Source organism: Vicugna pacos, chromosome 1 (genome assembly GCF_048564905.1).
Source record: "Vicugna pacos chromosome 1, VicPac4, whole genome shotgun sequence".
Classification (NCBI taxonomy): Eukaryota; Metazoa; Chordata; class Mammalia; order Artiodactyla; family Camelidae; genus Vicugna; species Vicugna pacos.
Genome location: NC_132987.1, coordinates 4,431,304 through 4,553,199, shown reverse-complemented (window position 1 = coordinate 4,553,199; position 121,896 = coordinate 4,431,304). Strand labels below are relative to the sequence as shown.

Here is a 121,896-nt window from a genome sequence, read left to right as displayed (position 1 = left end):
GGCCCTTCAGCAGTTCAGAGGGCTGCACGGTGGTGGGCAGAGCTGGGCTCTTGCTCTGTGACCACAGCAGGAAGACAAGCCATGGGGTGGGACGGATGGAGCCATAGGTGGTACCTCCCTGAGCTCCCGTCTGTGATGCCCGGAAGACCTCCCCTGCACTTCCGCTCCCGGCACGGAAACCCCTGGGGTGGCCATTCTCTCTGCTCCTTTGTGAATCCTCCCTGCAGCTGCCTCGGCCAGTTGGCAGAAGAGCCCTTTACAGTCCCCACAGCCCTGAATCTCGTCACACTGTGGCCCTCGCCTCAGAAGTGCTCAGCCCTCGGCCTGGACGCTTTGGGGCCAACAGGTGACTGAGGGCTCCTTATGGAGGCCAGAGCCTCCCACACGCCCCTCACCCCTGAAATGCTGACGATCACTGCCCTGAATGGACTCTCTTGCCCCCATCAGCCCAACGCCCCTCTTCCCGCCTACTGAACTCACATCTGGGATTGAAACAGTTCAAAGTTCAAAACAGGGCAGAGGCTAGAACAGGGAGGCCAGCCATCACCAGGCCCCATGAATCACTGATGTCTTTAAGCCCGAAGTCCCTATAAGACCTGCAGTCCCAGAGATGAGAAAGGGCTGCCTGACCTCGCTCATCAGGTAGAGAACAGAATCCAAACAGTGGGTGCCTGCATCTGCAGCTGGTCTGCCCTTCTTCCTGGACCTGTTCCCCAGGAAGGCGCCATGGCCCGGACTGCTGGTCCCAGAAAGGATTTCTTTTGTTCTGAATATCTCCATGGAGAGAGGAAGTACAGTCTACTTTCGAGCAGTTTCACTGGAGCGGCTCTGGGATGATGCCCCATCACTCTCTCTGCCCACCCCAGGGGCTGCCTCCCCACCCCAGCCAGGCAGGGGTTGAACACTGGTTGCTTTCTCTCAGTCACTCAACAGGGGATGGGGGTGCAGCACTGTGCCAGGCACAATGCTGGCAAGAGAACGAAATGAAAGGCAGAGAAGCAGGATTGGGAACGGGCTCTGTACCCCCTCACCCACCCTCAGCACGTTTCTACAGACAGCCTAGCCACTGAAAACAGACTCAAGGGGGAACTCTGCAGCCATCAGCACCTTTGTCCTCAACGAGAAGCTGCCTCCTGGGTGGAGTGAGGAGGCAGGCAGCCGAGACACCGACCCCAGAAAAGGCTGCATTTGAGGAGAAACTGAAAGGATACATACTGAGGATATTCATTTACATGAAGCAAATATGCTGGATGTTTGATTCCCTAAAGCTGCTCTCCTAACTGTTCTATTTCCAAACCCAACTCTGCTGGTTAGAAGAAGCAAGCCTGCTGGCCACACTAAGGTAAACAGAGACATTACAGAGAAAGAATTTCAAAGCAAAATTATTAAGAATAGGTTTAAGTTTATTCAACATAAGATACACAGATTGCTGTCAAATAATTTAAAGATAGCCAACATGTCACCCACAAAACCGTATCTTCATAGGATGAAATATAAGGATATGTCTTTCTTTTCCTTAAGGGGAAAGAAAATCTGTATTGACCAATTTGAGGTACGGCCTGAGATAATCAGTGACTCATAAAAGCAAGTCAACATGGTAAGAAAGAGTTCAAACAATGAGGCTTTTGCAAAAAGTTTATCACTTAAGACTGTCAGCTGGTTTTCCTTTTATTCACCAACTGGTCACTTAGTTCACAGCCTTAAAAACCTGAGACTGGGGAGAGGTCAGCTCATCCTGCCAGGAATCACAGAACGTACTGTCTGTCACTGTCCTGAGTGGCCCTGACGCTCCCTTTCCCGCCTCGCCAGCTCCTACCACCACTTCTCAAAGCAAATGTGCTCCGGGGGCACGTGGCGGTCCTCCAGCTCCTTGGAGAAGAAGTCTGTCATCGGAGGTGGGCCGCAAATGTAGAACAAAGTCTCCTTCGAAATATGATCACTTAACTCCTTCTCCGTGATTCTTCCTTCTACCAAAAAATAAACAAAACAAAACAGGAAAAACACCAAGTGAAGCCAGACACGTTTGTACTGAAATGAGGAAGGACAAACCACAACTCAGCAACAGTGTTTGCTTTCAGCCACGCGAGCTCAGTGGGTTGCATTCTGAGTCAGCGTCCGGGCCAGACCCCAGCAGAGAGCGCGCCTCCAGGTTCCAGAATTCACGGCAAACAACGTGCGCAGCTCACGGTAATGCTCTCTCCACACAGGGCCCGGGAGTGCACTGATCTCCGGGACAGATTCAAAACTGCCTTCAGCAAAGTAAATACACTGTTTTGTGAGAAATCCTTCCAAGAAGGGAAACCTCTCTTAATGGCAAATGGAACTGATTCCATTCATAGCTGGAGTAAAAGTCTTTGTATGCATACATACACTGATGATGCAAAGGTCCCCTAAAAAAATGCAGAAAATACATTTTTCATACGGGCAGGAGGAAATCTGTATGTAATAAGTCAATCCAACTAATCTCTCCTTATTCTTTCCAGGATGAATCATCTCTCAATTCCCCAGGTAGTGACATTCCCAGCCAGCAACTCCCAGCCATAAGGCAGCTACGCTCCACCAACCGGCCGATCCACAAAATCATGGTGTGGAGATGGTCAAAATCTCTGTGGGGGACTCACCCGTGATGTACGGCTTGAGTTCTGCACTGATTTGTGCAGTCTGTTTCGTGACATGCAAACTGCAGGCCATCTTCTCGGGAAATTCATTGACTAAATCGAGGATATTTTTCTGGAATGGCAAACATATTTGGTCACACTACAATTTCAAAAAATCAAAACAGATGTGCAGCCCCCATCTCCCCCACCACCGGCCGCCGAACCTCCACTCCCATTCTGCGCACGTCTGCCACTGGGCTCTCTACTTAGAGAGATATTGTTTGCGGCGAGCAGGCCGGAGCATTCAGAGGAGAGGGCTATTTGGCTTTAATTGAAATCTGAATATGCTAACAAGCATATTACTGACTCTCCGGGAGTTTTTTTCTTTTTTCTTTCTCTCAAGCGGGGGGCAATTAAGCAGCAGTTTCACTGACCACAGTTGTGTCTTTAAACTGTTTCTACTCTTTTGTTCATCTTTGCAGCTGCAAAGCAACCCCGAGTGAAAGCCTTCTCTGTCAAATGTGCTTAGTTTCCACAGATGCCACTGATGGGGGTTTCCTGGACCCAGCTGGGTCCAAACTCCGTCCATCTCCCCGATTTCTCTGCATCCGAGCCCACTTGCAGGCCTTGTGACTCTTGGAGGGGACCCCAGGGCCACGCTGACTTTTCTGCTCATCCACTGCCAGGTTCAAGCCCACCAGATCTGTCCTCTCCTGTCACTTCCCTGGGAGTCTCCTCTACACGAGCTTTTTCCGTTGTCCTGGGTAAGATGGGTTGGTTCACTCTCATTTGAACATGATTAAGCCTTTTCAAGCCTGCTGCAGAGAAATCGGAATGGAGAGAAGAAAGTTCCGCGGACCCTAAGACCAGAACCTAGGCTGGCTCAGAGCAAGGTATGAAGCACACGCTTCTCCTTTACCTTAAACAGGAGCTCGCTGGTGTTCTTCGCGCTGTAGAAGAGTGTGACCGTCCCCATCTCATACCCGCTTCCTTTGTCGGCCCGTTCTCTGTGCAGGTCGGCTGAGTGCCGCAGGATGGAAAGCAGAGGGTTGATTCCGACTCCCCCTGCGATCAACACCAGGTTCCTAGAGGCGTCCGCAGGCTGAGGGTCAAAGAAGAACTCTCCACCCACTCTCACGGCCACTTCAGAGCCAAGTGCACACTGAGGCAGGAGAGAAAAGCACCTTTAATCCTTGGCGGCAAAGGTCTTTAACCAAATGTTCTTCCTTAGTAAAACCGAGTGCGTCTGCCCCCTACATTTTCATCAGTTTTAGGACCATCTTCACAGCTTGCTCTCAATCTCCCGAGGGCACTGAGGGTTGATTCCAGCTGTCCATTACACAGGGCCAATTCCCCTCCGACCCCCGCCTTTGGGATGCCAACTGCACAGCCAACTCTGTATCGAGAAAAGGAGACTCACTTCTGTAACTCTGCCATTTGTTAACTTCAGGTGATGGACTGGGCTGTGGACAGAGGCACTGGACTCAGAGGACAGCCTGAGAGTCTGAGTTTCCTTGGGTGAGCAGCTGGTGCTCCTGTGCTCTGAGGAAAGCCTGAGAGCTGAGAGTCAGGATGGGGTGGGTGACACCACACTGTGGCTGCCCCGGGCTCATCAGGGCGGTGGGGTGTGGGGACCAGGGGCTTCCTCCTGGCCATCAGCAGGCAGAGCCCAGCCTGCCCCACAGGCTGTGGCCGGCACTGTGGCACTGCTCAGTACTGTCGGCTTCTCCCTGGAGCAGAAGAGGCAGCCAGAGGTTTCACACTAGGGAGTGAGGACCAGACACCCATCCAGAAAAAGCAGCTCTTACTGGTGAGGTCACTTACACCAGAAATACCACCAGTATGGAAAGCACTGGTTCTCCATGGGCGGGACACTGCCTGTGAGGGGGTGCTTCGGAAATTCATGGTGACACTTCTCTAATGTCACAATGATTTGGGGAGCCCAGCTGGCACGAGAGGGCAGGTCCAGAGACACCAGATGTCCTGTGAAGTCAGTGATGTCCTGAAGCTGGCTCCTACTCAGAGGATGGTTAAAATACACAGGAATTTTGTGAGCCAGTTTCTACTGGGAGTTTGGTGCCAGCCATTGTGGGAGCAAATGGGGGCTTTTTTTTTGACTTGGAGAGCTCGTCTGGCGGTGCACCATTACCTTCGGAACAACCCATGGGACATAAACGGAACTGAAAGCTGGTTTGCGAAGATCTGAGGCTAGACCCTAACTCACTTAACGAAAAAAACTGGAAGTACTATTGGCGTGAAGCTAACATAGCCTGAATTTTCCAGAAGGTCACCACTACATAGACAGTACTTGGTTGTGTCCAGAATTTTACCCCCACGCATGCGCTGTTCCAGAAACCACGTCCAGTATGCAGCACACATGCGTGGTCCTGCTGCCTCCACACACCTGCGCTGTCTGCATCCCTAGACCGTGTATTCAGTGACCCTGAGCAGAGGAACAGCCACCTGACTACCTCACTCTGTCTTCTGGTTTATATACACCCCACCATCTACACACTGAAGTACAGCCTTTGATTATGGGGCACTGTCTTTTATTTTTCCTTTGTATTATACTTATAGAATTATGTTTTTTTAAAAACTGTGTCAATTACATTAACTTTGAGTTTCATTTCAGAAATGAAAGGGGGCAGTGGATCTGGCAGCATTGAGACCCCTTAGTTTGGAGAAAAGCACACTGATCTAGAAGCCAGAAGACATTTTCATCCCAGCCCCTAAGAAATCAGTAAGTCCCTTCATTCCTCTGAGCCTCTGCTGCCACATCTGGAAAATGGGCTGCAGTCCATGTCCTATTTACCCCCAGGGCTGGGGTGGGCCCACGTGACACCCTGTTGGGGAAGCACCTGCTGGCATCAAGGTCTACCTGAAGGGTATTTAAGTCATCACCAAAAAACAAACTCGAGGAATGAAGAAATTTCTACAAAAAGGGTAAGTTTGTTCCATTATGCATTCCTGGCATAAATTAACAGAAGGAACTCCGTCCTGAGGGGTAATAACACATGTGCTTTCTGAAGACCAATCCTGAGCACTCAGGCCTGGTGCCTCGCACGACAGGTGAGCAGTAAGTACTTTTTGACATGAATTTAATTTGAGGGCTCTACAAACTTAGAGTTAATTTCAGAGAAAATCTAAGAAAAAAGGGAAATTATTTGAATTCACGGAACAGGTCCTTTTGGGTAAAGAACTGTTAAATGAATGAAACACCTTCCTCTGAGGGGAAAAAAAACCCATCTGAACTCAACTGTTTTAAATACGTAGGAGAGTTTCACACGAAGGATGGTTAAGTGGGTTTTCATTTCTGACAAAATACATTAGCACCAAGGGAGCCTTCTGTTAGGAATAACTAAAAACTAGACTCACCACAAGGGCTATACCAGAGTGGTTTAATACACTCCTCCCTTTCAAGTCTGGAAAACAGAAATCTGTGGTTCGGGCAGCTCTGCCGAATGATGAGATGGGATTTAATCTCTCTACCCCTGTCCTCTTCTTCTTTGCCTGTATATTTCTCTCTATCTCTAAGAATCTCAGCGTGAGAGATGCTAAGAAAGGAGAGAGACAATAATTCTCTCCAGTGGTTGTGTTAGCACGCTTAGTAATGACAACAAACACTAAACTAGGTTATTGTTTTTAGAAACCAGAGTATTTTCGACCCTAAAGTTTGGCAAGAAAATGGGCCCCCGGGGAAAGATAACACTCAAGAAGCCTGTTGTCTCCTTAGTGACAAAATAATCTTCCATAGATCTCTCTCCTAATTTGCTATCATCTGGTAAGAATCAAAAGCCATCTTTGTCTTTTGTTGATCAATAAAAACTGCCAGGGTAGCGTGAACACAAGACTCAGAGTACCAGACAGTATAAAATGGAAGTGAGGAAAGGGACATGACCGTCAATTACACAGCGATGTATCTGATTTGAGTATAGATTTTCCCTGGGAAGTCAGCAGCTTTTCCAAAGCCACTGGAGCCCGGCACACAATAGCTGCCTAGAACCCTTTACCCTGCCAGGAGCTTGAGCCAAGGCAGATAAAAGGAAGGAAGACATTTAAGGCACTTTATTCTCCATCCCAACAGAGTGGCCTGCTGCCACACAGACACTCACATGCCTTTATTGTCCACTCTAATAGCTTAATAAGGCAAATCCCCAGAAGGAAAACAGCCAAGTAAGAATGGTTCGAAGAAAAATTTGACTCCATAAGGCTGCATGCAACTCCCCCTGAGCAGAGTGGAGCAGGCACTACAATTAGGATGTGCATTCAAGCAATGCCACTTGCAGATTTCCTACAGCCTCTCAGAGTAAGTTCTGCAACCCAGCAGGAACCTGGGGGCCCTTCCTGGGACAGACCCCTCCCCCATGTCCTCTGCTGCAGCTCCTCTCTGAAGGACCCAGGTAATAGTATCTCATGCCTATTTCCTGCATTTTTCAGATGCTGAAAACCACCACCAGGTGGGGGAAATTAACATGATGATCAAGAGCACATGACCCCAGACCTGGCACCCAAGGACTGACCATTATCGACCAATCAGAACTGTCCATAGCTGGTCACAGACCCTGGGACGCCCTTCCTCAACAGAGCCTTTAAAAAGTCTCAGCTGAAACTGTTGGTGGGGGCGGTTAGGGTTTTGGGCACAAGCCACCCATTCTCCTTGCTCGGCTCAGCAATGAATGTTTCTCTGCTGCAAACTCCAGTATTTCGGCTTGTTTGGCCTCACCATGCATGGGGCACATGGACTCATGTTCAGGCAGTTTCGGGGAAGCCAGCGGGGAGCCTGAGCCTGGGGAGGGTCGGCCCCGGCCGAGGGCAGCTCCTTCCCTGGGTCACAGCAGAGGCAGGAGCTCCCTTTGCTCCGGGACCCAGGAGGGACTCTCCCTGAGTTCAAGTCTGCCTTGGGACGAGGCTGTTTGGAGCCAAGAACCGTCTGGAACTGCATCCACACTCAGTGTCTCCGGGGGTGAGCGTCTCCAGCTCGCACGGGCCGGGAACCTTCCCCACTCTGTCTGGGCTCGGTCCCTCCGGGAAGGGAGCCGCCCCGGGCTCATCGTGAGCCCCTCCGGGTCCCTGCCCCTCCGACAGCTGGGCCTACCTGTCTGGAGGCCTCGTCTGGGGGTGGAAGTGGACTTTTTAGGCGACACCTCCTCTCTGGCCTGTGTGACCAAACCTTACCTGCCGTTTGTGTGTGTGTGTCTGGTTTTGGGGTGAGCCACTCCGGCTGTGTAGGATGGAAGATTGTCCCCGCTCCACCCGGGCTCCTTCCCTCCCAGAAAGTGGGCATTCTGGGCTCACTGGGAGCCACGCTGGGTCGGTTCTCTTTTGGGAACCGGGCCACTGGGGAGCCTCTGTCTGGGAGAGGAAGTGGAATTGGGGGGCTACATCTCATCTGAGCTTCTGTTTATGGGAACATGTTTAGGGTGTGTGTGTCAGCACTTGCACTGGCCAGTTGAGACGTCTTTAAGCATCTGGCTCTTGTGTGTCCTCCCTCTTGCGTTGGCCTTGCCTGGGGCAGAGCATCCATCGGGATGTTCCCTTTTTAGCCTTGGTCTTTCATTCAGCTTTGTCTCTGATGGGGCACTGGTCAGGAGTTTCCCTTTTTGGGTCTAAGGAACTGTGACCCTGAGAGACCGTTTTGAACTATTGTTTGCTTGAGGTCTGATAACATCAGTGAATAATGAGGATGAATGATCAGAGCTCTGTTCCACCTTATATTCCCTAAGGCTGTTATTTTACAAAACCGGGAGATCTTCAGTTATGCTCTCATAAATGAAAGAAAAAAAATTTTTTAATTTAACTGTGTGGGCTCAGGACTCCCTGAGATCTGGAGAACAGTGGCCCGAGTGGCTCCACTGTTACAGCAAAGTGGGCGGCTTGCAGTTTGGCTTTTATCTTGAGTGTGAGTGTATGTACGTGAGAGAGAGGGTGTGTGAGCGAGTGAGGAGGTTTCGGTACCTGAGTTCAAATCCTGTTCTCTCCCTGGTTTTGCATGTGAGTGTGAGAGTGTGGTTTTATCTATGTAACTATATAACTATATCTACACAGATGTATATATAGATATAGTCTACTACTGTTATTTCTTTAAACTGAAATGGGTATTTGGGAACTGGAAAAAAAAATCCCCAAAGATAGCCAAGGTGGTGGGGTTTTGTAAAAGGGTTTTGCATTTCTCTTCCTATGCCTTTGAGATGTAATGATTTATCTGGGCTCTCAAGGAAGGAGGGTTTTTTGAACTCAGGTGGAAAAACTATGAGATCTCTGGCTCTGTCTTCACTTAAAAATAACTTGTGAATGAGCTCTATTTAATTGACTTAAGAGTATTTAATTAGTAAGCACTTTCAAGTACAGAAGCAGCTAGACAGAACAAATTAAAGGCTCATGTGACCTAGGGAATATTTAATATTGCACTGGTACCTGACATTAAAGCTAGTTTAGTTAGGCTTGTTGATATGATCAGTACAGACATGTCTCTTGCGGTACCTAGGTTTACTGAAGGTCAGTAAGTTCATGTTTCTGTTGCAGAGTTCGTCAGCAGAAAGAAATGATTAACTTGGTATGATGAAATTATTACAGGTGAATTAAATGCAAAAGATTTAAGAGCTTTGGGTGAACTCCTTAGAAATGGTTATGTTTTAGACATGTCTACTTAAAAATGATCTCTCCAAGACATCTGGTAATTTGAAATTTTAGAGTTGTGCTAAATTAAGTTAAATGATGGAAGTTTATCAAATAGTTGAATAGGTCATTCCCGAACAAAGCAAGACGCTGAGACATTCACTAGAAATTAAGATTTTTAAGAGTTGAGGATTCGAATTTAAATATGTAATGAAAGCTACTGAAAATAATGGAGAAAACATTTCAGTATACAGTAGGAAAGTAGGATATATATTTTGACTAAGAAACTGAGGAATGGCGTTGCATTTTGTTGAGGGAAAAGAAAGTGATGTGGTTGTTTCTAGATGGGGGGAAAAAAACAAGGGACAAACTAATATGGATACAGAAAGTTGCGGAAAGGGGGCCCTAAAAAAGCAGTTCTGTGCATGGTCAGGCTGAGACTGGATTAAACTTAATTAGATAAACGGATTTTATTAAAAGTAGGCTGGTGCAGGACTAGATCTGGTTCCTCTGTAAGAGAACAAGTTTACTTAGAATGCCTCTGATAACAAATGTGTGTAACTTTTTGATTATTTTGACAAACTTCCTATCAAATTCTAATTAACGTTCTTTTGACTTCAGCTAACTTTGGGATGCTTCAAAGAGCCCCTGAGGCATCTCAGAGAAAAATTAACTAGGATTGACTGGTATGTTAAATTACATGGGAAGCGTTATCAAATGAGTGATAAGCCTCCTCAGATTATACGGTATGGATAAATGCTATTAATATAGATATGTGAGAAATTACAGAGTTTCTGAAGTTTGGATGTGTCCTGGCATAATGCTATAAGTCATAATTCTGGCTGTTAACTTAGAATGTTGTATGCCACGGCAACTTGATTAAGTTCTTTGTCAAAAATACTGTAATCAGATCTTTCACCTTGCCTTTTTCAGTCTTTCATCACTCACAGTTAAGCAGATGCTTTGCAACACTGCTTCATCTTCAAGAAGATTCATAAAAGGGACTCTGACAAGTACAGGTCTCTCTTCAATCATATTGCTGAGCTCGGTAAGAAACTTTCAAAGTCTAAGGAAAACTCTGATTTCATAAAACTTAGTAAACGGATTAATTACGTAAGACTGAGTGAACTGATGAATACGGTTATAATTATCCGGTTGTCTGAAATACTACTGGCTTTTGATCTTTTTTGTTTTAATTAAACTGTTCACCAGATGTTTGTCTCCCTATCAATATTGCCCCCAATGTTTAGGACAGAAAGAGAACTGTCTACTGGAGCTGTCACAGACGGTAACTACTCATGATGTGTACCACTGCGTGTTTTAAGTCTACTGCTAAAAGCACATGTACGATGCTTGTGTGACAACTGGGTGTAAGTGATAAAATGTATGGACTGTAAAGGGTTTGCCTGTTAACATACCTCTGAGCCTGTTCACCTTATCTGGTTTGTTTTCCCCCAACATGGATAACCAGGCAAATGTAACGGAGGCCTGGCACCGAGGGACATTATCTGGACCTGGGACAGGAGCCATTACTTCAGCTTCAAGGGACAGATATTTTGATCATCAGTGCTTTCTACTGAAAGATTAGTAATCGAAAGAGGAAACAAAAGGGAAAGTCTGCACATACAGAGGTATGAGGAAGTCATTCTGGCTTATGCACGGTTTGACTTAGACTTCACTGACCAAAGTGGCCTGTTTTTACGGCCTTTTGGACAGGCATTGTACACCTGCTTTGGCCTTGAGGAGGGGCCTGCACTTGAAAGTCAGAAATGGAGTAGCTGTGGTTCAGACCTCTGAGGTAAACCCAGGTGGCCACTGTGGGTGATTTCAGACACGTTCCTGTGTTGTTGAGAACTTGAAATCTCTGAGCTGTGTCAGACTCGGGACGCCACCAGCCATTCTCAAAGCAGTGTCAGTGTCTGCTGGCAGGTGGCAGCTGCAACCTTACGACCTCAAGGTCTCCTCTTATAACTACTAAATTTTTAGACAATAAAATTGCTTTAGATCAGATGTTAGCAGAAAAAAAGGAGACATGCACAATGGCCAATAGCTCTTGTTATGCCTATGTCAGTACAACATCAAAAGTTAAAAGCTACTCACATAAAAGTAGACAACTGGTTACCTGGCTTCCAAGTGCCAGGTCCAGACTGGTCTTCAGGCTTATTCTCCTGAATTCCTCAGGGAATGAGCTTAATCATACAAGGCTCGGATCCTGGACTTGAAACTTGGGGATATTTCCAATTTGGTATCTACTCCCCAATCAAGGTAGGCCTGCACCCCGTTTCAGCAGGAAGTAGCCAGAGCAATGGTTACCCGGTCCCCTGACAGATCAGGGGAGGATGGAACAGGATTCGAGGATGAAAGCGAGTGCCTCTGCTGAGCTGATGACGAACCTATCCGAAACATCACTCCCCTTCCTGCCCCTCACCTGTTCTCATTAAGACCGAGAGGGCTCCAGGAAAAGGGGGACGTGTGACCAAACGTGACAGGACACCTGGGTGCCTTCCCAGGACAGGCCCCTCCCCAACATCCTCTGCTGCAGCTCCTCCCTGAAGGATTCAGATAATAGCATCTCATGGGTATTGCCTAAGGCTTTCAGATGCTAAAACCACCATCAAAGGGAACATATTAACTACATGATGATCATGAGACCCCGGACCTTCTGGCGCCTAAGGGCCGAGCACTATCAGTCAGGGAACTGTGCGAAGCTGACCATAGACCCTGGGACGCCCCTCCTCACCTGGCCTTTAAAAAGGCTCAGCTAGAACCCTACGAGGGAGCTTGGGGTGTTTGGGGCACGAGCTACCCGTTAGCCTTCCTCTGCTTCAAACTCCAATGTTTCGGTTTGGCCTCATGGTGCGTGGGGTCTCAACCCTGCATTCAGTAAAAGCTCCCTCACTGACGTGTCAATGAGGCATGAAACCAAGCAGGGCACTCTGGAGCAGGGCCAGGTCAACGGTCACACAGGCAGCTGACGACCGGAGGGGGCTCGTGGCACTAGGAGCTGGGCACATGGACCCCTTGCTGGTCCCACCTCTAGGGTAACACTTTGACTCAGGATGCAGCCTAGAGACAGTGATGGGTGGAAAATCCAAACAGCGTCTCGAGAGGAATGAGGCTGCTGAGACCACGCCAAAGGGAAGACGCAGAGGTCAGAGGGAAAAACGTGACAGGATACGTTTACAATGGAAATAATAAAGCAAGCAGCTGGAAATGTGTAAACAGACACAACTCGACATGTAAACTGTAAGAAGAATATATATTTTTTCCGCTGCTATAGATTCAGACATCCTTTACTGTTTGAGGTACCTTAAAGTAACACTTACTTTGTTGTTGTACAGCTCTGTGAATTTTAGCACAGACACAGGGAAGTGTACCTACCACCAAAATCAAGATACTGAACAGTCCCATCACCCCAAACTCCCATGTGCCGTCCCTTTCTGCTCACATCCCCCCACCCCCGCCCCATAACCACTGATCTGTTTCCATCATCATATTTTTGTCTTCCAGATTGTGGCATAAATGGGATTACAGAGAATATAGCCTTTGAGACTGGCTGCTTTCCCTCAGCAGAACACCACAGAGACTGGCCCACACTGCTGTGAGCATCCACAGTTCATCTCTTTTTACTGCTGAGTAACAACACAGGCAGACCTGGGAGGTACTGTGCGTCTGGTTCCAGACCACTGAGATAAAGTAAGTCAAGTCAATCTTTTGGTTTCCCAGGTTCACATAAAAGTTTACACTGTACCGCAGTCTATTAAGTGTGCAATAATAGTGTTGTGTCTAAAATGAATGTTATGGGCGCAATGTCTAAGAAGACAATATACATACCTTAATTTAAAAAATACTTTGTTAAAAAATGCTAACAATCATCTGACATTGCAGGGTTGCCACAAACCTTCAATTAAAAAAAAACTCATTTGTCTGCAAAGTGCACTGAAGTGAAGCACAGTAAACACTGCATGAGTGTATCACAGTTGCTCACCCAGTCACCCGCTGAGTGACATTTGGGTTGTTTCCGGTTTTTGCCAATTACGAACAGAACCACTATAAACACTCATGTACAGGTTTTCAGAGAGCAGCTGTCTGACTTCTATAGTATGAGTACCCAGGAGTGGTACTGCTGGGTATCACGGTAAGTGTATATTGAATTTCATAGGAAACTGCCAGAACATTTGCTAGAATGGCTGTGGTGTCCTGCACTCCTGTGGAAACATAAGCAACATAAGAGTTCCAGTTGCTGCACGTCCTTGGCAGCACTTGGTGGTGTGGATATTTTTAATGTTGGTCAGCCTAACGGGTCTGCAGAGGTATTCCACTGTGTGTGGCTATAATCTGCATCTCCCTAATGACGTCGAGCACCGTTCCACTGCTTATTCGCCCTCCTGATGTCCTTTCTCATGCAGTGTGTGTTCAGTCCCTTTGCCCCTTGTAAAACTGTGCTGTTTTCTTTTTGCTGACTTTTGAGAGTTCTTTATGTATTCTGGATACAAGTCCTTTGCTGGACATCTAATTTGCAAATATTTTTCCTAGTGTATGCTTGTTTTTAAAAATTCTGTTAACAGTGTATTTTGTAAAGTTTTGATTTTGATTAAGTCAAATACATAAACCATCCCTTTTATGGATCTTGCTTTGGGTGTCAGGTCTAAGGACTCTCTGCCTACCCTCCAGTTCAGAATATTTCTTTCCTATGCTTTCTTCTAAAACCTTTCTAGTTTCACATTTTATACTTACACCTACAACATATTTTGAGTTAACTTTGAATATAAAGTATGAGATTTAGGTCAGGGTTCTTTTTTTGCATATGAATAGACAATTGTTCCAGCATTATTTGTTGAAAAGGTTACTCTTTCTCCATTGACTTTCTTCAGCATCTTTGTCAAAAATCAAAAGGCCAGCAGGGTGGGTAGAGCTCAGTGGTAGAGCACGTGCTTAGCATGCATGAGGTGCCGGCTTCCATCCCCAGCACCTCCGTTTGAAGAAAAAAAAAAAGGCCAGTGGTGTGTCAGTCTATTTCCGAACTCTTTGTTCCATTGATCCACATTCCATCCTTTCACCAATACCACACTATTCTGATTCCTGCAGCTTTATTTTAATCTTAAATTTGAGTAACGTGATTCCTCCCACTTTAGTCTCCTTTTTCAAAACTTTTTGCTATTCTAGCTCCTTTGCCCGTCCACATAAATTTAAAAATCAGCTTATCTGTACCTACAGTATTTGTCCTGGTAAGTTCCTTTGTGGTAAAGGGGACAAGAAGGTGCCTGGGATGGGGTGGAGGTTATTGGCAAGTACAGAAGCACATGCTGGAAGTGAAGGGGATGGCAATAAAAAGGGACAAGGGTCAAAAGCTAAGAAGACAAGTAACTGATCTGTCCTGAGCTCATTTTCTGTTATGAGAGTTTCAGCAGGCAATGAACAGCAGCTCATGTAGGGCTGTGCTGAGTCCCAGAGGGAAGCATGAGTTGTCAGCAGCAAATGTGGACTCCTGCTCAGAATCACGTGTGAAGAGCTCTCTGGAGACTGAAACGGACAGGCAGTGGCATCACTCTCTGGGCATGAGAAGTAAGTAATCAGAGATCGTTTCCCCTCTAAATGATGACAGAATGATAGCTTAATTCCCTTTATGTAGGTGGATTAGGACAAAATAATCTGATTTATAGATATACCATTTATAGGATATATAGAAAGCCAATTTTCAAAAACTTACATAGAAAGCAAAATGTTTTAATCCTAAAGGAGGAAATCAACTGAATACTGTTTGGTGACCCAGAAGGTACTTCCAGGCCCCAGAGCATCTCTGCATCATCCTCAGTGCATCAAGAAGATCCTGATACTTTAACCTTTCTGGAGTCTGAGTTCTGGCTGCACAAGAGTCCTCTGGGGGCATAAGCCCCATCACTCAAGCCTTTGTTCCTTAGGTGGATTAAGTGAGCTGAACACAGATTTTGTGGGAGGCAGAGAGCCCAGATCTCCAAGTTTACACAGAGACTTGCTCACCTGATTGTGAACCCAGAGAGCAGGAGGATGATTCGTATACTTCACTGCCAAGTCTATCATTCTGTCTTGTTCTAGCAGTCTGGGGCTGGAGCATATGGAGAACCCACCAACCACAGATACTCCTGGGATGAAGAAATCAACCCTACAAAGAAAGGCAAATAAATTAAACTGTTGAAGCAATTTTAAAGTCGGTAACAAAATAAACAAAACTGACAAACTTTTAGCTAGAGTGACCAAGAAACAAAGGAGAAAAGATGAAATTACAAAATCAAGAATGAAATAGGGGATGTTATCACCAGCCTTACAAAAAATATATATACATATATATATAAAGGAAGTCTATGAACAACTATAAGACCAAAATATTAGGTAACTTACATGAAATGAATGCATTCCTAGAAAAGCACAAACTACCCAATTGGATTCAACAAGAAGAAAATCTGAACAGACCCATAACAAGTAAATGGATTGAATTAGTAATTTTTAAACCTCCCACAAAAAAAAAGGTAAGTCCAGATGGTGAATTCTACCAAACATTTAAAGAAGAATTAATGCTAGTCGTTCAAATTCTTCCCCCAAAACTTTAGAACACTTCTCAACTCATTTTATTTCAGTATTACCCTATACCAAAACCAGACAAAGATATCACAAGAAAAGAAACTATTAACGACAACCTACGGAATGGGAGAAAATATTTGCAAAAGATAAAACTGACAAAGGCTTGATCTCCAGAATATATAAACAGTTCATACGAATTAAAAAGAAAAAAACAAACAACCCAATCCAAAAATGGGCAGAAGACCTAAACAAGCAATTCTCCAGTGAAGACAAATGAATGGCCAACAGGCAAATGAAAAAATGCTCAATGTCACTAATTATCAGAGAAATGCAAATCAAAACTACAATGAGGTATTACCTCACACCAGACAGAAGGGCCATCATTCAAATATCCACAAATGACAAATGCTGGAGAGGCTGTGGAGAAAAGGGAGCCCTCCTACACTGTTGGTGGGAATGTAGTTTGGTACAGCCATTGTGGAAAACATTATGGAGATTCCTCAAAAGACTAAAAATAGACTTACCATATGACCCAGGAATCCCACTCCTGGGCATATATCCAGAGGGAACCTTAATTCAAAAAGACACCTGCATCCCAATGTTCATAGCAGCACTATTTACAATAGCCAAGACATGGAAACAACCTAAATGTCCACTGACAGATGGCTGGATAAAGAAGTTGTGGTATATTTATACAATGGAATACTACTCAGCCATAAAATGACAACATAATGCCATTTACAGCAACATTGATGTCCCTGGAGAATATTATTCTAAGTGAAGAAAGCCAGAAAGAGAAAGAAAAATACCACATGATATCACTCATACGTGCAATCTTAAAAAAAAAAAGACAAATGAACTTAAACATAAAACAGAAGCAGACTCAGACACAGAATACAAACTTATGGTTGCCAGGGGGGAAGAGGGTTGGGAAGGAACAGACTGGGAGTTTAAGATTTGTAGATACTGACTGACAGGTATATATAGAATACATGAACAAGTTTATACTGTATAGCACAGGGAAATATATACAAGATCTTGTGGTAGCTCATGGTGAAAAAGAATATGAAAACGAATATGTGTACATTCATGTATGACTGAAAAATTGTGCTGTACATCAGAAATTGATACATTGTAAACTAACTCAATTAAAAAAATGAGGAAAAAAAAACTATAGATCATTATCCCCTGTGAATATAGATGCAAAAAATCCCAGGAATACAAGATTCATTTAACATATGAAAATCAATCATCAAATAAACTGTTTAACAGAATAAAGGATGAAACCCATGTGATCATCTCAATAGGTACAGAAAAGGCATTTGACAAAATTCTACACCCTTGCATAATAAAAACACTCAACAAACCAGGAATAAATGGTAACTTCCTCGACCTGATAAAGGCAACTACACAGTATCTACAGCTAACATCATATTTAATGGTGAAAGGCTGAAAATATCCCCGCTAGTCAGTTCAGAGTAGAAATGTACTAGGGGTTGTAGCCAAAGCAATTAAGCAACAAAATGAAATAAAAGACATCCAGATTAGAAAGAAATTGCAGATGATATAACATCTTAAAAAATCCTAAGGAATTTGCTATTAATATATTACCATTAGTAAGTTTAAAGTTGCAGGATATAATAACAAAAAACAACTGTATTTCTACACAGTAGCAATGAACAATCTGTGAAATTAAGAAAAGTAATTCTATTTATAATAGCACAGAAATAATAAATGGGAATAAATTTTTAAAAAGCAGTATAACTTGTACACTGAAAACATTATTCAGAAGAAGAATTAAAGAAAAGCTAGGTGATGGCCAAGATGGCAGAGCAGAAGGAGCCGGAGCTCACCTGCTCTCATGAACACAAAATCACAACTTCAGGATGACCACTGATAAAGACTGGAACCTACTAGAAAAGATCTTCCAAAATTAAAGACATAAAGCAAACACAACAAGACAGGTAGGAGGGGTGGGCTTGCAATATAATCAAATCCCACCCCCTAGGTGGGCGGCCCACAAACTAGAGAATACACTGCAGAGATCACCCCACAGGATGAGAGTTCTGAGCCCCACGTCAGGCTCCCCACTGGGTGTCCAGCACCTGTAAGAGGAGCCCCGCCGAGTGTTTGGCTTTGAAGGCCAGCGGGGCTTAAGTGCAGGTGCTCTGCAGGACTGGGGGAAACAGAGACGTCACTCTTAAAGGATGCACACAAAATCTCACACTCACGGGGACCAAGGACAAGAGCAGTGACTTCATAGGAGCCTAGGTCAGACCTACCTGCTGGTCTTGGAGGGTCTCCTGGGGAGGCTGGGGTGGCTGCAGCTCACCCTGAGGACACAGACACGGTGGTGCACACATGTATTGGGGAGTATTCATCTGCATGAACTCTCCTTCCTGGAGGCTTGACTTCTTGCTTGGGTCATTAGCACCAACAGCCTGGAGGCTCCAGTGCTGGGCCAAACAACTAACTGGGTGTGGACACAGCCCCACCCATCAGCAGACAGGCTGCGTAAAAACTTCTTGAGCCCACAGCTGCCTTTAGACACGCCCCTAGACAGAGGGGCAGGACCCAGCTCCACCCACTAGTGGACAGGCACCAGCCCCTCCCACCAGGAAGCCTGCACCAGCCGCTAGTCCAGCCTCACCCACCAGGCGGCAGACGCCAAAGTAAGAAAACTACACTTCTGGAGCCTGTGGAAGAGTCCACAAATGCAGGACAGACACAACTCTGGGACCAGCTGGCCCCTGGCCGACAGGAGGGAAGTGTACCTTCTCCAAGGTCGAGAAACTTAACTAGCCTACAAATCTAGACAGAATGAGGCAGCAGAGGAATATGTTCCAGACAAAGGCCCAAGATAAAATTCCAGAAGAGGAACGGAAATGATGTGGAAATGGGCAATCTACCTGAGACAGAGTGAGAAGCTAGCAGTCTTCAACACAGACTCAGAAGATATAAAGAACCACCAACCAGAGTCGAATACAGTAACTAAATGAAGAAAACACTAGAAGAAATTAACAGTAGAATAAATGAGGCAGAACATACCTCAACATAATAAAGGCCATATGTGACAAACCCACAGCTAACATCATACTCAGTGGTGAAAAGCTGAAAGCATTTCCTGTAAGACCAGGAAGAAGACAAGGCTGCCCATTCTCACCACATATTCAGCACAGTCTGGGAAGTCCCAGCCACAGTGGTCAGAAGAAAAACAAATAAAAGGAATCCAAATTGCAAAGGAAGGAGTAAAACTGTCGCCATATGCAGATGCCATGACACTATACACAGAAAACCCTAAAGACACTACCAGAAAACTACTAGAGCTCATCAATGAATTTGGTAAAGATGCAGGATACAAAATTAGTAATATACAGAAATCAGCTGCATTTCTGTACACTAACAATGAAATAGCAGGAAAAGAAATTCAGGAAACAATCCCATTTACCACTGCATCAGAAAGAACAAAATACCTAGGAATAAACCAACATAGGGAGGGAAAAGATGTGCCTCCGTAAACTACAAGACACTGATGAAAGAAACTGAAGACATTAACAGATGAAAAGATATATCATATTCTTAGATTGGAAGAATCAATATTGTTAAAATGGCCATACTACCCAAGGCAATATACAGAGTCAATACAACCCCTATCAAATTATCAGTGGCATTTTTCACAAAATTGGAAAAAAATTTTTAAATTTGTATGGAAACAAAAGACCCTGAATAGCCAAATCAGTCTTGAGAAAGAATGCAGCTGGAGAAATCACACTCCCTGACTTCAGACTATACTACAAAGCTACAGTAACCAAAACAATATGGTACAGGCACAAAAACAGACACACAGATCAATGGAACAGGATAGAAAGCCCAGAAATAAACCCATGCACTTAGGGCCAATTAATCTACGACAAAGGAAGTAAGACTATACAATGGCAAAAAGACAGTCTCTTCAGTAAGTGGTGCTGGGAAAACTGGGCAGTTACGTGTAAAAGAATGAAATTAGGACAATCTGTAACACCATATACAAAAATAAACTCAAAATGGATTAAAGATCTAAATATAAGTCTGGATACTCTAAAACTCCTAGAGGAAAACATAGGCAGAACACCCTTTGACCTAAATCCCAGCAATATTTTTCTTGGCTCCATCTGCTAGAGTAATGGAGATTAAAGCAAAAATAAGCAAGTGGGCCCTAATTACATTTAAAAGCTTTTGTGCAGCAAAGGAAAGCATGAACAAAATAAAAAGATAACCTACGGAATAGGAGAAAATATTTGCAAACAATATGACCGACAAGGGACTGATTTCCAAAACACACAAACAGCTCATACACCTTAATATCAAAGAAACAAACAACCCAATCAAAACATGGACAGAAGATCTAAATAGACATTTTTCTGAAGAAGATATACAGATGACTAACAGGCACATGAAAAGATAATCAATATCACTAATTATCTGAGAAATGCAGATCAAAACTACAATGAGGTATCACCTCACACCAGACAGAATGGCCATCATTAAAAAGTCTACAAACAAATACTAAAGAGGGTGTGGAGAAAAATGAACCCTCCTACACTTGGTGGGAATGTAAACTGGTGCAGCCACTATCAAGAACAGTATGAAGTTTCCATAAAAAAACTAAAAACAGACTTCCTGTGTGATCAGCAATCCCACTCCTGGGTACACACCCAGAGAAAACTCTAATTTGAAAAGACACCTGCACCCCAATGTTTACAGCAGCAATATTTACAATAGCCAAGACATGGAAACAACCTAAATGTCCATCAGCAGATGACTGGCTAAAGAAGCTGTGGTATATTTATACAATGGGATACGACTCAGCCATAAAAGGAATGAAATAGTGCCGTTTGCAGCAACATGGCTGGACTTAGAGACTGTCGTGCTAAATGAGGTCAAACAGAGAAAGAAGAATACAGTATGATATCACTTATATGTGGAATCTAAAAAAGGACACAAATGAACTTTGTTACAAAACAGAGAGAAACTCACATAGAAAAGAAACTTACGGTTACGAGGAGGGGATGAGGGGAGGGATAAATTGGGAGTTTGGGATTTGCAGATACCAACGATATAAAATATATAAACAGCAGGGACCTACTCTACAGCACAGGGAACTATTTTCAATATCTTGTAATTACGTACAATGGAAAAGAACCTGAAAAAGAATATGTGTATCACTCTGCTGTACACCTGAAACTAATACAACATTGTAAATCAACAATACTTTAATAAAAAAATAAAATCAAAGAAGATCTAAAGAAACAGAGAAGCTTCCAATGTTCACAGACTGGAAGACTTAGTATTAATAAAATGGCAGTAGTTCCCAAATTGGTCTACAGATTCAATGCCATACCTATCAAACCCCAGCTGGTTTCTTTCCAGAAATTGACGAGTTGATCATAAAACTGATATGAAATCAAGGCACCCAGAATCATCAAAGCAAACTTAATAAAGAAGAATAAGTTTGAAGGATTCACACCTTCTGATTTCAAACTTACCATAAATCTACAGTAATGAAGGGAGTGTGGTACTGGTGTAAAGACAGGGGTATATACCAATGACAAAGAATTCAGAACCCAGAAATAAACTCTTAAATTTATGGCCACTGGTTTTCAACAGGATACCGACACAATTCAATGGCAAAAGAACAGTCTTCTCAACAAGGGGTACTAGGACAACTGAATATCCACACAAAAAGAATAAAGCTGGATCCCAACCTCACACCACATACAAAAATTAACTCAAAATAGGCCACAGACTTAAATGTAAAAGCTAAAACTTATAAACTCTTAGAAGACTTACACAGAGGTAACTCTTCATGGCAAGTTACTTAGAAATGACACCAAAACACAAAAATTAAAGGAAAAATGGAAAAACTAGACTGCATAAAATTAAAACTGTGCTACAAATGATACCATCCAGAAAGTTACAGGACAACCCACAGAATGGGAAAAAGTATATTCATGTTATCTGATAAGGGACTTGTACACAGGCTGTATAAAGAACTCTTTCAAGTCAGTAATAAAAAGACAACTCAAAAAATGGGCAAAGGATTTGTATAAACATCATCCAAAAAAGATACACAAGTACATAAGAGATGCCCAACATCATTAGTTACTAGGGAAATGCAAATCAAAATCACAAGGAGCTATCACCTGACACTCACTAGGATGGATCAAAAAGACAATAATCTAAAAGACAATAAACAGTAAGTGTGAGGATCTGGAGAAATGAGAACTCTTACAGATTGCTGGTGGGAATGTAAAATGGCATGGCCACTTTAGAAAACAATTTTCCAGTGCCTGAAAATGTTAAACACAGTTACCATATGACCAACGATTCCAGTCCTAGGTGTATACTGAAGAGTAAAGAAAATATATGTCCACTCACAGACATGCACATGAATGTTCTAACGGCACTACCGGTAACAGCCTAAAGGTTTCAAAACAACCTAAAGGTTCATCAACTGGTGAATGCATAAACAAAACGTGGTACAAGGTGGAATGAAGTACTGATACACGCCACACACAGATGAACAGTGAAATTATGTTAGGTGAAAGAAGCCAGTCATAAAAAAAGACCACATGTTGTATAATTCCATCAGGATGAAATGTCCACAACAGGCAAATCCGTCAGGACAGACAGCAGAACGGTGGTTGCCTAAGGGGGTGAGGACGGAGACCAAATGATAATTGGTACAAGGTTCATACATTTCTGGGGCGATGATGACGTTGTTCCAAAATTTGATTGGGATGATCACCCCACAGTTCTGTGAATATACTAAAAGTCACTGAATTGTACATTTTAAATGTGAATTTTGTGATATGCAGTTATCTCAATAAAAGTTTTTTAAAAAGTGTTAAAAAAAAAGTCAACAAAAACTCACTGACATTTGACAAACTAACAGGCTGGTGTGGCCTCCTAAATTTCTAAAGTCTTACGTCTCCTTCTCTTGTAACCACTCTCCTGTGGTCCAGAGCTCTTGTGAGTTTCAAGCCTTCAATAATTCTATGCCACATAAGTTGTTGTTTTTTTTTGGTGGGGAGTTCTAGGAAATGTAACAAATCTAGTCACAAACCAAGGAAATCTGGGACCACAAAAAATTCTCATCTCCACGTCTAGGAAACTCAAACATCCGATCTAGCTGTTTCTCAGCCATCAAAGAACAAAAAGCATCATCATCCCAGGTAGCCTTCCCTCCAGCAAGTGTACTCGAAAAGCACTTGACGTTCTCTACTGACTTGATCTACTGCCTTCAGTCATCTGGTCATTTTTTATAGTCTTAAAAAAACCAGTTCTGGACTGAAGTCCTCCAGAAAAGGGCCCACGGCTACTTCTGCCTCTGTTCCCTCGATTCTTTCCCATGAATATCTTAATTTCCCTTTCATTTCAGACCAGATACAATTTAAAAGACTACATTTAACATGTACTAGCACAGCTTCTCTGTGCTTTCAGAGAAGAGGTACATGGCATCCCCACAGCTTCTGTGTTAAAAGTTAAGAAACCCATGAGCTACTTCTGCTGCTTTATGTCTTGAACTACAGCACCCTCTGCTGCTTGATGCTGACAAAGGCCTTTCTGTCAGGTGAGTGAAAGAGAATCCCTCTTTCCAAGCAACTTTGGAAACCTACTTTTAAGAAAAAGGACTCCTTTGTTAAATGCTACAGAAAAATCTCACCTGACTGGACTTAATATGCATAACACATATTTAATAAGATACCTTTCCAAGGAAGAATTAAGTTTCAAACAGACAAACACACACACACACTTCTTTAAAAATGGCCTTTGCAGGATCAGCACTTTTGGAGCCAAGAACTGAGGCCCCTACTACCCACCCAGGTGAGGGAGTGTATGAAGAACAGAGAGGGGGCCTGATTCTGCAGCGAGGCCCGCACACACACAGGTCCACATCCAGTGTGACACACCAGGCAGCCGGGTCCTGCGCGGGAGGCAGCCCCAGGGCCCAGCACGGAGCAGCACACAAACCACGGCTGAGGGACGACATTCATCAGGAAATCCCAAGACTTGTTAGCTGTCAGCGACCGTACTTGGAGAACACGCCAGGCAACATCTGCCCACCACGTACAGGCACCGGGGCTGGTGTTGGAAGGTAAAGCTGCAGGTATGTGTTGGTTCCCGTTCCCTCCTAATGGGAGGAAAATTGACAAATACAACTAAAGGGGCTATGAAAAAATCTGCTTAGGAGAGAGAGAATGCTCATCACTGGGGGGCTGTCTGGAGGTACCTGTACTTCGTACAGACTTCTTCTTGGCTCCAACATACGTGATCTTGATTTTATCAGGAAAATACTAATAAAGCCACTGCTTTATAAAAAAAAGAAAGAAAGAAAAGCTGCTTGGGGGGTGGGATGCAGGGAGGGAGGAGAGGAAGAACTAGTCCATTCTCTAAGGGGGGAGGAATTAAGATAGACTTCACAGAGGGGTCTAAAAAGACACAGCACTCATCAGACAAGCAACAGAGGAGGACACAGCCTGAACAAGGATGCAGTCAAGGAGCCCAGCACCCTCTCTGTGTGGGTGTGTGAGTCAGGCTACAGAACGTGGCGTGTTCACTGTACACTGTCTACACCGCTAGAGGGGAGGGGAAGGGTCTTATTTCTTCCATCTTGCTCCTCTAATCGAATCACCTTTCTCCCTCCTCTAGTCAAGCTCAGTCACTTTCAAGCATAAAATCTTGTGTTACCTTGTACAAAGTCAGAGACACACTGTCTCTCTTCAAAAAGGCTTTTTTTTGGCCTTGCTCCCCAGGGTGGTGGGTGACCTGTGCGCAGCCCAAGGCTGGCGTTGAGTACTGACCGCACAAGAGGCGTCACCGCAGTGGAGACGTGCCTGCGCCCACTCCTAGCAGGCCCGCTGCTCTTCCAGCAGCAGCTTCACTGCAGGGAACGCCCCAGGAACTAAGAATGACATCTACCCCGTGGGCCTCACCAGCACAGATGATCTAACTGACCGACTGAAACACTGGCTATCACAAAAACCAAAAACCAACCAACAAAGCAAACATGAGGCTTTGTGCTAAATGCCTGACAAATCCCAAGACACAGAAACACCACGATTCCCTCTTTAAGGACAGGGGACCTGCGGCCCAGGGAAAGAAGGAAGTTGCCCACGTCAGAGCCAGTGGGTGGAAAGGCGAGCACACGGGCGGGCAGGCTCCGGAGCATGGGGCGTGTGATGCTGTGATACAGCTCCCCCGGGGACGGACCTGCTCCAAGAGTGCTGAACCCGGACTCTGCGCCCCAGTGCTGCGTGAGGACTTCTGGTGGCACGCTCCAGGCCCGGGAGGGAGCCCCGGGATTCCCACCCTCGGGGAGGAGAAATCCTGCGCAGGTCAAGAGCGGGACTCACAAGGAGCCGGGCACTAGGCGGTGCCTGCGGGTTAGAGGAGCCCAGGTTTCGCTCTATTATTGTGAGAAGTGGTTCCGAGGGAGTTCTCTCTTTGGGCCTTTCTCTCTGGACTGGACTGCTTGAGTCCTCAGAACTGCCTTCCCAGCACAGGGACCAGTTCCCTCTGGAGGGCCCAGGAAGAACACAACACAGCGGGAAGAGCCCCAGGGGCTGACCTCTGGTCCACGGTGAAGGTGTCCGCTGGGGGTCAGGCCAGAGCTCCGGAGGTTGCCTCACTCACTGAGGGGCAGGTCCATAGCCCCAACATCCAGCAGCATCCCACCATGACACCCTGAGCACATGACTGCACGGCACCCACGTCCACGCTCCCTCTCCCCAGCCCCTCCCCCAGATGCCACCTGGAGGTCACTGCTGAGCTGACGATCTAGGAGCCCAGTGCACGGGCCATCCCAGCGACGGCGTGGAAGGAGCCAAGCTGCCAACCTCAGGGCCATTCTGTAACCGTGAAGTCACACACCCGGAAGAACCCATAGCTTCCAGAGCTGTAAGTCAGGGGAAGGGAAGGAACCTTCTAAAGGGGAGGGTCCGGGTGCCAGGAGTGAGTGCTGACAACACCCGGCAGGGAAAGGGCCCGCGCTGACCACCCCTGACGTCCACCCTCCGTCGGGCGTGCACTGAAACCAGTCCCTGTGTCAGTGACGTTCCCAAACCCATCCACTGACGCTGGGTGCGTAACACCCACCCTGAGTGATGTTATCTTGAGGACCACCATGGGACCCTAGTTCTTTGTCTATCACTGGGGTGTGATGACATGTTTCTTATCAGATAACTACGGTTTGCAAGTGCTAACACATTCGCACACACAGCGTGGAGCCGCAGGATAAACACAGCCCAGGCTGTTTCTAACCAGGAGACCGGGTCAGAGTCTTGGCACAATTCCGAGTGGAAGGCCCGGGGACAGTGCCACGCGCAGGACACAGACACTTCCACACGGGGGATATATGGAAAGACAGCATTCCAATTAAAGTTTGCACCTTTCAATGTAATAACTAGTTTTGAAGGGTAAAGATGTTGCCCACCCCCCCGAAACAGCCCAAATGCACTTAATATGTATCACGGAACGTGCAAAGATTGCAGTAAATTGCTTCACAGACGCAAATTATTGCAATCAGCATCTTGTTTCTAGCTGTACATTCAAAGGCAAACCATCAACACAAGACTGCTACGTCTTGCTATTATCACACGTGCTATTATCACACATCCTCCCCGAACAAAACCACACTTCCAGATGGACTGCCAAAATTAGCCAAGTGACTCCTAAGAAATGCTACCAAGACTGACATGCCAGAAATTCACTTAGACGTGAGTGCTTGATTTAAACAAAGGAAACAGACACCCAAACACACCTTTCCTAAGGAAACACAAGTTGCTTTATTTACAACCCAACTTGAATTGCAGCTCAGTGAGGCCGTTCGCAGGAATGTGGGGACTGCTGGGCCGCTAGCTTGTCTGCAAACTGACCAGTCCTCAGAGGCATGATGTGCGCTGGGCCTGACGGGGGATCCTGATAATAAATCCAGCAAAATGTCTGAACTCAACCCACACAAGGCATGAGTGAAGCAGGAATTCAGTCCAAGGGTGGGCAGCTCTGCGGTATAACTGATTAGAACCACCACTTTCAGACAACGAGTTCACTCTGTATTCGGCAAAAGGACGACAATTTTTAAAAATGTAACAATCTCCGGCGCCAAATGAAAACTGGCCCAGGCCATCTGCCTCCACAAAGACTGAGTCACACTGGCCCTGGCCGTCTACTGCTGCAGGGCTGACCTTCAGGAATCAGGAATAAGCCACTCTGGGCTCTGGGAAACTGGCCGAACAGGCCTTCAGAGAGTTAGATATTCTCAGGAGATGACTTTACGAGCCCAAATTCTTTCATCTCCTCTTATTTTGAAAAGCCCTAATATTATTAACAGTGACATCTGCTCCTTGTGCCTAACAGCAAGCCTCTGCCAAAATGTGTGCCTGACTGCACGTACCACCCCCACTCACTGAAATCATATGCAACACTGACCTCCCCGCACCCCTGCCTCTTCAGAGCAGCTCCTAGGAGCTGTCTGAGATGCTGTCTCCTGGTCTATAGTCCTCTTTCTGGCCCAAATGTAACAACTCATGACCCTCAAGTGGCTGCCACCAGCCACACGTAACGGAAGCAGGTAGGTGACTGCGGTGCATTCTATTAGCAACCATCCCCCAGACCGTGATTACCAGAGCTGGTGGGTCCTCCAACCAGAACTTGCTGCTGTGTTTCCAGCCGGAAAACTCCAGGCAGCAGTTTTCATCTGGAACAGAGAGGGTGACGAGCTTAAACTCAAAATGAGCTCTGAGGCTGGAAAGGAGCCCGACTCCATGCCGAAACAGGCTCAGCCTGGACGGACGCAGCCTAGGACTCCTAGCATCCCTACTCCTCAGAAGAAGCAGGGGCCACTGAAGTTCTCTCCAGAAAAGACAGCACCGTGCACAGACACCACCCCTGGGCCACAGAGAGGCCACTTACCACTGGCCAGCTTTGAAGGAGAAGCCTTTATCCGCCACAAGAAGGCGGAGCCTCTTCACCGACGGGGACTCGTCTGCAGTGTCACACACCTTCGCGGCCGACACCACCTGCAGCCAAAAGACAGCAGCTGGTGTGAGGCATACACAGCTCGGGAACAACCTGGGGCATTCTGGAAGCTAAGTTTGTTGGTTTTTTTAATCTACAAAGATGTGATTTTTGAAAACTGCAAAACAAGGTATAGCCCACTTTGCTTTGGAATGCTGCCTCCCACCAGGTGAACAAACTGTAGTTATTTTTGGAACGCTTGCTGTCATCCTAATTGAATTTTCTTCTGCCTACAACACTCATCTCTGAAAAGGACTGTTTAACAAGCGTTTACTCACTGAGGGTCCAGCAGGGGCCACGCGTCGGCTGGGTGCCCTGGGAAGAGCCCGGGGACCCAGTGCCCTGGGACGCCCTGCCTGGAGTCTGACTGCTCCGTCAGTGCGACGCACGCGCCTGAGACCCACCGTCAGCCCTGAGCCCGTGTTTGTTCTGGGTCTGCGAGAAGTCCATGACCAGCTGACTTCAGAAATTAAATGCAAGCACTTAGAAACCCTTTTTATTTTTTAAAAAGCAATTTCACAAAGTAAATTGTGTGTCTTTTGAATCTAATAATAGAAAACAAAGTGGGTTTGTACTCAATTGTGTCTGTTTTCATAATTTAGTTTTTCTAATTCATTTTTTATTATGCTTTACAAGATATAAACAGTCACAACCTTCAAACAATAACAAATGCAGCCCTGTGCGACACTTATTGGAGAAGCACAACTTTCAACGACGTAGCTTACTTAGTTTCTAGAAAGGCCTAAAAAGGTCTGAGTCAGGCACTCTTCAGCTCAGTGCCACCCAGGCCTCAGCACCCCTCAAACTCAAAATGCCTCTGTTTCTTCTGCCTTTGAGTTTCTCTTCCTCCCAAACCTGGGACTTCTTCACAACAGGGGAAAAAAGACAATCTGGCTCTTTCCTCACCCCCCACTGCTGGTCAGCACCACTTCCAGCGGCACATTGAAGCAGCAGCAGGTGACCCAACAGCCCTTCTCCTCGGTGCTGTTACCCTCGGGCCCCACGGGGGGAGCCGCGGAAATCGGCCCAGGTCAGGGGACCTCCCACCCTCATGCGAGCTCACCTGGCCCCCTTTCTCCAACAGGACTCAGTCTAGTCAAGCTACCAGTGGAGACAATTCTTAAAAATCCACGGGTCTCCCTCACCACCAAAACCCCTCCTGAGACCTTCTACCTTTCTCATGCTCCTGTAAGGTCCCTTATGTCTCTTTCTCAGTGTTTCTGCCAGTCCTCTCTCTCCTCTGAGCTTAAGTGGACGACTCTGCCTCTGATCCCAGGCCCACCCGCCCCGCCTGCTGCACAGCTCCATCAGTCCCACCAGGCCTGCCCTCCCTGTCCAGTCTTCCTCTCCAGACCTCCTGATTCATCAGATGTGATACCTAATGCCACCTGCTCATCCTCAACAATTCAGGTGCAAAAAGGACGCGGCACAGCATGGCTGTGAACAGCACGGGCCCCACGGCTGGACCGCCCGGCACTGACTCCTGGCTCCACCATGTCCCACCTCTGGGGCCCCAGCCCCCGCTGCTGGGAGACGGGAGACCACCACCTAGATCCGAGCTGGCGGGAGGTCAGATGAAATATTAGATGCAAAGCATGTATGATGCTGCTGGTTATGTATCTTATTGCATTAATTATAATTGATGGGTCAGTACTTATTATTACATTATACTCTATACTTTTATTCATTTATTATGCATATGCTGCTATGCAGGGCCTCGTGGGCCTCGCGCTGCACTCCGCAGGGCACTGATCTCAGATGCCAACAGGGGCTATAAACGGTCTTTGTAAGTCAGCCCATCCATTCTTGTGCTAGAACAAACTTAAGAGGTATTTTAGAAATTCTGCCTTTAACCCTCGGCTCTACTGATAGGTCTCTGTCCAGCAGAATCTTCCCTTTCTCCTTGCTGCTCTCTGTGCCCATGGCGAACCTGGCTCCTGCTCTCCTGTGACCTCCTCCAAGGCTGGTGGGCATCTTCCCCAACAAGCAAACGCTATGTCCAGTCTCAGTCCTCACAATCCCTGATCGCCCTGAATCTGATGCTTCTTGCTTCCTTTCCATCCTGAAGCATCCCCTTGCCTGGACAGCTGACCCTGTCCCGGTCCCCTCCTGCCTCTCTGACCTAGTCCTCCTCCTCCTTTTCCACTCCCCTTCCCACCTCCTAAATGAGAGCTTCCTTTCCACTGCCTCAGGTCCACTGCCTCTCCCACCTCCAGGCGTGGCCCTCAAGCATCCCCAAAGCTGCTAACCCTCCACCCCAACTTGTTACTTTTCTGCCTATCATGGGCCCACAGCCACACTCCCCTGTGACAACAGCCAAGGAATCAGAAGCTTTTATCTCAGTTATGGGCAATAATTCATTCAGCCAAAATGAATAACCACATTCTATCCCAAGAGACAGTGTTATCATCCTCCATTCTGCAGATGAGGGAACTGAAGGATTCAGTAACTTGCTCAAGGTCACTCAGGAATGGCCGAGTCAGGATCCACACCCACGTCTGCTTGGCCCTTAATCACCCACGAGTCCTGTACCAGGGTAAACTCATGTATGTGAATAACTAAACCCAGCACGTCCATCCCTGCCACGAACACCTCCTGAGCCTGGAGCCTGGCACTGGAGGTGCAGAGGTGGAGAAGGCCACTCCCGCCATCACAGGCCCCCAGATTGGCTCTTTCCACGACCAGAGTTTCAAATCTGGACCCACCCTGGAGTCAGTAAGTCAAATCCATGTTCACCTGGTACATGCACACACACAGTCTTTGGCTCTTCCTGGCATCTGTCCCCAACACGGGCAACTTCTATGAATTCAGCTCACGCCTTTCCTCCCCATGCCCACCCACCACCATCCTAAGCCAGGAATTTGGTTCTTCCTGCTTGAATTTCTGCCTCCTTCCTATCTCTCTCTCAAAACAGCCAACAGGTGAATATTCCTAACGTCCCGACCTTACAGAGTTCCTCCTGCGGAGAAACCCCCAAGGACTCTAACACTCCACTACAAATGAAATGCTGAAAGGCTATTGTGATGTGCCCCAGCTTGAGCTCCTCCTGGTTGACCAGCAGAACTGGACAACTCACTGGTCCTCAAAGACACCTGATACTCGCTGACCTCGCAACCCCCCTGCCTGGGTCACTGGGCGTGGGCACCTGGGTGCCCTCAGTCCTGCCGGTCGGCCTCCTCCCCAGGCCTCCAGGCCCTGCCCAGTACCACCCAGACCTGAATACCACCCCTCTTCTCTCTGCCCCCTCGACTCTGCCAATAAAAAGTTTCTGCCTGTCTTATCAGACTGCACAGTCAGTGTAAATTAAAACACTCCTGAATGTATCTTTTCCACAAGCAGACCGCAGACATCTTGACGTCAGGCACCGGATAGAGTTTACATCTAGATCAACTCCCAACACCAAGCACAGGGCCGGACACATAAGAAGACTCAGTAAATATCTGCAAGTAGAAATTCAGGAGCTTGTTGCTGTTGTCGCTGTTGTTTAAAAAAAAAAGGAGGTGGGAGACGACTACAGAAGATCTAGACGTTCAAAACTGTGGAAGAAGTCAAGGAAGGCAGGGACTCCCTCAGTACAAGAGGGATCTTCTTTTCTCTGCCACACACTCTGTTGCAAATATCTTATTACAACGACAAGGAATGAGGGTCATCAGGGGACTGCCCAGTATGTTATTACTATTACTTTCATTTTCTTAGGTTTACAAAAAAAGGAAACATTTGTTTTTATCAAGAGACGTTATTTCTTTCAATATAATCATCCGCAAAAACACAGCCATGAGCTAGATTATTTCATTTGTAACAGTTTACCAGTCAGATTTTTTAAAAATTAGACTTGTATAAGCTTTAAACACATCCCAGAGTCACCTAGTAGCGGGGAAACTGACATTCCCAATCAGTGGGGGAAGGCGGAGAGGCCCACAGAATTTCAGCTGATACGTGTGAAAATGCTTCGTAGTCAAATGCTAGACCACGTAAAATGCAATCGCCAATCATGTGCCAATGTCTAAATACGAAATTCAATGAAGAAGGGAAAAGGAGTTACACTTTCCATTGAAAAAGTCATGTTCTCGTTCAGATAGCTTCTATGACCAAAAGTGTCCCCAGATGCCTCATGCCTACTGGTATTAGTACAGACAGCAATACACCTGCTGCTACAGTCCGAGTAATACTCTGGGCAAAACTGGTCACACAAAAGCCCTGCACAGTTCATTGTTTTTAAAGACATGCCTCCCTCTTAACACTTTATTTTATTAATATAAACACTGCACACTATGTAAAGATGTCTGGCAACGTGGATTAAAAACATTAGTGAAATCTTTTTGAAGGCCGTATCCTTATTTTATTCTGAAGCTAGTTTCATATAGTTTACAACTGTAATCGTGGCTCTGGTTATATGCCATTCCTTCTTTACTTGTGTTGACTAAGCAAAACATGATGGAGAAACTGTATGTTTTAACATTTGTACTTGTTCTCATACTTAATGGATCAAAAGATTTCACAACTGAAACCTCAACTAGCCACGTCCTAAGTCAAAACACATGGCAGGAAATGAAGTTTTCCATAAAATAACATTTAGACTCTTCTACTGTTCAATAAAATAACAATACATCTGCCAACTTTGACTAGCACACACTTCTAACGCTTTGACGGAGTCAGCATCTAAAAGGAAATGCCATCAGACTGACTGAAAAAGCTGGGTTTATGGAGGGTATTTTGATGTTGCTGCTGCTGCAAAAGTCTCTGTCCAGGAAATAGGCCTTTCTGTGGGAAACCTGGCTGGCTTCCTCTGTTCACTCCCATTCATTCGTTTGCTGGCTTAAAAATATGAACCAAGTCAGGTTCAGGGACGACATGAAAACAAAAACAGGGCACAGAGAATTTCATAGTTGAAGGAAAATTTGTCACTATCAAGAAGAGGTTGTCATCCTACACACCAGGACACCAAGGCCCAGAGACGTGGTTTAAACTGTGGCAGACTGCCAGGACTGACAGGTCGGAGTCTGATGAAAAGAAAATGGTTTTACGAACTGATTTACTGACAAGGGAGGGCCACACAGTTCTGTCAACTGCACAATGTCTCCCGGCATGACAAAGGGCTCTCCCTGATCCCCTCAAACACTAACCTGTCCACCTGGCTGAGTCTCTGCCTGGCCCTTTCGCGCCTTTGTTCCTGCAACCATCCTCTCCCTGGCACCTCGTTCTCTTGTCTCCATGAGACCACAGCAAGTGCCTCCCTGTGGAGGGACAGTGGCAGCAGACGCTGTACACAGTGCTCCCCGTGGACCTGGCACTACAGAGCCATTAATTCATCACAGCCCTAAAAGTTGGGTATCAAATCCAGGCACTTGACCATGGTGCTCTGCTGCTTTTCAAAATGCAATAATCAAACAAGCCACTGCCTTAAGCCAGCTGCCACCCTGTTCTTCTGCTCCCAGCCATAGAAAAAGCTTAAGAATTATATACAGTCCTGGGTCCACTTTCTTATTTCCCACTCTCTCTCCAACGCAGTCCAGCCATGTTCACTCTTGGCAATATACTAAAATCGGTCGTTCTGGTCACCCACTATCCATTGTGCTCATCTGATGACGCCTCTCGGCAGAATTCAGCTGCTCCCCCCTTAAAGTACTTGTCCACCTGCATCACCTACACCAGCTGACTGCCCTCCTGCCCCACGGCCACTCACTCTCCCCTGCCGGCCCTGCCTCTTCTGCTTGACCTCTCCAAGCTGACCCCCCACCCCGGCTGAGCCCCGGGCCTCCTCCCCCAACCCCTACACGGCATATGCGTTGCATCCCCAGCCGTGAACTCCAATCTCATACATTCCGCTGCCGATTTCAATTTGCACTTCAAACAACACGTCCAACACAGAACTCTTTCATCTCTCAAAGTTTCTTCTTTTTTATTATGGAAAACTTCACACACACACAAAGCTAGTAAAAGCAGGATAACAAGAATCTTCACAAACCCACGACCCAGATTCAGCAGTGATGTGAGTTGATAAAACTCTCATCTGTAACTCTATTCACCTCCTACCCCCACATTATTTCGAAACTGAGCTTTGTTCCCTTCCTCCAAACTGGTTCTTCTCCATTTTAGCAAATATGCGCTACCATCATCATCTACCTAGATTATTCAAACCCCCAAGCTAGAAGTCTTGGTTTCCTATCCTTCTCCCATTGGCTGTGAACCCCCACCCCATTGGTGAATCCCACCAGCCTCGCCTCTGTCTCAGATCTGCTTCCCCTCCTCACCTGCTCTAAGTCCCCATCACCTATCCTAGGACTGAGTTAGTAGCCTCCAACTTGGTGTCAAAGCACAATAAAAGCCCAGTGCTCTACCGAGCAGAGATGACCCATATAAAATAAATGTACATCACAAGGGCAGGGGATAGCTCAGTGGTAGAGGGTGTGCTGAGCATGAGGTCCTAGGTTCCATCCCCAGTACCTCCAATAACAAAAATTTAAAAATAAATTAGAAAAAAATGTACATCACATGTCATTTCCCTGCTTTAAACCTTCCATCACCCTTAGGACAGAGCCCCAACTCCTCATCCACGCCTGCAGTGGTTTCTACAACCTGGGCCCTGCCTACCTCTCACCCTATCACCTTCTGCTGAACATGCCAAGCTCCATCCTGCCCCAAAGCCAGGGCTCCTGCCAGCCCCTCTGCCAGGAATGAGGTGCACGTGGCTTGCTGGCTTCTCTCCTTATTCAAGTCTCAGCTCAAATGTTACTTGATGATTGGCAATAGCCCCCATGACCCTGTTTTATGTCCTTCAGAGCGCAGACCGTCTGACAGTCTCTGGTCTACCTGCCCCAGAACGAAGCTCCACGCGTGGCAGGGGCTCTACCTGCCTCCTGCATGCTGCTTTCCCGACACCCCGGCGGGGCTAGGCCACCACAAGCGCTCAACACGTGTCTGCTGGATTTAAGGTAAAACCCGCTTCATTTGATTGGAACCCCTAAGTGAAAAATGGAAAGGAGCCTACCCTCTTAATTTACTGAACAAAAGGGTATCAGTGAAAAGCACTGTACATTTTAGACGCTAACAAGTTAAGATCTGGGCATAGTTAAGCAGCAGCAAGAGAGGCAAGTTCTCATTTTCCACAGCTCTTAGGCCGCACACGTCATCAGCCACGGAAGTGGTGTCAACTGATTTAAAAAAAAAAGCACAATCTAAAAGGAGAATGACATTTTATTCGGTGGGCTTAATACAGCCCGGGACGACAGCCTTTCAGAGAGCTCTGAGGGACTGCTCCAAAGACGTAGGGGGGGAGCCAGGGTATGTAGGAGTTTTTGCAAAAAAGAAAAAACCCAAGTAGTCGAACATCAAAAGGTGACTGCTAATTAAAGAAAAACCAGACATTTCGAGTTAATGAATTTAGCGCTTTTCTAGGTATGGGAAGCTGCAAGAGTCTGGGCTCACTGAAATCACTCCTTTGATGTGCACCTCAACCATCCAGGGCCAGTCTCTTCTCCACCCTGAGTCCCCGCAGGGGGCACCGTGAGGGGCGGCTGCAGTGGCTGAGGGCTTGATGGCTCCAACACCCTTTGTTTACTGAAATGGCAGGGGACGTTCTTTGTCCATAGTGGGATTAGCATTTGTTTATTCTACTCAATGAAACGTGCACCGAGCGTCTGTGTTATGTCATCACTGTGCTAGGTACTGTGGCCACAGGGCCTCCCTCTCTGGGGGCCTCCTTCACAGCAGGGAGCTGGAGGCCAGCTGCCAGGGCCTTCAGACTGCACCTCCCCGGGAGTTCTCCAGGAGGCTGGGCCCAGGGCCCCTGCCAGCCCCACTGCCTCCTCTAGAGGGTCTCTTCCCACCACTCTCCCTCTGGTGGAGCTGACAGTGCGGTGAGGCTAGGATGCCAAGTACTGCTCACCCCAGGCTGGACAATCTTTAAAAGGCGCTCTGACCATCAGACTCTGGATGGTCAAAGCAAATCAGGCGTTCAACTGTTGGCAAACACTCCATATTAAAAACATGCCCCTCAATGCCCAAGTTGAAAGCCATTCCAGCGTATGATCTTCCCAAAGTGTATAGGTGATGACGAGCAGAGAAGTGTATGAGCTAAACCTCAAACATGACCCAGTTCTCCAGCCAAGCGGCCCACTTCACTCACACCCAAGCCTCAGCAAAATCGAAAGCCAGGCAGGCTCCCTGCACTCAGCCATCAGCTCTGGGACCCAAAAGATCCCTGAAGGTCTCTGCCCCAGGAACCCAGCCATGGACATCACTGTGTCAGCTGTGACTCCCCACTTTGTTATGCCCAGTAACACTCAAGAATAGTTTTGACTTGGAACAGAGATAAGGCTGTGTGACATTTACCTTCCTTCACTGTGTTGCTCAATGAAACCGTGTCTAAATCATGTCATGTTCTTTTGCTGTCATAGAGTGAAAAACCAATTTGATATCAAAGATCTGAGTTCAAGGGCTGAGTCCTCCATTTACTTGAACAAGCTCTTTAAACTTAGGCTGACGATGTAATTTATCATTTAAAACAGGACACTCGTGAGAGTGAAGGGGGTGCCGCTGACAGTTATACCAGAACAGCAGCATAAGCCAGGAATGCCCCAGGCAAACAGGGCCATCCGATCTGAATCTCCGGAGTCTTCACTTCCTCGTCTGTACAGAGGGGATAAGGATCCCTATACACCCCTCCTAGGGTGGTTGTGAGAATCAAGTAACAACTACTGCCTAATCGAGTGCTTCGTAAACAAAAGGCCGCAATGTACACAAGGCATCTGCAGGACAAAGCACAGGCTTCTAAAAGAAGCAAACTAGTACAACTGAAAAAGAACTAGTGGTGTTTCCAAAATCAATCAGGTGCACGGAATCAGCTTCTTCTGACCAGAGTCCCATGAGCACCTGAGATCAGGGCTCATATGAGTTCTCAACACTGCAGCCCCAGGACCCAGCCTAGTTTGTGGCATATTTCCAAAGGAATGCATGAGAATCCATAATTTTAAAATGTCTTTCGTTACCAAGCTCTCCCATCAAATTGATGAACAGAGTATGTCCTGCTCAGCAGGCCAGCCCTCTACAGGGGCCAAGCACGGAGTGACTCCCTGAGTGACACCTCAGTCTTGCAGGAATGGTCCTTACCACGTTACAATATTTCTATTCTTATCACCTTGACATTTCTAAGGTTACCCAGGCTGCATACTCTTGACGTTTAAGAAAAAGATATGTGGACTTGAACACAAATAGTCAAATGTCATTCAATTCAGAGCTCGTTCCCAGCATCAGCAGGACTCCAGACAGGTTACACTTGCAGCCCCATCTAAGAGGCATTCACATCTCAAGTGGCATTCAGTAACTTCTCCAGAGGGAACCCGAGGCTGAAGGAGGAAAGGACATTTCTGGGTGGGTGGTGGCTCTGTTCTCGACCCGCTCCAGGAGGGTGCAGGGTCCTCTGGCCTAGGAATCGGGAGACCTGGAGCTTCCCTCGGGCCTGGCTCTGCTCCCTCTGGTGTAACAGGCACATGCCACCCTATCCTTGGGCTGCAACAGAAGACCAAATGCCACGTGGGGAGCTGGGTGACACATACCCACTGTGCAAAATAAAGGCAGGAGGGCTGGATGAGACTACGAGGGTGGTCCAGGGCTGCTGCGGCCTGACCCGAGGTGCCGGTCATTCCGACAGGCCCACGCTGAGCTCCTGCTTTACAGCTGGGAGCCGCCCTCGGAGGGAGTTGGGTGGCCCCTGACGACCTGACACTGTGGAGGTTGTGGCCCCAGACACTACTCAGCTTTATCCAGCACCCCACAGCTCCCAGCTCTCACTCCCTGTGGTGGAGCGTGGAATGAGAAACAGAAGAGGAGAAGGGCTGCAAATGGAAAATCCCTGCCAAGGTAACATCATGGCTGGTATCATCCTGGAATTCTGACTTACGGGCAATTAAATTCCCAACTGTTCAACTGGAAGCTGCTTTAGGCAGGAAAGAGCTCTCTGCAGGAGGCCCCTTTTGTCTGGTCACTAACCTTAAACCAGGTGCCCCCATGCTCAAGTCACCTCTGGCCCAAACACACCTTTCAAATCTTGATCACACAACACCTTGCCTAACCTGGTGGCTCTTTCCTGGATCAAATGATGAATGAGTAATTAAAACATGACCAGGTCTCTTCCCCAACTTCCCCTTCAGTAACCACAAGAACAGACTGTGTGAACAAGACGGAGTCTAAGGAAAGATGAAAAGAAGTCAGTCAACTAGCCTGCACACAGTGGGGGATGGTGAAGGCCCTACCCACCAGAGGGCCAGGACCAAGCTTCACCCAGCAGTGGGCAGGCACCAGCTCCTCCTGCCAGCAAACATGCATAAGCCTCTACTCCAGCCTCATTCACCAGGGGAAGATACCAGAAATAAGAAAACAACAATCCCAAAGGCTGTGGAGGAATCCACAAACACAGGCCAGACTCCACATTAGGACCAGCTGGACTCTAGCCCTTGGGTGACGAGAGGAGAGTACTGCCGGGACACACAGGACGTCTCCCACAGAGAGCCACCTCTCCAAGGTCGAGACACATAACTAACCTACCTAAAAATACAAATAGAAAGATAGACAATATGAGGCGGCAGAGGAATATCTCCCAGGCCAAGGCACAAGATAAAATCCCAGAAAAAGAAATAAGTGATGAGGAGATAGGCCATTTTTCTGAGAAAGAGTTTAAAGTAATGATGGTGAAGATGTTCAGAGAACGCAAGGGGATTATAGATGCACAGAGTGAAGTTTTTAGCAGAGTTGGAAAATATAAAGAATACTCAAACAGAGTTGAAGAATAAAATCACTGAAATGAATAACAAACCAGAAGGAACCAAGAACAGACTAAATGAGGCAGAAGAATGGGTCAATGAGCTAGAAGACAGATTAGTGGAAATCACTACTGTAGAAGAGAGAAAAGAAAAAAGAATGAAAAGAAATGAGGATAGTTTAAGAGAACTCTGGGACAATGTGAAGTGCACTAATATTTGCATTATAGGGGTCCCAAAAAGAGAAAAGAGAGAGAAAGGACTTGAGAAAAATTTTAAAGAGATAATAACCGAAAACTTTCCTAACTTAGGAAAGGAAACAATCACCCAAGTCCAGGAAGCACAGAGTCCCACACAGGATCAACCCAAAGAGGAACACACCAAGGCATATAGCAATCAAATTAACAAAAACTAAAGATAAGGAGAAATTATTAAAATTAGAAGGAGAAAGGCAACAAATAACATACAAGGGAGCTCCTGTAAGGTTATCAGCTGATTTTTCAACAGAAAATCTACAGGCCAGAAGGGAGTGGCACGATATATTTAAAGTAGTGAAAGGGAAGGGAGTACTGCTTTTGCTAACAGACTATGTGAGTTTCCATGTCTTTAAGTGAACTGTAAGTACGTTTGAAATCTTTCTGGTTAAGTGAGTAAATGTTTTTTCAGTGACTTATGATCCTATCTAACTAAGTGTTTTGAAGCTTTCTGATGTTTCTGACAAACTTACTATCAAGTTTTAATTAAAGTTCTCTTCACCTCCAGCTAATTTAAAAATGCTTCAGAGGGCCCCTAAGGCATCTCAGAGAGAAATATTTAACTAGGATTGTTTGGTAAGTTAAATTACATGGAAAGTATTATCAAATGAATAAGCCTCCTCAGATTGTATGGTACAGATGCATGCTATTAATATAAATATTCTAAAAACTGTAAGTTTCTGAAGTTTGGATATGTCCTAGTATGTTGTCAGTCTTAATTTTAGTTGTTATGTTAAAATATTGTATGTCACAACTTCGTTAAGATTCTTTGTTAAATACATCATAATTCGATTTCTAACCTTGTCTTTTTAAGCCCTTTGTCATTCATTCATAGACAGTTAAGCTATGCTCTGCACAACTGCTTCATCTTCAAGATTCACAGAAAGGACTTTCACAGAAAGTACAGGTTTCTTTTAAATTATACTGCTAAACTGGGTTAGAAATTTTTAAAAAGTCTAATAGAAACTCTGATTTCATAAAACTTAGCAAAAAGGATTAATTACATAGGATTGAGTAAATTTATAAATACGGCTATAATTTTTTCTGTGAAATATTAGTGGCTTTTAATCTGTTTTCCAGATATGGGGAAACCTTTCCCCTTACGCTAATGATGATTTATAATAACCTGGCATATTATGCTTTGTTAAGTAGAATTGAAGCATTTTTCTCTCTATCCGATCCCTCCAGAAGTTGGACACTCCTAGGTTCCAAGCAGCTGTATCAGTAAATATGAAAGGCTGCCTCTTGACAACTGCAAAAATCTCAATGCATTTTGGGAACCTCAAAAAAGGAGGGATTCATCCAAGTTTGTAGGATGAAATCTGTGACCAGCCTTTCGTATGGCTTTCCTCAAGGCCCTTTTTCTTTTTAATTTTTTTTTTAAATGGAGGTGCGGGGGATTGAATCCTGAACCTTGTGCATGCTAAGCATGTGCTCTGCCACTGAGCTATATACCCTCTCCCTCCTAAAGGCCTTTTAAAATTTGTCTGAGATTCCTTATGAAAGGTTCCAGCATAGCCATAAAAGAGCCTAAATAATCAATTAACCACACTCATTTTGCAAACAAACTAATTTTAATTTACCTATTTTTGGGAAAAATGAGGGTAATTTTAGAGAGAAAAGGGCTATATTTTAATGGAAGTTAAATTCTAGTTTTGTTAATTGAGGTCACTATTTGCTGCCTAAGACTCACTCTCCAGATGGCTCTTTGTTGTTTCGTTATTCACTGTAGAGTCTGGAACTCTGACTTTGTTTCTGAAGCTTATCACAGCAGTCTACGTTTCGATGAAAATCAGACGCCCCATGACCCGTAGTCAGAGAATTATACATACAGAAGGAGCATCACTTAAAGGGCTGCCTCCAACCTAGATAAAAGGACCTTTATCAGATATTCTTAACTAGCCCATGTGCAATGAAACTGAATGACACGGACTCTTGGATTCAAATTTCCCACTTGAGAAGGGCCTCTGCATTGGACTGGCCTACAGAAGGGACTGCGCCCCCAAATGACATTAACAGCAGCATCAGAAGGAAAAGACAACAGTGGTGGACAGCTGGCCCAGGAGTCTGGACCAGGCCTGTAAGACCTATCATAATCTAATTCAACTGTTTACCAAATGTCTGTCTCTCTATCAACATTGAAAGTTACTGTTTTACTTTCAACCACATTGTTGCCCCCAATGTTTAGGACAGAAAGAGAACTCTCTACAGAGTTGTCACAGAGGGTAACTACTCATGATGCGTAAACTTTTTGCCTTTTATTATAAGTCTATTGCTAGAGCACATGTACAATGCTTGTGTGACAATTGTGTTTAAGTGGTAAAATGCATGGCCTATGAAGTATTTCTCTGTTAACATACCTCTCTCTTAGCCTGTTCACAGTACCTGATGAATCTTCCCCCAACGTGGATAACTAGGAAAGTATAAAGGAGGCCTGGCACCGAGGGACGTGATCTGGACCTGGAGCAGGAGCTGCCACCTCAGCTTCGAGGGATGAATATTTTGCTCACCAATGCTTTCTACTGAAAGATTTGCAATCAAAAGGAGAAATGATGGGGAAACTTGCACATGTTGAGGTATGCGGCAGTCATGCTGGCTTATGCATGGTTTGACGTAAACTTTACTGACCAAAGTGGCCTGCTTTATGGCCTTTTGAACAGGCATTGTACACCTGCTTTGGCCTTGAGAAGGCGCATGCACTTGAAAGTCAGAAATGGAGTAGCTGTGGTTCAGACCTCTGAGGCCACTGTGGTGTGTGGTTTCTGACATGTTTCTGTATTGTTGAGAACTTGAGTTTTCAGAGCTGTGTCAGACTCAGGACACCACCAGCCATTCTCAAAGCAGTGTCTGCTGGTGAAACCATGCAGGACCCTGTGGGTTCCTCTGTCAAGCTTATGATCAAACTCTCTACCTGAAACTTTATTCCTTTTTGTGTTCTGCGCCTGTTCCTCCTCAGGATTGAGAAGTATCAAAGAAAAAAGGGAAACTGGAACCAAACAGGACCCTGCGGGCATCCTCCCAACCCTGCCTCTTGTTTGTAGAAAAGGTAAAGTCTCTCAGGCCTCCACGAGCCACAAAAGAGCAGGCTCAAACAGCTAATGACTCAGTGTCCGATGCACATTCCTGAGTCGTTTTACAGACACTGTAACTGCCACCAGAGGGAAAAGCCAACTGCACGATGACCAGACTGAAGCCCCGAAGTAAGCTGTTCCATCTTGAGCAGGACCGAATCTGTGGCCAGCACAAGTCCAAGAACTGGCCTTAACATAATCGGATTACCACTATTGCTCATAATGATCTGTATGGGCATCAAAGTAATTGTAGCTTTTTCTGCTCCTATATGTAAATGGACAACTACAACTGTCAGCAAAGAGATGCTACAGACCCTCTTCCACTCTGAGAACATGGTACCCTCCGTCAGCATGAAGAAGTCACAGAAGACAGACCTCTGCCCATGACCCCACAGAAACAGAATGATGCTCTGATCAGCTTTAGGCAGGAAAGAGCTCTCCGCAGGAGACTCCTGTTGTCTGGTCACTAACCTTAAGCCAGGTGCCCCCATACTCTAGTCACTTCCGGCCCAAGCACACCTCTCAAAACTTGATCACACAATACCTTGCCTAACCCGTTGGTTCTTTCCTGGATCAAAGAAGTAGGAACGACGAATAAATTATTAGCAGATGTCCGGGTCTCTTCCCTAACTTCCCTCTTAGTATCTTGAGAACAAACTCTGTGAATAAGATATCTTCTAGAGAAAAGATCACAAGAAGTCGACAAGCCTGCATGCAGTGGGGAAGGGTGACAACTCTGACCCCCACCTCTCACCTCAATGATTAATTGAGATCCCTTTTCCCTTTAAAAACTTTCGAGGATGAGCAAACTCTTAAAAGTCAGTTTTTGCAGACACTGAGTCCATCATCTCCCCAGATCGCCAGCATTCTGATTAAAAGCAACTTTCCTTTCTACTAACACTGGCCTCTCTTGAGTGTTGATTTTTGAACGTCAAGCAGCGGGATCTGAGTTCGGTAACACAATCACATTATTAGATCTTATGTTAACTTTCTCTGTAGTTGTCTTAAACTTGGCTCAAAATAACTCCCCAAAAGGCTCAATAATTTTGTCCTGTAAAATTCTGAAATGCAGCTCTAATTTGGGATTGGCAAACAAGCCAAACCTGGGTGTTCCGGTAAATACCATTTTATTGGAAAACAGCCACACCTCTTTGTTTACATGGTGTCCAGGGCTATTTTCACACTACCAAGGCAGTTTTATAGCTGTAACTAAGCATGGCCCTTGAAGCCTAAAATACTCACTATCTGACCTTTTATGGTAAGTTTGCCAAACCCAACTCTAATTCTACCTATCTCAAAATACAACAGAAAAGAGTCCAGACCAAGCCTACTAAATAAACTGCTTTTTCTTCAAAACCAGAAAGGTTTCACTTTTAAAAAGAAATCCTAACAAATCTCACATTTACAAAATGAGCATTTTTGTGTGTTGAACAAACCGGAAAAAAGCATTTTCAGATTTATCATCAGTGGGGAAAGTATAGTTTCCCATACACCCATAAATCTATTATGCTAAAGTAATTTTACACAGATGCCGCAAAAACGCACTGGCTTGATGCTGAATACACAAACACACCACTCTTGGTCCTAAAGCAGTGTTCTGAAAGTAGCATTAGCTCGAAAAGCGGGACCTAAGTAATATACTTTTAAAGTATATTCTGCTTGTCAATGCTAAAAACTAAACTGCTGCCACAATACAACTTCTGAGAGTGCTCACAGAAGTGCTTAATCCCTTCTTTTAGTGAAATACAGTTTTTTCACTGTTAGTTTAAATACACTTACAACACTAAGCTAAATATACCCAAATTTGTGAAGAATCACTCAAAAAGCAAAATCAAATATCCAATTTATGTTTTTAAAAGAAAATGGGGTTACTCACTGAGCTGAAGGGTGAGGATCCTTCCTTTCCCAGCCCTGGACCCCTTCAGGAGGTGGGTTAGCCTTTCTACGGATGGTCTGAACGTGGTGGGAAAAATCTGCACATTTTTCCACTGGGGAAGGGCACCAAGGGCTCGCCCCACCTTCCTCTCTCAGATGTCAGTGCTCTCTCCCTTGATGAAACAAGAAGTTGTTCGAAAGTAGGGATGGGAACAAGGACTTTGAGACATGGTGCCAGGAAAAAAGAAAAAAGAAAAAAGAAAAAAAAAAGGAAAAGTAAGCTACTCATAAACTGCAGGCTCTACCAGAAGTCCTGCATCTAAAATACAACCCTAAATATTACACCTGTGGACTGTCCCCTCAACTGCTGCCACACGTCCATCATCAGAAATGCATTCATTCACTCCAAGTTAGAGGGAAAAACTGGCGTATTGTACTGTCATCTTTTCAAATCAGTTGTCACATGCCCCGTTCAGAAAAGCTCTGAAGAGAAAAATAACAAACTTTCCCTGACTGTCCTCTGAAGGGCTCAAGCTCGCGTAATCCCTCTCTGAAAGCGAGTCCTCGCTGCGGGCAAACCGCCAGCCGCGGAGACCCTGCCCCGGCCCCAGATACCCACCTCCCGTCGAACGACATCTGCAGTTCTCTCCAAGTGGTCAGTTTTCCTTCTGGATTTCATCATGCTTTAACGGAAAGTAAAATTAGGTTATTAAGTATTGTCCTCATAAAATTAATTAATTAGTAATTATCGTGACTATCCCAAATACAATTTGGCATTATAGGTCCCAGAAAACAGCCGAAGACAATCAGCACATCTAACTAAAGCTTAACGATCTCCAGGGGCATGCCCAGGCAAGCAAGGTGCTACGCGATGCCTCCCACAACCACCGGCAGGTCAGGTCTCTGAAAATCAACCTCCAATGACACTGACGGCTGACAGCTCACCTGCTGAGGGTGAGGTGGCGCACAGCGCTGGGCGGCGATCTCCACGAAGCAGCCTGCGTGCAGATGGCCCCGGCACAGCCCCGCAGCCACCCAGGAATCATGACAGCGGTACAGGCCATGGCGCTTCCTGGGAAACATGAGATTCAAAGTGAAAACATATGAAGCAAAAGTAGGGAAAAATCAGACTACCTCAGGGGACAGTGAAGAAGAGTCTGGACTTTTGCTGGTGCTGTTATGAGCTGATCTAACAGCAAAACAATGAAGGGCCTGGTTTCACCCTGAGAAAGCTTGTGCTACTAGAGTTGATTCGCTGGGTTGCCACAGAACACACATGTGTAATTATTGGTGCTGTCAAATGTTCATGGTCTTTATTAGTTTCCAACATCTCAGACCAAATTCATATGACTAATCTTATGCTATTAGAGAAGAGTGATTTTATAACTGCCTAGTAATTATATTCTCCCCAGAGTACCACCTAAGTCTTCAGTGTTCCTTGTTAGACAACGCACAAGGTGCAGACAGATTTCCTGAGGTTCACAGCAATAAGGATAAACAGACTCCAACTACATGCAGTAACACAGATGAGTATCACAAACATCACATTAAATGGAAAGAATGGAAGAAGCCAGACTCAAAAAAGCACATATTCTCTGAGCCTAGTCACAGAAACTACAAAAGCAGAAAAAAAATTAATATATGAAGCTAGAAATCAAGTTAGCAGTTCCCACTGGCAAGGTGGTAGTGACAGTGTTGTTTCTGAATCTGAATGCTGACTGCATGGGTATTCTCATTTTGAAAAAACTTCATCAAAACACAGAGGAGTTTCAGGGTAGTAAAATACTCTGTATGATACTACGTGTCACTATACATCTGTCCAAATCCACAGAACATACAACACCAGGAGTGAGTCATGGCGTTAGACTCTGGCTGATTATGATGTGTCAGTACAGGTCCATCAACTGTAACAAACATCCCACCCTTGGGGATAGGGTGACGGGGTAGGCTGTGCACGTGTCGGGGTGGGGAGTGTACGGGAAACCTCTGTACTCTACCCCTCAACTTTGCTGTGAACCTAAAACTGCTCTAAACAAATTAAGCCTTAAAAAAATGTAATTGATCTGTCTTCTTAGGATTTATGTACTTCTGTCTGTATGTTACACTTCAATAACAAATTAAAAAAAAATAAGCCAAAAGATTCTCCAATATTTCAAATTCCAAAAACTACTGGCCTATCAGGAAAAGTACTGATTGGGAGTGGGATAACACATTTCTGCCTCCTGTAGTTCTGTTTTCCTCAGCCAGTTTTTGAAACATTTCTTTGCCTGAGGTGGCCTCTTTAAAAAAAAATTATTTATTATTTAATTATTTCTTATTTTGGCCAGAGGTGGGGAGATAATCAAGTGTATTTATTTTCAGAGGAGGCAGTGGGGACTGAACCCAGGACCACCTCGTGCACGCTAGGCACGCGCTCTGCCACTTGAGCTATACCCTCCCCCTTGAGATGGCCTCTTTTAACATGTTATATTGCCTTGTACATCTGCCTTTCCCTATCTTAGTCGGCTTGACCATAAATGAAAATGTGCGAACACTCCAGTTTCTGAGACCTTTGAAAGGTACCATATAAACTCATTGTAAAAAATCTAGCGTTAGAAGAGATTCACGCGCAGTGTGCTGACATTCCTCCTCCACAATTGTGAATTTAGTCCTTCATTGGACATATATTTATTAACAGCCCATCACGTGGCACGCCCTGGGGATACAGACATGAACCAGGCAAAGACCTCGGGGAGCTTACATTTTAGAAGACAGAGGCAGGAAATAAATAAAGGTAAATAAATCAAGTAGTGATATAAGTTATATGCAATTTATTCAGTTACAGCCAAATCATATAAAAAAAGGCTCCATACTAGTCTTTAGATAAGATCTAGAGGGGTTGGGGTATAATAGATCAGTGGTAGAGCACGTGCTCGGCACGCACAGGGTCCTGGGTTCGATCCCCAGTGCCTCCATTCAGGGGAGAAATAAATCTATTTCCTGCCAGAGTATGACGCAGCCTTGGTGTGGATGAACATGCTACCGGCTGCCTTTCTCCCCGGTCAATGAAAGCAGCATAAGGCCTCTTTCACCCCACGTAAGACTACTAAATGCAGTTTCTCTCCTTTGAATGTGCTAAACTAAAAATGGTACGTCAATCACTGGAAGAAAGAAGGCGAAACTTACTTTAGAAGCCCAAGAGCATTTAGGAGTCATTAAACGTAGGGCTGGCTGGCTGGCTGGCAATATTCTGGTCCTGGAATTACACTGAGCCCTTTGGAGACACCCCGGCTGGAACAGTGTTTCCATACAGTGACACTCCCACAAAATTCCTGCAATGACAGAGACGACATATAAGAACAATATTCTGGGAAACTGTTGAAAGGCACCGCTGTCTCTTAGCTGCAAAAGGACAGGCTCGCTGTAATCAGCCAGCACCACTTACAGCCAGCCTGCTCTCAGTGAGCCTCTGCCATCCATTCCTCCTCCTCGGGTTTCTGCTTTTCTGTCTGGTTGTTTCTCTTGCTGCGTCTCGTTCTCGTCTTCCTTGGCCTGTCTTTAACGCCTGCTGCTTACTCAGGCTACCCACTCCATGAAAGCCAGACCAAGTGCCGGAAGGACAGTTATGTGTCATTTCCCTGATACTGTTTAACTGATGTAGAGTTAAATATGGACATGCTATTCTGCTCAGTGTTTTGGACAAGTATTGCTAAAATAAACTGTCCTCTTATAAGACACATCTTTTAGTGATCATGCTGTTTGAATGGTCTACTGCTCAGCTGAACTGGTATACAAAGAAACAGTAATTCTTAAAAGCTGTTCTCTTTAAAATTCTAAAATCTTGTTTTTTAATGAGAGTAACCACGACCAAGAGTGACACCTATTGGTAAATAAAGGGTATTTTTTATCAAATTGTGTTCAAAGTGCCTTCCAAAGCAATAAGGTATTAAAAAAAAAAACCTTCCCATATTTTGAAGTATGTCCACTGGTTTAATACATTCCATGTAAGTATTAATTAACTGTAAAAAAGTTATATATATTAAGTAATTTTCAAAACCAGACAAAAAAGAATATTCTATCAATGTCTGTATCCCCATGGGCCTTAACTCACCAAATTTTTTTTTCTGAAAGAGAAAAGTATCATAAATGCTAAATAAAACCTCTGTCCATTTAAGGAGTTAAATTACCGGAAGCAACAGCTTAAATTTAAGATTTAAAATGAACTCTACTAGTTTCTATTCAATAAGTACATTCAAATTAATTAACACTTACTGGGGTGCCAGGCACTATTTTAGGCTGTGGAGACCCAATAAAGAACCAGACACAAGGCCCTGTCATTATGAAGTTTTTACCACAATGTGCACAACAGATAATAAACAGAGAATGAACAAGACAATTACAGGCTACCATGAGCGTGAGGAAGGAAGTAAGATGGGTGGGGTAAGTGGGGGAGTATCAGGAAAGGTCTCTCTCAAGAGACATCTGAGCTGAGAGGCTGCCAAGCAGGCCCCATCACAGAAACAAGCCTGGTGTGTTACAGGAAGCAAGGCCAGTGTGACCGGACAGCAGTGAGCTGGGGAGAGGGACAGGAGATGGGGTGGAGCAGGCAGACACGTGCCAGGTCACATCAGGCCCTGGGAAGGGTGTGGACTTTTTCCTAAGGGCCACGGGAAGCAACCGAGGGGTTTGAATAAACCAGGAGAGGGATGTCATTCAATTTACATTAAAAGATCCTTCATAAAGACTAGATTGCAGCGGGGCAAGGGTCGAAGCAGGAAATTCAGTTAGAAGGCTCCAGTCTAGGACTAGACAGGATAAAACTCTGAAACAGCAGAAGTTGATGGACATGGAGCACATTCTGGGATGAGAGTCCTACGACTTGCTGAGGGACTGGATGAGGCATGAGAAAGCAATGAGAGAAAGAAAAACCTCCAAGAGCACTAATGCATTGAAATAAACTCACAGAACTAGCACCACGCCCTCTGATTTAGAATCCTAGGTGCCACTGAGGAAGCAAAGGGGCTCCTTGCATTTGATAAGGGAACTCGAGTGGAATACAAGTTATTACAGAGCGCCTGGCATAGAATCAGCGGAACTGGGCTCAGATCTGACACCCTTTTGCTTGTTGACCTTGGGTCACCTCTTATTATCTGCAAATGGAGATGAGATGCCAACACCACCTCACTGGACTGCTGAGAGGAATAAATGTCTGTGCAAGTACCTGGCAGGCAAGAGCGTTACTCAAAACCAACCCAAATAAGTTATCCCCGCCCAGCAATCCAGAAAGGCAGTGGTCTGATGTTGCCGTAAACAACTGTTCAGCCTGACAGAATACAGCACCGGGCGGAAGGAGGGGAACAGCTCAGAGGTGGAGCCCATGTTTAGCATGCACGAGGTCCTGGGTTCATTTCCCAGTACCGCCGTTAAAAACATAAACAAACAAATAAACAGCACTCAGAAAATACAGCTGCTATCACATAATTATGACCTAGTTCTAAATTCAATCTTATACTAAGAATCCTGGTCAGTATTATTTTCCAAATCAGCAGTGTTATGATTAAAAAACATTATTTTTAAACCATTAACTTGTGAACTCAAATGACTGTACAGCAACAAGTAAATCTGCTTTTGTTATGCTCTCAGAGCCCAAAATGTCTCATTATAAAATGTTTCTATTCCCTTCTAGGAGCAAATGTGAAGTTGAGTAGTCGCTGTAATGTTTTATTTTAAAAAGCTGGGTGGCATAAAATCATGCCTCACAGGCTTGGCTAGGGTTTCACTTTAATCAGCACAGTATGAACTCAGACTGGCAGAACAACACAGGGAACTACCTGTGGCCAGACAAAGCGTAGCAACAGACTGGCAGGGTGAAAGTAGGATGGAAGGTCGAGGCAACCCCCAAATCTAGGTCGCAAGGGAACCAGCACTGCTCTAGCGGAGAATCTCAGCGTCTGCGGGGTGCCGGACAGAGCCCCAGGTGCTGCCAATCGAATCTAGCTTTGCTTCCAGCACCATCATGTCACAGGTGGCATACAAGCTAATTAAGAGCCTCATTTCCGGGTCAGACAGGCCTGAGTTCTCATCACAGCTTACTGCCACTTACCAGCGTTGCCCCTTTGGGCGAGTTCGTAAACCTCAGCCCTTAAACCACAAGTTTCCCACTGATACTTACACTTCATTGGGCCATTTTAATGACATAATGGATGTAAACCATCTGGTACAGGGTCTGGAACACAGGGTCAATTACTATTAATAACTGGTTCATTCATTTTCGTTTTTCCATTTTAGGTAATACTGAGAAAAGCTGAAAAATTACAACGAAAAATTATCCATCAACTCCTGTAACCAAAGGATTACTAACCTCAGATTTTAAGATTACCCAGCAAATTGTTTTTGACAGATCCAAAGTGCTTTCAAAAGGTCTATCAATTTATATTTCCATAAACCAAATTATGACTGCTCTCATTTCTGTACATTCAAAAACGGCTCACTTTTTTTTTGTAGGTTCTTATGCTCAGAAGCACTGAGGAACTAAAGATGGTCCCCAACCTCAAAATGATCACTGGGGCCACAGAACAGACACTGGACTCTCTCCCCTGTCCTCCTCTCTCCAAGAGGCTACTTGGAAAGTATCCTTGTCTACAAAAATACAGGGTGCAGCCACTGAGCTGTGTGGACTTTGCTGGAATTTCTCCTTTGCTCTGAGCAGAATCATCCCAGTTAAGCATCCACAGGTTTAACAAATGTTTAACAAATGTTAACTGCTGTGTAGATCTCCAATTAGGCAAAATGGAACGTTTGTGAAGCCTCTGAAATAATCTCCTATAAACCCCTTTAATGTAGTTCTAAATTTTCTCCCAGACTTCTCTGATCTCAGGTTTTCAAGCCATAAAAGGGCTAAATCAGGTGGAACTTCGGTGTGTACAAAATAGGTAACTTCATGCAAACCTCAATACGGTACATGTGATTGCTGAACCGAGTAAAACTCACAATTTCCATGCAAAAGTAGAATGTCAGATCTGAAAGGAATCTTGTAAATCACCTTTAACCCAATCCTTTTTTGGTCAGAAGAGGTTATAAGGCGCAAAGAATGTAAATATCCAGCTCCCAGAGCTAGTTCGCAACCATCACCTTCTGAGCCCCGATCTGCTTCTCAGCGATGCTTTTTCACTGCATTCCTTCTCTATCAAGATAAGAATAAATGCCTAGTGATGCAGCAATACCCCCGTGAAATCCCGTTTTACCAAAACAGGAACGAGCGCTGCTTTCAAGACAAACCACCTTTTACATACATGCCTACCGCTTCAAGGTACATAAAGACCTCGTAATCATAACTCTGCATGCTGATACCACTTTAAAAAAAAAAACTGTGATTCACGTAAGTTATTTTTTCCCAGACTGTGGGAACAGACAGGCTCTTCATTGCCTAGTGTGTGATTTTGGTCAAGATACTTGACTCTGTATCTCAAAGATTAATAATGCGGAATAACATCTAAACTCTCAGGGTTGATGGAAGAATTACATTTAGTGCAATACCTAACTGTAGTTAATAAGTTTAGATGCTTGGCAAACACAGGACTAGAACTCAACCTGCCCAACAGAACCTGCTTGGTCCTTTCGACAACATAATCTAGCACAAATGAAGACAACATGTGGTGAGGGAGATGTGGGGGTGTACTTGAATTGCCGGGTGCAGCCAGAACTACACGGTACGCGTCCACCCTGAGCTCAAGGTCACTTGGTGAATCAAAATTCCGTGGGAGCTTTTCGTCCGTATTTCGTCCGGAGGCGGGGAGGCGGGGAGGGAGGTTCCGGAGGCTGAGCTGTGTTCCCGCCGCCGCCTCAGACCCAGCAAAGCAGCGCCCCGTTTTCCCCCGGGGCGACGCTACCTAGGCCTGTTGCGGCCCTCCGCGCAGTTAAGGCCTCGCTAAAATCCGCGGAAGTGAAACACCGTAACCACCCCCGGAGGAAGGAATCTCCGCGCCAAAGCCGCCGGGGAACTCACCTTACAGAGCGAGGCCGGCCTCCGCTCCCGGCACCGGAGAGCTTCCGGCGTGCCCAACGTGACGCAGCTGCCGCGCGAGCGACCCCCACGTTTCATTGGTCGTTGTCGTCCGATGGGCGGAGAGGCGCGCGACCTCGCTGAGAGGTCTCCGCCCCCTAGCTCAGCCATCTCCATGGGGACCGCTACCCGGCACCCATTTGTCCGCCAAGCCTGGAATTGCGTCATTGCCTATGCGCCGGAAGCGGTCGTTCCTGCGCCGGTGCGCGGTGACGTCACCAGGCTGGGCCGCCGCCCGCGAAGTCAGGGCCCGGCCTGAGTCGGAGGGCGGGGGCGGCAGTCCTGTGCTGGCCCCAGTGACGATGGCGGTGTTTCACGACGAGGTGGAGATCGAAGACTTCCAATATGACGAGGACTCGGAGACGTACTTCTACCCCTGCCCATGTGGCGATAACTTCTGCATCACCAAGGTAATTAAGGGCCACACCCCGCGACTTTGTGGAGCAGGCGCGATCTCGCCCTGGTGCGGCCCTCCTGCCAGTCCGTCGCCCAGGTGGCCCCTAGTTATCCGCGCCCTTTTTTGGTCCGTTCTTGAATTCCCCGAAGTTGATACTCTGAGCTGTCAGTGGGCACATCGTTATGGTCTTTATTCGGGCCCCGGGGCGGGGCGGGGCGGGGCGGGAGCATGTCTTCTCGCCATCCTCTCCAACTTAAGGCTCCACTTTCTGGGATACTCCTCTGGAGGAAGGGACGTTTTTGTCTTCCCGGGGGTTTTGAGACGACTGAACCTTGATTCACCCTCCTGAGTGTTTCCCCCAAGTGACGCTTCCAGGGAAGAATGGAGCCGGCATTTCTTTTGCTTAGAAGGTCCTTGTGGTCCTCACATACTTTGTGGGGATGTAAGCCTCAAAAGAGCTTGCCCATAGAGGCGGGAGGGCTTGGGAGGAGGCGATCGCAAAGGGAAGACTGTGCTGACCATACGGTGTTTGATTTCGTTACAGGAGGATTTGGAGAATGGAGAAGACGTGGCAACGTGCCCTAGCTGCTCTCTCATTATAAAAGTGATTTATGACAAAGTAAGGGGCCACATTTTAAAAGGTGGGGGGAGGGTTGGGAGGACCTAGAGCAGACTGGTTTGTAAGTGGAGAATGTTGTCTAACAGTGTGGTAGGTAGATGCTATGTTTTGTAAAAACATGTTTTAAAACCGGCTAACTAAACAGCTGTCTTATAAAATTTTTAAAGCTCAAATTTAACTCATTTTAGCTTTGGAGAAGGCAATAGGGAAAAATGCTCTGAATCTAATGAAAATTATTGATTACTTATTAGATACAGGAAAAATAATTGTAAAGATTATTTGACAGTCTTTATGTTTCCTTTATTTAATAATTAAAATTGTTCGGGTCTCTTGGACTTCTTTTGAAGGGAGCAAGTGTATAGTATGTCTTACCTGACTTACACATAGAACTCTGCATTATCTTGTTTGAGATATAAGTCAGAGTTGTGAGTCTACAATTTTAATTTTAGTCTTTAGTTGTGCTAGCATTTTCACCCAAGGATACTGACAATAGAAAACAAAATAAATGTTATTACTGCCCACCTTCACTTAAACTTTTGATCAGTACTTTGAAGGGAGTCTTAAGTAATAAACTTAACATTCTTTTTTTCTGGGTTGTTTTTGTTTTTGAGATATAATTGACCTATAACAGAGCTTAACATTCATAAGGAAGAATCAAGGCACTCAGCCTCAGGACAGAAGCAGGCTGTAACTTAGACTGCACTTTAGAGGCTTACTGATTGATTCCTGCATTTAAATGTGTTCTGGAAGAAAAAGACAGCAGGACAAGGGAGATCAGGAATGCTGGTATGAGAAGGATTTGCAATTTTAGAGTGATCACGGCAGGTCTTATTAAGAAAGGCCTTACTGAGCAGAGATTGAAAGAGATGAGGGAGTGAGCCCTGTACAGAGAGGGGGTTGAGAGGGGAAAAGACGTCTGGCAAAGCGAACTTTCACTGAAGAGGCCCTGAGGCCAGAATATGCCCAGTGGTATCAAGGAGCGGCAAGGGGGCCAGGGCAGAGTAAGGAGGGTGAGAGCGCTCCAAGATGAAATGCAGGGAGTGGGGCAGAACACAGTGGTGTTTGTGGGCCACTTTTAAAAGGACTTTGGCTTTGCTGTGCATGCTTTGGGGAACCCCTGGAGGATTCTTGAACAAAGGAGTGCTGTGATCCAGCTTCAGTTTAAAAGAATGATGCTGGCTGCTCTGTTCAGAGTGGACTGTTGAGGGCGCAAGGAGAGAAGCTAGGAGGCTGCTGGACTAATCTAAGGAGGAGACGGGTGGCTTGGACCAGGCTGCAGCAGTGGAGGTAGTGAGAAGTGGTTAGGTTTTGGATGCACTTTAAAGGGTACAGTTGGTCATAGGATTTGAGAGGAATCAAGGAGGATTTCAATGTTTATGGCCTTCATAACCGGAAGGGTGGATTTACCATCCACTGAGGGGAGGGGACTGCAGGTACAGGGGCAGGCACTGGCCATACTCAGTTTGAGAGGTCTATTTTCATCCGTGGAGCGGGTGAGAAGGCAATTGGATATGCAGGTCTGGAGTTCCAAGAGTGATCAGCATATAGAGAGCATTTAGAGCCGTGAGACTGGGAGAAATCACCAGGCTGTGAGTGTAGTGATGGACCCAAGGTGGGACAGCCCTGGGGCTCCCCAGCACCGAGAGGGCAGGGAGGGAAGCGGAGCATCAGCAGAGCTGGCTAAAAGCACCCGCTGAGGAAGGAGGAAAACCACCAGTGCTGTATCCTGGAAGCCAGACAGGAAAAGGGAAGGAAGTGCTGATAGATCGAGAACTGAAAATTAACTGTGAGCCTTCACAGGGAGGCCACCCATGACGGTGATGAGAGTAGCTTCAGGGGAGTCACGGAGGCAGAGCCTGGGTGGTAGAAAACGCGTGGGGGGCAGCAGGGGGAGGTGTCTCTTGGGGAGGTTGCTGCGGAGGGAGCAGGGACCTGGGCAGGACTGGTCGGGGTGAGCATCAGGAGGGGGGTTGAGGTAGACACTCAGCTCCACGGGTGAGTGTAGACGCAGCAAGTTAGATTGAATGAGGGTTGTGGTTCTGCCAAGTGAGTAAGAAGGTGTGAGGGAAGGGCAGCTGTTGTGATAACTGACCAAGGAATTGAAACTAGGGAAACATTCGGGACTGAGGGGCAGTGGGAGTCCCGGGGGTTGAGGGTGGAATGAGGGATCCCAGGGGATAGATGACAGCCCCGGAGAGGGGGAGTGATGATAGTCTCATGCACAAGACTCAGAGTTGGTGGGTTTGAGAGAGGGAGTAATGGCAGAAGGGAGAGCCAGCCCCTCCTCCAGTCTGTGGGGCTCTGCGGAAACACACAGCTGCCTCTCGAGGGGTCGTGGGGGAGACCGTGTCCTCAGGGGATGGCCTCTTCTCCACCTCAGCACTGTGGGCACTGGGGCTGAATAACTGTTGCGCAGAGCTGTCCTGTGCATTGTGGGGTGTTCGGTAGCATCCTGGCCTCTGCCCCTTAGATGCCAGTAGCACCACCACCCAGTGTGTCAACCCAAACGTCTCCAGACATTGCCAAATGCCCCCAGAGACAAAAGCAACCCCTCCCTCCTACCACCCCTTGAGAACCTCGCGTTAGAACAAGGCGTGGGGATGTTTTTAAAGAGGCTGAGAATATACAGAGCACCTCACTGAGGGTGGACCGTAAACTCTGGACATCACAGTGGGAGGGTTCCAGGTGCTGGGCAGGAGTGAGAGGTTGATGGGGACAGATTACAGGCTGATGATAATGGGGTCAGGAGGTGAGGGGTACCCTTGGAGGCAGAGGTTTCCTGGGCTGACTGGCAGGAGCTAGGGTAAATAATCAAGAGACTGAACTTCATTTCCAGAGTAGCTGATATTGCAGATTATCTATGTTGAACATAAAGAGCTCTGCCTTTCAGTTGGAAGAAGTAATTACTTTGAAGAGGGCAGGTGTTTGAGTGACCACATACTGAAGTGGAGAAGTCTTAGTGTAAGTAGTAATTAGGACAGAAACTTAAAAGGTGTGACGTGTCTTTTGGAAATGTGGTTTCTGAGAAGTGGATACTCTGTAGTGAAGATGGACCTGTTTGTTTATAAGATGAGGTGCATTAAGTTCAGGACTAAAACTGATACGCTTTTAAGATTCTGATTCTGGCGCTGACACTGACTCACTGAACGAGGAGAAGTGATGGAGGAAAGGGAGAAGTTGGCAGAGCTGGCCTGATTCTGTACCAAAGCGAGTCTTAACGTTGTTGCATGTGTGACACAGATGCTCGGTGGTTAATGTGATTTCTTGTTCTGTCTTAGGATCAGTTTACGTGTGGAGAAACAGTCCCAGCCCCTTCCACCAACAAAGAATTAGTTAAATGCTGAAGAGGACTTTAGGAATCAAAAGCATGAACTTTGGGAACTGAGCCAGGCTGGAAAAATCAAATGCAAAGTTACCGGCTTTTGTAGTTTGCTGCTCCATTAGGGCGTGGACTCCTTCCATCGGCCGCCAAGTTCATCCTCAAAGAAGTGAGCCCACGTGGACATGTTCTTAATTTTCCATCTGAATTTAAAGGAAGATAATTTCAAAGCAGTGCTTTCTTCCCCTCCGTTGTGTTACGTTTTATATCTTACACACAATTATCTCATTATCTGCAAACAGCATATCTACCTCAAAGTCATTCAGATTCTTTAATTTAAAAAAATGGGGATTTTATTTTTTCAGTTTGTTATTAAGATGATTAAAGTTAGCCCTTTGTCATTTGACCTCAGCTTTGCGGTTCTAAACCAAAGAAATTTTGTTGCCCCCTAGCTGGTCAGGACACACCAGTCCCTGAGGTCTGGCCCTCAGTCAAGTGCCTGTGTTCTGTTCAGTGTGCCATTTCACTTATGCCACATACACTGAGTTCTGGTCATGCTGTTAAAGAGGAGATACACTGAGCTCAATTTTTTTAGAGCTAAAAGTTAGTGAAGAGGAAAAGTCAAAAAGTGAAATGGTCCGAGAAGGTGGAGTTTCGTTTCCAAGATTCTGCATGTTCCTTGAAAATCAGGACAAGAGAAGCAGAAAAACAGACAAGGGAAGTGAAATTGGTAACAGACTGAGAGAAGAATATGCCTGCTTCGCGATTTAAATGCTCGAGTGGGTTTGTGAAATCAGAGCAAATACTACTCCTGGGTCTGGGTTCTTGTCTGTGTCTGTTCTGAGGTGAGGCTAATGAAATTCCACTCCAGGGAGAGGTGAATGTCTTCATGGCAGTGCTTTCAGCATACTGAGCTGAATGGTAGTTGAAACCTTTCTAAGCTAAAAACTAACGATGAGAAAGAGAATCCAGTCTTCAGTAACTCAGCATCACCATCACAGCATCTCAGCGGTCAGCTGTTGGAGGATTTTGCGTATACTTTAGTTTATCTGCTCAGAAACCGTTCTCTTGGAAAGCACCCTTGGAAAGTTATTTTGGATAACTGTACCTATTAATTTATTATCAGAATAAATTTTACTGGCACACTAAGTAAAGGCAGAATATTCACATCCATTTGTTTTCATGTTTTTCTTCCCCTAAATACCAACATTATGTATCAAAAGGTTATAATGTGATTGTATATGAGGTGAAATCTTCACCTGCTTTGGGACGCTGAAAGTAGGTTTCTAGTAAGGACAGTACAGTTTTTAAATAGGGGAGAAATTGCTACTGCAATGAAAGAAATTGCAGTTCGGCCACATGGGTTTCAGTTCTGGATTTTTGTTATTTGGGGGGAAAATAGCTTTCAATTAAGTGGCAGTAAGGCAGAGGTAGTTGACATTTTTAGGTGAGTTATTCAGTTTGTTGCAGGGAAAGAAGGGTGATATTTTACCTAAGATTAATGATCAGTGGTCTAAGAGCCCATCTCCAGTCAGGACACCATTTGAATCTTGGTTCCTCCTCTGTGATCTTGGACAAATTTCTTAAATCTTTTTGTATCTCTGTGTCCTGGTCTGTGAAATATAGACCATAATAGTACCTTTTTCCCACGGTCGCGCTGGATTCATTCACTTGGCAAGGGTCCGTGGAGTGTTACCACCTGCCTGGCACTGAAAGCGGAGGAGACGTAGGTTTCAGCCATCACGGACTTACCCGCGACTGGAAGACAGGGTGCCGGCCGGGCTCGGGGCCCGGGAGGAAACCAGCCACCTGATGTGCTGCAGAGGGGCCGCCGCCCGCGCCCTGCTGAAGGGTAGACGGAAGGCCTCTCGGGTCTGGATGGGAATGAACCAGCCTCGTGAAAACGATTAAATGAGCTAGTGACCAAAACGGTCACCGCCATGCCTGTCACATGCGCCCCTCCTCCCCAAAAGTTAACTATTCTAATGCCAGAAGGAATTCATTGTCTTGAGCATTGACAGCATTACTAAAATAAATATGAAAAGTGCAGAGTATTGGACGCCCTTCCCACACACTCACGGAGTCTCTCTGGGGCTGGGTTTGGACAAGCCCTCCAGGTAGTTCTGAGGCAGCTCGAGTGTGAGAACCACGGGTCCAGAGCTGGTGTTAAACTTGGCAGCACATTGGAATCTCCTAGAGAGCTTTTCAACCCATGCTGCCGGACAGAGACTTCATTGGTCCATGTGCAGCTTGGGCATCAGAGTCCGTAGTCTCCCTGGGGATTCTAACGTGTAGCCCGAGCTAAGAACCAGCAGCAGACTTCTCTGGAAAAGAAAATTCACCATCATGAAGGATCCAGCTTTCTCAATGGTCACACCTTGTTAGCACCTGGGACAAGAGCATGGGCTCAGTGGGCCACCTGCTCTGTGTTCAGGTGTGCAATCAGCCTGAACAAGTGACTGCAGAGCCCACGCCGGGCTGATGACCCCAGTGGGGGCGTCCCAATCTGGGCAGCTCCTGAGCTGCGCCCCTACTTAAGCAGACAATCACATTTTCCCAGACACATTCCAGCTGCTAATTACACACCTGACAAAAGTGACCGCTTCTGCAGGTGGAATTAGGATTTCTTTTAACTTTGAGGATACCTGCCATTTCCTACTTCCTACAAAGGAAACTGCTTATGATTTCATATTTGACCAGGAAACCATCTTACAAATGATTCCTTTTTAAGGGTCAAAATAAAGGACACATGAAAAAAAATCAGTTAAAAATACTATCCCCCAATGAGTGTGTATATGTCCATGTATGACGACTGAAAAATTGTACTGAACACTGGAATTTGACACAACACTGTAAAATGATTATGAATCAATAAAAATGTAAAAAAAAAATACTATCCCTAGCTCAGAAAATGCTTAAAATGGGGGAGGGGTGTTCAAGGAAGACAGCCACCTTGGTCCTGGCAAATGAGGGGTATTTGATGGGGGAAGGGCTTCCATACGAAGTGGCTCCCATATTGGGGTGAATGTCGTAAGGCGGGAGGCATCCCAGTAAGTGGTACAGAGCACAGGCATTGCTGCAGTGGGTCCACCCCTGGGACTGAGACAGGTAAGCAGTTCTCACCTGAGACCTGACCGGGAGCAGACCAGTTACCAGGCATCACCAGGCAAAGATCTGGGGCTAGACCTCATCCTTAGAGAGGAGCTGAGCTCTTGGATAGGGCCGAAGTTCATACCTTTGGGCAAAGATTAACACCGAAATTGAGGGTGGGAAAGAGGGGAAACCAACTCTTAGTGGGTACCACCTGTGCTCTAGGCTGTTTACATAACAGCAGCACAGGGCACCCAGGGTCACCCCGGAGGGCATGGCGTCCCCCTCTACAACCTCAAACGGCAGAACTTGCAATATTACCGTAGTCATCTCTAAACTACCAATCGGTGATAATGACAAGAGTGAACCAGCGTGGATGGGGTCTTTGGGCCATTCAATGAGATTAAATGAAAGAATATATGTAAAGCAGCACAGTGTTTGCATGCAGTAAGGGCTCAAAGCCAACAATTTAATCTTACATATTTCTTGCTGTATCAGAAATGACTCAAGACTATGCCGAAGAAACTTAACCTGAATTTAAAAGTTCGGACAACAAGGAACTCAGCCGGGATGTGTCAGGGTTCAGTGCAGAGAAGCAGAAGAACCGTGAACGGTGGAGAACAAGGGATTTGTTAGAGGGTCAGACTTCACGTGGCTGTCGGGGCGACAAGGGGGCATCAAGACAAGACTGTTATCTCGGCATCTGGTGCTGAACTGAGCCTGAAGTAGCTACAGCTCAGCCAAACTCGTAGCTGGGGGGAAAAAAACGTTGGTGTGAACCAGAGAAAATACAAACTGGAGCGTACCTGTCTCTGCTCGCCTGCAGCCTGGCGGCGGTGGGGGACTTCCGGGGAAAGCGGGCGCCCTTCCCCAGGGAGCCGGAGAAGTAGCTGGCGCAGGACGAGGCAAGCGGGCACAGCAGCAGCAGTGCGCCTGAGCGCCCACAGTTCCCGGTGCTCTGCTCCAACCTTCAGAGCATAAACGTGTGTCCGCCCCTTTCCTTCTGGCTTCCAAACCTCGCACAAGCTTTCCCCGGCGGTCCGTGCTCACCCAGGACCATCCGGGGAAGGGGGTTCTGGGAAATGTAGTCCCGGAGTCGCAGCTTAGCTAATTGTCACCATCCTCAGTGTCGGGGGAGCGGGAGCAGGGGCGCGACACTCACTGTTGTTCATCAGGTAAAGTGATACTAGCACGATGTCATTTAGATCAGGCTGCGATGCTGACTTCATTATCCTCGTGTTAACGGAAACGTGAAAACAAGTCCGCCTCTCTCATCTTGCTGGCCAGAGAGCAGATAACAATCCCACGGGATTAATTTTTGCCTCTGGGCTCTGTTTTCCATGTTTGAATTCTGAGCAACATAACTCTAGTAATAATTGGTTAATGCCTGCAAAATCTGCCGTATATCCATACTATGGTATTTACTAGCTCTAATTATAGAGAGAAATGGGACATATGCTCATATGATGTCATTAAAAGTGGGTAGTCATGGAAACCAGGATTACCCACTTTACTGATGTGTCTGTTACCTGGTTGCTGGAATTTGGGGAACGATTCCTTCTGAGTGTTTTTACTGCAACAAATTCCCTGAGGTGCCCAGCAGTTTGTTATCCAGACCATTTCAAATCAAGTAAGAAGTTCACACTTCAAGTCTGATATGTGTGTCTGTACCTGAAACCTTGAACTCTGGACCATGAGCCGAAAATGCCAGTTGCAGTTTATATATTCTTAGCAAGAAACAGCCTACTTGCAACGTGTCCATCTGGCTTGGCTCAGCCCTCAGTACACCCTGCTGAGGTAGAGAGGAAAAAAAATAGTGAAGTTAGACATGAAAAAGGACTTTCTGCTTGTAAAAGTGCTAAGATTATTAATAGTTACCCCCAGATGGATAAGCAGTGACATTCAATCAATAAGTAGGCTCCAAGCATTTTCTTTGTTTATGAGTTGAGCTGAATCTCTGTGCAAAGGGGAGGGGGAGGATTTAAAAAAAATAGAACTACGTTACAGAGAAATTTTAAGAACATAATTGAAATACTTTTCAACAATAAGTGACAGGAATATGTGTCTTAGTTAAATGATTGGAAACTTTGTTCTCTTTGCAAAACACACACCTTCCTCACCATGAATGTTAAGGAACTAAACACTGCATGGACTTGAGAAGGCAGAGGAGCGCCTGACCCTGGCCAGATGGCTCCTGTTCTCGGCGCTTGCCACGTGTTCCTGCCCATCTGTGGGCTCAGTGGGACCAGGCCCTGGGCAGAGGCCAAGGACGGTACTGGTCACCTGTCCAGGCCTTGGTCTCTCCACTGTAATACCAGGGCGGGAGGTCAGCGAAGTGACTTTGGAGAGCTATCCCAGCTCTGTTCTGATGTGACTTTGAGCAAGAGAATGACTCTTCCAGTTTCTCTTGGAGCTGTCCTGGCGTGCCTGAAGGGGCCACCTTGAGGTGACTGCTGTGCCCTGGGCTGGGGACTGAGGGGAGGGGGGACGGAGAAGCGGGGAGAAGACAAGCTCTCTCCAGAGTAACTGAACTGACAGCAGCCAGGGCCCGAGGGGGAAGCCACAGCCCCACGGGACACAATACACAAGGGCACGTGTGGCCAAAACCTCTCTGGTCCATGTGTTCTCCTTCCCAGGGGCCAGCCTACTTAATGTGAATGACATCTGTGGGACCTTCAGCCGAGGCTGGGGGCAAACACGGCCCACTGGTTATCACTGGCCTCAGCAACACCCCCAGACGCACTTAGCAGGGCTTTTGCATCCCAGAGCTGCACTGTCCAGAGTGGTAGCCACTAGCCACACAGGGCTTTTGTTGTTGTTAGTGGTGGTACTGGGGATTGAACCCGGGACCTCATGCCTGCTGACATGCCCTCTACCGCTGAGCTATACTCCCTCCCCCAATATTTTAATTTTTTAATAGAGGTACTGGGGATTGAATCCAGGGACTTCATGCATGCTAAGCAAGCATCTACCACTGAGCTATACCCTCCCCCTGCTTTTGGTGGCGGTGGGGGGCTTTTAAAATTTACACTTAAATTCAGATGAAATAAAATTAAGAAGTCAATTCCTCAGCCATACTACCATTATTTCAAGGGCCCATGTCCACATGCAGCGGGGGCTTGTGACGCCCATATTGGACAGTACAGGTAAAGGACATGTGTCTAAGCCCCTCTGTCGACTGTCCTTGGTTCGAATCCAAGGTCTGCCACTTATTAGCTGTGTGGCTTTAGGAAATGGTTTCCCTTCTCTGAGCTTCTGTTTCTCCCCCTGTAAAAGAGAGACAATGATTTTCATTCCCAGGGTAGCTTGCAGGATCCAGCGGAATCATGGATGTAAGCACTTAGCACAGCGCCCGCTTCAGAGTCACCCACGTTCTCGCTTTGTCTTTCTCCAGCTTGATGTGCGGCCAGTCTCTCTCTGTGCAAAGTGTGGAGAACACCAGCACCTGTCTCTCAGGGTTGTCAGGAGGCTCGAAGGACCAACACAAGCAAAGCAGGTGGAAAGTGCTAAAGTCAGCACTTGCTGCCACTATTTATTTAATAAGTATTTGCTAAACACCCTCCACGTGCCAAGCGCAGGGACGGGGGCTGGGAAACAGGCCTGCTATTAATCGGGCTACTTTGCACACACTCCAGGGCGGCCAGGGAGCTCTGCCCCACCCCGCCCCTCCGCACACGCTGGGACCCTCCCTGCCCAGCTTCTATCTTTTCCCAAGGAGGGGAACTGATTCCAAGGACAGCGCCCACCTCACAACTGGAGGGACGGTGCTGGACGCATACACGGCATCAGAGAGCGCTCGGGGACGCCTCCCACAGGTGTGCAGAGGTGGCAGGCCATTCGACTTCATCACCAACACGAGGTAAGAGAAGCATTTAAAACCACGTTCCTATTTCAAATAAAAAGAGAGATGCCTCATTTCCATGAGTGCAACTCTCAGCGTGATTTTTTTTTTTTACCTCCAAGGAGCTGAAGTCACCACCACCTTTGGACCCGCAGCCCCTCCCTGTGCCTGCCCCAGACCTGGTTAGAGAGGGCTCCTACCTCACCACCACAGCCCCAGAGCCCTCCCCCTGGACGCCTGCAGCTTGGCTGCACTGCGCCTTCTCTGCACCTTGCTGTACTCATTCTGTATTGTATTTTAAAATTCTCTTATGTGATTTTATATATGATATTGTATTAGGTTTGTGTGTGTGTGTGTGAAAGAGAGAGCTACAGAGACTGGGGAGGGAAGGAGAGAGAGAGAGACAGAGACACAAGGTAGATCTTCAGAGTTAAATTGGTGCTGAGTTGGGGAGGGGACAACAGATTGGGGTCAAGGGAAGCCCTGGGGATTTGGATGGGACGGGGGGCCGGCGAGGAACTCTGTTTCCAGGGTAGAGGAAAGAACGTATTTCAATAGAAAACTATGGTCTGTGTAGAGGTCAAAGAACCTCCAGTTTATCTGCGCCTAGCCTCTCACTGTCTTTAAGCTGTTTGAACTCTGTAGTTGAAGGCAGCTGACGACACCGCGAGGTCACTGTTGTCTCTAAGTGCGCATGTCCCGGACTGTCCAGGAACGGGTCAACTGTCTGCCCTCCCACCCTGCGAAAAGGCCAGTTCTGCCTGCATTTATTTACATATTCTTTCCAATATTCCTCATCTATAAATGGGTCTGCCCTGTGGATTCGCTTTTGAACTGGTTATAACATCTCCTGGACTCTCAGGAGTTCAATAAAACTTTTAAAACATGTTAAATTTTATATCTGTTTCAGAGCCATGATTGTAGCATTTTGTTGAGAATTATCTTGGAACAGTTTTCTGAAAACTTAGGAGGGAGCAGCTAGAAGGTGACTCAGGGAAGTGGGGGTGAGTGACCTGGACACCCTTGCGTGGGAAAGGAAGTAGGTGATGGGATCAGGGCACCTAGGTCATCTAAATCTCCATAGAAACGCGCCTCTATTTGGCTCACTGTTTATTATTGATTAGGGCTTAGACTCTGAAATTGAATATTAATTTGTAGATGTTCCAAGTGACTTTAGCCTGCTCCAGATGCAAATGATTTCTATCCACCAAGAAATATACCTCCCCAAGGATTTATTGTCCTATAAGAAGACATCATCTGATTTTGCAATCTTATTTCAACATCCTTTCTTCTCCCCTGCCTGTCCCCCTCCCCTCCCCTCTTCCTCCTCCTCCTTCTTGGCTTTATTTTTCTTTATTCATTTACTTATTTATTTTCCTTTGCTGGAAGGCAACATCCTTTCTTTCGCTGAGTATGCCAGTCTGTCCTAGTCTTTTTTGAAATAGCTTCCCCATTCTGCTGATTCTCTCACTAACAAGGTAACTAGATCTTTGACACTTGCTCACTCTACTTGGAAAGAGGGTCGTGTATTTTGAAAAACTTTTTGAAACTGACATGTGCACGGTCCAGTTGCCAACTTGTGGTGGCGTCTGCGTGATCCTGTCCCAAGGTCATCGTGTCACTTTCATTCTCCAGTTGTTCACAGAGCACCTGCCGTGTGCCTGGCAGTTAGGAATCAGAGGAAATGGAAGCAGACACTGATCTCGAGGAACTCACACTTGTGGCCAGAGAAAAGATGTTTGTTTGTTTCTTAAATCAGCAATTACAATGGCATGCGACAGCCCCAAGTGAGGAGTCTCAGAGTTAAAGATTAGATGTTTACACCAGTGCTCACCTCACCTTTCACGGAATGGGTGTTTCATATGGTAGCTGGAATCCTCACTGGCTGAACTGAGATACCCAAGCGTGGTGATGCTTAAGAGAAAACAGGAGTTTCCTGTCTGAATCATTTCACCCCATCAGGGCGGACCAGCAGCTCAGTGGTTGTTAACGCTCCTGAAACATCCTGGTACTATTTTTTCTTCTTTAGTGTTTACGGTGCCATGAGCCTCTCGTTGCCTTTTCTGGGTAGTGGGGTTGGGAGTGAGGATTTGCTTCTCCCGGTTTCACAAACCCTTTCGTGAAAAGGGTGCGTATTAACAGCGTTCCCTCGTGCTGGCCTGTGCGTGTCCTAGTTCGGCCACTAGATGGCGCAGGTTCACCTCCCAGGTTAGCAGAAGGCGGGCACCTGGATTTGAGTCCTTTGTTGGCTTGTGACCTTGGGAAAGCCAGTTAGTTTCCCTTCTGCAGAGCCGAACGGTGACAATCACGCTGCAGGATCGCTGTGAGGATTAGTGCGGTTCAGGCACACAGCTGATGCTCTCTAATCGCTGCCCTTCTCTTTCCTCCTTCAGTGCACATTTATTGAACCGTGTTCCCGTGCTGTGCCTTGTAAAGACTGTCCCCAAGCATCCTGCAATACAGCGGAATGTCTTACACACACACACACACACACACTACTGTAGTTACTGGAGTACAAGACATACCCTCCAAGTCCAAAGTCATCCAAAATTGATTCTCGTTCAAAGGCACTTAGGTATGAAAAGCCACATTCTGAACAGATAAAATCATGGTTAAGGATGTAGCAACCATAACAGCAAAATATTGTGAAGATACTCATTCCACACTTTTTCTCTAGTTTTCTTAGCAAAATTCCAAGCCACGGGCCACACAACTCATCAGATACAACTTCAGTGATTCCCTTGAGCTTTAAAATATTTCACTCTTATAATCCTTCCGTTGCCAGGACTCATTGACAGCAATACTTTTTAGCGCTATGGTATTCCACGTTTTCCTCCAGAGTTAGAAGAGTGTGACTGTGTGTTCAGAATCTACTGTTCCCCACTGGATTCTGCTACAGAGTATTGTATGGGCAAGATAATACGTTTCCCTTGTGAAGACAACGTAAGATCCCTTTGAAAACATGTGTGATGTTTTCCCCGGAGGAGGGACAGACTCTGCTTCTGAAACCACTCTGTGGGCTCCAAGCCCCATTTTAAGTTCTCCTGTGGTAACTGCAGCCAGCAGCAGAGTCGGCAACACGTGGAGGGCCTGTCACTCTCCTCCCTGCCAGCCTTTGAAGGATCAGCGGCCCAGGATGTTATCTGAGCTGTTGCCAGCAAGCTCTGACACCCTCAAATGGATGTCAGGAACGGGTTGGTGAGCCCTGTCAGTTTCCTTGCCACTGGTATCAGCAGCCATGAGCATCTCGACTGTGAGTCGCTGAGGAGGTGGAGAGAATCCACTCAAAGGTCTGCAGCCTCACTTAGAGATTTCGGGAGGCGCTTCTGAGCCCTGTGCATCTGTGCCTACTCTCTGCCCTTGCTCTCCGTGAACTGATGGTTACCTCGAGCCCTGCAGTTGGGCTACTGGGGGCACCTGTCACTCCTACGAGGTCACAGAGCCTGCATCGTACGAGACCCAAGAAAGAAAATCCATCAGCCCTGGCACCACCCCTAGTCTGCGGAGCCCCTCACCACTCCGCACACAATTCCACAGACACTGACGTCAGATGAGGCCACTCTCTGCCTGTGATGGAGTGAGACCAAAACAGGACCACAAGTGTCATTGACATAAGCTAAAACGGAAGCAAGAACACCCAGCAAACTGCAGAAATGATCGAATGGCCCCTCTCCCGGGGAACATGAGTGGTCGTCTGCCACTTGCAGCTTTAGACCCTCTGTCCCTCCCATCACCTTCTAAATAAAAATTTGATGCCTGATCATAAAGTTGCCCCATTTTCTGACAGCGTCCAGTCCAGAGCAAGACCAAACTTCCTAGAACCTTCCCAAAGTCCCCTAACTCGAGATCTGGACTAAGATGGTGGAGCAGAAGGACCCTGGGCTCACCTCTTCTCATGAACGCAACATCATTGCAACGAACTGCTGAACACCGCTGACAGAAAAGACTGGAACTACCAGAAAAGATCTTACATCTAAAGACAAAGAAGGAACTACAAGGCAGGCAGGAGGGCTGGGCTTGCAATGTAGTCAAATCCCACCCCCCAGGTGGGCGGCCCACAAACTAGAGAATACACTGCAGAGGTTACCCCACGGGACGAGAGTTCTGAGCCCCACGTCAGGCTCCCCAGCTGGGGGTCCGGCACCAGGAAGAGGAGCCCCCTGAGTATTTGGCTTTGAAGGCCAGTGGGGCTTAAAAGGACTGGGGGAATCAGACACGTCACTCTTGAAGGATGCACACAAGATCACGTGCACACCTGGAAACAGAGCAAAGCCTGGGCCAGACCTACCTGCTGGTCTTGGAGGGTCTCCTGGGGAGGCTGGGGTGGCTGCGGCTCACCCTGAGGACACAGGTGGTGCACACATGGGGGAGTATTCATCTGCATGAACTCTTCTTCCTGGGGGCTGACATCTTACGTGGGTCATTAGCACCAAGGCCTGGCCCCACCCAACAGCCTGGAGGCTCCAGTGCTGGGATGCCTCAGGCCAAATAACTAACTAGGTGTGGATAGATTCCCCACCCGTCAGCAGACAGGGGGCCTAAAGCCTCCTGAGTCCACAGCTGCCTCCGGACATGGCCCCTCCCACCAGGAAGCCTGCACCAGCCGCTAGTGCAGCCTCACCCACTAGGGGGCAGACACCAAAGCAAGAAAACCACAGTCCTGCAGCCTGAGGAACAGAGCCCACAAATGCAGGACAGACCCAACCCTGGGACCCCCTGGTCCTTGGGTGGTGAGAGGGGTTTCACTGCTGGGACGCATAGGACGTCCCCTACAGAGGGCTACTTCTCCAAGGTCAAGAAATGTAACCTACCACATACATAAAAATACAAGTAGAAATTTAGACAAAATGAGGAGACAGAGGAATATGTTCCAGACAAAGACACAAGATAAAATCCCAGAAGAATAACTAAGTGATGTATGTGGAGATGCACAGTCTACCTGAGACAGAGTTCAGAGTAATGATCGTAAAGGTGATCAGAGAACTGGGGAGAATGATACACAGAGCGAGAAGCTAGCAGTCTTTAACAAAGAGCTAGAAAATACAAAGAACCAAGTCTTGCATGGTAGATAAGAATAAGCTGGGAAGAGGAGGGAACAGCATCCTTGGCAGAGGCAATAGTGTGGCAAAAGCAGAGACAAGAGAAAGAGCGTTGTATTACGGGCTATGCGTTAAGAGACGGGGGTGGGGGAGATGAGGGGCAGGAGCTGAGTCCAAAGGCTGAGGGCCATGGTAGGAAGGGGTTTGAGAGCAGGGGGTGTCATGACAAGGGCATTATTCTGAAGATGATGGAGAGCTAGGGAGGGGATTCCAGCAGGGGAGAATTTTAGCAAGATCCCTTGAGCTGTAGGGAAAAGTGAGGGTGCTTGAATGAGTGCAACTGAGCTTCAAGAAAGGACTCAAGGCTGGAGAAACACCTGGGAATTTTCCACACACAGGTGGATTAGTACTTCACAAATAGGTATTTTCGGGGTCACCGGGGGCTGGGCGTGTTGCCATGGCAGTTTTGGAGAAATAATTTTTTTACATGTTTAAGTCTATTTTGTGTCCCACTTGGCAAATGCACGGAAAAGCATATTCATTTACTTTCCTGGAATTGTTTTTGAAATAGCTCTGCCTTCCCAGAAACCACAGAGTATGTATCCAACTCTGTCTGAGTCTGCGCTGACATATTATGCAGTGGAGATGATATTTTGCAATTTTCTGATTCATGGGTGACTCATCAAGGTCACCTAAGCTTAGTGTTCCACTAACACGTGGGACAAGGATCTAGCTGTGCCCTTGGTACATAATAGAGATTTAAGACATATTCATAGGTTTTTTTTTTTTTAATTTGGAGAAGGACCCTAAGTATCTAGAATCCAGTCTGGAAAGAGCAATGGAATCTGGGTTGCTTAGAGTAAACATATTATTCAGAAGCTTAACTTTGTGCTTTGCAGAACTCCGAAAGCCCAGGCACTGAAATTTGTCAGAGCACAGAAAGGTTCTCATGTTTCCAACCCAGCTCTCATGGCTGTTAGCCAGACGCTGTACCTTCTGGGGTTACTGACTGGACCAAGAAGGGGAGATGAGAACCAAAGGGTTGGGGGATTTTGTCTTAAACACCCGCCTTATGAAAAACCCTGGAGGAAACCCTGAGGTCCCTTGACACTGTCACGGGATGGCTTCTCCTGCTCATGGGACGCAGACGGGGTTAACAGGCTGAAACCCCAAACAACTTGCTGCATCATAAACGCCTGTGTGATACACGCAACAGGAAGAAACTCATTATGAATCCCATGGGAAGCTCCCTTTCTTACTTCCAGAAGCCATACTTACTTGTTTTTATGTTGCCTTTAGCTAATTTTTAAAAATTTGACGTACAATTGATTTACAATGTTGTGTAAATGTCTGGTGTACAGCATAGTGATCCAGTTATATATATGCACAGAGGGCTACTTCTCCAAGGTCAAGAAATGTAACCTACCGTATACATAAAAATACAAATAGAAATTTAGACAAAATGAGGAGACAGAGGAATATGTTCCAGACAAAGACACAAGATAAAATCCCAGAAGAAGAACTTTCAAGCCAGCTTAATTTTATCTGTTGTAAAAGTTTCCTTTTTCATGTTCCTTTTCATGTTCTTTCTCATCATAGGCTATTACAAGGTACTGACTACAGTTCCCCGTGCTGTATAGTAGGATCTTGTTGTTTATCTGTTTTGCATATAGTAGTGTGTATTTGTGAATCCCAAACTTCTAATTTATCTCTCCCCTTTGTCCACTTGGGTGACCATGAGTTTGTTTTCTATGTCTGTGGGTCTGTTTCTATTTTGTAAACAAGTTCATTTATGTCATTTTTTAAAAATTCCCCATATAAGCAATATCGTATGACCTTTTTCTTTCTCTGTCTGGCTTACTTCACTTAGTATGACGATCTCCAGGTCCATCCGTGTTGCTGCAAATGGCATTATTTCATTCTTTTTTATGGCTGAGTAGTATTCCATTGTATATACATCACAGCTTCTTTATCCAGTCATCTGTCGATGGGCATTTAGGATGTTTACATGTCTTGGCTATTGCATATAGTGCTGCTATGAACACTGGGGTGTGTGTATCTTTTGAAATTAGAGTTTTCTCATGGTATATACCCAGGAGTGGGATTGCTGGATCATATGGTAAATCTATTTTTGTTTTTTTAAGGAACCTCCATACTGTTTTCCATAGTGGCTGCACCAAACTACATTCCCACCAACAGTGTTTGCTGCTTTTAGAAAGCAAAGAGAAACCTGCCTCTCAGAAGCAGGAATAAAGGGAAGGGGTTTTATGGGATCGTACTTTGGGCCACAATGTTTTCCAGAAGGTGAGTAAGAGAAAAAGATCAAAACACCTTTGCTTCTCAGAATGTCTGGGCATCCTTGGTGGTGAAGGGTGAGACCTGCATGAAAGGCACCCAGTGCCTTCCCCTCGCTCCCAAACTGAGACAGCGGAGCTGGTTTGGGGGCGATGGAAGATCCCTACCTTGGGGTGTGGGCAGGAGCTGAGTGGATAATACCCAGGAGTTGCAAGCATGGAATTTTATAGGTTTTGGCCTCAGGGTCCTGGAAAGTTTTGTTTCATAATGATTAAAAAATAGCAGCGGAGACCAGTCTTGCCCGAGAGAGGAGTCGTCCCCCCGAGGGGCAGACACTGTTACTAGCTGTGCTCCAGTCCACCACCTGTCCTCCTGGCTCGCGGGACCCCAGCTAGGTTCTGAGTGGTAGTGTGCCTGGCACTTCTCTCTTAGTTGGGTTCATTCCTAGTCACTTTCCCAGCTTCCCTTGTGGCCAAAAGTGACCACGTGACACGGTTCTGGCCAGTGGGAGAGAGAGAAGTCGGCCGGGGGCTGGTGGAGGCGGGGCTCTGGGCAAGAGCTCTCTTTCTCAATAGAGACAAAGACGTTAAAGGAGAGCTTCCTTCCTCATTGGGATAGAATGGACATCCCATTGTGTCCATTGGGATGTTGGGATGGACATGCTGTGACCACGAAGAGAGAGACACCAGCAGCAAAAGCCCAACAGGGATGGGGGCCAGAAGGTTAAAAAGAGGCTGGTTCATGAACGATGTCTGTGAGCTATTGCATCCAATGTGGAACCACCTGCCTTTGAGTCGGGCATGTGAAATAACGAGAGATCTGTATTTCCTCAGCGCCTGGGAGTCGGCTACTCAGTTACTTGCACCTGAACTCACTGAGCGGATGCATCTGGTTGTGGCAGATCCCAAAACGACTTGACCCTTACTCTCACCCATTCCTGTCTGGAAGGTCATTGTCACAAATACGGGAGACAATACGTGGTAGAGGCTAAGGGCATGGATAGTGGAGCTATGGGGTGCAGAGCAGAGGTGGGGTCGGACAGCTTTGCCCTCTCTGTGCATGTGGGGAGGAGGTAGCCGCCCCCCCAGACTGCTCGTTTGATCGGGAGCCAGCTGGGGACAGGGCGACACTGACACTCAAAGGGGCGTGATGGGCTGGCAGCCCCGAACGTAGATTGTGACAGGCAGGAGGCGCCCCTGGGTCCAGCCTTTAAACATGCTTCACAGGCCGGGCTGGCTTAGGAGCATAAGGAGTGAGGTCTGTTGGCTTCGTGCAGCCCTGGCCTCAAGCCCTGCTGTTGCAGGTCCCTTCACTTGGCCGGACTCCGCCTACTTGTGTTTTGAAGTCTGGCTGCATTGGATGCTCGGGATCAGAGTTTATGTAAATACCCAAGGGCTTGCTCCACACAAGAACGGACATCTGACTGCCCTCAGATCTCAACTGCAAGAGAATTATATCCAGGGGCTGAGGGGAGTGTGTGCCTTGTCCTTTGTGTCTCAGCATAGCACAGAAGCCAGAGTGCCAGATTTTATCTGTTAGTGCAACTGAATCCCGTTGGCTTGACCAAAATGCTGAGAGCTACTCTTTGCTGCTTAGCATCCTTCCCTTCCCTGCGGACATTCTTACTGCAGCCTGTGGTCTCACTGAGCGAGCTGGTCCTGCCCAACCTCCGTCGACAGGGACGGCCTGGGGAAGCCGGGTGTCTGAGAGAAAGGCGGCTTGGGGCTACAGCGTCAGTGTTTTATATTTTGATTTTAAGGAATGATCTGTGCGTTCATTCCTATTTCTCTCTTAAAAAGGACTGGAGTCTGCTCACCAAAAGGTCCTAGCCTCCCCTCTTCTGTTTTCTTTGCTTTTTTGTTATTTATAGGATACAAACACTTTCTATATTTTTCAAGCTTACTCACAGTTTCTTTGGAGATTTTTCTCCGTCATTTGTCTCCTTTTGCAGCTGGAAGGAGACAAAAAAACTCTAGTCCAGCAGCTGGTAGATGATGTCTGTGAGCCAAATCTGCCCGCCACCTGTGTTTGTAAATAAAATTTTACTGGGATGCAGGCACGCACATCTGTTTATCATTGCGGGCGTGCTGCTTTGGGGCTACAACAGCAGAGCCATACAGTTGTGACAGAGACCACAGGGCCCGGGAAGCCAAAAATGTTTACTGTCTGGCCCCTTATAGAAAAAGTTTGCTGACCCCAGCCCTAGTTCAGAGTCAAATGTAATTTTAAAATAGTATCTTACGGGGGAAGGCTGTATCTCAGTGGTAGAGCACGTACTTAGCATGCACGAGGTCCTGGGTTCAATCCCCAGTACCTCCACTAAAAAAAATTAAAAATATACAAATAAATGATTAAAAATGAAATAGTATCTTACCTAACTTGATTGGCATTGTGTAGAACCGGCATCAGCTCTTCTCTATAACAAAGTCGCCCTGCTCCCGGAGTGCCCAGCCTTCCTGTATCCATCTGACCTGCAAGTGTTCCTTAATTCCCATCCTCTACACAGTACACAGTCAGTGTGGAATGCTTGGCTCGAAGTTTGGGGTGAGGGAGGTAAAGCAAACAATTTTAGATTGAGGACTGGACACCAAACTCTGAGAATCCGTCCGGCAACCCTCCCTGTTCCCTCGAGAAAGAACTTTCTCACCATCTTGCTCTTTAGGTCTTCATACTGTTGGGCCCATCTCCTCCTCAATACCCACCTCATATCTAAATCCCCCTCACTTTATCCTGGAGAGCTGTCATGCTCCCCACTCCTAGCTTACATGGTATACCTCTACATTGGCAAATTCTGCTATGGTCCAGTTCCTGAAGAACTACTGGAATATGAGAGGGAAATTTTCTGGGATGCAGGAGGAACCTTGCTTCCCTAGGCTTCCAGTTTCTACAAGGAGGGACATCAATTAGTGGAACACTAGTGGCATCTCTACCCCTCACTCCTGCTTCCCCAGGGAGGAGGGACATCTAATATGACTGATAAACTTGGGATAAGGACCGACCATGTGCCCCTTACTCAGTATCTTCCTTCCGGGACACAACTTCCCTGAAGCTCATACTCTGGTCTTGCAGTTTGGTGGGGTAATTTCAATTCAGGGGAGTCAGGGTATTTGTGCATGAGGTGGGACTACTGATAAACAAAGAATGGAATTTGATGAGCAAACTAGCTCTCAGAGATGGAAGCTTGTGGTGGGCCAGGCCATGTGTCTAGGGCGGTTTTCCCTATGAGGAGACAAGGAGATGAAGATTTGAGTGCAAGTGATTTATCTGGAAGGTGAGCTTAGGAAGCACCAGTAGGGGTGTGAGGAAGGGCATGTAGCCAATGACAGATGCAGTATTAAGCCATTGACCACTTGGGTGATTAGAACTTAATCTCATAGTAAACTCTGGGAAATGGTGTGGAACACGCACCTCAGGGTGGTCCTGCTGGGGAGGTGAGGGAGCTGAGGTATTTATACTCCAGCTCTTGTCTGTCACTGACTGAGGGCTGCTCCTGGGGGTTGACTTCCATGGCCTGCCCCACATCATAAAGCAGCCTTCTTTATCTTTGAGAAAAACCCTCAGGCAAAGAAATGCAGATGCCACCAACTGGAAGGTCTTCAGGAGCACACTGAGGCTGCAAGACCTGTGGGAGGGCCAGAACACTCAATGTCACTATTACACGCTCTGGTGTTGAAGGGTGAATTTCGCATCTCTTCCTTAGTTGCCTGTGCTTTAACTTTACTGCAGGACTAAGGATGGAGAGAATCAAATTTGGGGCTTTGGCAGGATTTGTTTTCCCATCATTTAATCTCATGTTTGGTGGCTAGATGCAGCTGTTTTCAGAGGCCATAGGTCCTGGATCATCTCCAGTGGGTCTTGGTAGAGCCTCTATGTAGATCGTCTCTTTGGGGCTACCTGCCTGCCAGGGCCCCTGCTGCCTCCTCAAGACAAGGCCACAACCCGCACCACTATTGGCAGCATCTCCAGCAGCCTGTCATCCTACATCTGTAGTAGATGGTATTTCTGTGCCTTTATACTGTGGGTTCTTCCAGGAGAAGGGCTGAGGCTGAGAACAGCTGAAAATTTGAGCAATTGACTGATTTGTTCAGTGCTCATGCATTCTAACATTGTCTTTTAAGTCTCTTCTAGAGAGACTAATTTCTTAGTCTTGGTAATAAAATTATTGGTGAATGTGCCATTTGACCCAATTAGGTCAAGTGTCCTCCCTGGATCCAATCAGGGGTGGAATTTTGTGGAAGGAACAGACAGGTCCCCCTGCAGCCACACAGCTAGAGTTGGAGAATTGTGAAGGTTGGATAATCAAATAGTTGCCCACCTCCCACACAACAGATAGTTTTCCACCCTCTGAACAGGGTCAGCATTGGTGCAGCTGGACGGGTTATGACTTTAAAAATCGTTTCTCAGGCTTTCCTGGGTCTTATTTAAGTAAAACATTGAGCAATGCCACCCTTAGCCTATTCCTAAAGGAAGGGGTCAGCAGTGCCTTCGTGAGGGTCTCCCATTGAAGTAAAGGTGCTCCACCCCTGCTCACATTTTACTGTAAAGTTAAAAGGCTTTGTAAGCCCAAGCTGAAACAGAATTGGTCCTGTCACCTTCATTTTAGCATTTGTCCTGGGTTCTGGAATATTGGTTGCCCATGACTTAGCCGTACAGTTCAGGGACTGCTGGGAAACTTAAATTTTCAAATGTGAATCTGATCTGTTTGGGCTAAGCTTGCAAACTATCACCCTAGGAGTAAAGTGATCATGACACCTCTGTTTTTAAGCCAAAGGAAGTCAGGCAAGCTGCTCATGTGTCACAGTAGCATAGTGTGTTGGTATCATGCAGAGCCCTTGATGATGAGAAAATATCAACAACCCAGTCCCGTGGAGAGAACTACTGCACGGCAAAGATCCTCATAATTTAAAACAGTGCTAAGGACATGCTCCCATATTTAAAAAGAACATTCCACGGAAGAAGAGGTTGAAACTGCAAGAGGATTGGAGACTGGAGGGACTATTATTAATATAGAAATGGCAGAGGATTCTAGAATCCTGGAAATATCACCTCCTTGGCAATTGTGCTTTACATTATCATTTGAAATATGCCTTAGTTGAGGCATTTGAATAATCAGGGCAGGACTTTTAGGTGCTTTGGGCTTTGGCCAAAGAAGCTGCATTTTTAAACAGAGCTTTTTTTTTTTTTTCTTTCTGGTGCACTGTTCCTGGAAGTACTACAATACCAGGTCGATGCGTGGAGTGGACGGAACTCCTATTTCAACTCCCTGCTCCAAAAATCCATTTAATATATTGTCCTTGGATAAAGGACGTACCAGATATTAAACTGGTAAGAACAGATACTACACTTGATCTTAGCCAAAGGCTGAGAAGAGATAACAGAGCTTTTAAAGAACAAGCATAAACAGTGCACGTAATATGTAGAGCTGTGCCCATCGTGGCGGTCCATGCCAACGTCCAGATTTAGTGACCAGTCAGATTGCTTTGTGTCCAACTGGCTTTTTCGTGGCCTTTCAGTGGAAGATGCAAGGTTCCCCTTAAAGTGAGCACAGTAACTCCACCTCTAAGGGTAATTCTGTCAAATTCTGGTGCAGCCACACACCATCCTTGGGGACCTGGGTAATTTTTGATGTCGGAGGGAGCTGGGATTCTCAGTTGGCCAGTGGGATCTATGGCATTGAGACCCAAGAGGAAATAGAGCAGGGCTCCTCCAGAGATGATATCTGCCTTCATTGTGGAAGAGCACAAAGAGTGTTGGACTCTAGACTGTTGGCTGAATACCTTCTGTTCCTACAGTGGGGTACTTAATAATGATGGTGGGCTTGGTGGGGGTGATGATGACTCAATCTTAAAACCCAAACAACCAAGTCCAATCATAAAATTCAGATGGACAAGGGAAACTCTTTGGAATCCAATCTTCGATTGCTAGGTTTCTCTATTTTTAAATTGATCATTGTGGATAAAATCAGAGCGGAGCCCACAGAGAAAAGAATTTGAACACTGGGTTACACTATGAGGGAAAGGTTGAATTTCTTTGAGAACTAAATGGAGGCATCTGTTTTGTTTAAATTAAGGGTCTTTAAGCACCAGCCAGGGACTAAGTTGACAGCCACTCGTGTAATAAAGTAATAAATCATGGGGATGGTTAAGGAAGCAGGAAACACCACATTCTTGCTTTGCTCAACCAATTAAGCAATAAGCCATCTGGGTCCTTTTGTTAATTACTGTCAAACACAACTTACACAATTGAATTCAGCCTTTATTTAATTATGTTAATTTATTCCAGCAACTTCAAATACTAACAATGCCAATGACAAAGTTCATTGAAGAATAGAGGTCTTGTTTAATTTTTATTTCTCAACCATTAATACCCTTTACAAAGTTGCCATCAGAGAATTTCTAGCTGTTTCAGCCTCAGAATGTTAGGGGCAGTTGTGTTGAATACAGACAAGTCTGAAGGAAGCAAATGGTGGCTGAATTCTCTTCTCTCAATGGGGTGATAAATCTGTCTAGATTAGCGCTACCCAGTAGACCTGTCTGCACTGATGGAATGTTCTGTTATTCGTGCTCCCCAACTCTGTGGCTTTTGAGCACTTGAAATGTGACCAGTACAACCGAGGAACTGAGCTTAAACTTTCTTTAATGAATTTGCAGTTAGATGGCCACATGCAGCCAGCGGCCCCTAGCACGGGTCTAGAGTGTATTCTGGGGAACGAGAAACACAGTGGACCATTGACTTCAGCAGGTGGGGAAGGAATGCATAATTATGACAGATATTGTTTAGAAATTCTCACTTCCTACTTAGTGTTTCTTATTCGAAATACACTGTGTCCTGAGACGGCCCAGAGGAGATCAGCATCTTTGAGGGGAGGTTTCTAAGCTGACCATGTGGAGAGAGAACTCCATCTGGAAGAGAAATGGGCGTGAAGTGTTCTTAATTAAAGAACCAACCCCACTCAGTAGCCCTTATGGCTGAACTCAGTGGGCCAGGTCACAGCAAGAGAGCCATTCAGCTGCTCTGCCCTGGTGGGATGTCTGCTTCCCATGGCTGAACGTCCAGCTGTGGGCACATCTGGGGGTCCCAGACAGTTCCTACAGGCCAGAGACAGCCCTTTTAGCCCTCATAGACATTAACACCCAACCCTAGATCCTCTCATGAGAATTTTGGCTCAGATGCTGGCATTCCCCTTCCAGGGAATGTCTGCCTCTTTGCAAAGGTTGCTCTTTCCAATCCAGTCCATGCAAACCCTGTAACAGGGCATCAAGAGAGTCTCTCAACTGTGTATGCTTCTGTTAATGGGAGTGTTCTGTCTAAGATGACTCAACACCAGTGACTAGAGAGACACATATTGCATGAGAATCCAATTGTGGTTAATCAAGCTAGTGCAGGGTGAACGGAGGTAGAAAGTTTAGAGGAAATTCTCATTAACATGAAAATGTCTTAGAGTCCAGGTCTACTAACTCTTTTCAGCTGCTAGGCTGAGCTAAAGAATTGGGCCAAAACTCTCTCCAAACCTATTTTTCTCTCAGTAGCCTGCCTCCCTTCCTTCCTCTGAGCTATGTCTCACCCAATGAACATGAAATTTGTCCTCATGAGTCTAATCCAAAGCTTTTTGGGTGTCCTGCCTTTACACACTCTTCACACTTCAATTTTCATGTTTGGCTACACAGACAGTTCAAGGTAAGGCCATTTGCAATAAATGGATTGACTGGAATTGTGTATCCTGAAGATGTTGCCAGTCCTCTTTCCTCAATCAGAGATAAAAGCAATTATTTAGTGCTCAATGGAAAAAAAAAGGACAAGAATCTTCTGCACTATGTAATGATCATCTATCAGTGATGAAGACAATGTGACTATAAATTCATATTTCCTTTTCTTTTTCTATAACAGCTGGTGGTCAATGAAATAAGGTGCAAGAAGGAAAGACTTCCCATATTCATTCACGGAGCTTTCATCGCTGCTATCACCACTGCACAGACACCAAGGGTCTGCTCCATGAAATGCACCTGCTCCGGGAGTTCCCTTGGGGTCACACTGTGGTCAGAAGCCACGCTTCTCTTTTCTTTGTGACACTGACATTCATCGTTCATCCACAGTGCTGACATTGTCAAAGCGCCACAGCTGGCTGGCTTTTCCGTCACACTGGCGCAAGTACAGATCTCTACTGTTTTCCTGCACTACAGCTTCCATGCATTTCCCAGAAAGAATGTGAACAATCATTCCATTCTGAAAAGAAGGAAGAAAAGGGGGGGGGGGAACAGGAAACCAGTCAGTCCCCAGCAATCAGTCAGCAAAGAAGGAAATTTCTAAGATTTGTGCTAATCATTAAGAGAATAATAGAATTGGTGTCAATTAGCCTGGTAAGGAATTGAAGAATTTTGATTAATATATAATATAATTTAGGTAGTCCTAAAATTTAGGTATCATTCAGAGCCTTGGAATCATTAACTCAATTATCATTATTGTGGTTGGGTAATGATGCCATTTCTTAGAGAGTTCTGACTAGTAAAATGCCAGTGGAAAGATCATGTTCAGTCTTTATCCTGTATTGGTGACATTGATTGTTACCACTGTACTTGTAAATTTCTGCTTTCTGAAGGACTTAATTTAATCTCTGCCCTCTGTTAATCCTGCAATTTAGTATTGCCACCACCAGGTGGCAGTAGCAAGTAAGACATTGAGGATGCACATGTTTGGAAGACTACGGCCACTTCCTGCTCAAAATCGACCAAATGTGATACTGAATCTAGCCTTCTTCTTTTCAAGAAAAAATCAGTTTCTTTATGAAAAGTTAAACAACCTTAACCAACAATGCTGATGATGTCTGTCTATTTATTTATTTAGGGATATAATTCACATGCCATGATACTCACTGTACTAAAGTACACAACTCAGTGGATTTCTGTATATTCAGAAAGCATGTGTGACCATCACCACTCTAACTACAGAAAATTTCATCACTGTGAAAAGAAACCATTAGCAGCTACTTCCCATTCCTCCCTCCTTCCAGTCACTGGAAATCACGCTTCCACTTTCTATGTTTATGGATCTGTCTCTTCTTGACATTTCATGTAAATGGAATCATACAATATGTGGCCTTTTATGACTGGCTTCTTTCCCTTTGCATGATAGGTTCAAGGTCCATCCATGTTGTAGCATACATTATACCTTCTTTTCTTTGGCAGTGGTAAAAATATAAAACATAAAACTTTCCATCTTAACCATTTTTAAGTGTGGAATTTAGTAGCGTTGAGTATATTCTACAGCATTGTGAAACAGACCTCCAGAACATTTTCTTCTATCTAAACTGAAACTCTATACCCATTAAACAACCATTTCCCTTCCCGCCCCCTGACCCTCATGCCGTAACCACCGTTCTGTTTTCTCTTTGTATGAATCTGACCACTTTAGATATCTCATGTCAGTGGAATCATACATCATGTGCCTTTTTGTGACTGGCTGTTTCACTTAGCATCATGTCCTCAAGGTTCATCCGCACTGAAGCAAGTGACAGGATTTCCTTATTTTTAAGGCTGAATAATATTCCATTGTGTGTACGTAGCGTATTGTTTATTCATTCATCAATCATTGGACCCTTGGGTTGCTTCCACCTCTTGGCTACCGTGACTAGTGCTGCTATGAACAGTATCTTACTCCTTTTTAGGACTGAATGAGAATACTTTTTTAAAGTCTTATTTTTTTAATACCTGAAAGATGCCAGGTGTATCTTAGTCATTAATTTTTTACATACTATTTTAAAATGTTACTTCAAAATCTATCTTATCCAGAGGACTTGCTTAGAATGATCCTTTGTGGTCATTCATAAAGGACTTTAACTTGGTTTCTAAGCCTACTTTGGGCACGTATGGGCCCCCTGAGTCCTGGATTCACTTGTCACCAAAGCCCCAACAGCTTTGTTCTCAGCTGCTTACGGTGAGTTCAGCTTAAGTTTTGCATTACATGATTTTTCTCTTTCACAGCCTTGCTTTACGAGCACCCATGTGTGGAGGTCTGCTTATTTTGCCCTGCTTTATTCTCAAGCAAAAGTTGAAGAAAAGAAATTTTTAAAAGATGTGTGTAAATTTGTTTGTTTGTGTACTTATACCCTAGCTCATTTAGGAAGGGCTTTGAGGTGAAGGCAAAACCATGTGTGGACCTTCCAGTCCCACTCCTGTAGCCCGCTCACTCTCCCTAGGTACTTAACACACCTCCTGCTTTCTTATCATTGACACACAATCTCTGGAGAGGACCCAGAGGTTCTCTCTAGGCTAATGGGAATCAAAGTCTTACCAAAATGATGAAACACTCACAGTGGGATTTGCAAAGGAAGCATGTATCATCCACCTCCACATCTGTTTGGTGGTGGAATGGGAGGTGGGCCTTTCTGTTGCCCCTAAGGCCACACCACCAGTGTGAGTGACTGCTTCTGTAACACGCTCCACTGTCCTACTTGTGATCTGAGCTAATCAACTTTCAAAAGGGACCAGATCCTCTCTCTGCCGTGCTCATGATCAGAGCTCCACAGAAACCTGGCAAATTAGAACATTTTAAGATGCTGGCGGAAAACCCTGCTGCAAGGTTGGCTTTCCCTCTAAGGCCTCAGTGTCCTGCCACTAAGTTGGACCGACAACAGGGACACAGGTTTGTACAGTAATAATTGACTCTTGGAAGAGCTAGCAGCACGGCAGAGCCCTCCCAGACCGGACTGCTTACCTCCTGGTGGTCCCAGTGCTGCTGATGGATGCCAGGGCCTTCCTCGGTGCAGTTCTGAAGAATCACTTGCTCTTGCCTGACATCGAAGCACAGGTGCCGTGGGCTGCCAAAGTGGATCTCCTTCCTGCCCGTGTGCTCCAGATGCTAGACACAGGGAAGGGTGGTTAGCACAGCAAGGAGAGCGTCTCCAGAGCTGCTGATGGGGGCAGGGGAGCTCACCGCGGAAGGGCTGAGGTCTAGGGGCCGTCTTCAGACTCTAATGGGGTCAGTAAGACCCTACCTCACCGTTGAGTCCACAAACAGGATCCCAGACTAGCCCTAGCCTCTGAAATGTCCACATTCCAGCTGCTTCTGCATCCATAGTTATGCATGCTGCCAAGTTCCTCCATTTCCTATTGACCGTGTCACAGGTGAGGCCACGAAGGATGCTATGTTATTTGGAGGGGACCGCTGGAAGGCCGGACGAGGGAACCTCTGAGGCCCAAGCTGAACTCTTTCTGGCGACATCTGACCTGGCCCTGTAAGTAATTCACCTGCTGACTCTCGCTCATGGTTTTTATTTCCTCCAGGGTTCCAGCCCACTGGGTCTTGCATTCCTCTGCAGAGGGACTTTAACTGCGGGAAGCCCATAGGGCCTGTTTGGAGAACACATTCTGATAAAACCATTTTCTGTTTGGTCCTGCCCCAGTGCAGCTTGAACTAATTTTTATACACTTTTCGCGGCTAGGGCTGGCTTCATCGGCATGTGACCTGTGCAACTGCCGGGAACCTTATGCTTAGAAGGGGTGAATGTTCTCAGTTTAATATACTCAGTTTAATGCTGTTGCTGTCTTGAAATTCTTTGGTTGGTTGATTTTGTGGGCGGGAACGCAGGTAATTAGGTTTACTTATTTATTTAATTTATTTTTTAATGGAGATCCTGGGGATTGAACCCAGCACCTTGTGCATGCTAAGCACGTGCTCTACCACTGAGCTACACCCTCCTCACTGGAAATTCTTAGTAATTGTTGAAGGATAGGTCTCACACTGTCATCTGCAACAGACCCAGTACATTAGGTGGCATTCCTGCTGGAGGACTGCCAGACCACACAGTTCATACAACTTTGAACCCTAAACCCAAATTAGATGCAACCTTGTGGTTAAAATTTTTCAGGGGAGGGTAACTTTCTCCCAGGCAAAGGCCTGTAGAGACACACCCGCCTCCTTGGCATCTTCCTGTGGCAGTGGGTGGATATTCCTGGCCCCACTGTTCACGGATAGGTCACTCTGGGAAGGTCAGAGCTGGCTTTATGCAGGACTCTCATTTCCAGACCCTCATCTCTCACAGGCTGAAGGTGGGTTTTCATGCTAAGTCCCGCCTGGAAACGTCTCTGGGATCCTGAGGTTGGACAGGAAGTGTCTGTCTCCTGCCCTGCTGGAGAGCCTGGTCACACCTAATGACTCTATTTTCAGTTGCCTCTCGATTTCCGGCCCCTGGAGATTTCCCTTTGTTAGAAACTTAGTTACTGATACAGAAAAGAAGGTGTCTCTTCTTATTTTTTCTGTAGTATGTGGTGCGTTCAGTTTAGCTGGTTCACAGTTTTGCTGGTTACAGAAGTCCTTGCCAATCCCCATCTCCTCACCAAGAATCAAAATAAGTAAATGAATAAATCCAAAAGCTAGCGTCCTGTTTGCACGAGGGAGACTGTTATCCCGAGTTGCAGATGAGGAAACTGAGACTCGGAGAGGTTAGGAAGCCTGCCTGATGTCACACAGCTGGAAGGTGGGCTGTTCCCACCACATCCCACGGCCTCCGCACTTGGCACTTTCTCCCTGCCCTCCTCTGGTGCCAGGTGTGAATGCTATGGGTGTGTTCTGGAACACTGGTAAAGGGCAGGTCAGTAAGAGGCCAAACGAATACTGAACACCTGCCTCCCCATGTGTCCTCCAGGCCCAGAGCCTCGCTGGTCCTGCATGCAGGGCTGGACTCCAGACCCTCCACGACAGGCTCTGCCTTCCGCCCGGGCTCCCGGGGCCTCACCAGGCTTGTTTGATCAGTATCTCCAGGAACTTAGTCTTTGTTGTTTGTAATAGAGGCCGTTGGGACAGGATAGCTTAATGCACAGGCTGAGAGGAGAGGGGTTTGGGGGTGGGCTAGACTTTCTAGGTCATCATCCAACTTGTGAAAAGAAGTGATCTCACCGAATATAATTTGGAGCAGCCACTATGGAAAGCAATATGGAGATTCCTTAAAAAACTAAAAATAGAGTTATATGATCCAGCAATCCCACTCCTGGGCATGTATCCTGGAGAAAAGTCTAATTTGAAAAGATATATGCACCCCAATGTTCACAGCAGCACTATTTACAACAGCCAAGACATGGAAACAACTTAAATGTCCATTGACAGATGATTGGATAAAGATGTGGTGTGTGTACACCAATTAAATTTTTTGGATGATCTCATAGTACTAGATCCACTTTCATCCAAGACAAAGGACATTCACTGAGGCTGGGGCAGCTGCTCCTGAGTGACAACAGCTTCTACCCAGCTCACCGAGCTCATTCCCCTTACCCGCCAGAACTCTGGAGATATGAGTTTGCAGCCCCTGGGATGGCCACCTTCTATACCTCAGTTTCCTCATCCATCTGGTGAAAGTATTGGCTAAACAGCCTCGCCCTTTCCCTCGAGCTCAGATGCTGGTACTCTCTGACGATGGTCCCCGTCGGTGCTTGCAGCTGGCGCAGGATGGGGAATGGGTCACCAGAGTGGGGGACCAGACACTGTCAAGGGACATGGGATCCCTGGAAGGAGGTGGCCCTAAGGGAAGGGAGAGACATCCCAGGACAGAACCCTTGCAGGTCTGAGGACACGGACCACCCACCTGCTGCTGCTGGCTGTCCCTGCAGGGAGCCAGCATCACGGCACTGCCCAGGAGGTCCCCTTCAGCCTGGCAGTCTGCACAGAAGCCAAGTCCGGTGTTGTGGAGCTGTAAGTGGACATCCACACAGAAGTGAACCCCGCCCTCTGCTGTAAAGACGCCCTCTGTTCCTCTCTTCCCTCTGCAGTGTCCCTCAAGGTTCCCTATGTGTTCAGGCCACAAAAACGAGTGAGGTCAAGCTGAAGCCACCCATTCTAAGGGACAGGCCTCCTGAAGGAGGCAGCAGCACCTGCGCTGGTCAGGGGCCCTGGGATGGGTTACGGGGCAGCCCAGCCACCCTCTCAGGGAGGCACAGGAGCCTCAGAGGCCCCCCTCTGAGCTGGGACTGGCCAGCCAGGGTCCCAGAAGAGCCTCTGAACATCAGCTCGTGTCTGGAGAAGCCACCCAGCACCTCCCTTTCCTCCTTCTCTTCCCTACATCATGCCTTGCCTTTCCAGAGAACCTGGGCCTGCGTTCAGAGGGGTACAGCTCAGGATACACGTTGGCCAGAAACCAGTGGAACATGCGACAGCCCAGCCTCCTCTGCAGCTGCTGGCGCTCAGTGCAGTCGGGCCTCTCAGCCTGGGGAGGAGAGAGACACAGGCAGTGTGAGAACAATGGTGTTACATCAGAATTCATGTGGGGTGCCGGACAGAGGGGTCTGGGAGGACGCTGAAGGGCTGGGCCAGCACACATCACTGTGAACCATGTCCCGCGTTAAATAGCACCCATGTGTCCTGCCATAAGGACTGAGCTGGGCGGTAGCTGACCAGTTGAAAATGCACTGTTGGTGAACGTTTCATGAAACGTTTAAAATTTTTATTTTTCTGTGCCTTTCTTGGGGAATCCTTTCAGTTTTGGAGGCACTGGATTGAACCCAGGACCTCATTCAGGCCAAGCATGTGCTCTACCACTGAGCTATATCCCCCATACCTTTCTATGTTCATTTAAAAATTTTTTGTTTTTATTATTTAAATTAAAACCATTTTTTCAGGTGTAGGATAGGTAATTAGGTTTATTTGTTTATTTAAATGGGGGTACTGTGGGTTGAACCCAGGACCTTGTGCATGCTAAGCACGCACTCTACCACTAAGCTATACCCACCCACCATGTTCATTTTTCTACTTATATTTGTTTTGCATCTTGGGAAATTTCACAGCCTTGAGAACTTTTCCCAGGATGAAGGGGCCTTCTGTCTCAGCGCTTACTCCCCACCCAGTCTCTCCTCTGGCCACACGACGAAGGATCACACCCCTCAGATGTCATCCCACAGACATCAGGGGTTCCAGGCCAAGACCAGCTGTGATGCCTCTGGGAGATGCTGGGAGAGCCAGAGGCCAATCCACCAGGGAGAGGCCCTGCGTATGGGGGAAGCACAAGCTGGAAGCTTCTATTTTCCCTTCCAGGAGGGAGGGGAGGTGTCCCGGCCCAGCCTGCAGCTGGGGGCCCTGTGTGGGCACAGAAGCCCTTACCTGGCTCAGGGAGAAGGCCTCTGGGCTGTGCCTGTAGAAGGTTTCTCTGAACGAGCCCAGCCAGGTCTCAGCGATGCGCACCTTGTTCTGCAGGAAGGCCTCCTGGTCGTGGAGGGAGCGGGCTTCCTGACTCCGGTAGACGTGCCCCACCCGAGAGCAGGGAAGGATTTCCACGGAGCCCCCACAGAGCCAGGCCTGCCGCGAAAGGAGGAAACAGACACCTCCATCTTCCTCTCCAAGGAGGTGGGAAGTAAGGGACCCCAGGGGTGGGGGTGGGGGGTGGCCGGCAAAATGCCCAGGAACTCAGGAGTATACGACGGTGAAGAAAGTTCTGGTCCCCAGGGTGGAGCACAGCTCCCAGACCCGAGGGCCCTGGGCAGGGGGTGACAAGGTGGGGAGGAGGGCGGGTGTCCTGGGTCAGAACCCGTGGGGTGAGGGGCACAGCCCTGCTACCACCTGAACGTGCCCCCCACCCCCAAAACGCATGCCCAGATTCGGCACCTAAGAGACGTGGCTGGGCTGCCAGCACTGCGAGTCCCTGCAGGTGCTTCCTCAGGGAGAAGGGCGTCCCGAGTGGCCAGGCCGTGTCTACAAGCTCGTGAGGTCTCCTGCTGCCAAAGTAGCAGAAGCCATTTGTGTGGAGATCAAAGCCAGCTTTCCTTAAACACAATCTTTCTGCTTCTGGAAGCTTCTCTCTGTCCTCCACTCACTCCCTCCTACTCCCAAATGCCTGACATTCATTTGACAGGAAGGCCTTTCGTTCCACACGTGGGGATAAAGATGAAAGTGAAAACATGCCTAGGATAGGCAGCTTGTGAGCCAAAACACACCAAGAACGGAAAGCATGGGAGTTCCCAAACTGTGTGCCAAGGCACCCCAGGGTGCCGCAGCGAACTCAAAGAGGAGATTTTCAGTGGTCAAGAGAAACACTGTGACATCTGTTGGATGTTCTGCAGACTACAAGCTCAGGGTGATCCATGGTTTCAATCTTAGACGGTGGTGCTTTTAATGATGTATGTCTATGCTGTGGTGAAAAAGCATGTCTCAGGCTGAAAGTCAATGTGGAAGAGAAAATGAGGGTGGTGGGTCCAATCTGACTCCAAGGTTTGGGAAATTGTGTGGTGCCCAGTGAACGCTAAGCTGTTAGGACAAATACTTGGTAAGTTGTTTGGACCAAACTATGCGAAACCCAGCACTGCTTGGTATCTGTGTTGGCCGGAGGGTGCTGTGATGACCTCCGAGGTGCCGAGGGGCCGAGGTGCCGGGAGTGGAGATTGTTCCGAGGCTCTGCACTCAGGTGGAGGTGCCTGATGGCACGCCCTTTCCTAGGGGCAGGCCTGGCAGGTGAGTTCAGGAAGGAGGTTGGGGTGAAATCAAGAAAGATGGAAAAGAAGGAGAAATGAGGGCTCTGACAGACCACGTGGAGTGACTTTGTAATTTGCCTGAAATCTCCAAGCTGTGGCCACACACATGGCTCCAGAGAACTACCTGGGCCTCCCTTGGTGCAGGACGTACCTTGAGAGACAGTTCGAGGTTCTCTCCACCCCGCAGTGACATGAGTGGGTCGTACGCTCCAGTGTTTTGAAAGTAGTGTCTGTCCACCGCCACCACCCCGCCGGGTACTACCGGGCTCCTGGAGAGAGAACAGGGTGAAGTTAGAGCCCTGAGCACCTCGGGGGAATGACTGGTAGGGGAGCTCCAGTGGCCCAGAGCGTGGACTCGGGCTGCAGATGAACTTTGATGCTTTGAAATGCAAGACTGAAGCCAATCAAGCACACCAGGAGTCCTGATATTTTATGAAAAAGAGATCTCTGGTTGCCTGGGCCTTTTATATCCCTTAGAAGAAGAGGAAGGGACACCAGGGCTCTGTCTCTGTCATGTGGGGACACGGTGGGAGGTGGCAGTGTGCGAGCCAGGAAGCGGAGTCTCGCCAAAACCTGAACTGGCCAGAAACTGGATCTTGGACTTCTACCCTCCAGAAGCGCAAGGCCCTTGGGAGGCCTGTTTGTACCTAAAGCCTTCCCTTCATGTCCCCATATGAGGGCCTCAGGAATAACTTGGGTAACAGTTTGATGCTGACAGGTCCCTTGTCCCACACGCTCTTACAATGTGACATTGACATTGCTCCCCGTGAGAGGTGTGGTCCACGTCTCCTTCCCGTGAACCTTAGTGGGCCTGTGACTAAGGTGCAAGGGACCCTAGGTGACCTCTGATACTCAGTTCTAGAAGGGAACACAGATCCTGAAACATCACACTAAGTGAAAGAACCAGACACAAAAGGTCACATACTGTACGATTCCGTTGATATGAAATGCCCAGAGTAGAGAAATCCGTAGCGACAGACAGCAGACTGGGGGAGGGGACACTTGGAGACACTAAGTGAGGGATTTCACTTTGAAGTGATGGAAATGTTTTGGAACTAGACGGAGGGGGTGGTTGCACAATATTGGGAATGTGCTGAGTGCTACTGAATTGTTCACTTTTAAATGGTCAATTTCATGTTACATAAATTTCACCTCAATCATTCTTTTAAAGCGAGGAGGGGGATACAGCTTGCTTTGCCTGATTCTCTTGGGATACGTGCTCTCACCAGACGTAGCAAGTCCCAACTAGCCCCTGTGCAGTGACCTCGCGGACAGTACGGGGGGTAAGAAGCTTCCGTTGGGTCCCAGTGACAGCCAGCACCCAAATATCCAGGGGATTCCAGCCCCTAGATGCCGAGTCATTTCCAGCCAGTCTAGTCTAGTAAAGGGTGGTCCTGCTAAGACAAGCAACGCCCATGCTCCCTTTCAGAATTCACGGCCCAGAGTCCATGTGCTTAATAAAACAGCTGTTTTACACCATTAAGTTTGGATGGTTTGTTACACAGCAGAAGCTATTTAGAGCTATCGGTCTAGATCTAAATAAGGAGTTGGGATTAGCAGACACTAACTACTATATACAAAATAGATAAACAACAAGGACCTACTGTATAGCACAGGGAACTACATTTGATTTCTTATAATAAGCTATAATGGAAAAGAATCTGAAAAGAAAAACTATATATGTATGTGTGTATATATCACTTTGGTGTACATGTGAAACTAACATTGTAAATCAACTACACTTCAATAAAAAAATAAAATATTTTAAAAGTATCTAGAACATCTACTTAAACAGAATAAGTTGTCCAAAAATCAAACACATGAAAAGCAAACCCATAAAACTGGACAAATTTTGAGGCTTATAGGGTCTTAGCATTCACCCGGCTGAATTCTTCCTTTTTACTGAGAAAGCATTTGAGGCCAGGGAAACTCCAGGGCTACCTGGTGAGACAGACTGGGGTTGAGATCCCAGGTCAAGTGCTTTCACGTTCCTCTTTCAATGTCTGGAAAGGCTTCGCTGGACTCCATCCATGTGACAAGGTAGCAGTCCCTACCGCTGAGGGCCTGGCATGCTCGGCGCACTCTTCCTACGTGAGCTCATCCAGTCTTCACAACAACGCTATGAGGTCAGTACCACAAAAACCCCCAGTATGCCGATGAGGACACCAAGGCACAGAGTCAGTGACTTGCTAGCACACTCGTGGAGCCAGGACTGGCCCCGGCAGCCTGGCTGCTGAGTCCACGCTGAGGAAGCAAAGGAAAAGCGGTGCGTGAAGGGGCCTCACCTGATGGGGCTGATGGGGGACGGGAGGGCCTTCCTCTCACGCTCAGGCAGAGGCTCCCAGTGGAAATCCAGTTTCCAGTCCAACACCCCACGCTGCAGGTCCTTAGAGGGGTAATACTGGAAAGTCTTCCAGTCAATCACGTCTAGGACAGGAGACACTACCCTGCTCCTGGAGAGAATCATAGGATCAGATAAGGGATACAAACCCTTTGCCTGCCGGGGGACAGAAACGTGATCTAGACACGTGCTGCCCAACACGGCAGCCACCAGCCATACGCAGCTATTGGGGACCTAAAATACAAGCTGTCTGAGCTGAGATGGGGTGTAAATGTGAAATACACCCTGGATTTAGACGACTTGGTATGAAAAAAAGATGCAAAAATCTCATTAATTTTCATATCGATAACACGTTGAAAACATTTTGGATATACTGGGTTTACTAAAATACTTCATTAAAATTAATCTGTTTCTTTTTATTTTGTAATGTGACTCCTGGAAAGGTTTACATTACATCTGTGGCTCGTGGTATATTTCACCTGAACATCATTGTTCTAGAAAATATGTTTTTCCATAAAGAATTCGGGGTCCATTTCTTTAAAGAGCACGCCTGCCCCTTTCTTTCTTTAAAAGCGTCTCTTGACAAAACTGAGAGGCAGGAGGATGGGGTCCTAGGCTCAGCTCTGCCACTAATGCACTAATGTGCTGTGTGATCTTGAGATGGCTGTTGTACCTCTCTGGGCCTTGGTTTCCTCACTTGTGAAATGGGAGGTTGAACTACTTCCCACAGAGTTCGTTCTCAATCGTAATGCTCTAAGACTGTGGTACTTGACTTCTTTTGGGGTCTTAGATCCCTTTGAGAATCAAGGGAAAATGATGGACCCCTCCTCAGAACAATAATCATATGCACATATACAAAATACTGTGCACGATTTCAGAGGGTTTGCGGGCCCCTGCTCCGGGGTCTAGTTCCTGTTCCACCCTGCACCGTGAAACCTGATTGGCTTGAGGAATCAGGACTGTCGAGTCCTGGAAATGTCCTCGATGTTAATGCGTGTGTATGTGATCAGGTGTCCTGAGTCTGGGTTTCTTTGCTCGTTTACTGTTGCTGTTGGTGAATGTACCTTTTTTTTTCTTTTAATGGAGCTGGGGATTGAAACCAGGACCTCGTGCATGCTAAGCACACGCCCTGCCACTGCGCGATACCCTCCCCTAGCAGTTGTACCTTATCCCAATTATTTTGTACAGCTTCAGACTACGTGACCTCAGAGAGGGTGATGTGAAATATTGGAACAAGTCAGAAATGCCACCTTTGAACTAAACAGGTAATCACTCAGGTGTACCAGGAGCTGCTCTCCACCTAGTCAGTATCTAAATCACATTTTTTTCCTGGCCTCTCGAGACAGTTTCTTCTAAAATCTGTACCATAGAATGAATCAGACCCGAGCTCAGGGGTGGCTGGAAGGTACCAGTCTAAGAAAAGTAAGATTCTTGGAAAAGAAATGCCAGCCATGCTATTTACACTCCCCTCAGTTTCCACCTGGGTTCCACCCACCTAGCAGACAGCCAGGGCGGGCACAAGCCCAGGCCACACGGAGAGGGCCAGGGTGGTCCTGGGATTCAATCACATGCTTAATCTGTGGCCTTAAGTCACGGGTCTTGGGGTGAAGAGTCACGGGGTTTCCACTGAGAGCAAGGATCTTGATATACTTTTCCTGCCCGTTTCACACTGTTTCCTCTGGAAGCGAAAGGAAACTGAATCCTGGCCTCCACTCGTTTTGGGCACCTCACACTGACCTCAGAAAACTGAAAGGCAAGGGCAAGGAAGCAAGCCGGGCGCCCACCCAAGTCTCCGCTTGCCGTGGACGGAGCTGAGCAGACGGGACGGCTCTGGCTCTCAGCAACGCATTTTTGTGGAATTTCAGCAGCAAGAGCCAGGGAAGCTGTGTGGCTGAATTCCGAAGAATCCCATCAGGTCGGCGGCATCTGAGTCATCGTAAGAGGACAAGAAAGGAAACTGCATTCGAGCATCCACACGATCAATTCGTCCCAGACCTCTGAGCAGCGTCCTTCCTGATAAAGTCGTATGTTCCTTTTCATCAGGAAACGAGCACCTAGACTTCATCACGTTCCTTTTTGCTCTGTCTTGCTGAAGCTCAGAGTCGCGTGTAAAGCTCCCTTCTAATAACTGTACTGCCCTCGATTTCCAACACCGTCTTTTTTTCCCTTTCTGAAGTCTCCTCTTCCTTCTCTTTCAGCCAGATACAGAGGTGATTAATCCTAAGCCTCTTTGAGTGCATTTTGGGTCAAGACAAATAATAAAATGTCAATGAATGAAGTGAAAGATGTTTTCTGTTTTGGTTTTTATTCCCATGAACCACAGCTTCTGCCTAACCAGGGCTGAATTAGGAGTAACTGCAGTGTAGGGACTCAAAAAAAAAAAAAAAAGGGTGATTAAAAAAAATCAGTCTTATATTTAGCCTTGTGTTTTGAATCTACTGCTGTATCTGGTGTTCTTGGAATTCACTTAGAGCAGAATAGCCAAGCTTCCCGGTCTGACTTGGAAGGAGCTTGGAGATCCTCCCAAGGACCATGAGGCTGTCACTTGTGAACTGAGTTTTAATTCTCAGGCAGACACGGGGTCCAGCCTCTCCTAAGCCTTGCTAAGCCCCAGGAGGTCAAGTGTTTGGGTTTCAAGAGACAAGCAGAGGCTGTGGAGCGCTCCACAAAGACTGTTTAACCGAAGTATGTGAGGTCAGCCGAGAGACCCCTGTCCAGAGAGCCAAAAGCTAACTGTGGTTGCAAACTCACCAAGCAAACCTTGGGCCACAGGGAGCAGTGAGCCTAGTTTGCGTCACCCCTTTTTCTTTTTCCTGAGCCTGGATGCCGCTCCATCGGGTCTGCAAGGTGCAAAGTCATTTTGCAAGTTCATGCCAATTCTCGGTGTTTGTGGAAAGTATCTTGACCTGAGAGGCAAAACGCCCTGAATTCCCTTTTCAGACCTCTTCCTGCTCAGGGGCAACCCCAAGACCGGTGCCGGCGCTTCAGGACTCTGCCATGCTGAGTGGTGTGGAATCGGGCGGGGGCTGGAGAGTTTCCTGGGGGGTGTCAGACCCAAAGAAGGCTGTTCCCTCCGTGGGGCTAGAGGCATTTTGTTCCCCGTGCCCCAATCCTGCTGCTCCACAACACACACACATGCACACACACTCACACTCACACGGGACTTCTCAGACCACCTTCCATCACTTAATGGCAGAGAGGCGCAAGGTACTCTGGTCTCTGACTGGCCTTGCTTTTCCCTATTAAGCCGTGTCTGAGAACCAGGTAACCTTCAGAACTAGATGTCCCCAAGACAGGTGCCCAGACCAATCTTCAAGTGGGAAACAGCCTGGACAGCCTCTTGAGCCAAGGACAGCTCTAAGAGTGTGTTGCCTCTCTCCCTTTGGAAATCTTTTTTTTTGGCCATAACTCTTACTCCTCAGCCTGGGTACCAAAGCTGGCAGTCAGCACAAGACAGTTGGCAGCCAGGACAGCAGTTATCTTCAACTTCATCTTTGTTACTTTACGTAGAACCTGGTCACCCATCAGTACCTCCTAGGACCTCCCTAAAATCACTGCTCTTGAAGAAACTCTATCTGGGGCTGCTATGTACAGATACCCAGGTAGTGCACTGCTCAATCCTAGAGAATGTCTCAAGTATCAGACACGTAAATGTGCATATTTATTTCTAAATGCTTAATTAGCATTAAAGTGACTGGTTCTAACAAGATGGCTGTATGATGACACATCTTCTGAGGGATGAGAGTAAAAAGGTCATGAGGAACAGACTCCTTTCCCTGACTGATACAAAATTGCCATATGGCTTTCAGCAGACCTGTTTTGGGGAACAGGGGCAGGGAACCAGGGCCAGTAATCAGGCCTGGAATTCTCTGACCAGGGAAGAGAATTGAGGAAGTTGTGACTATGCAATAGCTGTTTGCTCACCATTCCCCTTCACTTTTTTTTTGTTTGTTTTTGTTTTATTATTCTTTTAATCAATTTGGATTAAATTGGGGGGGAGGTAATTAGGTTTATGTATTTAATGCAGGTGCTGGGGATTGAACACAGGACCTCGTGGATGCTAGGCACACGCTCTACCACTGAGCTACACCCTCCCCGCTACCTCCGCCTTTTTAATGAAAGTGCTTCAAGACCTTAGCTTTGGGCGCAGTGGGTCCTCACTAGGTAACAGAACATCTCCCGCTGTAAGCCTCAGAGGCGCTGCGCCCCCTTCCTCTCTTGAAGAGCAGCAGCTATGAGAGCCGGCGCCCAGCGGGCTCCACAGCTTTCCCGTACACGGGGTGAGCTGCCACGAGAGTCGGTGGGAGAGCAGAGCAGACCCCGAAAGGGGACCCTCTCCCAGGCCTCAGCTGAGAACACTGAGGCATCACCATGTCTTCTCTCTCAGTCTGGGGAGAGCAACCCCCAGGTACGTGAAAGTGGTGCCAAGTGGGGGCAGCAGACACGGAGGACTCACTGTCATCAATGTTTTAACACATGTGTCACAGCCAGGGTGGGGGTAGGGGTGACTACATGTTTTCCCCTAATCAACTTCTCCAGTCCTTAAATTAAAAAGTCATAAAGGGCAGTGGACCCAGAGTCAGAAAGCCTGACTCAGCGCCAAAGTCTGCAAGCCCTGGCACCTCAATTCATTTCGCTGAACCTCAATATCACCCTCTAAGAAACGAAAGCAAAAACACCCAGGCGACCTCTCACAGGGACCACTGAGGAATATATGCAAACATTCTCTGACGCACATCTCTGCAGTGCTCTCCTGGGGCAGTCTATTCAGGCAATAGAAATAAAAGCAAAAATAAACAAATGGGACCTAATTAAACTTACAAGCTTTTGCACAGCAAAGGAAACCATAAGCAAAACAAAACAACAACCTACAGAACGGGAGAAAATATTTGCAACTGATGCAACTGACAAAGGTTTAATTTCCAGAATATATAAGCAGCTCATACGACTTAACAACAACAAAAACCAAACAACCCAATCCAAAGATGGGCAGAAGACCTAAACAAACAATTCTCCAGTGAAGACATACAAATGGCCAATAGGCACACGAGAAAATGCTCAATGTCGCAAATTATCAGAGAAAGGCAAATCGAAACTACCATGATGTATCACCTCACACCAGTCAGAATGGCTGTCATTCAAAAGCCCACAAATGATAAATTCTGGAGAGCGTGTGGAGAAAAGGGAGCCCTCCTGCACTGCTGGTGGGAATGCAGTTTGGTGCAGCCATTATGGAAAACAGTATGGAGGTTCCTCAAAAAACTAAAAAGAGACTTACCCTATGATCCAGCAATCCCTGGGAATATATCCAGAAGGGACTCTAGTTTGAAAAGATACATGCACCCCAATGTTCATAGCAGCACTATATACAATAGCAAAGACATGGAAGCAACCTAAATGTCCATCAACAGATGACTGGATAAAGAAGCTGTGGTGTATTTATACAATGGACTACTACTCAGCTATAAAAAGAATAAAATAATGCCATTTGCAGCAATATGGATGTTCCTGGAGAATGTCATTCTAAGTGAAGTAAGCCAGAAAGAGAAAGAAAAATATCATATGATATCACTTATATGTGGAATCTAAAAAAAAAAAGGACAAACTTATCTACAAAACAGAAACAGACTTACAGACATAGTAAACAATCTTATGGTTACCAGGGGGGGAAGGGGGTAGGAAAGGATAAATTGGGAGTATGAGATTTGCAGATCCTAACTATTATATATAAAGTAAATAAGTTTATACTGTATAGTGCAGAGAACTATATTCAGTATTTTGTAGTAACTTACGGTTAAAAATATGAAAACAAATATATGTGTGTTCCTATATGACTAAAGTAGTGTGCTGTACACCAGAAACTGACACAACATTGTAAACTGACTACAGTTCAATGAAAAATATATATATAAAAAGAACAGCTAGCAAAAAAATAAAAATTGAGATCAAGGGGCTGGAGGACTCTTATCTTCCTTCCAACTCTACCCGCTATGCTTCTTAGGAGGCTCAAACATCTGAAAAACCCAAAGCAATACATCGACCTCGAAAGGAGGCGACTCAGCCATTTTTTGATGGTGGGTGGATGTTTTATGAGTGGCTGAGGCTGTAGGTGACCATTGCTCCCTCTCTCCGTTTCTGTTCTGCAGCCTCCAGGGATGAGTTACCTGTCACCAGCTATCCTGCCCAGGAGGGGCTCCAGCCAGCCCGGGTGGCACTCACAGTGGGCATCCATGAAGACCAGCACATCCCCAGTGGCCCTGGTGGCCCCCAGCATCCTCGCCCCGGTAGCACCCAGCCTCTTGTTACTCCTGAGCAACTTCACCCCCTCCAGCTGGGCCACGTACCCGCCGAGAGCAGACTTGAGTTGTCCTGGAATCGAAAGGGTTGTGGTCAGTGGGGTGACAGATGCCACAGCCCCAGGATTGTGGTGACCGTCACAAGGATCACTGTCAACAGTTCTCTCTTGGGAGCGAGGCGAGCACCAGGGTCCCGAGCATCCCATCCATTACAGTGTGGTGGTTGCTAAGATCTAAGTCACTTCGCTAGTTTGGGTAGGTCAGGATTCTCTCCAGTAAAAACGGCGTCGTCAGACTCAGAGAGGAGAGAACTTCCTCTCATTCTCCAAATGCAGCAGCGAGGCTGAAACAATACTGCTGGTGCCCTACTCAGATGCCCCGGGGTTCCTTGGGCTGGTTTGGTTTGCACACACCCAGCTGCTGTGGGTCTCACCCTTCCCTGGAGACCCGCCCTAGGGCACTGGAACCACCTGTCCTGCAAGTGCCCAGCGTTGTGTAGAACACCATGCCCGACCCAGCGTGCCCCAAGTCAGTGACCGGCCACTGCCCAGGTACCAAGTCCGATCCCTTGCTTTAAGGCAGGACAGACTGGGATCAGGCTGTGGCCAGACTTCATCTATAGAGGGTCCATTATACGTGGATGCCAGGAGGTCATCGGTGGGGCGGCCAAAGCGCTCTCACTGCAGTGGTGGGAGGGAGGGGGCAGGGCAGCAGGTCGAAAAGAAAGTGGGAGGTAAAAAACTGAGACCAAGAACCTAAACATTCTTTTAGGAATGACAGTCCTATAGAGGATACAGGATGATACTTAAGTCCCTTATATAAAAGGGCAGTACAGTGGGGGAGGGTAGCATAAGTGCTTAGCATGCACAAAGTCCTGGGTTCAATCCCCAGTACCTCCATTAAAAAAATAAATAAACCTAATTACCTCTCCCACCAAAAAGGTTTTTGAAAAACAGAAGGGTGGTACAGTCAGTCCTCTGTATCTGCTGGTCCTGCATCTGTGAATTCAACCAGCAGAACGTTTCTGTTGCTGTTCACCCATGATGTCTTGGCAATGGGGAGCCCCCAGCCCACTGGAACAAGACCTCCTCAAGGGCAGGGGCTATATCTCATGCGTTTCTGCTGCTCCAGCCCCTCGCACAGGGCTGGCCCACAGCAGGCACTCAGTGCACGCGTGTTGAACAGAACTGAGCCAAAGAACAAGAATTGCCCCAGTTCCCCGGCCCGGAGGCAGTCTTCACTGGGACACACAGGGCCTGGCTGCAGGGAGGTGGAGAGGGGTCAGGCAGCCTCACCGGAGGCCCCACAGACTCCCTGGGAAGCTGCCCTCTGAGTGGCGTGTAGCTCCTCCTAGGGAGATTTTTCTGCAGGGAATCTGTCCTGAGCAGGGGGCAAAGGAATCCCAGTCACTTGGCTACTGCTTTTCTCAGTGGTTTTCTGGTGAGCTTGTAGGCTCCCAGTCCCTTCCCTGGAGAAGGATCTCTGTTTGTGAAGCTGTTAAAATTTCTGCACCTGACAACCACCCCCTCGGTGACTCCACCGAATTCAGCATCACTAGTTGTCTTACCCAACATTCACTCTCCCCTTCCACCTTACCTACAGAAACTTGATTTTGTTCAGGGCACCTAAAAATACTTACTTACCAGGACTTGTGATTCAACTCTGGAAGAAATATACTGGGTGAGAGGATTCTGGAAAAACTACTGCCTATTACTGATTTTTTTTCTGAAAGGACAAACTTGGCTGCCCTCTGCTTATCTGCCTTTCATCCTTTTCCTGCCTGGGATATAGGTGTGATGTCCAGGGATAGAGCAGCCTAATTGTGATGATGAGGCCAAAAGCCATGGTCCAAGGATAGCTGAGTAAAAAGCAGAAGGAACTGAGGACATTGGAGGGAGCTCACTTTCCTAGGGCCCAGCTGCTCTGCTTCTCCACACACGAGGAGGAGGCAAGCTCCAGAAACACAGTTTATCAGCTGACGAGGGACCACAGGTGTGCTCCTGAGAGGACTCTGCCCCAGCTGAGGGTTTGGAGAGTCTCTGAGCACTTTCACAGGCCAACCCAGCCCAACCCAGGACCTGCTCATACACCCTGCTGAATGTGCCCCAACAACCACACACTGACAGGGCCTCTGGCTAGTCTGACTCCACACCACGAGGCAAATTCCAAACACGAGGACCTTAGGAAGAACTAGCAGAAGTACGTGGCCACTCTATTCTGTCCTCCGTTAGCCCACTGAGAAAGTGCTTTGCAGATCTCAGCAAATGTTCGGCTTCCCTTGGAGCAGTCTGATCTCCTCACCAGGCCAGCAGGGGCCTCTCCAGGCCCTTTAGCTGAGCCAGAAATACAGGCCTGAGGCTCCTGCCAGACTGGGACAGTGGTTCTCAAAGTGGGTCTCCTGGACCAACAGCATTAGCATCACCTGGGAACTTGGTAGAAATGCAGATATGGAGGCCCCAGCCCAGATCCAGAAACTCTGAGGGTGGTCCCAGCAATCTGTGTGTTAACCTGCCCGCCAGGTGATTCTGATGCACGTTCACGTTGGAGAACCATGGACCTGGATGTCAGGCAGGGGGCTTCTGTTTCCAGCTTCTCTTGGCTTCCCAGCCATGCAGTGGGCCAGTCCCAATAGCTCGTTTCCTGTCTGTGGAAATGTTCAAGCAGATTCTGCAAGTCTGGGCTCTTGGCCTGATCCCTGCAGCCCTTGTCTCAACTCAGTTCTGATCGGTTCTCTTCCCAAGCCTCAGTTTCTTTGTCTGGAAAGTGAGCAGGTGTGCTAAACGAGGGTGACTGAATGACTAACTCACATCACATGCTTGCAAAGTCTAGGCGGCAGAGAGCATGCGCCGGTGGCCACCTGTTGTGATTGCTGAGTGTCTCGGGGAGAGGCTCACCAGACTGGGTGGAAGATGGGGCCTGGGGGAGATCCCCACAGGATCCGGCTGGAGGCATCCTCTGAGACCCTCCCTGGGATGCCCCGCCATCTCCTGCCGTCTCCCACTGTCCTCTGCCCCCACCTCCCTACCCACTGTATTCTCTAATAAGTACCTGCGCCCGAATCCCCACCTAAAGGTCTGCTTTGGGGAGCCTTGTCTACACAGGTTCCAAACCCCAGTCTCTGCGTGGCAACCCCCTCCGAGTCCAGGCCCACCGAGGGAGCGTGGAGGGAACCCGTGCCCACCTTGCTGGCTGAGGTCGTCCACCAGGATGACCTCCTTCAGGGAGGCCCGGGGTGCTGTGTCCAGGATGCTGTGCACGGTTCTCAGGAGGGTAGACCAGGCCTCATCGTGGAAACAGAGGATGACGCTGGCTGTGGGCAGGTTGTCCCCCGGCTGCTGCTGCAGGCACCTGTTGGGGAGAGAAGCAGGGAGCCATGGGGACGAGCTGCCCTGGCAGGGGCCGCTCCAGCCCATGGCTCTCCTTCCAACTTACCTGCTCTCTCTGGGTTTTCTCAGAATTTCCACGTAGAGAGAACCCATCCTACCCTCGTAGCAGCGCTGCCCACTGCTTCCCAGGCCTCAGATCCTGGAGGCTTCGTGACAACCTTTAACCCAGGCCTCTCCCCTAGCCACTGGGAAGTGTTCTCACCACTTCCCGCGTTCTCGGGTCTGGGCGGAGGAGCCTGGGCGAGATGGTTCGTAAAACCCTCCACTTGATTCTCACGTGTGACCTGGAACCCTCATTAGCGTTACCCAGACTTTAACATGAACAGAAACCACCTGGGGCTCTTGTTAACAACAGAGATTTTCAAGCAGTAGGGCTGAGTGGGGCTGACAGTCTGCATGTCTGATGCTGCAGGTCTGAGGCCCCCATTCTGAGTGGCACTGCAGTAAATGACACCAACAGCTTTCCCCGGTCTCATCCCTGGGGCTGCCCCGAAGCACAAGGCCAGACCCCCTGCCCCGGGCGCCGTGGTCGTGGTCCACCGCGAAGGGCCACGTGCAGGCCAGTCTACGCCACAACCCCACTGGGGGTGCCATGGCCAGAGTGGACACCTGGGCAGGCACTGCTCCTGGCCATGGCTACGCTGGATTCCCAGACTGCAAGCTTGGCCGGCCAGGTCCCAGGCACACTGGGCTGCCGCTTTCCCTCTCTGGCTGCAGGTGGGGGATTGGCTGGGCTCCAGCCTCCAGTCTCTGCCCCAGGCTACTCCGGTTCCAGCTCTCCCTCCACTAATGCCCCGCCCCCCGGAGGTGCCTACCCGCCAAGATTTATTGATGCCCTGTTAGTTGCCCCCTCTCTCCTTTGCACCCGAGGTACCAGAGCTGTCCTGGGGTGGCTTGCTGCCCAGCAAGGACCAACCTGACCAGGTGCACAGTGACCCCCCTCTCCCCCTCCTCCACGATAGCAAAGCTGCTGCCAAAGTGACCTCTGGGGCAGGACGGGAGCAGGGGAAATCGAAGGAGGAGATGCCCCCCTCCCACCTCTCCCCACTGGCTGGGAAATGCCTGGTGCCTCACAGCCTTGGATCTCAGCCCTGGCTGCACATTGGAACTACCTGGGGACGCCCAGGCCTCACCACAGACCAACTAGGTAAGATGGGAGAAGGAGAGTCCTGTCACCGCAGAGGGAGAGTAGGGACGTTGTTGCCTTATTTTGCAGAGAATCCGTGGCGCATCCTGGAGCCCTGCCAGGAATGGGCGGCGCCAGTACCTGAAGGGCAACTGGGGGAGGGGAGACGGGGGACCCAGGCCAGGGCCGCACAGGCTGCAGGGACAGGCTGCGGCCAGCAGAGGGCGTCATACACCTCCGGACAGAGCCAAGCCCCGGGTGGGGAGATCAACCGTCTTGATTTGCCTGGGGACTGAGGGGTTTCTACGACAGAAAAGTCCTAGGCAAACTGGGCCGAGTTGGTCACCCTGGCTGGAAGAGAGCAACCACAGAAGCGGTGCACACACATCCACACATGCCCACGTGCACAACACACACTCATGCACTTCAAACCACAAGCATAACACAGACACTTGCAAATGTGCACACGTGCCATTTGCGCAACATTTATAACTCATGCAGCACACTCACACAAAGCACATGCGCAACATGCAACAAAGCACACATGCAAAATGCACGTGCATGCCATGCCATGTGCGCACACATGACGCACGTGTGCCACACAGCACAGTGATTCATACATGAACATGAACACATTGACGACACATATGCCCATGTGACAACACATCACACAGCTGGTCCCTGTGCACCTCACACCACAGCAGACACAGGCACTAGGTATGCAGGCACCACTAACAGCACATATGCACAACATCCCTTTAACACACACACAACCCAATGCACCCACACTTGCATGATGCAGACACACACAGCCACACATGCACTCACAGCTTGGGGAGCCAGAGACTCTCCTGGCTGAGGCAATGTTTCTCATTGGGAAAACATTCTTGCTCTAGGCCAGTGAAAAAAATGTTATCATCAAAAGAACTGGAGAATGATAAACTCATTCATTCAGCAATCACATCTTTCCTGTGTGCTGGGACTGTTCACCAGGCAGCACATCAATGACCATTTAGCTGCAGTTGTAATGAGCGTTATGAATTAAAGCTGCAGAGAGCATAAAACTGTGATGGGTGGGCCTGGCTAGGTCTGAGAGTTTCCTGAAAAGAGCTGTTTCAGCCGCAATTGGAGTCAGAGCAGCTGGGCTGGGGCTACAGTGAGTTGAGTGAGGCACCGGGTACACAATCTAAGGAGGCTTCACCCTTGGGCCGACCTGCATCTGCGTATGCCTGGCGGCAAGTGGCTGAGTAGCCAGGCTCAGAGGAACCCTTCAGGGATGCAAGTAGTGGTCCTGCTCCTGACCTCTGCTGTAACCTGATCCTCGGTGGCTCTGCTGCCCAGGAAACCCTCTGGGTTCTGGAAAGAGCAGTGCTTACAGAGGAGGGGCCTCCACCACCCAGCTAGCCAGCTGCATTGCCCCTGGCTGCTGGGTAACCAGACCCCTCCCCTGGGCCAGCCATGGTGATGGTGGGCAGGGCAGATAGGGTCCAGGATGAGCCCACCATCTCCCTGGACACAGCCTGCATGTCTTCACACTTCCCAGCTTGCCTCCTAGGGGTGGGCCACCCTGCCAGGTCAGATGCAACAGCACCGTATTCTAGCTTCTGTGCCCTGGAACTGTCCCCACAGTCTGGTGGACTAAGGAAGGGGGCATAGAGGGGAGGGTTCAGGCAGATTGGAGTAAATCCCTGCTTTGGCACCTACTAGCTGTGTGACTGTGGGCAGGTCACTTGCCCTCTCTGTGCCTTATTTTCATACCTATAAAGTAGGCATCGTGGTAGTGCTAGCACCCATCCTACAGAGTTGTAAGGACTTTATGAGTTAATACATGAAAAACTCTTTGATTAAAGCCGGGCTCAAGGCCAGAGCCACACGAGTGCTAGCTGTGATTGTTGCTTTCATCCAAAATGAAAGCAAACACAACCATCCTAATATCAAAATGTGCTAGCATCAGAGTTAGAACTGGAAGTGTCTTGGAGAACAGGTGCTCCCTGGCCCCTCTGTGTTGTAGAGATAAGGTTGTTTGACCTGAGAAGCCAGAGACGGAAGAACTAGAACCCAGGACGGGAAGAGAAGGAACAAGAGTTACTCCTTTTCTGTCTCTAGGACAGTGGTTCTCACCTGGAGGCCTGGTTCAAGGCAGACCGCCGTACCCCACCCAAAGAGTCTGCCCCTGCACCGCTAACAAGTCCCCAGGTGATGCTGCCGCTGGACCACACCTGGAGAAGCGCCGCCCTAAGCCAGTGGAGGCAGCGCACGAAGTCTGCAGCCCCAAGCTTGCTGGTTGCGCTCCAGAACCAGGGGAAGGGGAAGCGAGGGCCTTACTTACAGCGGATGCCGTACCTCAGGCAGCGCCCTCTGCAGGGGGATGCGGGCACTGAGCGCCTCCTCCAGGCCGAGCGGGGTCAGCTCATCTTCTTCTGACGCCTCTCCATCCTCCTCCTCCTCGGCCCCCCAGTCCCTCTCCGCGGCGTCTTCATCCTGCTTCCTGCTTGGCTGCTTGATGAGCCGGTAGCTGCCACCTCTCCTGCCCTCGCTCCGGTTTCTTCTGCCCCTGGGCAAGGCCACGGCCACCAGCAGCTGATCCTCCCGCAGCGAGACGAAGGGCGGCAGGCCCCCCAGGGGGCCGTACTCTTGGCCCTCATCCTCGGACTCCAGCACCCACTCCTGGGATTCCCCGAAGTCCAGGCGGTACCCAGCATCGGGGCTGCGCTCGGTGCCCTGGGCTGTGACCGCCCGGGGCAGGGCGTGCGGGGGAGGGTGCAGCGCGGCCAGCATCAGCAGCGCGCATCCCAGCGACAGGAGCAGCAGCAGGACCCGCAGTCCGCAGGGGCCGTGCCTGAGCCGCTTTCTTACGAGCATGTTGCTGGAACTTGCCAAACGCAACAGGTCATGTTCAAGTTCCCTTTCTCCTCCGGCGCCAGGTTCCTTCAAGCCGCAGAACCTGGGTTCCTGGTTCCACCTGGAAGTGTTTTGCCGGTCCCTTAACCTGCTCCTTCCCTCCCCACCCACCCCACGACTGACACTTGCCAGCAGCGTGTGTAAGACCGGTGTCCACTTGCAATCAGAAAGCCACGGACCCAGGTCCCACCCCGGCTCCTCTCTCAGCGGGTGTCTTTAATTGCCTTCTGAAAGCCCATTCACAGGGACTTCAAACTGAACCGTTTGCCCCCTTTCAGCCCCTTTTCCTTTGGGAAAAAAATAATGATTCCGTTCTGCTCAGGTGTCTAGTCCCACGTGTTTCCTCTCCCCCCTTGCGTGAATGGTCAGGTTGCTACGAGATGCCTGGGGGAGCTGGTGGGTCCGCCGTCCAGCCGAGCTGACAGCCGTCCTCCTTTGGACCCTTCAAGTCGGGTCAGATCAACAGATGTGAAGCCGGCAGGCAGCCCTGATTTCCTTTGGCACAGAGCTCCGCGCTCAGCCAGCCCGAGGACCTCTGCCAGCCCCAGCCAGGCGTGCGCCTCGCCCCTGGTCCTAACGCCCTCACTGTTCCCAAGCTCTGAGCAGCCCCACGGAACACGACTCCGGGGAAAATAAGCGCCGTCACCGCTAGGACCACACCCAGACGGGATCGTCCCAGGAGTTCGGATGGAAGGCGTCTTTCCCCACCCAAAGGGGCGGGGAAAAGTTTTCTCTCCGGATTTCGGATTTCGGATTTCGGATTTCGGAAAGGCTGCACCTGTGACGGAAATGCAGGGGGCCGGCTGTTTGCAGCCACAGCCTCCCACAGGTGATCCTGTAAAGGTAGGCCAGACCCTCCCTCCGTCCCTGAGGACCTCTATCCTCATCCTTTTGAAAAGGAGGGAAGCTGGGGAGATGCTCTTGTAACTAACCCACGGGAGCATCTGAATGCCATCCGCTCAGTTGGCCACTGGGTTGAGGGGGATGCCGGAAGAGGAGGGCCATGCTCCTTCAGTTGTAGACTTCCTCCATTCAACCAATGAATATTCATGAGCCAAAACTATCCTGGGGACTGGGACTATAACAGCAAATAAAACAGAGTGAGATGTGTGCCTTGTGGAGCTTACAATCTAGTGGGAGAGACAGATGGACAGACTGATAATTAAAATAAACAGTGAGACAGGTGGTGGCAAGGGCTAAGGAGAAAAATAAAGCAGGGAAGGTCGCTGGAGAGCATGGGCTAGGGGCTGACAGTGGACACTGAGCGAGGAATGGCTTCACGGAAGCCTCTGTGTAAGGAGGAGGGCTGGGCAGTTGTGAGGATGAGCATTTGGGGTGGAGAGGACACCACATGCAAAGGTCCTGAGGTTGACGTGAGAGTGTGCCTGGCCTTTTGAGGGCCAGCAGAGAGCCCAGGTGGCTGGAACAGTGTGGGCAGGGTGGGATGGAATGAAAGAGGTAAGGGGGTGGGGATCGCATAGAACTTTAGAGGGTACTGCAGGGATTTTGGCTTTTGGTCTGAGTCAGATGGGAGCCTTTGGAGGGTTGTAAGCAGAGGACACAATGGACTTGGATATTAACAAGACTGCTCTGCCTTCTGTGCTGAGATTAGACCAAGTTGGGGTAGGGTGGGGGGGTGGACAGAGCAGAAGCAGGAGGCTCCACCAAGGAGTTACTGCAGTTAGACAGGACAAGGGCGTGGACCTGGAGTGGCCTCAGGGAGCCGGGAGAAGTGGTCAGCCTCTGATGTGTTTTAAGGAAGAACCCATAGGAGTTGTTGGCAAACTGACGTGAGGTGTGAGAGACTCAAGGATGACCCCAAGTCCTTAGTCTGAGCCGTTGGAAGATGCCATCAACGGGGATAAGCAGGGACGGGGATGAGCATTGGTGGCTCTGTGGGGACATGTGAAGCTGGAGGTGGCATTTCCAAGCCGAAGGGAGTGGAAGGACCTGGATGTATGGATACGGAGGGACAGATGGTGGCTGGAGGGCAGGGGGCAGGTCTGGCCTACAGATATAAAGTCAGATGCCAGGGTGGTGCACATGGGTGTTTGAGGACCCCGGGGAGTGATGCAGAGGGAGGGAGCTGGGGAGCCAGCGCTCAGAGGCTTCGGGCGTCTGGTGGAACGGATGGATTAGGGAAGACTGACTGTCAAGGTGGACCTCTGACCACTGTGGGGTGGCCAGGCTGGCGGGAAGCAGGAGTGGGGTGGGGAGTTCCTGAAGGGACTTACTCATTGTTTCCAGTCTGATTTTGCTCTTAGATGGTGAGCATAAACATCTCGTGGGAAAAAATGATTTTCCATTGGATTCAGTTGTTGCTTCCTGTGTGTGTGTGTGTGTTCCCTGAAGCCACTCAGAGTCAGAAGTGAAAACAGCGTGTCACGAGCCCAGCGTAGCGCCTGACGGACAGCATGGAGGAACCGCAGGGTTGGACCATACTGTGTTTTCCAAATCTCACATCAGGGTGTCCTGGGGGAGGGGGCTGTAGGACTTTCAGGTGAGACATGAGGGAAGGGGACAGGGCACAGCCATTCGAGGAATGACACAGCCAGTAACACCAAGATGGTGGAAAATTCAACTCTCAGTAGACCCTGAGGCCCAGTATGGGGGGAGATCTGGCTTCCAGTGGACCTTGAACTTGAGCTTCGTTATACACTCATTGTGACATATTAACATAGTGAGTGACACTCCCACAGGCACCACGACAGTCCCCAGGCTGACCATAAAAGGTCAAAAAGGGGGCGTGGCCCAATTCCTGGGAATCCCCGCCCCTTCCCCAAAGAAGCTGGAATAAACCACCTGCTTGTCAGTACCTGAGGTTCCCGAGCCCGTAGAAACCAACAACCCCACACCTCGTGGCCGCGCTCCCTTCTGCCTGAGACGGCCTGCACTCTGTCTGTGGAGGGTGTATCTCTGAATAAGTCTACTTTTACTCAACTGTGGCTCGCTCTTGAATTCTCTCCTGGATGAAGTCAAAGACCCTCACTCGATGGGGTACGTCCCAGGGGCTTGACAGCGACCTGGGACCCGGCCATCCTCTCGCCCCACATTTTCCTGGATGACAGGTGCAGGTGGCAGGCATTCTGGGAGATGTAGTTTAGAATTTCTGGGACATCTGGAGGTTCAGGAGGATGATGGGATAGAAAGTTTCAATTCCAAAGGCTTCCGGAGAACCATGTGGGTCTCCACCCTCCAGGCAGAGAGCCCACCCCCACCCTCTGCAGTAACCCTGGCCTCGCCCCTTTCCCTGGCCTACCCTCCACTTGTTAGCTCTTTCCCAGGAAACCCAGCCATATCAACTCATTTCTCCACTTTCGTGTTTACTGTAACGTCACCTACTCAGCGAGGCCTGCCTGACCCACCTTTTCCCATAGGAGGCTCCTCCATCCACATGTGGCATCCTCTGTCCTCATCCCCTGCTCTCTCTGAGTGTCCGTGCCTCTTAACCCTCGGTGAGTAAGATACTCAGTTCTTTGTCAGCTCCCCCTCACCTCCATAAAAGGTTAGCTCCACCCGGGGACGGGTTCCATCTGTTCACTGCCGTTTCCCCAGAGACTGGACCTGTTCCTGGCACAGAGCAGACACTCAGTAAATATTTGTCAATGAGTATAGAGTCAACTATCTACCCTGATTCTGTGTGTCCTCTGAGATTCTGGGATTTGAATCAGCCCTAAAAGGTTTCCACACAGCTCTTAATCCAAGGATGACACTTGAAGCCGGCCCTATGGGTAGCTTAAATAAAATTTCCAGGTCCTCTCCAAATGGACAGGATCCCCTCAGAAACTCACAAACTGGCCCACACCTGCTGGCATGGCTCGGGTTGGGAAGGGCCGTCTGGGATGGCAGGGCTCAGCCATGCTGCCCTTGCCTCTGACTCCCCCAGGCTCCTGGGGAAATGCACTCTAATGGCCACCCATGGGACCCTGAAATGTTCCTTACACCGTTAAAGGAAGAGGCCTCGTTTGTGGATGATGTAGCAAGTGTTACAGGGACCACAGCGTTGGACCAAGACTTCCCCACACCCCCTAGGCTTTTCAGAGTCACCGGGACTGGTGGGAGCAGCTGGCTTCCCGACCCGGGTCCGGGCCACCTCCCACATCTCCAGATGAAGTGACCGGGAGGCAAGGGCATCCTGGCGCTGCCTGTCTGGGAGGCCCAGGATCGGGCAATCACCGTGCCCCAAATCTGCACATGGCTGAGCCCAGAAGCCAGGCTCCCGGTAACTCCCATCAGCTCCTGGTGGCGTGTGTGCCAGAAAAGTAACTCCAGAAACAGGCAGGTGGTGGGCGTTTCAGCTGCACGTTGTGGACACTCCTGGACCTTCCCTTGTTTCTTCCATCTCCCCAGCCACCAGTGACTCTCTTGTCCTCTGAACTGAGACCACCTTTCTTACTGTGACGACAGGAGCCCTCTCTGGTGACATTAGACACTATCAATGCCACCATCTCTCTCGTGACAGCCTTTGCTCAGGGGAACTCTGGCTCTGGGGCAGGACAGCAAGGCTCTGTGTTACTCTTCAAAATTCTTTTCTTCCAGTTTCTTCGGTTTCTGTCCCGATTTGCTCTGTTCAACCTCAGAAGCCAAGCAGTTGACCCTGTGTGATCAGCTTCTTGCAGTGCCACCCTCTCCCCCGGGGAAGGAGAGGAGATGCTGTTGTTGGGACGGGAAAAGGGCTGTGATGCAAAAGAAATTATGGGGAGCAAAACACCTCAAGAATTGTACCCCACATTTGAGTTCCAGGCATCTCTGAAGGTCCAAGGGGTCTCAGAGACCAGTGCATCTTTGTCTTCATTATTCCTCTAATTCTGAGGACAAAGGTCCACTTCCTGCCCAAGTGTTGAAACCAGGTGCAGAAACATACAATCCGCTGGACTCAAATTAGAAAATATTTGGTGTGTGTGTGCACGCATGTGTCTGTGCACATCTGTAGTGTACACTGGTGACAGGCCTTGCAGATCACAACACTGAAGTGGGGTCGCAGGCATTAAAGATACTGCCAAACTTTTGAGACAGTACCTGGATGAATAATTCCACAGGACTTGGAGTCCATTTTGAGGCTGGAAGATGAGTGATGTAACCAGTAGGTTAGGTTGGCCGTGCCTGCAACTGTTCTGTTGGGAAAGCACAGGAAAGCCCTACTGGGTGCATTCATTATTATGTTGTCTCCATCCTTTCTGCAAACATTATTGAATATCCACTACACGCCAGGCAGGGGGTGCGGGATGGAGGGTAGAAAGATGAGAAAGATGCGGCCAGTGAGCCAGGTCCTCATGTGATTATAAACACACACCGTGCTGGAAGCAAGCACGGAGCTGTGTACAAGCTAATATTTGGGTCACTATGAAGAACACAAAATAAAATGTAGCGGTCTGATATTTCTCCAGGCCTGGAGATGAGCAGCAAGACTGCAGTTACCTTTCCACCCGTCCACAGGCTGTAAGAGCTTGTGTTCTTGGCGTCTGCTGGTGCTGGCACTTCCAAGGGCTTTCAGGAGTGTGTTAATAATGAATTAAAGCCAAAGTGATTCCCGACTTTGAGGCTGCTGCGCTAAAAGCCTGGCATTTGGTTCTGCCGGGCACAGGCAGGGCTGAGGGAGACTTTCCAGCAGGTGGCTTTGAGGGAGGACAGTAGTCCAGCCGTGGACAATTGAGGCTTTGCTCACAGCCATCTCCCATGCGGTCTGTGATCCACGGAAAGTGGATCTGGAAGGAAGATTTGTGTCTTCACCAGTTCATTGGAACCATACGGAGAGTCCTGACCACACGGAGAGTTCTCTCCTCGTCGGCCTCGGCCCTGGGATTTTTGTAACGTAGATTCAGGAAAATGGACAGAGACAGAGCTAAGGAGGCTGGGGAAAGAGAGTGGATTCTGGTGCCTGAGTCGGTTCTCAGGTTCTATTTTGTTCTGGGAGAATCTGAATGACAGGAAAAGTGGAGAATAGAGAGGAGGAGAGAGGGGCTAAGCTGATCTGTGTGATACAGAGGGGAGAGTGGGGAGGATGAGGACACAAACAAAGCAAGGCAATGGACTGAGCGTGAGAGTGAGCAATTTCAAGCTTAGAGGGGGAGGTGGTGTGAAATAACTGCAGGGAAGGGAGAGCAGGGCAAGAAAAGGAAAGATTTTAGAGGTGTCACTGCACCTCACCTACCAACATCAAGTACACATTTCTCTCATGGGCACGTGGAAAAATTCTTCAGGATCGACCATACACTAAACCATCAAACACATCTCAATATAGCCAAAAGGACGGAGATCATACCAAGTGTGTTCTCCAGCCAAAATGGGATGAAGCTAGATGTCAGAAAGAAATTTTAAAAATGCATAAATATGTAGAAATTAAACACATTCCTTAATAACAAATGAGTCAAAGAAGAAATCATATGAGAACTTAGAAAATTCTTTGAAATAAATGAAAGTGAAGATACAACATACCAAAACTTACGGGATGTAGCTAAAGCAGTCTTAGAGGGAAATTTATAGCTGTAAGTGCTTATTGTAGGAAAGAAGACAAAATTCAACTTAATAAACTAACCTACCACCTTAAGATACTTCAAAAGGAACAGCAGACTAAATCCAAAGTAAATAAGAAGAAGAAAAAAATAAAAATCTTGGACATTTCCCACCTAGTATTTGTCAATCGGCCTCATTTTATTTAATGACCACATAATATTTCATTAAATGGATAAACTACTCAGTGGTTGATTCAACCATCTTCTATCAGTGCACATATAGGCTGTTACTAATTCTTTGCTCTTAGAATAATGTTGCCTTTAATATCATTATACACATGAAATCTCATATATATGTGCATATATTCATGAATTCCTGGAAGCGGAATTTCTGGGTCAAAGAAAACATGCCTTAAAAAATTTAGAGTTATTACAAATTGTACTCCAGTGAGGCTGTATTAGTGTACACTTGTACTAATAAAATATGAGAATGCCTGTTTCCCCATAATCTTACCAGGATAGAGTGCTATTAACCTTTTTTATTTTCTTCCTCATAAGTGAGAAATGGTATCTCAGCAACAGAAACTCTCAAGTGCCTAGTAAAAAAACTTACAAAATTTATGGGGGAAACTATACATTTTATTGAAGGAATAAAAGTAACCTGGAGAGATGGCATGATCCTGGGCGAAAAGACCCAACATCATCAGGATGTCAGTCACCTCACACTAACCTATAAACTCACTATCATTATATTCAGAACCTTCGCTGAGCTTCCCGCAGATTTCGCAAGCTACCCTACAATCCTTATGGACGGGTGAAGAAGCAAGAATAGGCAGGGAGGGTGTAGCTCAGTGGCAGAGCGTATGCTTAGTATGCGCGAGGTCCTGGGTTCAATCCTCAGTACTGCCATAAAGAAAAGAAAAGAAAAGAAAAGAAATACTAAAAAAAGAACCAAGAATAGACAAGCTAATTATGAAGAACAAGGAGAGAATTCTCTCTCACCCAATGTCTAGATTTACAAAGCTACAATAATTAAAATAATGTGGTATTGACACATGAATGAGAAGCAGATCAATGGAACAGAATGGAGAGTCTAGACATAGATCGACAAAAATAATAGCAAGTCAGTCAAAGCTGTGGGGCAAAGGGACTGTCACATGCTACTGGTGGGAGTTGGTCCCCTCTGCTGAGTATTCTGGTGACATCCAGTCACACTGACGCTACAGATACTCTACAACGCAATCTCTACTTCTGGGAGAAACTTCTGTTTATGTTCACAGAAAAAAAATGTACAAGGGTATTTACCGAAGCACTGTAATAGCAAAAAGTATAAAATAACCCAGATGTTCCTCTAATGTCATATAATGAAGTCCTGTGCAGTTAGAACTAGTGAACTAAATCTACAGGAATCAACATGAATCAATCTGTAAAAGTGAAAAAGTAAGCTGTTGTGATATTCATGTGAAGTGCTGTCGAGGATGCCTAATGGGAAGGACACCGAGGGGCTGGTTACCAAAGGAAGTCCTCGGGCAGAGAGGTACAGATGCTGGCAAAGGGCGCCCAGCCGGGTTCCCACTGCTGCCGTGGGAGAGGTGTGAGTGCTTGCCACAGATGGACTGGCCAGGGCTTGGAAACTTGTGACCTTAGGTGCCTCCAGGAGCCAGGCAGGTAACACAAGCAAGAGTGGTGGGCCAGTGGGGACTGTGTGAGCTGAGACAGTCTATCCCTGTCTGACAAGAACAGCTGCTACTCAGCCACAGCTAATTTTTGCCAGGAAGGAAAATAGGCCCAGACTTGCTAAATCTTCTGATTTTTCAAGAAAAGTGGAAAATTCAGATTTAAAAAAAAAAGTGAAGTCCCAAAAGCTGGCAACAAATTTTAAAACTTTAAAATATACTGTTAAGGCCAAACAAAACGTGGTGGCCGGCCAACTTCAGCCGGCCGGCTGCTCATCTGCAACCTCTCTGGTAGAAGATGCCCGAAGACCCACCTATTGGGCATGAGCCCAGAGAAACGGTATCTTTGTCTCACGTGCACTCTCAGCCTTCTGGGGGTGCCTAGAGATGCCTAGACTTCTGCCCTGACATCACGTGGTGAAGCCCTTCCATGTGTGTCTGGTGAGCACACCTCATGTGCCAACTTCAGGGTTTACCAGATGACTGAGGACCATCGTTCCTTGTGGCTCATGGAGTTCTCCAGTGATTTCTTGTCACTGTTTTGATATCTTCCCTTTCATGAGACATCAGCTGAGCCTACTGGGTATCTGTCTGGCATCTGTGAGTCTGCACAGCCGGTCAGCCCACTCCACAGCTGAGAACGGGGCTGCCTGCCCAACTTCCCACCTGCACGTGGAAGAGAGATTGTTAGAGGAGCTTGCAAGTCGAGTCGCAGTGTGTGGGGAAGCGGAGCTTAGGGACCTCACCACCATCTGCATTGTGCGGAATTTTCTGCAGCACAGAGGTAGGGAGAAGCCAGTGGCCATCCTTCCAGGGGATGGCAGGAGTCAGCCAGAGATGCAGAATCACTAAAAGACATAGATATGGGATGCAAACGACTATATATACATATATATGTATATAAATATATATATTATTTGTTGCAGAGGTATGGCCTCACATAATCATGGGAGCTGGTTAAGCAGTTTCTGTAAGGCTGCTGTCTTCATATCTGATGCTGACACCTGAAGTCCACAGGACAGGCAGTTCCAAAGGAAACAAAGATATAAAATCAGGGAGATTGAGAACAACCTGGAACCCATCAGTATGGGCTGGAACCCCACAAGGATGGACTAAAATCCACCCCAATCCTTGCTGCTTCTGACACAGGTGAAGTGGACATCCTTCCGAAGTCGGGACCCTTTGGTGTGGGGCTACACACAGACACCTGGCCCAGAAGCAGAAGCAGAGGAGCTGAAGTCAGATCCAGGGAAAGCAGAGCAATTACAGGTCCAGTAAACACTTTGTGCCAGTGAGGTGTGTCCGAGGATGAGCAACATGGGTGAGCTCCATCGCATCTCCTGCTTCCCTTCTGCCCTCCAGACTTCCCAAGGGTCTCTCTCATGCCCCACGGTGGAGATAATGGAGCAGTTCTGTCTTTTCTTCTGGGGACGCCTCAATGTCTGATTTTTGACTTAACGACGAAGGTAAGGGCAGTGAGATGTGTAATGTGCTGTCTGAGGCCTGAAACTCTCCTGGCAAGCCTGGGGTTATCTTCTTTCCTGGTGGTCTGCAACGGCCTCACCAGTTTGAGAAGCCTGGCTTGGCAACTTAAAGAGCCACCTGGCTCCTTCCAGTGAGTTCTCCTGAAGCCAGGGTTCCTTGCACAGATGTTGGCAGCTCCATCCAGAGATTCAGTGCGGTCTGTGTGGACAGAGGCTGGGCCTCGGTGCACAAAGTCTCTTGGAACCACACTGTTCCCCTGCTTTCTCTTTCTCCCTGCACTGGAGCCTTTGCCTTTAAATAAAAGTCTTGACGTGAGCATACTCTGTGGAGTCTGGGGAGTCCTTTCAAATATCTGAACTGGGGAAAACAATATAACCAATCTCACTGAACACATGTAAGAAGGAGCATTCTGGGAAATGTAGGCCAACCGAGCTAACTGGCACACTGTGAGGTCACCAGTGTCCGTGGGCCTCGGTGCTCTGTGGCCGCCATCTTGGAATAGGGAGGCTTGCTCTTGGCGTAGGGGAACAAGGATGACAGACCTAGGTCTTTTCAAAGAAATCATTCCACAGATGCCTGGGGAAAACCAGAACCAATTCTTAGAGGAAATGAAGACTTGGTGATTCCTTAAAACCCATGATTCTTCTGATTCTGCAGCTAAAAACCAATGGTGTTTCTTGCTAGTACCCAATGCTAATGGAGAGAGAGAAAGCAAAAGGGAAGGTCTGATTTCCTCTTGGGAAGGACCCTCTACGTAGAGCCAGGGAGACGGAGACAAGAAAACTAGAACTGCCATGTTACAACATGGCAGACTTTGGCTCAATCAATGGGAGGAATTTATGACGTTTAGAGTAAGTGCGCAACAGCCGAAGGGATTGCATCATGAGGAACGGAATCCTATGTTTTGACTTGTTAGCTTTAGGCAGAGATTTAATAACATCCTTCCTCTCTTCCTCCCTCCCTCCCTTCTTCCTTCTTCCTTCCTTCCATGCATCTATCCATCCAGTTATTTTTTATGAGTGCAATCAGTCAGTCAACACTTACTGACTGCTTATTATATGTCAGGCACTGTGCTGGGTTCTGGAATCACAGGCCAGAATGGAAGGCAGCCGGGATTATGGACCACCTGCTATGTGCCAGGCGCTCATTCAGTGCTAGAGATTAGAACCCAGGAGAGAAGACAATCTGGGACTGGCGCTGAGAGTCTTCAGTTCCAAGCCCTTACTCCTAAGTGGACCTCCCAATTTGTGAATCCTGGCCTGGTTGGTCCTACCAGCCATGATTCTTTGACTCATACTCACCCACAAGGCTTGTTTTTGTTTGGCTGGGTCCAAGAGGGCTGGGATGTTCTGGGCTGTGACCTCACTGTTTATCACCATTTTAGAAAGCTTCTACCTCCCTTGTGCAGGCTAGATCAGAGCCAGAGACAGCAGGGCGGCTGTGTGGTGTCAACCCCAGCCAGCACTGCTATCGTCTTAAACACCCAAACAATGGGGCACACGCCTACAGCTCGTGACTTCTCGGCAGCTCAGTTGGGCCTGAGCGCTTCCATTTTTATCTGCCATTTGAGATGGGAAAGCACTGGAAACAGCTGAGCTGTGAACGTTTACAGTGTAAAATCCACGCGGGGAGAGAGGAGATGAGTTTATGAGCAGTCCAATCTTAGCCCTCAGGGAAAAACTAGAAAAAACACATTTAGCCTGACATTTAAAGATCTGATATGATCCAGATGCCATCAATTTAGCACCCAACTCTCCCTAAATCCTGTGCGAGACCTGGCAGGCGAGGAGTGGCACACTGGAGGACGTTTGGGTGTAAGGAGACCACGAGGACAACAGATCCCAAGGTGGCGGCTGGACCATACTCCTTGGATGTTCTTTGCACTGTGTCGCAATTTGCAAGGTTGGGATTGTCTCTAAAGGAGTCTCTTGAAAACCTTGTGTAATTGTAACAGGGAAAAACAAATCTGGCTCTGTATTAGATCTATTCCTTTGGCTCTAACCCTGTGCGCTGTTTCCTGGGCTCATTCCTGCTGGTTCTGCACCTTCTGTAAAAGAACATTGCCTAGAGCCTGAAATAGACAGGAGAGCCCATTCTCAAGGCTCTGGCCTTTATGGGTGTAACACTTCCCATTCATATAGAGATAAAAAGTTGCAGAACAGAGAATAACATTTGTCTTGTTGGCGGTTTGCAGGAACATCATGACCTGACCCACGTGTGGACTGCTGCAAGAACAAAGGATTCTGACACCAAGTAATTTGTAATGACCACAACCTCCCCACCCATTTTTAGTACAAAAGGAGTCTGAATTCTGACTTGGGGAAGATGGTTCTCCAGGACACTAGTCTCCCCTCTTCTTGGTCTGCCGACTTTCCGAATAAAGTCGCTATTCCTTGTCCCAACACCTCGTCTCCAGATGTACTGGCCTGTCATGCGGCGAGCAGAACAAGTTTGGATTCAGTAATGTAATCTTTTTGCAAACATGAGATGATCCCTGAGAGAAAGAGAAGTGTACAAATCTGGAGATGACTCTTGACAAAAGTGGTTAGCTAACAAGCAAGAGTGGGGCAGGTGGAAACGCAGCCCTTACTACAGTGAGGAGGCGGGGCTGGATTCTCACACAGGGAACCCCTGCGACCTGCGGGAAACTTCCTTTTCGACTCATGTTCAGTTATGTGATCAGGAGGCTGCACTTCTGGATGCTTTGGGGCACTGATTTCCCCCAAGCAATTCTGCAACGCTTAAACGTCATCACACACATACACACCCTGAGTAAATGTATTAAGTAGATTGGAGGAAGCCTCTCAAAGTTTGTCTTAGGAAGTCTTAGAATTGAATTTAATGTATCTGATTCCAGGTTGGTCACAGGTGTGATGGAGATTGGAGCCCCTCCTCGCCCCCAAGTCCAAACTCTGCAACTTATGCTCTGTGTGAACTTGAACAAGTCCCTATTTGTTCACAGAAGGAAAGGGCTGGATTAGATGTTCCCCAGGGATTTTTCAGCACGAAGGCTCTGTGATGGAAACGGGGCATGCATGGTAAAGTGGAGATTGTGCCTAAGCCACTACAGCTGCAGGGACGGGAAGAAATCTTGAGTATCCTACACAGCCTCACTACTTTCTGAGCAAAAGTGTTCTTGGAATAACCAAGTTCCTGACCTCTACAAATATAACCCCACAGAGAACCGAGCCATCGGCCACAAAGAGCTTAATTTCAGGTGTTTAAGACCACCCGTGTTCCTGTTAAAAAGGCCCGTGCCCTTGGCTCAAAATACTGATGTCAGTTTTAAATCACACTTGCAAATTGATTTCAAAAGCTCCCCTCAGTAACACTGTAAACAAATTAATTAGATGGTGGCACTCCAACCCAGCAATGCTATTGCCCCAGTTGAGCAAAGAGTTGAGCTTGAAAACCAGTCAAGATAATTGTGCCCTGGTTTGGGGAGGATAAATGTGCTGTGGAAGGTGCGTGTCTGCTCCTCGGCGGAGACTGCGTGGAGAGGCCAGAAGACAGCTGCAGGGAGAAGACCGGAGGGAGTTCCCTGGGGTGGGTATCTGGGCATTAGCACTTTTTTGTATGAGGTGGGTGTGGGGCAGAAGCGTGCATCCTGATGAGAGGGCTTTGCATCAGAGACTGGGGGCCTTGCAGCATGAGAGTCAGCATGATCTGCTTTATAGAGTCTCCAATATTTTTGATGCTCTGCCTCTTCCTAATAATAGTAATTACCATTTGCATTTTTATTTGTTTATATATTAATCTCCTCTTTTGAAAGGATTTGTGGTAGCATGTGTACATTCAATTCAATAGGCCAGGATAAATAGCTCAGGACACTGGGTCAAAGGGAAAGTAAGCTTAGGAAGTAAGTTGAGACTGGAAGTAAAGTTAACACACAGTGTATATCGTAGTCTAAGCAGTTGCAAAAGTGAGCCACTCTGAGCTTCCTAGCAGCCAATGGAAAGAAGGGAACATGAGTAGTCATCAGATTCATGGTATCCGTAGAGTACGAATGTTCCAACTGGACAATCAATACATCCCCCTGGTCACTGTCCATGAAAGCTGGAGTGTAGGATTTTCATCTCAAATGGCCAGTGCCTGGAGATAAAATGTCTAAGCTGATCAGTATGGGCAGTGTCAAATGCTTTGAGAATCAAGGAAATATAATATGGGGCTGATATTCTTTTTTAGTTTAAAAAAAATTGCTGAAACCAGGATTTATGTCTGAGTGGAGACCGGTTCTACAGCTGCAGAAAGGTGAGCTGAAGGAGACCCTGGGTAGAGCTGAGATTTTCCTGAAAAACCTGTTTTGGACAAAGGGGCTGTCAAGGGCCCGGCATTCTAGGCGCTAGAGCTGTGGGTCTGGTGTTCTGATGTGTACCTGGAGATGCAGACCACTGCCCAGAGCATGGGTGGGGTTATTTCCGGTGGAAACACCAAAAGCACCTGCTACCAATCCCTGGCCGCAGCCACAGTTAGCACGCTGGCCTTGCTGTGTCTGACTGTGAGTGATGGGAGACCCTGGCAGGGAAAAACATACCCGCAGACAGTGAGACCACTGAGCTGCTGCCGCAGATCGTGGGAACTCAGCCCATTCGTCTGGGAGGACACCTGCCCACGGGAGTGACCTGAGCCCTTGCATACGGCCTGTGGGCATTGGCTGTGACTTTGCTTTATGGAAAGCCATCCCATTCACCGGGCTCACCAGATCACGGGACTTTCATTGTTAAAACTCGGAAAGTCCCAGGCAAACTGGGACTGTTTGAGTGCCAGTTAGTCTCCCCAGTGGTTTGGTCTCTTCTCAAGACAGGATCAGAATGGAAAGGAATGACTCGGCCAACAAGAGTCGGGACTGATGTGCCGGAGGATGGTTCTGAGGCACGGCGGGGTGGGGGCCCTCTGTGGATGTTTATGTGTGGCCTTCTTCCTGGCTGGGCTACCAGATGTAGGGTCCTCCCCCCACCCTGCCTCCGTTCCTATCTCCCTGACACATTTCTGTGTCTGGATTCCAGCAGGGCCCCAGTCAGGGAGCAAGTGCAGCCTCCCCAGACCCGCTAGGACCATGGCTCTCCTCCAGAGTCAAGACACGGACCTTCAAGACTTACTGCTTTTTGCTTGGAGACTTTAACCTTGAAAGTCAGGTGGGCAGCCGCGGGGGTGCAAATACTGAGATTACACAGAATCCCCTGTGACCAGGGCTGATTTTGTGGGTGCTCACACAGGGCCCTGTTCAAAAGGGTCTATGCTTGGTTTCATGTTGAGCTGTCATCCCCTGGAATCCTTCGTCATTTGTGACCCAGGAGCCCTGCATTTTCATTTTGTGCTGGGACCTGCAAATTCTGCCACTCAGCCTGAAGGCCACTCCCTCCACCTTCCTTCCACTCCAACAAATTGGCTTCCACCGACTTTGCCTTTAGGGTGCCCTTACGGAAACAACTGACAATGAAGTGGGAAGTGTAGCCTGAGGGACTCGCAACCTGGCCTAGTTCTAGAACCTCTCCATCAAACTTCCAAGGGGTACAGCCCCCAAATCTGCATTTGAGGAGAGGTACCTGGGAGAAGATCGGGCTCCAGTATTTCAGAGCAGAGGTGGATTTTAAGTCAAAATAAATCAAGAGGGAAAAATGATAGCTGTGAGAGGCAGCAGCGTCTCGGAGTTGCTGAGCCAGGCGGACTCGCAGGCAGGTGCACTTACCTCGTGTGGCCCCAGCTGTGCAGACTTCTCCCCTTTGTGTGTTTCATGGCCTGAAATTGAGAAACAAGTATCTCCATCACAATTCCTGTGTGCGAGTTCTCTGAGGCCCGGGCTTGCTCTCTGCTACCTCTTGCAGCCAAGCCAGGCGGCCTAGGAAATAACCCCCGAATTAGCTGTCTCTGGGGCCTCACACCCCTGCCTGCACCCCTCTCAGGTCTCCGGCTTCTCCAGCTGCTATACCCTATGTTTGCTTCTGATCTGGACTGACTTTGGCCCCTGATCCTTGGCTGACTCCTTCCGGCACCTTCATGTAAGACTCCAGGGCAAACGATGACCTGTCCCCTCCTGGGCCAACCTGGGAGTTCGCCTGGTGTCTTTGTGAGAGTGAGAAGACAATGCCTTTGGGCAAGTCTCACATTAGTGAAAACAATATAGCAGCCTTCAGGCATGGCTGGATCTAGGGGCTCTCTCTAGCTCTTTAAGGCTTGATTTCCTCTGATGAGTGCTCAGAGTTAATCTTTCCAAGCCAAAGGAAAGGCACAGTGACCAACACACCTTCTCCCTCACAGGCAGCAGGAGTTTGATGGGTACAGGCTGCCTCCTCTGGGGTCTCTCATCACCTGATCTTGACCTGTGAGAATGGTACGCTGGTAGGTGTTAAACAACTGGCTCTTGCCAGGGGAGTGGGGAGGATGCCTTGACTTGTAGAGTTTGCTGGTTTCTGTGATGTACATGCTATCATGATGACAGATTTCAAGCTATTAATACTCTGTCAACCCAGAGTTGGGAAGAGAGGAACCCTGGCTTACTATCACCCAGCATTTCCGCATACCGTATTTGTAAGTAACCTCAGGCACATGGATAATAGTAAAATGCAGTAAGACAATTAGGAAGGGATAGATTTTGAGTATCCGTTACCTTTCCTTTTAATGTAATTCAAGTAAAAATGTCTACCAATTTCTGATAGTGAATGGATTTAACAACCAGCGAGCAAGATTTCTGGAATTTAACAAGCGGCCTTCCTGGCCAGCCAGCTCCAGCACCTCACTGATTCTAGAACTGCGCTCAGTGATTCACAGAGCTGTGATCAATGACGAACATCTGCCAAGGACCCAGGAGAGCAGAGAGGAGGCATGCGTGCCCCGTGTTTACCTTTTCTAGAATGTCAGCGATTTTATGCAAACAACTTTTGTTTTTTTAATTGCAAAGAGCCTGGTAACACCCAGTGAAATGGCACAACTCTCCCTGGGGAGAAACACGTGGATTTCGCCTGCTGACGATGCTTCTGCAGTGGCGTCTGACTACATCTCGTTGGCACTGCTGAAGTCCTTGGAAACAAGGGAGGGGGAGCCACCAGGGGAGGACTTTCTCTTTTTTGGCCCAAGGTGCTAACAACCCCATTAATGCTGCACACCACTGCTGCCGTGTGGGCGGAGAACGCTTTTCAGCTTTTTTTTGCTCGAGTAGAGGGAATCTTTAAGGTCAGAACTGCACTGTTTCGTATCTCACTGAGACTCTGCGCCAGCTCTCCCGTTTCCTTTTTGTTTTTCCTGGTTGGATTTGCCAGCAGCTGAGCAGATCTGGGGCTGGCTGGTTCTCGAAGGGACCATGAAAGCACGACAGAGTACATGTGGCTTCCTGAGTGTCAAAAGTCTCTGAACGAGCCGCTAGCACTGGGTACAATTTGGCTCAGTGGCTGTGACTCGAGGACATCCAGATATTGCTTTTGGAGCTGAAAAACTCCCTGAGAGCTAGGGACGCTGCATCCCGCCCCCTCCACCCCATCCTGCTTTTGCTAAACCTGTGATTAGTACAAGAATCTGCACAGTTAAGTGCTCGTCAAACCTCCACCACAAGTTGATCAGTTGGAGCGCATGAGTCACCGTGCAGATAATCCTTCTCACCAACAGATCCACTTTGCAGTTCTTTATTGGATGATAATTTACATTCAGTAAAATACATACGTCTGACATGACCAGTGCAAGACTTTCTTGCATATACATATGTAAATATCGCTGTGACCACCATCCTATTGAGATGTAGGATGTTTCCATCCCCCTAGAAGGTTCCTTGTGTCCTTTTCCAGTTAATGCCCCTCCTCTAGAGGCAACCGCTACTGTGGTCTTGTCTTAGCCTGCTAGGGCAGCCACGGTAAATACCATAGCCGGGGCAGCTTCAACAGCAGAAAAATTTTCCCTGTGGTTTGGGAGGCTAGAAGTCTAAGGTGAAGACTCCAGTCCGTTCAGAGAGCTGCCTTCTCACCGTGTCCTCGCATGACCCCACCTCTGTACCAGCAGATAGAGAGTGAGCTCTCTGGTGTCTCTTCTGAAAAGGGCGCTGATCTTGTCGGATCAGGGCCCCTCTCTTAGGACCTCATTTAACCTTGATTACTTCCTTAGAGGCCCCATCTCCAAATACAGCCACTGCAAGGGCTCAGCACAGGGACTGCGGGAGGGGTGACACAAATATTCAGTCCATAACGGACCTCTACCCCGGAGATGAGCACTGCCCACCCTGGGGCTTCATACAGACGCAACCACACAGCACATCCTCATTTGTGTCTGCCTGCCTTCTCTTTTGCCGTTTCTGAGGTTCATCCACATGGCTGTGTGTGGCAGTGGTTCATTCCTCTTTATCACTAAGACCATCATTTATTTCTCTGACCTCCCATCAGTGAACACTGGGGTTGTTTCCAGGTTGCCAAGAGATATTTATTCTCTGCAGGGAATTCTGTGACTGCTAGACAATAAAAAGAAATGTCAACTACGTCCCCGCCCTTCAGGAGATTATGCCTGGTATCCGTGCTTGAAAATAGCTAAGACTGTATCAACATAGCCAGCAAAATATGACTTTGTGACTCACTGAACAGCGACTGACTCGGGGACTCAGAGGGAGGGAATTTTTGAGGAACATCAGTCGAGTCTGTTTGTAAATACATACACTCAGAAGACGAACCAGCTTGAAAACATCGGCTGCCAGAGAAGCAGAAGCAACTGCCAGTGAGGCTGGAGCGGGCAGGGCGCTGGGTCCGCCGTGTAGGCACCTCTGGGAAGCCTCCACATGCTTCCCCGCCTGTGTTCTGGCCGAAGAGCTTCCCAAAGTGGGAGCGCGGTGAGGACACTCCCCTCGGAACAAAGCTGGCTCCTGCTTTGTTTCTGTGATTTCCTCCCAGAGGGCGGGAGGGAAAGGCCGGTGCTCGGAAGGACAGCTAGGCACCTCGCCCAGGATCCGGAAAGGCTCTCCGCGGCCAGGCGTGACGCCCCACGTGGCGGGAAGGCGCGGCGGGCGCAGGGGTGCGGGGCCGGGCTCCGAGCGCGGGCTGAGCGGGGTGCGTGTTCCGCCGCTCTGGCCCCAGGCGGGTTTGAGTGGGCGGGCAGAGTGCGTGTCGCTGGGGCAGGCTGGAAACTGACAGCCCCCAGGGGGCCTGGGAGCCTGTGTGGGGTCCGTGAGCAGAGCTGCTAACATCTCCATCCGTGAGTCTGGGAGCTGAGGTCCTGCGCGTCCTCGGAGACCTTTGGCCGCTCCCCGAAGTCCTCCCCCACCGAGCTCCGTCCAGTGCTCAGGGCGCGCCTTCCTCGCCCAGCCGCAGAGCAGACGGCGTTCCGGTGACCTCGGAGCTCCCAAGCTTCCGGAGGTGAAGGGCTAAGCGTGGGAGATTTCAGGAGGAGGTTTCAGAT

General features: G+C 47.7%; 3 protein-coding genes, 4 long non-coding RNA genes and 1 other non-coding gene across 12 annotated transcripts; 3 read left to right on the top strand and 5 right to left on the bottom strand.

The window, feature by feature from the left end:
* Positions 1-1,382: 1,382 nt before the first annotated feature.
* OXNAD1 (oxidoreductase NAD binding domain containing 1) lies at positions 1,383-51,873 on the bottom strand. Of its 2 annotated transcripts, none has more exons than XM_015240142.3 (9): positions 51,766-51,873; positions 46,947-47,092; positions 44,727-44,853; positions 44,401-44,464; positions 27,723-27,829; positions 15,213-15,354; positions 3,517-3,759; positions 2,622-2,730; positions 1,383-1,967 (listed from the first exon to the last, which is right to left on the bottom strand). In XM_015240142.3, the coding sequence occupies exons 3-9, from the start codon at positions 44,843-44,845 to the stop codon at positions 1,813-1,815; spliced, it is 939 nt and encodes a 312-aa protein (XP_015095628.1). In that variant the 5' UTR covers positions 44,846-44,853; positions 46,947-47,092; positions 51,766-51,873; the 3' UTR covers positions 1,383-1,812. The 2 variants fall into 2 exon arrangements, with proteins under 2 accessions (XP_015095628.1, XP_015095630.1); XM_015240144.3 differs by lacking the exon at positions 51,766-51,873 and adding an exon at positions 47,206-47,634.
* A 158-nt stretch (positions 51,874-52,031) lies between these two features.
* Positions 52,032-57,330, top strand: DPH3 (diphthamide biosynthesis 3). The gene is made up of 3 exons (XM_006205290.4): positions 52,032-52,232; positions 52,764-52,838; positions 56,117-57,330. The coding sequence occupies exons 1-3, from the start codon at positions 52,125-52,127 to the stop codon at positions 56,180-56,182; spliced, it is 249 nt and encodes an 82-aa protein (XP_006205352.1). The 5' UTR covers positions 52,032-52,124; the 3' UTR covers positions 56,183-57,330.
* A 351-nt stretch (positions 57,331-57,681) lies between these two features.
* Positions 57,682-60,274, bottom strand: LOC140687847 (uncharacterized). 2 transcript variants are annotated; one of them, XR_012062528.1, is made up of 4 exons: positions 60,054-60,274; positions 59,281-59,392; positions 58,237-58,481; positions 57,682-57,866 (listed from the first exon to the last, which is right to left on the bottom strand). It is a non-coding gene; the product is annotated as an uncharacterized lncRNA (long non-coding RNA). The 2 variants fall into 2 exon arrangements; XR_012062506.1 differs by lacking the exon at positions 59,281-59,392.
* A 59-nt stretch (positions 60,275-60,333) lies between these two features.
* LOC116280365 (uncharacterized) lies at positions 60,334-63,986 on the top strand. The gene is made up of 3 exons (XR_012062535.1): positions 60,334-60,422; positions 62,642-63,106; positions 63,211-63,986. It is a non-coding gene; the product is annotated as an uncharacterized lncRNA (long non-coding RNA).
* Positions 63,030-67,666, bottom strand: LOC140687885 (uncharacterized). The gene is made up of 3 exons (XR_012062537.1): positions 67,377-67,666; positions 64,928-65,540; positions 63,030-63,133 (listed from the first exon to the last, which is right to left on the bottom strand). It is a non-coding gene; the product is annotated as an uncharacterized lncRNA (long non-coding RNA).
* Positions 67,667-73,384: 5,718 nt separating this feature from the next.
* On the bottom strand, positions 73,385-103,530 carry GALNT15 (polypeptide N-acetylgalactosaminyltransferase 15). Of its 2 annotated transcripts, none has more exons than XM_072945578.1 (10): positions 102,346-103,530; positions 98,686-98,852; positions 95,373-95,577; positions 89,153-89,320; positions 87,019-87,136; positions 85,504-85,698; positions 84,482-84,613; positions 83,996-84,100; positions 81,133-81,276; positions 73,385-74,044 (listed from the first exon to the last, which is right to left on the bottom strand). In XM_072945578.1, the coding sequence occupies exons 1-10, from the start codon at positions 102,876-102,878 to the stop codon at positions 73,961-73,963; spliced, it is 1,851 nt and encodes a 616-aa protein (XP_072801679.1). In that variant the 5' UTR covers positions 102,879-103,530; the 3' UTR covers positions 73,385-73,960. The 2 variants fall into 2 exon arrangements, with proteins under 2 accessions (XP_072801679.1, XP_006205351.1); XM_006205289.4 differs by lacking the exon at positions 73,385-74,044 and adding an exon at positions 78,305-78,645 and having other exon boundaries at positions 102,346-103,527.
* LOC116281509 (U2 spliceosomal RNA) lies at positions 75,610-75,795 on the bottom strand. Its single transcript, XR_004190966.2, has one exon. It is a non-coding gene; the product is annotated as a U2 spliceosomal RNA (small nuclear RNA).
* A 90-nt stretch (positions 103,531-103,620) lies between the features above and the next one.
* On the top strand, positions 103,621-116,472 carry LOC140687809 (uncharacterized). 2 transcript variants are annotated; one of them, XR_012062429.1, is made up of 3 exons: positions 103,621-103,760; positions 111,972-112,511; positions 114,725-116,472. It is a non-coding gene; the product is annotated as an uncharacterized lncRNA (long non-coding RNA). The 2 variants fall into 2 exon arrangements; XR_012062445.1 differs by having other exon boundaries at positions 103,623-103,760; positions 112,195-112,511.
* The last annotated feature ends 5,424 nt before the right edge of the window (positions 116,473-121,896 follow it).

Bases quoted from the DNA above. Each gene is read 5' to 3' on its own strand.
- OXNAD1 (XM_015240142.3), bottom strand. From the start codon at position 44,845: ATGGCCTGTACCGCTGTCATGATTCCTGGGTGGCTGCGGGGCTGTGCC. The intron at 27,830-44,400 runs GTGGGTATCTGG...TTTTGGCTGCAG, and splicing joins CAGATGTCGTTCGACGGGAG to GTGGTGTCGGCCGCGAAGGT. The intron at 15,355-27,722 runs GTAAGTGGCCTC...CTTTCTTTGTAG, and splicing joins TCCTTCAAAGCTGGCCAGTG to GGTTGATTTCTTCATCCCAG.
- DPH3 (XM_006205290.4), top strand. From the start codon at position 52,125: ATGGCGGTGTTTCACGACGAGGTGGAGATCGAAGACTTCCAATATGAC. The intron at 52,233-52,763 runs GTAATTAAGGGC...ATTTCGTTACAG, and splicing joins ATAACTTCTGCATCACCAAG to GAGGATTTGGAGAATGGAGA. The intron at 52,839-56,116 runs GTAAGGGGCCAC...GTTCTGTCTTAG, and splicing joins TAAAAGTGATTTATGACAAA to GATCAGTTTACGTGTGGAGA.
- GALNT15 (XM_006205289.4), bottom strand. From the start codon at position 102,878: ATGCTCGTAAGAAAGCGGCTCAGGCACGGCCCCTGCGGACTGCGGGTC. The intron at 84,614-85,503 runs GTAAGGGCTTCT...TCTCCTCCCCAG, and splicing joins AGGCCTTCTCCCTGAGCCAG to GCTGAGAGGCCCGACTGCAC. The intron at 81,277-83,995 runs GTGGGTGGTCCG...CCCTGTGTCTAG, and splicing joins GGGACAGCCAGCAGCAGCAG to CATCTGGAGCACACGGGCAG.